General features: G+C 51.3%; 7 protein-coding genes across 12 annotated transcripts in view; 3 read left to right on the top strand and 4 right to left on the bottom strand.

Annotated features, from left to right (window-relative positions):
* Nucleotides 1-17,557: 17,557 nt before the first annotated feature.
* Nucleotides 17,558-49,690, bottom strand: LOC116956131 (beta-soluble NSF attachment protein-like). 3 transcript variants are annotated; one of them, XM_032977596.2, is made up of 12 exons: nucleotides 49,539-49,690; nucleotides 47,544-47,710; nucleotides 43,503-43,582; nucleotides 42,274-42,390; nucleotides 40,551-40,597; nucleotides 35,400-35,477; nucleotides 32,495-32,550; nucleotides 30,853-30,937; nucleotides 27,088-27,192; nucleotides 25,105-25,173; nucleotides 23,991-24,041; nucleotides 17,558-22,881 (listed from the first exon to the last, which is right to left on the bottom strand). In XM_032977596.2, exons 2-12 carry the CDS (start codon nucleotides 47,639-47,641, stop codon nucleotides 22,777-22,779), a joined length of 891 nt encoding a protein of 296 aa, XP_032833487.1. In that variant the 5' UTR covers nucleotides 47,642-47,710; nucleotides 49,539-49,690; the 3' UTR covers nucleotides 17,558-22,776. The 3 variants fall into 3 exon arrangements, with proteins under 3 accessions (XP_032833487.1, XP_032833485.1, XP_032833488.1); XM_032977594.2 differs by having other exon boundaries at nucleotides 49,470-49,682; XM_032977597.2 differs by having other exon boundaries at nucleotides 49,544-49,682.
* A 4,247-nt stretch (nucleotides 49,691-53,937) lies between these two features.
* Nucleotides 53,938-65,587, bottom strand: LOC116956128 (tRNA-dihydrouridine(20a/20b) synthase [NAD(P)+]-like). Its single transcript, XM_032977589.2, has 6 exons — nucleotides 64,969-65,587; nucleotides 63,191-63,312; nucleotides 60,830-60,947; nucleotides 59,469-59,591; nucleotides 58,347-58,573; nucleotides 53,938-54,386 (listed from the first exon to the last, which is right to left on the bottom strand). The coding sequence occupies exons 1-6, from the start codon at nucleotides 65,049-65,051 to the stop codon at nucleotides 54,139-54,141; spliced, it is 921 nt and encodes a 306-aa protein (XP_032833480.1). The 5' UTR covers nucleotides 65,052-65,587; the 3' UTR covers nucleotides 53,938-54,138.
* Nucleotides 65,588-65,717: 130 nt separating this feature from the next.
* ALKBH4 (alkB homolog 4, lysine demethylase) lies at nucleotides 65,718-70,994 on the top strand. 2 transcript variants are annotated; one of them, XM_032977505.2, is made up of 4 exons: nucleotides 65,718-65,859; nucleotides 67,193-67,363; nucleotides 67,951-68,142; nucleotides 69,455-70,994. In XM_032977505.2, the coding sequence occupies exons 2-4, from the start codon at nucleotides 67,196-67,198 to the stop codon at nucleotides 70,595-70,597; spliced, it is 1,503 nt and encodes a 500-aa protein (XP_032833396.1). In that variant the 5' UTR covers nucleotides 65,718-65,859; nucleotides 67,193-67,195; the 3' UTR covers nucleotides 70,598-70,994. The 2 variants fall into 2 exon arrangements, with proteins under 2 accessions (XP_032833396.1, XP_032833397.1); XM_032977506.2 differs by having other exon boundaries at nucleotides 65,757-65,859; nucleotides 68,015-68,142.
* Nucleotides 70,995-72,543: 1,549 nt separating this feature from the next.
* LOC116956125 (pyrroline-5-carboxylate reductase 1, mitochondrial-like) lies at nucleotides 72,544-83,297 on the bottom strand. Its single transcript, XM_032977587.2, has 7 exons — nucleotides 82,909-83,297; nucleotides 78,540-78,610; nucleotides 75,844-76,023; nucleotides 75,059-75,280; nucleotides 74,854-74,946; nucleotides 73,599-73,762; nucleotides 72,544-73,233 (listed from the first exon to the last, which is right to left on the bottom strand). The coding sequence occupies exons 1-7, from the start codon at nucleotides 82,973-82,975 to the stop codon at nucleotides 73,089-73,091; spliced, it is 942 nt and encodes a 313-aa protein (XP_032833478.2). The 5' UTR covers nucleotides 82,976-83,297; the 3' UTR covers nucleotides 72,544-73,088.
* Nucleotides 83,298-89,081: 5,784 nt separating this feature from the next.
* NOL7 (nucleolar protein 7) lies at nucleotides 89,082-100,837 on the top strand. The gene is made up of 8 exons (XM_032977614.2): nucleotides 89,082-89,390; nucleotides 91,169-91,229; nucleotides 93,090-93,145; nucleotides 94,531-94,565; nucleotides 96,128-96,224; nucleotides 97,509-97,630; nucleotides 99,438-99,518; nucleotides 100,350-100,837. Exons 1-8 carry the CDS (start codon nucleotides 89,158-89,160, stop codon nucleotides 100,403-100,405), a joined length of 741 nt encoding a protein of 246 aa, XP_032833505.2. The 5' UTR covers nucleotides 89,082-89,157; the 3' UTR covers nucleotides 100,406-100,837.
* Nucleotides 100,838-101,397: 560 nt separating this feature from the next.
* On the bottom strand, nucleotides 101,398-115,493 carry LOC116956152 (ADP-ribosylation factor 2-like). Its single transcript, XM_032977630.2, has 5 exons — nucleotides 115,283-115,493; nucleotides 109,970-110,124; nucleotides 107,783-107,893; nucleotides 106,759-106,883; nucleotides 101,398-106,163 (listed from the first exon to the last, which is right to left on the bottom strand). The coding sequence occupies exons 2-5, from the start codon at nucleotides 110,115-110,117 to the stop codon at nucleotides 106,002-106,004; spliced, it is 546 nt and encodes a 181-aa protein (XP_032833521.1). The 5' UTR covers nucleotides 110,118-110,124; nucleotides 115,283-115,493; the 3' UTR covers nucleotides 101,398-106,001.
* A 612-nt stretch (nucleotides 115,494-116,105) lies between these two features.
* The window catches only part of HSPBAP1 (HSPB1 associated protein 1), a 25,771-nt gene continuing 11,728 nt past the window's right edge, over nucleotides 116,106-130,148 (top strand). The window contains exons 1-5 of one of the 3 annotated variants that reach the window (XM_076053863.1): nucleotides 121,963-123,039; nucleotides 123,899-124,048; nucleotides 124,620-125,419; nucleotides 128,655-128,791; nucleotides 129,653-129,824. In XM_076053863.1, the coding sequence (XP_075909978.1) occupies nucleotides 122,823-123,039; nucleotides 123,899-124,048; nucleotides 124,620-125,419; nucleotides 128,655-128,791; nucleotides 129,653-129,824 (1,476 nt within the window). In that variant the 5' untranslated portion in view covers nucleotides 121,963-122,822. Of the gene's footprint in view, nucleotides 116,228-121,962; nucleotides 123,040-123,898; nucleotides 124,049-124,619; nucleotides 125,420-128,654; nucleotides 128,792-129,652; nucleotides 129,825-130,148 lie in introns of those variants that run through there. The other 2 variants (XM_032977479.2, XM_032977478.2) reach the window with 2 other exon arrangements.

The following is a 130,148-nucleotide window of genomic DNA, read 5'->3' as shown; positions in this document are numbered from 1 at the left end:
TGGTGGCACTAGCGTAACGTGTGTGGTGAAGTATGGTTATCGGTAGTGTAACTAGCGTGGTGAATTTAACACGTAGGCTTTCGCGACCAATATGATCCATAGAGATTTTTTGGGTTAGATCGCATAAATATATAAATGTGTCGTTAAAACCCGCCACCACCCGACACAGCCAACTAGTAAGGTTTGTCACGTAAACAGAAGATGCCAATTCGTCACTAGTACAGCACACCGGTGTGTTGGAGAGCCAAGCCACAACATTTACAATCTGAGTACGACTTTTTGCCAGTAATTACAACCAGCTTCATCAGGCGACAGCCAGATTTGTGGAGAAGTTCACCTGTTGTGTTCCTTATATAGAGGCGTAGATGTGGTGCCTACAGGGCTGCAATCTTGCGCTAAGTGGGGAGTGGGGGAGTGATGACTGAGTCAACGTACATTATGCATGCGCATTATGCGAGCCATGCCAACAGTAATCCCTATAGAAGTATGGTGCCCTGTATAGGCATGCATTTACACAATGTATTATTTTATTAGTCGCTTCCACGCAGCACTAAGTCGGTAGCTATCCGAACGGTTACAATTATTTTTACTTCTTTCAATTTCGATAGATTCTCTAATTAGTCTTGGCCAGTGGTAGCTAGTTTTGCACAGAACTTCAACATTATCCAAATCAATTGAATGTCCTTGTTGGCACGCGTGTTCTGCTACTGCCGACAGTTGTATTTGGGAGTATTTAATATTTCTCTGATGTTCTTTTAGTCTCGTGCTGATCATTCGTACAGTTTGCCCAACATAACATTTACCACACGTGCAGTTAATCCTGTACATACACGTGCAGTTAATCCTGTACACACCTTCTGTTGATAGCTTCGGTAATACATCTTTTGTACCAGATATTAATTTCTGTATTTTATGTACCGTGGCAAATCTGACTCGGATGTTTTGTTTTTCCAAACATTTGGCTAGTTTATCAGTTACTCCCGCAATGTACGGTCTTTTGCTCGTTTTAATTACTTGGGCAGTTTCAATGCTCGTGTTATTTGATTTGGATTTGGCATTCAAGGCCCTGTTGATTTGTGCATCATTGTAACCGTTCATTTGCAGCGCTTCTTTAACATGTTGAATATCACTTCTCAGACTGTCACCATCTGACATTTTTGCTTGGCTCGATGAATGGGCGTCTTGATAAGAGCAGATTTCTGTGCGGGATGATGGTGTGACTCTGCATTCAGATAGGCGTCAGTATGCGTTTTCTTTCGGTAAAAGCTGCGTGTTATTTTACCATTTAGACCCCGTCCGAGCAGAATATCCAGAAATGGTAGAGTTCTGTCAGCTTCCACTTCCATGGTGAACTGGATGGATGGGTTTTGCGGGTTGAGATGATTTATAAATTCGTCAAGTGTATCTTTGCCATGTGGCCATACCACCAATGTGTCATCCACATATCGAAACCAAGCAGAGGGTTTTAGTGTGCTTGAAGCTATTGCTTTTGTTTCAAAATCTTCCATGTACAAATTCGCGATCACAGGAGACAAAGGAGAGCCCATTGCTGCTCCTTCCTTTTGTTTATAGAAGTCACCTTGCCACAATAAGCAAATGTTCTTTAGACAGTGTTCAGCTAGTCTTGGGATAGCTTTGGCTAAACCTTTGTTCGTTACCAGAGTGTCGAGTAATTTCATTGACTCGTTGACCGGAACCCTCATGAACAGCCTCCTGAATAGAGAAGTCACATCAAAAATTTACGAGAATATCATTAGGGTTAAGCTTAATATATATTTTTAATTATATTTACGAAACGTTCTGAGTTTTTGATGAACAAAGAGGTCCTGCCGATGTAGGGCTGTATTTGTTTTGTTACGTATTATGCTCATTTGTACGTGGCAGAGCCTATTGTACTAACTATGGATCTTAATGGGACATCAGGTTTGTGAATTTTTGGTAGTCCATAAGGTCTTGGTGGTTTTGATCCCCTTGGTTTCATTCATGCAAACAAAACATGCTCTGATAATATAATATATGGGCGTTGTCTTTGAAACTGATTGGCCTACACCAGAGACAGCACCCATTTGTAGGGCCTAGTATCACTGCCAGTGTGAGATCAGAGAACAATGCCAAAAGGCGAACAGGTTTCATCATATTGCTAAGAAGTTACTGCTACGGCTGCATTTCGCCCCTACGGCGTTAGATGTCCGAGCACGTGAGTGTAACGACGATGTGGATGAGGCAAGATGGAGCCTCGATATACAGGGTGTCCCATAAGTCTATAATCATAGGAAAAACACAGCTCTGTGTTGTTATTGGCTCGCGGTCTGGACGCAGTCTGTTGAAGTCAACAGCAACCTCCGATTTCCTATAAGTGGAATTATATAGACTCGGTTCTTCCTTACTCAGAGACATCTTGGGCCTGCAGAAACCCCAAAAATATGAATTAGTATTTTTTTCCCTATGATTCCAGACTTATGGGCCACCCTGTGCAAAAAAGCCTCTAGGGTGTGCAACCGTGAGAGACATCACAATATTGGGGGGCCCCGCCTGACCGACTGCCGTTACTACGCCACTGCACCTCGTGGTGAAGACCTTCGGTGCCACGGTGGCTATGAGATGTTAACTAGCTCGCGTGATGTACAGGAGGTCGTGGGTTCGATCCCGACCCTGACGCCTGCTGTATATTTGAAGTTTGCGTGTCTCTCTCTCATCATCATCACCACCACGGTGGCTCGGATATGTTAACTACCTCGCCTGGTTTACAGGAGGTCGTGAGTTCGATCCCAACTCTGATGCCTGTTGTATATTTGGAGTTTGCGTGTGTCTCTCTCTCTCATCATCATCACTGTGGCTAGGAGATGTTAACTACCTCGCCTGGTTTACAGGAGGTCGTGAGTTCGATCCCGACCCTGACGCCTGCTGCTGCTGTATATTTGGAGTTTGCGTGTCTCTCTCTCTCTCATCATCATCACGGTGGCTAGGAGATGTTAACTACCTCGCCTGGTTTACAGGAGGTCGTGAGTTCGATCCCGACCCTGACGCCTGCTGCTGTGTATTTGGAGATTGCATGTGGGCGTGTGGATTTTTCTCCGGGTCCTCAGGTTATCTTTACCTCCACATTTATAATCAACATCACGCGCTTAGAGTAATTGGCTGCTGCTCTAAATGCCCACAATGATAAGCCAATTCTTTCAGCCGTCATTTGTGATAGCCGAGTCCCTTCTGAAGAAGAGCTACGCAGCTCTGCTGGGGCCTTACCTGGTAGTAAAATTAAGTAATATTTAAAAAATACTTTTTTTTGAAAACACGCTTTAATGAAATGTACCCTACTCGTAATGGCAAAACTCCACGACTCCAGGAAGTGGCCCCGAAGCTTGCCGTAACGTAATGGGACCGTGGTGATTTACAGCCAACGTCAGTTGAGCGTGGACAATTAGACACAAGCCGAAGCATAACATATAAAAAATATGGTTTTAAAATAGTTTTATTTTTTATTTTTAATGATGGAATATAGTATTGTCATCAGTATGACATAAGTATACCAAGTTTGCAGTCGATACCACATTGGGAAGTGGGTTAAAATTGAGTTACAAGATTTGAGGATACGCCAACAACGACAACAGAGTGAGTTAAATAAAAGCGTGTAAAAAATATAAAAACAGTTGATATATATTCTTGGTCCTTACGGTAAAGTCACGTAGAAGGGAAATAATAAAATTATAAAATTTTCTTGCTGTGGTTTTCACACCTGATGATGATTGCTCGTGTCGCAGTCGAAAAATCGTGAGAATTTTATTGTTTTATATATTTTTATTATTTTATTGTTTCCCTTCAACGTGATGACTTTACCGAAAGAACCAAGAATATGAATCCCTGCATTCACGAAAGCTTTCAATCAAAATTTAATGTACGGCCATTTATCAAGGGATTGTGAACAGCGCGGCGGCCGTTGCTAAGGGAACGGCGCGGCAGCCGTTGCTAAGGGAACGGCGCGGCAGCCGTTGCTAAGGGAACGGCGCGGCAGCCTTGCTAAGGGAACGGCGCGGCAGCCGTTGCTAAGGGAACGGCGCGGCAGCCGTTGCTAAGGGAACGGCGTGGCAGCCGTTGCTAAGGGAACGGCGCGACAGCAGTTGCATGCGAACGGCCATGGGCGAAGTTTGCGGGGGGGGGGAGGGGCAACGCCCCGCCCAAACTGGACACCATTATTAATTTATTTTCAACAATTAATATTTTAAAAACATTGTAATTAATTAAATGCGATTCGGAATCTGAGGGACAAAGCAAACCATTGCAACCCCTGCCTCCAACCCCCACTCCCGCCTGTCAGTTCGGCGCAACAGCCGTTGCCTGGAAACGGCGCGACAACCGTTGCTAGGGAAAACGGCGCGACGACCCGTTGCCTGGGAACGGCACGACACTCCGTTGCTATGGGTGACGTCATCACCCCCCCCCCCCTACCGTCCAATCCGCTTGCACGGAGAATTTTGGCGCCAAATATTTTTCGCCGCTCCACTTCGCTCCTCGTGAGGGGAACCGGGGAGCGAATCTGACGGTGAGGAGGAGAGTTGCTGCTCCCCGTTCGTGATGCGGGTGGCGTCGTTTATTAATTACATGGTTATAAAGGTTATCGTCGTCGATAAGAGTTTATTCAATTCTTAGACGATGTTAAAAACAACCACCACGGACCACAACAAGCTGGCAATCAACAACCACACACAAAAATATCAACAACCACACACAACATCAACCACCACACACAACATCAACAACCACAAAACATCAACAACCACACACAACATCAACCACCACACGCAACATCAACCACCACAAAACATCAACAACCACACGCAACATCAACAACTACACACAACATCAACCACCACACACATCATCAACCACCACACATCATCAACCACCACACACATCAACAACCACACACATCATCAACAACTATACAACATCAACCACCACACACATCAACAACCACATACATAATCAACCACCACACACATCAACAACCACACACATCATCAACAACTACACAACATCAACCACCACACACATCAACAACCACACACATCATCAACCACCACACAACATCAACCACCACACACATCATCAACAACTACACAACATCAACCACCACACACATCAACAACCACACACATCATCAACAACTACACAACATCAACCACCACACACATCAACAACCACACACAACATCAACCACCACACAACATCAACCACCACACACATCATCAACAACTACACAACATCAACCACCACACACATCAACAACCACACACATCATCAACAACTACACAACATCAACCACCACACACATCAACAACCACACACATCATCAACAACTACACAACATCAACCACCACACACATCAACAACCACACACATCATCAACCACCACACAACATCAACCACCACACACATCATCAACAACTACACAACATCAACCACCACACACATCAACAACCACACACATCATCAACAACTACACAACATCAACCACCACACACATCAACAACCACACACAACATCAACCACCACACAACATCAACCACCACACACATCATCAACAACTACACAACATCAACCACCACACACATCAACAACCAAACAACATCAAGCACCACACAACATCAACCACCACACAAGATCAACAACTACACGCAACATCAACCACCACACACATCAACAACCACACACACCAACAACCACCACACACACCAACAACCACACACATCAACAACCACAAACATCAACAACCACCACACAACATCAACCACCACACATCAGCCACCCCACAACATCAACAATCACACAATATCAACCACCACACACAATATCAACCACCACACACAATAACAACCACCACACAACATCAACAACCACACACATCAACAACCACACACAACATCAACCACACAACATCAACCACCACACACAATATCAACCACCACACAACATCAACCACCACACACATCATCAACAACTACACACACATCAACAACCACACACAACATCAACAACCACAAACATCAACAACCACCACACAACATCAACCACCACACACATCAATCACCACACAACATCAACCACACACAACATCAACAACCACCACACAACATCAACAACTACACACAACATCAACCACCACACACAACAACCACACACATCAACCACCACACACAACATCAACAACCACAAACATCAACAACCACCACACAACATCAACCACCACACACAACATCAACCACCACACATCAACAACCACCACACATCAACAACCACCACACACATCAACAACCACCACACAACATCAACCACCACACAACATCAACCACCACACACATCAACAACCACACACATCAACAACTACACACAACATCAACCACCACACACATCAACAACCACACACAACATCAACCACCACACACATCAACAACCACACACAACATCAACCACCACACAACATCAACCACCACACATCAACCACCACAAACATCAACAACCACACACAACAACAACCACACACAACATCAACCACCACACACATCAACAACCACACACATCATCAACAACTACACAACATCAACCACCACACACATCAACAACCACACACAACATCAACCACCACACAACATCAACCACCACACACATCATCAACAACTACACAACATCAACCACCACACACATCAACAACCAAACAACATCAAGCACCACACAACATCAACCACCACACAACATCAACAACTACACGCAACATCAACCACCACACACATCAACAACCACACACACCAACAACCACCACACACACCAACAACCACACACAACATCAACAACCACACACAACATCAACTACCACACACATCAACAACCACACACATCAACAACCACAAACATCAACAACCACCACACAACATCAACCACCACACATCAGCCACCCCACAACATCAACAATCACACAACATCAACCACCACACACAATAACAACCACCACACAACATCAACAACCACACGCATCAACAACCACACACAACATCAACCACACAACATCAACCACCACACACAATATCAACCACCACACACATCAACCACCACACACATCAACAACCACACACATCAACCACCACACAACATCAACCACCACACAACATCAACCACCACACACATCAACAACCACACACAACATCAACAACCACCACACAACATCAACCACCACACACATCAACCACCACACAACATCAACCACACACAACATCAACAACCACCACACAACATCAACAACTACACACAACATCAACCACCACACACAACAACCACACACATCAACCACCACACACAACATCAACAACCACAAACATCAACAACCACCACACAACATCAACCACCACACACAACATCAACCACCACACATCAACAACCACCACACACATCAACAACCACCACACACATCAACAACCACCACACACATCAACAACCACCACACAACATCAACCACCACACAACATCAACCACCACACACATCAACAACCACACACACCAACAACTACACACAACATCAACCACCACACACATCAACAACCACACACAACATCAACCACCACACATCAACCACCACAAACATCAATAACCACACACAACATCAACCACCACACACATCAACAACCACACACAACATCAACCACCACACAACATCAACCACCACACATCAACCACCACAAACATCAACAACCACACACAACATCAACCACCACACAACATCAACCACCACACACATCAACCACCACACACAACATCAACCACCACACAACATCAACCACCACACACATCAACAACCACACACAACATCAACCACCACACACAACATCAACAACTACACACAACATCAACCACCACACACATCAACAACCACACACAACATCAACCACCACACACATCAACAAACATCAACAACCACACACATCAACAACCACACACATCAACAACCACACACATCAACAACCACAAACATCAACAACCACACACATCAACAACCACACACAATATCAACAACCACAAACATCAACAACCACCACACAACATCAACCACCACACACAACATCAACCACCACACGCAAGACCAGCAACCACAAAGAACGCACACCCTCCGATTAGTGTGGTTGGCTTCGTACGGTGCGAAAGAAGTTAAACGTACAGTATAGTACATCATAGTTGTCAACCCATAAGGTTTACCCCGTATTCTTGTACAGGGAAATTGAGTTTTCAGGTCCATACGGCGTAACAGCCGTTTCAATACGGGGAAAAATGTTTGTCTATTTGTGTTGTGTTTCTCCCTTGTGATGGGACTTTGTGGGATGAACGTTGAGATTTATAAGGGGCACGGGGTGAGCAATAAGGTCTGAATTGCTCTGTGATAAGGTAGGGCACTGATAAGGGATTTACAGGTACGGCACATACACACAACTGCTCAGACACAACTACGCTGCAAACACCAACAACCACAAAGAATACACACACCACTCAAACAGAACCACAAAGAAGACACAAACACCACTCAAACAGAACCACAAACACAACCACAAAGAAGACACACACACCACTCATACAAAACCACAAACACACAACAATCACAAAGAAGACACACACCACTCAAACAGAATCACAAACACACAACAACCACAAAGAAGACACACACACCACTCAAACAGAACCACAAACACAACAACCACAAAGACACACACACCACTCAAACATAATCACAAACACACAACAACCACAAAGCAGACACACACCACTCAAACATAATCACAAACACACTACAACCACAAAGAAGGTACACACACCACTCAAACAGAACCACAAACACAACAATCACAAAGAAGACACACACACACCACTCAAACAGAACCACAAACACAACAATCACAAAGAAGACACACACACACCACTCAAACAGAACCACAAACACAACAACCACAATGAAGACACACACACACACCACTCAAACAGAACCACAAACACAACAACCACAAAGAAGACACACACACCATTCAAACAGAACCACAAACACAACAACCACAATGAAGACACACACACACCACTCAAACAGAACCACAAATACAACAACCACAAAGAATACACACACACCACTCAAACATAATCACAAACACAACAACCACAAAGAAGACACACACCACTCAAACAGAACCACAAACACAACAACCACAAAGAATACACACACACCACTCAAACATAATCACAAACACACACCAACCACAAAGAAGACACACACACCACTCAAACAGAACCACAAACACAACAACCACAAAGAATACACACACACCACTCAAACAGAACCACAAACACACACGTCGCTCCTAGCCGAGTCATACTCTCCAACACACCGATGTTGCTGCACTAGTAACGAAATGGCCACATTCTGTTTACGTGACAAACCTTGCTAATTGGCTGTGGCGGGTGGTGGCGGGTTTGACGACACATTCATATATTTACGCGATCTAACCCAAAACAATACCGATATTATGGATGATATTGGTGGCGAAAGCCTACTCCGTGTTAAACTACGTTTTTATTTTACCAGGTAATGCCCACTGAGCTGATAGCTCAACGAAGTGGTTTATTATCATAGTCACGTGGAAATGTATAGCCGCAGCCAAATGCTCTGAACGCGTGGATGTTTATTCTTGCTAATGGGGCGGGAAGGACCCTGAGAAAAATCCACGCGAGCAAGGGGAGAGATCGAACCCACGCCCTCCGATATACCAGGCGAGGAGGGAGTTAACATCTCCTAGCTACCTTGTTGCCATGGACGCCAAATTCTGTATCTGCGGACTCTGCTAGCGTGTCTGCTTCTTTGAGGCTGTCTTCGATTGCGTCCGACTCTGTGCGTAGCTTAGTGTCAAGCGTGTCTGTGTGGGGAGCGGTAGCGCAGCGGTTAGCGCTGCGCCGCGCCACGAACCCGGCCACCCGAGTTCGATTCCCGCTCACGGCCAACACCGGCGACGATTATCTGAACCGGTCCTGGGCCTCCCCCTAGGTCGACTCAGCCTCAAATGAGTACCCGGTTGCGATGTGTGGGGAGACAAAGGCGGCCGGGCGTGGTTGCTGGCCACCCACCCCCTCGTGCGCCCTGTGCCGTCCTTCATAGGTGCTGCTGCTCGCTAACAGCACTTGCCCCAACAGTCTGTTACAGGGAGCTATGTAACACTGGGTGTGCGAGGAAATTTCACCCGCGTTCTCATTTCCACGCGACGGTCCACACCGTCTCTTACCTGGGATCTTCACAGCCGCGCGCACGTGGTAGCAACAGGGTTCGGTGCTATAAGTCGTCTCTTCTTCACACGCCACCTCCACGTGCGATGGGCTGGGAGGGCAGCGGAGCCTCTCTCCTCCACCTTCCCCCTCGCCTGCCCCGTGTCCCCATGTGCTAGGTAAGGGCACCCAAACCCGGCCTTCTTCTACTACTGCCGAGTAACATAATCCCCGCGGCCACAGCCTCCTGCTGCTGCTGCTACTCGATCCGGCCAGCTGTCGCCACGGAGATAGCAGAGCTTTCGACGTCAGCCCTGACTCACCTCAACCCCCTCCTGTTGCACGCGGGGCTGGGGGAATCTACCGGTCCCTATCACCACCACCACCAGTGGCGGATGATCCTCGTAGCAAAAGTGGTCCCCACGCTAAATGCTTTCAAGCTATCAGTGATTCTGCACCTGCTCTATTACTAGAGTACTATACCGCCTTCGACTTTTATGAACGATTGGGTGTTTAAGGTTAGCGATTTGTCGTATGACAAATTAAAAAATACAATTATATCATCATTAGACCTCTTTTGCCAGTACCAAAATATAGTAACAAGGGTTTCCCCCATTTTTTCTGGCAACAAAACTGAAACCTTTTACAGACATGAATCCTTGTAAAATAAAATTACTTTACGATGCAAGTTACAAATTTGTGTTTTAATATTTACGTGTTTTTTTTTTAATTTAAGACCCCTTTATAACATTTGCTACAGGCCCCGCACTAGCTTCATCCGGGCACTGCACATCACACCTCCCATGTCGGCCATATGAAGTGAATGTGGCCCGCGACTTCAATTCGTGTCGCCCCAAAATGTGGGAGGTAAAAATGCCAGATGAGGTCTCCTTGGGCCCTCTCCGAAGGCCCCTTTGGATGTGAGTGAGACCCGTGACTTGTCACTGTTCGCCAAACGACGCATCCCTACCACCGTAGGCACGCGCCCACGACAGATACGCATCCGTCACTGCAAGTATCTTAGCCACGACTAATTTGGTACTAGAGGCGGCGGCGTTTGGTGGGGGGGGGAATGTTTGATCTTGAAACACTTGTTTATAATTTTGGTGCCGTGCCAGGTCACTTCTGTGACTGGGGCCTTGCGACTCAATGCACATAAGGGCCTCGATCTGCAACTTTGTGTGTGTATGAAAGTGTGACCCGTGTGAGTCGTGGCATTTTGGTGGTTCTGGCATTGTTGTTGTTGCTGAAGGAGGGAGGACTTCTGCCGTACGCCAAATGTTCACAACATTCATGATTTGCTCATGAATGTACGTTGAACTTCTTTCACGCCGTACGTAGCCACCCGTGCTAATCGGAGGTGTGGGGAAAGTTCGTCACACTACATTGGTTCAATGAGAGTAACTGAGGTGGGGGGGGGGGGATAGGAGGCATTCCTCTTTGGAGTAATTCTACTCTGGCTCAGCAGAAGAACATTTGGGAGGTGAACTTCCAGATGAGGTCCTCTTGGCCCTCTCCAAAAGGCACCCCCCCCTGGATGCGAGACCCGGAGCAAACTGCCTCACTCAGCGTCCCTCCTCGACCCCGCTTCTTCCACAGCCCCTGCGCGCGCAGGTTGTGGGTTAACGTGGCGGGGTACAAACGCCGGACTGCCGGTGATGATCGTCCGCGGCCGTGTTCGTTACTTTCCTACCGGATGGCCTCCGCTATATTTTGAGGCCAAGCTGGGATTACGGAGCGGCATCAATTCGGTGCGCGGGCGCACGTTAACCCCCTCCCCGTGACGCATCCGCTCGGCTAAGCCGCTTCTGCCCAGCTAAAGTGCCATCTGCCCAGCTCACGCACCCCCTATTAGTGGTCGTTTTTGTTAACGGGGGGGGGGGGAAAGAAACTCACCCCACACCTCCCATCCACAGCTCTTGTCGATATTTGTAGCCCTTGCTGTGTCCCAGGCTGTCTGACATGAGTTTGAGGCTCTGTTCATTTGCAAATGAAAAGCAATTAACCTGTTTCCGAGACATCTGCAAGTTGCAGGTTAGGCGGGTGTCCCGTTTCACCGCTGAATTCCGGAACGCGCACGCGGCTCAGCGTTAATTCTATTTAGAGAGGCGTAGTAGCGCCGCTGTTCTTACAGACATCGTTACTCACCGCAGGGAACTGTAGCGACACGTCCGCCGCACTCTACGATGGCTGGCGCCAAACTGTGCCACACGTTCCTCCTGCATGGCATTCTCAGCGCCTCGCTACGTCTTTTGACCTGAAGACGTACTGATAGGTTTTTTTTTATTCCTGATGTCGTTCCCATGACGTACGTGTTCCAATGACGTACACGTACTGTACGTCATTGGAACGGAATGTAAAGAAAAACTGATGACATACACATACGCCATCGGAATGGGTTAGGAGTGTTCTAGTGGTGTGACTCTCATTTTGCATCCAGTTGCAGGTAGCCAGGTTAACATCGCTTCAACCCTGCTACACGTGATAAATAATTTCACACTACAGTTGACTCAATACGGGGAATGGCTTGAAAAGTTGTATGATCTTCTGTAGATGTCACGGGTTCTTCATGTTCTGGAGATGTAGATGCCACTGGTTCTTCATGTTCTGCAGATGCCACTGGTTCTTCATGTTCTGCAGATGTAGATGCCACTGGTTCTTCATGTTCTGCAGATGCCACTGGTTCTTCATGTTCTGCAGATGCCACTGGTTCTTCATGTTCTGCAGATGTCGATGCCACTGGTTCTTTATGTTCTGCAGATGTAGATGCCACTGGTTCTTCACGTTCTGCTGATGTAGATGCCACTGGTTCTTCACTTTCTGCAGATGTAGATGCCACTGGTTCTTCACGTTCTGCTGAAGTAGATGCCACTGGTTCTTCACGTTCTGCAGATGTAGATGCCACTGGTTCTTCACGTTCTGCAGATGTAGATGCCACTGGTTCTTCACGTTCTGCAGATGTAGATGCCACTGGTTCTTTATGTTCTGCAGATGTAGATGCCACTGGTTCTTCACCTTCTGCTGATGTATATGCACTGGTTCTTCACGTTCTGCAGATGTAGATGCCACTGGTTCTTCATGTTCTACAGATGTATATGCACTGGTTCTTCACGTTCTGCAGATGTAGATGCCACTGGTTCTTCATGTTCTACAGATGTAGATGCCACTGGTTCTTCAGGTTCTGCAGATGTAGATGTCACTGGTTCTTCAGGTTCTGCAGATGTAGATGTCACTGGTTCTTCAGGTTCTGCAGATGTAGATGCCACTGGTTCTTCACGTTCTGCAGATGTAGATGCCACTGGTTCTTCACGTTCTTCAGATGTAGATGCCACTGGTTCTTTATGTTCTGCAGATGTAGATGCCACTGGTTCTTCACCTTCTGCTGATGTATATGCACTGGTTCTTCACGTTCTGCTGATGTAGATGCCACTGGTTCTTCAGGTTCTGCAGATGTAGATGCCACTGGTTCTTCAGGTTCTGCAGATGTAGATGCCACTGGTTCTTCAGGTTCTGCAGATGTAGATGTCACTGGTTCTGCAGGTTCTGCAGATGTAGATGTCACTGGTTCTTCAGGTTCTGCAGATGTAGATGCCACTGGTTCTTCACGTTCTGCAGATGTAGATGCCACTGGTTCTTCACCTTCTGCAGATGTAGATGCCACTGGTTCTTCACGTTCTGCTGAAGTAGATGCCACTGGTTCTTCACGTTCTGCAGATGTAGATGCCACTGGTTCTTCACGTTCTTCAGATGTAGATGCCACTGGTTCTTTATGTTCTGCAGATGTAGATGCCACTGGTTCTTCACCTTCTGCTGATGTATATGCACTGGTTCTTCACGTTCTGCAGATGTAGATGCCACTGGTTCTTCAGGTTCTGCAGATGTAGATGTCACTGGTTCTTCAGGTTCTGCAGATGTAGATGCCACTGGTTCTTCACGTTCTGCAGATGTAGATGCCACTGGTTCTTCACGTTCTGCAGATGTAGATGCCACTGGTTCTTCACGTTCTGCTGAAGTAGATGCCACTGGTTCTTCACGTTCTGCAGATGTAGATGCCACTGGTTCTTCACGTTCTTCAGATGTAGATGCCACTGATTCTTTATGTTCTGCAGATGTAGATGCCACTGGTTCTTCACCTTCTGCTGATGTATATGCACTGGTTCTTCACGTTCTGCAGATGTAGATGCCACTGGTTCTTCAGGTTCTGCAGATGTAGATGCCACTGGTTCTTCAGGTTCTGCAGATGTAGATGCCACTGGTTCTTCACGTTCTGTAGATATAGATGCCACCACCGCCATATATTGCGCGGCGGTTTAACTTACGATTCTCGGTCTGAACAGGCAACTGGGCATACGGACGAGTTTGTTGGTATCTCTGAAAGTTTGTAAGTGGAATGTTCGTAAGTAGAGGACTCCCTGTACTCGCAATTAACGACTAATCGTCTTGTGTACCGCCAGCTACAAAACATTGTCAACACAATGGAACAAAAACTGAAAAGTGCCCATAAGCGTGGAGATACACTTGCTTTGTTATGAGAGACAGAAAGATGGAACATACACAGGCTAATGACATAATGGAAACTATGAATAAATAATAATAGATTTCGATTTAAAGCTTTCGTGACTGCAGGGATTCATATTCTTGATTCTTTCGTTAAAGTCACGTAGAAGGGAAATAATAAAATAATACAAATAAAACAATAAAATTCTCACGACATTTCGATTGCTTGTGTTGCAATCGAAACGTCGTGAACATTGTATTTTTTATTAGTATTATTTCCCTTCTGCGTGATTTTACCGAAAGAACCAAGAATATGAATAAGAATAGGTTTTAACCTTTCTGGCTAATACAACGGGATTTGTGTTAAGATGTTCAAACACCAAAATAGATTCAACCTTTTGCAAGGCATTAAAAGTCTGCATTAACCGCACATACTTGTGGCAACGACATTATTTAACAAACACGTGGCTCCGATAACAATGTTACGCATTGTCTTTGAAACTGATTTGGCCTACACCAGAGAGAGTAGCGGCCCTTCTTCACGGCCTAGTCGCACCACCAGCGTCAGACCAGAGGACAACGCCACAAGGCGAACAGTACAAAGACAATGCACCTAATCAGAGCAACTTTAGCTCATGGTGAGCAGCTACAAAATGTGACCGGTTTTTTGATACTGGCAAGAAGGTCCAATTTCATTATATTATTATTTACACGCTGGGATTTTTTTGCACACAGCGTTGGTGTACGGTGCTTTTTTTTCAGGAATATTTTTTTGCTGTTTTTTCATGGATTTTATGTTTGCACAGTCACATTAAGATGTTTTCTTGTTCGTGTTATTGTTTTATTGTTTGTTGTGGTTGCACCCAATTCAAGAGCCGAATGGCTCACAGGGCTATACCAAAATAAACTGAAACTTCTATTAACTCGCTCTGTCTGTTGTTGTTGTATCCTCAAATCTTGTAACTCAATTTCACCCACTGCCCAATGTGGTATCGACTGCAAACTTAGTATACTTATGCCATAATGATGACAATACTATATTCTATCATAAAAAAATACATATTTTAAAACATTTGTCATGTTATGTTTCGGCTTGGCTCTAATTGTCCACGCTCAACTCACGTTGGCTGTAAATCACCACGGGTCCCATTACGTTGTGGCAAGCATCGCGGCCACGTCCTGGAGTCGTGGAGTTCTTCCATTACTAGTACGGTACATGTCATTAAAGCGTGTTTAAAAAAAAAGTATTTTTAAATATAACGAAGTAAAATCTCGTGCTGTTGGGTGTAAAGTCATCAATAGACAGCGCAGAGACTTGTCCTACCAGCCCACCCTGCAGGGACCTGTTAAAAAAAGTATTTTTAAATATTACTTATTATTGAACCAAAGAGTATGGATTCGAAAGCTTCAAATCTAGATTGCTCAGGAAAGTAGGAGATTTTTATTTAAAGCTTTCGTGACTGCAGTAATTCATATTCTTAGCTCTTTCGGTAAAGTCACGTTGAAGGGAAACAATAAAATAATAAAATATATAAAACAAACATTCTTTCAAATGTTTCTTGCTGTTGGTTTTCACACCTGATGATGACCGTTTGTGTTATGGTCGAAACGTCGTGAGAATTTTTATTGTTTTATATATATTTATTATTTTATTGTTTCCCTTCAACGTGACTTTACCGAAAGAGCTAAAAATATGAAAGTAGGAGAGTTTGTGCAGGACACACGTCACTCTATAAGGGTCGCTTCGTGACAAGTTTGTAAAAGGACCACCGACGTCTCGTACTCACCACACGGTGCGTTGAGGCTCTGCAAATATTCAGTTGCTTTTTTTTTACCGAAATTCGGAAAAAAACGGCCCCCTTATTTTGGTTTGCCGACCCCGTGACAAGTTTCTGGCAAATCGCCCGACGAAGCCGCTTCTTGTGATCACGGGCGAAACGTCGCGGTACTCAAAATTGTTCAATGTTGTGTGGGTTTACTCTCCCAACACACCGGTGTGCTGAGGGTAGTCATTAATTGTGCGCGTTTTTGTTGAACGTGACATACCATTACTAATTAGGAAGTGTCGGGCGTTGGTGGGTTAACGACACATTTATATTTACGCGATCTAACCCCAAAAAATTTACCTTTATTATGCCAAGCCCTGGCATGTATGTATGTATGTTGAACTTCGTTCGCACCGTACCTAGCCAACCGTGCTAATCGGAGGTGCGGGGGAAGGACAACAAACTAAAAACAAAAAAAGCAGCTTTAAAAAAATTAATTTTCAATCCAGACGGTTTAAAAGTGCAGAGCTCCCAGTGGCTTCCTACTATCGGAAGAGCGTTCCAGACGGCCGCAGAAGTGCATCCGGAGGCACCGCGCGATGCGAGGATGATGGAATGGCAGCCGAGGGATGGGATGCTGTACAAGAGGGCGTCCACTTCATCAGGTGGAGAGCGACGATGAGACCAGCTCGTGTGTGTATGTGCGTGTGTGCAGGATGAGGCACAGGTGGTGCATCGGCCAGTCATCTCAGGCAACCCATGGCACCGGATGGGTCTGTCCCGTGACCTCGTGCCGGTGGGCGTTCGACACTCCACGTGGCCCTAACGTGCACGTGGCCTGGCACAAGCGCTGTGGTTTTTGTTGTTGTGCAGGATCTGGGTGCATTGTCACATCACCGAATTGCGAGGATGGACGGCAGCTTGGGGGGGGGGGGGGGGGTAGGGGCTTCATCTAGCAGTAGATAGACCAGGGCTGCGACGATTAACGGGAATATTAAATGCTCAAACACGAGAGATTAATACTGCAAGGATTCAATTAACATTTAATAGTTATAACTCGACACGCCAATTCACTTACACCAACATATTCACATTCCAGGAATGATGTTCGCCCATCAATGAATCGGACGGCTTATTTATCAAACCGAGCAATTAAATAGTTATTAACTGTGTCATCCCATCGTCTAATGAATCACTTTCAATCACTTACCTAGGAAATGTAATTTAGCAATAACTGAAATTATTATTCTATCAAGCGGTCTCCCACATTATTAATACGACAGAGGAATTTAATCAGGAGCGTAACGACGTGACACACGAGGCTCTCATTATTATTATAATCGTCGTCATCATTAGGGCATGCACACGAACACGTCAGTAGAACCCACAAGTCAAGTCACGAACCGCTAAATTGCAAATCTCCATTTGACAGGCGCGCGCTGGATTCGCAACAGAGAGGACATTACACAGTTGTGGACTATAAGCTCCACCGCACACAGACAGGCACACTCGCGCACACACACGAAGGTGTAATCATGCAGACACTTAATAAATACCGGGTTAACGTGGGAGGCTGTACAGAGTCATTGGCAGGTGGTCCTTAAAAGCAACTGTGAGCGTAGAGGTCAGTATGCGGGTAGTGTGCATTGCTAATAGGCCACAGACGACTGTGTCCACTCTCCTAAGCTGTGTGAACTTCTGTGCCATGTTAACCATTCTATCTTTGTTGTATTTTTACCCAGGTCTGTTTCTTGTTTTTTGCAAAAAGAATCATCGTCTCGATGGGCTGCCGCCTGGCTTTTAAAACAGGGGAATGTTTCCACCGAGGGCATTATCACAATTTAAAATGGGTTTGGACCCGTTTAAACACCATAATCATCATCATCATCTCTACAGCAACAGTGAACAATCTCTACTTCGACATTAATACCACCTTGTCATCTAAAACTAAACGACTCGGGAGAAACTCAAGCACTACGCATCATCTTGAGACATTAGTGGAAGGTGCCTTACAAAAATCGATGTACATTATTATTAGTAGCTGTCCACGCAACTCCTACCCGGCTTTAAATAAACATTTAAACATACAAAAAATAACTACAGCATTTCCCAGGGCTTCATTTCTTCACGGAAGGTTTTTCTGGAATCCCCGAATCCCCTGGGCCCCCCACCCCCTCCCCCCAATAGTAGGAAGGGTGGTCAGTTGGGGGGGGCACAAGGAAATATTTCAGGAGCTCAGCCCCGGACAACCGCCAGCCGAAATAAAGCCCTGGATCTTTAGCTGCACTGACAAACGGATTGCACGCAGAAACCTAAAACCAACAACTCGTGTGGGCTTAACTGTTGACGCCGAGGTGACGAGATGTTATCTCCCTCGCCTGGTGTGCAGGAGGTCGTGGGTTCAATCAAGACCCTGACGCCTGCTGCTGTGTATTTTGAGGTTGCGTGTCTCTCTCTCTCATCATCATCACGGTGGCTATGAGATGTTAACTACCTCGCCTGGAGTACAGGAGGTCGTGGGTTCGATCCCGACCCTGACGCCTGCTGCTGCTGTATATTTGTAGTTTGCGTGTCTCTCTCTCTCATCATCATCACGGTGGCTATGAGATGTTAACTACCTCGCCTGGAGTACAGGAGGTCGTGGGTTCGATCCCGACCCTGACGCCTGCTGCTGTATATTTGGAGTCTGCGTGTCTCTCTCTCTCATCATCATCACGGTGGCTAGGAGATGTTATCTCCCTCGCCTGGTGTACAGGAGGTCGTGGGTTCGATCCCGACCCTGACGCCTGCTGCTGTATATTTGGAGTCTGCGTGTCTCTCTCTCTCATCATCATCACGGTGGCTAGGAGATGTTAACTACCTCGCCTGGTGTACAGGAGGTCGTGGGTTCAATCAAGACCCTGACGCCTGCTGCTGTATATTTGGAGTTTGCGTGTCTCTCTCTCATCATCATCACGGTGGCTAGGAGATGTTAACTGCCTCGCCTGGTATGCAGGAGGTCGTGGGTTCGATCCTGACCCTGACGCCTGCTGCTGTATATTTGGAGTTTGCGGCGTTTCTCTCCCCGTGGTCGCGTGGATTTTTTTATCCGGATCCTCGGGGTTTTTTTCCCTTCACGTTTTAAAACGTGCGTTTAGACCATTTCGATTATTTGGCTGCTATAAATGTCCAAACGGTAAGCCACTTTTGTTGAGCTACCACCTGTGGCCAGGTCGCTTTTGAAAAAAAGTCAATAGCTCAGTGGGCTTTGTCTGGCAGGATGGGGGATGGTTTAGTGTTTCATTTGTAAGTGTTTGGGTGATTTTCTTTACCTTTCTTATACATTTTATCACCTGATCACGGACGCTTGTGTTGCGACCGAAACGTCGTTTCTTTTATTATTTTTTCTTCTACCTACGTGGACTTTACCGAAAGAACCAGAGAGTATGGATTCCTGCAGTCACGAAAGCTTCAAATCAAGACCTTGTTATACTTTCCACTGCTATCGAGTTTTTGTGCCGTTTGTTGTTGTAACGTTCTTATCTGCCCCAGACTGGACATCTGTGAGAAAGAGCTTTAGAGCTCATCGGATTCCTCCAGCAATAAATATTCTGATTCTGATTCAGGGTCCCACCGCCGACACCTCCGTCTTATCAGGGTTGGACCTCACGACGATGGCTCAACAAAAAAGTCAATAGCTCAGTGGGCTTTGTCTGGCAGGATGGGGGATGGTTTAGTGTTTCATTTGTAAGTGTTTGGGTGATTTTCTTTACCTTTCTTATACATTTTATCACCTGATCACGGACGCTTGTGTTGCGACCGAAACGTCGTTTCTTTTATTATTTTTTCTTCTACCTACGTGGACTTTACCGAAAGAACCAGAGAGTATGGATTCCTGCAGTCACGAAAGCTTCAAATCAAGACCTTGTTATACTTTCCACTGCTATCGAGTTTTTGTGCCGTTTGTTGTTGTAACGTTCTTATCTGCCCCAGACTGGACATCTGTGAGAAAGAGCTTTAGAGCTCATCGGATTCCTCCAGCAATAAATATTCTGATTCTGATTCAGGGTCCCACCGCCGACACCTCCGTCTTATCAGGGTTGGACCTCACGACGATGGCGTCGCTTTGAACAGTTCAGCTGACAACGCGACGTCAAGTCTCACATTCGCGTTGTACTGTACACCGCGCTCGCTTAAAGCGCGCGCAACGTTGCACGATTCGCCGTGCGCAAAAACACGGAAATAAAAAATACTGCCTCTCATCTATAAACAATACGAGTGGATGACCGCCCTGGGTTGAGTTGCACCTCGCTCCGATTCCCATGCAAAATAATTCAGGGATGAATCTGCACTTCTCGTGCCGAGGCTGTGTCTACGGGACTGGGCACGGTGGCTAGGAGATGTTAACTACCCCGCCTGGTATGCAGGAGGTCGTGGGTTCGATCCCGACCCTGACGATGCCTGTTGTATATTTGGAGTTTGCGTGTCTCTCTCTCATCACCATCACGGTGGCCAGGAGATGTTAACTACCTTGACTGCTATGCAGGAGGTCATAGGTTCGATCCTGACCCTTACAACACCTGTTGTATATTTTGCGTGTCTCTCTCCTCAGTGGCCGCGTGGATTTTTTCTCCGATATATCCCTACACATTTAGAATCAACGTGCATTCAGAGTATTTGGCTGCTTTAAATTTCCACGTGATGAGCCACTTCGGTGAACAATCAATTGGGGCCAGCTCGCTTCTGAAAAACACCTATGTAGCTCTATTTTAAAGCTTCAAGGTTCCACTGACAAATAATTATAAGACTCACCGAGAGTGTAGGGCACACGGCTTCCCTGATTGGGTCAACCTGCCGCGCGCCCCGACAGTGGACGCCTTCCACCCCCACGCTTTTTTGGACGCAGTCTGAACAAATTGGACTGCGCGAGGAATTCACCAATCACTTGGGGGTGAACGTGCCCCAAGAGAGTGGTGACCTTGCGCTTTCTCGTCGTCGGGATTTAATTGCCCAGAATTAGCAGCTTGAAAATGTGGCTTTGGCTGGAATAAATAATAACAATAATCATTTACTTCATTGTTTTTCGGGAAGCCTTTCCGGCATAGCCCGAATTCGAGTTTCACAGAGTGGGGCCGACTCAGTTCGATGCGTGTATCATGAACGCCGACACTATTTGAACTGCCCAAATACACGAATTGCTACTTGCATACCAGGCAACTTCATCTCCTTCAAACCATCAATCTCACGAGAACAACTTTACATCACCAGTGGAAGCCCTGGCATTCGATATACGACCACCGTTTCTGTACAGCAGATGCGGTTACGTTAACGCGCCGTATGTGTATCCACATTGCATGTGTGTACGTACGTTGAACTTCTTTCACACCGTACGTAGCCAACCGTGCTAATCGGAGGTGCGATTGTAATTGTAATCGTACCGAACCAACCAAAACTCACCTCATCCGTCATTAACACTGCCTTATTTCAGTGCCCCTTATTCAGAGGACAGCTTTAACCTGAAGAAGGGTTATGATATATTTTCATGGTTTGCACACCTAAGGTTGAAAGCTTTTTGTTATGCATTCGTGCTATCTGTCCGTCTGTACATAATGGAGACGGGGAGGGGGGAAACAATAATTATTGTAAAAATGATCCAATATGACCCAAACGTTTGTACAACATTGTGTTGCTATTAGGGATTCACCCTTGAAAGCTAAAAAAAACGGGCAAATTCATCGAAAATTTACCGAAATATTTGAGACGCAAACAAGCACCAAAATTACTACTGCTTTGCAAATCCGCAAATAAAATTAGGCCCGGCAGCTAGCTACCCCCGTCAGCTTCCGAAACCTCCCCATTAAACGCTCGCGAAGCCAAAAGCGCGCTCGGAAACGCATTGCACGATGCATGGGGAGGGGGGGCGTTAACTCTCGTCCCGCTGCGAGGCAGTGTCAATGACGATGGGTGGGCGAGCGGTCCAACCCCCACTTCTCGTCTTGACAAGACTCACCGATCCGTCGGCTCGCCTGCCGCTGGGTTTTTTTCGGCCCCTTTGCCCGCGGAGATCGTCGGCGCGGCTCGCGGGCCCTGCTGGCCCCGCCTGTCACAATGACGCCGAAGGTTCTTGGGAGGTGGGAACGCCTTTTAACTAACGATGCACGAGGAGGGGAAGGGGGGGGGAGGGGGAGGAGGGGGAGACCCGTGCTGCCGTCGCGCGCGTGCGTGCACGTACGCACGCACGCACGTGCTCGCTCGATCAGCGCATGTCGCCCTCGGAGTCGTCCGGGATGGTTTTCTTGATGCGCAGGAGCATGGTCGTCATCCACTGGTCCATCCTCGCCCCGGAGTCGAACTCCTTCACCTGCGAGGAGGGCACGCGCGCACCCACGCGGCCGTTCGAAACGCCCGAGCGGTCGACGTCCGGTGGGAGGGTGTCGGAGTCGAGTCGCAGTCGTCGGCGTTTGGTCAGATGCACTTTTTCCACTGGCACACCCGGGCCGAGCCACAATCAGGGGTGGCTTTGCCATTGGCGGACTTGCAGTGCAGAGCCGGAAACTAACTGTGATGCGCTGGACTCACGAGACATTTAACTACCTGAAACTATATATATTTTTTAAAATTTTACCAGGTAAAGGCCCCACTGAGCTAAGACGCTCTTTTTTCAGAAGTGAGCTGGGCTTTCAAAAATGATAGCTCAAAGCAGTGGCCGATCATCATGTGGAAATTTATAGCAGCCAATTACGCTATAGAGGGAAAAAACGGTGGACCCGGAGAAAAATCCACGTGACCACGGGTAGAGAGACATGCAAACTCCAAATATACACGTGTCGGGGTTGGGATGAAACCCACGACTTCCTGCAAACAAGGCGAGGTAGTTAACATTTTCGCCAGGGCGGTGCCCAATTTGAAGCTGGCTCGGGGCCAAGCAGGGCCAGGGGGCGAGGCTAATGATGCTTTGTGAGCGATGTGAGCGGTGAGGACACAGCGTCATCACCTGTACGCATCTCATCTCGTCCGTTGCGTGTGACATAGCCCGGCCAAAGACTTCCCCACAAGCGTCGCGTTGATTTCTGTCGACTCGAGATGTTTGATGCGGTGACAATGATGACACTGGCGACGCGTGGCTCCGGTGATAATGATGTGGTGGGATGATGACGATAACTTGATCAAGGGACGGTGATGATATTGCGATGAGCTGCATTGACCACCGACACTCACGCCATTCCGATTTCCGCAATCACCGACTCGAAGCGCACCGACGCGACGCAGAGGTTACGCAAACGTAACACGACGCAGCGACGGTCTCGCTCAGCGGACGGATGTCGTGAATCTTTTAACACGTTCCCAACCCGCCTCTCACATTCGGGGGCAACGCTTGGCACACGCGGCGGTGGGTGGCGGAGGAGGGAGGGAGGTGGGGGGGGCCGGTGGGAGAAATCTGGGAGCGCGGCTCGCCGTCGCCCGCCTCACCGTCTCGGTGAACGCTTCCAAGTTGTTCTCCTCGTGAGCTTCGAGCAGTTTCTGTTGCGGAAACAACAGCAGGGGTGGGTGGTCAGCTCCGTGTCACCATCGCTCAACGCCTTGCCGCTCCTGCAGCTGAGCCCCGGCGCTGAGCCCCGTCTCTCTCTCTCAGGAAACCCAATGTCCCGTGGCGCTGAGCCAGCAGCCGAGATATCAACTAAACTTAAAAAGATGATTTTTTATTTTTTTTAACCAGGGTAAGCCCCACTGAGCTACGTAGCTATTTTTTTCTGTCACGTTAGGTTCGGCACGGGCAGAGTATGTTTAGAATGACAATTAAAAATAAATGACAGAGACATTATACAGATATAGGGTGACTACTGTGCTCTAAACTAAACAGAAACTTTTGTATGTTACCAGCTAAGGCCCACTGAGCTATAGAGATATTTTTCAGAAGCGACCTGGCCACGAATGATAGCTCAACGAAGCGGCTTATCATCACGTGTAAATGTATAGCAGCCAGATACGCTGAACGCGTGATATTGATGCTAAGTGTGGAGGGAAAAACCGGAGGACCCGGAGAAAAATCCACGCGACCATGAGGAGAGAGACACGCAAACTCCAAATATACAGCAGGTGTCAAGGTCGGGATTGAACCCACCCCCTCCTGCATACCAGGCGATGTAGTTAACATCTCAACACGGGGAGAGAGACGCAAACTCCTAATATACAACAGGCATCGTCGGGGTCGGGATCGAATCCACGGCCTCCTGCATACCAGGCGAGACAGTTAACATCTACCAGTCACCATGATGATGATAGAGAGACGCGCAAACTTCAAATATACAACAGGCATCGTCAGGTTTGGGATCGAACCCACGGCCTCCTGCATACCAGGCGAGGTAGTTAACATCTACCAGTCACCGTGATGATGAGAGAGAGACGCGCAAACTCCAAATATACAACAGGCATCGTCAGGTTTGGGATCGAACCCACGGCCTCCTGCATACCAGGCGAGGTAGTTAACATCTACCAGTCACCGTGGCGCCCGGCAGTTTGTTAAACGCTACACCATGGGCGGGTCTTTGTTGTGTGGATGGGCCCCCCCCCCCACGCCGTTCACCTTGACGAATTTGCATTCACGCGAGTCGGCGAAGGCAGGAAACATCTGCTCGTATTTCTCCACGGCGATCTGGTGGCAGACACAGGCAGAGAGAGTTGCTGAGAGCAGCGGTTCCCTACACCCCCCCCCCTGTTGGCTGCTGGGTACTGCAGCCCCCCCCCTTGTTGAATTTTGTTTCAACCCGAGTAGTAACCCCCCCCCACCACCCCTTGCCTGACCCAACACGCTTTTGAGAAATAAATGTGGATAACGCAGCTGTAAAACCCTTAGCAGTGCGCTACCTGATTATAGACCACTAGTACACTCATCACTAGTACACTCACCACTAGCACACTCACCACTAGTACACTCACCACTAGTACCCTCACCACTAGCACACTCACCACTAGCACACTCATCACTAGTACACTCATCACTAGTACACTCACCACTAGTACACTCATCACTAGTACACTCACCACGAGTACACTCATCACTAGTACACTCACCACTACACTCATCACTAGTACACTCACCACTAGTACACTCATCACTTGTACACTCATCACTTGTACACTCACCACTAAACTCACCACTACATATCTATAAAACCCCTTATCAGTGCCCTACCCTATCACAGACCAATTCAGACCTTATTGGTTACCCCGTGCCCCTTATAAATCTCAACGTTCATCCTACAAAGTCCCATCACAAAGGAGAAACACAACACAAACACAACATTTTTCTCCCGTATTGAAGCGGCTGTTTTACGCCGTATGGACCTGAAAACTCAATTTCCCTGTACAACAATACGGGGTAAACCGTGTGGCTTGACACGGTATGGGATAATGAACGTCGAGACTTTAGCCCAATTGTCAATTTTGCGGGGTTATCCTCAACCAGCTATCTGGTAACCTCAAGCGAATGAAAAACCATTGAACGGAACGCTCAGCACGCGTGACGGAATTCGCTCGCTCTCGTCGGTTACTCTTGCAAACCCGCGCTGTGTACGGTCGATGAGTTTAGAAAGGTTATTTTTAACATCCTTCTAAGTTACCACATGGATTTAAATGTTATCGTAGTTATTTTACATTGCCAGATTCATACGTGATCATTCACCGAGGACTCTCACGTATAAGGTATAATTTCACACGCTTAGAAATCACCTCGGGTACCCCCCGGGACATTGACACGTAACCCCCAAGATTCCGCGTACCCCCGGTTGAGAACCACTGGCTTAGGGCAAGGCTTCGATTCCTGCTCACGGCCAACGACGAATATTTGAACCGGTCCTGGGCCTCCCCTCGGCCTCAAATGAGTACCTGGTGCGTTGTGTAAACATCGCCACTGGAGAGACAAAGGTTGTCGGGCGTGGTGCTGGCCACCCACCCCCTCCTGTACCGTGCCGGCCTTCGTAGGTGCTACTCGCTAACAGCACTTGCCCCAAAAGTCTATTAAAGCTACACGGGGGATCTTTGTTTTTGGTGGTTGTGTGGGGAGTGGTAGTGTAGCGGTTAGCGTGCTGCGCTAAGAACCTGGTGACCCGCTCACGGCCAACACCAGTGGCGAATATCTGGACCGGTCCTTGGCCTCGCCTAGGTCGACTCGGCCTCAAATGAGTACCTGGTGCTGTGTGTAGTAAACATCGCCACTAGGGAAGACAAAGGCGGCCGGGCGTGGTGCTGTCCACGCACCCCCTCGTGTGCCGTGCCGGCCTTCATAGGTGCTCCCTAACCGCACTTGCCCCAAAAGTACGTTCAGGCTATATGGGGGATCTTTGTATCGAGCTGTGTGTGTATTGTGGGCACGTGTGGCATGTCTATGGTGTGTATGGTGTATCGGTATGGCATGGGTATGGCGGGCATCGTGGTGTCCTCCCGCACCTCCCATCAGCACGGTTGGCTGCGTACGGTGCGAAAGAAGTTCAACTTACATGCGGTACATACGTGTGCGCCTGACATGCGTGTCCGTGTGTACGGTGTGTACAAGCGTCGGCGCGTTTACCTGCGCGTTCAGAGCGTCCACGCAGAAGTGGCACACGGCCGCCTTGAAGAAGCTCTCGCGGGCATTGATCTTCAGCAGGGAGCTGTCCATGGTGCTGGTGCCCACCTGTGTGTGGTGGGTGGTGTGTGTGTGTGTGGTGGGTGGTGTGTGTGTGTGTGGTGGGTGGTGTGTGTGTGGTGGGTGGTGTGTGGTGGGTGGTGTGTGTGTGGTGGGTGGTGTGTGTGTGTGGTGGGTGGTGTGTGTGTGTGGTGGGTGTTGCGTGTGTGGTGGGTTGCGCGTACGGTGGGTGGCGTGTGTGTGTGTGTGGTGGGTGGTGTGTGTGGCGTGTGCGGTGGGTGGCGAGTGCAGTGGGTGGCGAGTGTGGTGGAGGACGTGGAAACACAACAACAACGACAAATCAGCGTGTGCGCAGGTCGCAGCGCAGTGTGACCCCGCGAGGGATGGCGACGGTTTGGAAAAAAGCCGAATTGTGAAAACAAATAATAATAATTATTGTCATCATCATCATCATCCTCAAGTCAACTGGTGATACACCCGCTGCACGGTATTTGCTCGCTCTGGAAGAGAGATGATGGCTCGGAGGAGCGAGGAACCACAAACGCGCAGGGAAGGCAGCAGAAGCAGCAGCCAGGCAGTGAGCCGGCGTGACCGACAAATGCCCAAGCTCTGGGGTCCTCTCTACATGAAGGGGTTCTCGGCCAATTGATGATGAGGAATCTGGGGCATCCTACAAAGTCCCATCACAAGGGAGAAACAGAAACAAATAGACACTCACCACGAGTACACTCACCACTAGTACACTCACCACTAGTACACTCACCACTAGTACACTCACCACTAGTACACTCGCCACTAGTACACTCACCACTAGTACACTCACCACTAGTACACTCATCACTAGTACACTCATCACTAGTACACTCTATACTAGTACACTCATCACTAGTACACTCACCACTAGTACACTCACCACCAGTACACTCACCACTAGTACACTCATCACTAGTACACTCACCACTAGTACACTCGCCACTAGTACACTCGCCACTAGTACACTCACCACTAGTACACTCACCACTAGTACACTCATCACTAGTACACTCATCACTAGTACACTCACCACTAGTACACTCTATACTAGTACACTCATCACTAGTACACTCACCACTAGTACACTCACCACCACTACACTCACCACCAGTACACTCACCACGAGTACACTCACCACGAGTACACTCACCACTAGTACACTCACCACGAGTACACTCACCACTAGTACACTCGCCACTAGTACACTCACCACTAGTACACTCACCACTAGTACACTCACCACGAGTACACTCACCACTAGTACACTCACCACTAGTACACTCACCACTAGTACACTCGCCACTAGTGCACTCGCCACTAGTACACTCACCACGAGTACACTCACCACTAGTACACTCACCACGAGTACACTCACCACTAGTACACTCGCCACTAGTACACTCACCACGAGTACACTCACCACTAGTACACTCACCACTAGTACACTCACCACGAGTACACTCACCACGAGTACACTCACCACGAGTACACTCACCACCAATACACTCACCACCAGTACACTCACCACTAGTACACTCGCCACTAGTACACTCGCCACTAGTACACTCACCACGAGTACACTCACCACTAGTACACTCACGACTAGTACACTCACCACTAGTACACTCACCACTAGAACACTCACCACGAGTACACTCACCACGAGTACACTCACCACTAGTACACTCACCACTAGTACACTCACCACTAGTACACTCACCACGAGTACACTCACCACTAGAACACTCACCCCTAGTACACTCACCACTAGTACACTCACCACTAGTACACTCACCACTAGTACACTCATCACTAGTACACTCACCACTTGTACAATCACCACTAGTACACTCACCACTAGTACACTCACCACTAGTTCACTTACCACTAGAACACTCACCACTAGTACACTCACCACTAGTACACTCACCACTAGAACACTCACCACTAGTACACTCACCACTAGTACACTCACCACTAGTACACTCATCACTTGTACAATCACCACTAGTTCACTCACCGCTTAGTACACTCACCACTAGTACACTCACCACTTAGTACACTCACCACTAGTACACTCACCACTTGTACAATCACCACTAGTACACTCACCACTTAGTACACTCACCACTAGTACACTCACCACTTAGTACACTCACCACTAGTACACTCACCACTAGTACACTCACCACCACTACACTCACCACTAGTACACTCACCACGAGCACTTACCACTAGTACACTCACCACCACTACACTCAACACTATATACCTGTCAACCCCCTTATCAGTGCCCTACCTAAAAACAGACCAATTCAGAATTTATTGGTCACCCCGTGCCCTTAGAAATCTCAACGTTCACCCTACAAAGTTCCATCACAAGGGAGAAACACAAAGACAACATTTTGGCCGTATCGAAACAGCTGTACGCCATATGCACCTGAAAACTCAATTTCCCTGTACAAGAATACGGGGTAAACCGTATGGGTTGACAGGTATGGGATAATGGACGTCGATATTTTCACCCACACGTGCGAGGGGGCAACACTCCATCCCACACAGATGGAACAGATGGAGATTAGCCGACACTTTTGCCGTACCGCCTTTTTCCTGGCGAGCCAGGGTACGGGCACTTCCTCGAGACCCACAGAGGCAAGGGAGTTTGGCAACGTTGGTGTGGTGATCCACTAACCCTCGCTGCCTCCACGGTGCAGGGTTACAGGCCCCACGGGCGTAGCCACCAACGCGATTATTTTAATTCCCCCCCATCCCACCCAAAGCTCTGAAGGTATTATTGACCAATTAACGTGGAAGGAAACCAGAGCAACCGGAGAAACCCCGTGCGTGCGAGGGGGCAACGCTGTATCCCACGCAGATTGAATAGGGTGGAGTCCACATCTTTGCTGTACCGCCTTCTCCGGGCGAGCCAGGGTACGGCTCCACCTCGACGCCGATGGCAAGGGAGTTGGACAAGATCCGTGCGGTGAGCCACCAACCGTCGCCGCTGCCTCCTCCGCAGCGCTGCATTACAGGCGGCCGCGTGCAGCGAGTTGCAATATTCGACAAGGCTCGACCATTGCAACTCGCTACTCTACGGGACGTCTGGCAAAAAAAACATTGCCAAGCTGCAGCGTGTACACAATTCCTCTGGCACGTGCCAGTGACGGGGCACTGCAAGATCCGACCGTGTCCGTCCGGCGCTTGCCGAGCCGAATTGGTTTCCGGTTGCCGAAATAACATATCGTGAGGTCGCACTCATCACACACAAAGTGCTTGCCACAAATGAACCACAATACCCTGCCGATCTCGCCAAGGAACATAAAACCGTCATCCTCGCAAGCGGCTTTTGCGTAACCGTCGAACAAAGACGGCCACTGCATCGCGCGCCTTCAGATGCGCTTCTGCCGCCATATGGAACGGGCTCCTCCTTACGAAAATAGGAAGCCACTGGAGCAATGCATTTTGAAATCTTAAGATTGACAAACTAATTTCTTCACAACAAATTTTTGTGTTTAGTTTGTTGTCCTTCCCCCCCGCACCTCCGATTAGCACGTCCGGCTACGTACGGTTTGCGAAAGACGTTCAACGTACGGTACACGTTACGTATTGACGTAGACACCGCCGCCGCCGCCGCGGCTGCAGCGGATGTATCGTGGCCACCGACGACGTGGCTACCTGTTCGTAGATCTCGATGGCCTTGAGGTACTGCTCCAGCTGGGCCGCGTATGCCGCCACCTTCAGCAGGCACTTGTTGGCCGTGCTGTGGGGGGCACAGGAGGCAGAGGAGAGGTCACGGGGGGGGTGGGGCTTGAAGTTGCCCCTCGCTAACGGCATGCGGTCAGTCGCGCCAGCCAGGCCGAGGGGGACGGAGATATAATGATTGGGGCGCCAGGGTGGCTAGATGTTAACTGCCTCGCCTGGTGTACAGGAGGTCGTGGGTTCGATCTCGACCCCGACGACGCCTGCTGTATATTTGGAGTTTGCGTGTCTCTCTCTCTCATCACGGTGACTAGGAGATGTCAACTACCTCGCCTGCTGTACAAGAGGTCGTGGGTTCGATCCCGACCCTGACGACGCCTGCTGTCTGCTGTATATTTGGAGTTTGCGTGTCTCTCTCTCTTCCCGTGGTCGTGTGGATTTTTCTCCGGGTCCCCCGATTTTTCCCTCCACATTTAGAATCAACGTCACGCGTTTAGAGTCTTTGGCTGCTATAAATTTCCATGTGACGATAAGCGACTTCGTTGAGCCGTCATTTGTGGCCAGGTCGCTTCTGAAAAAGAGCTACAAAGCGTAGTAGGCCTTAACTGGTAAAATAGAAAATAGTTAAGAGTAAAACCGATTAGAGCCAAGTCTCTGTGATTGGTGGTTCGTCGAGACGGCAATGAGTGTTGGTGATTTGACCACAAGGCACTTTGTGATACGCCGGTTAGTCAGCGAGCCGGTGGGATGAGAGGGTGGTGGTGATGATAATGAGAGGGTGGTGATGATGATGAGAGGGTGGTGGTGGTGATGATGATAGGGTGGTGGTGGTGATGATGATGAGAGGGTGGTGGTGGTGATGATGATGAGAGGGTGGTGGTGATGATGAGAGGGTGGTGGTGGTGATGATGATGAGAGGGTGGTGATGATGATGATGAGAGGGTGGTGGTGATGATGATGAGAGGGTGGTGGTGGTGATGATGATGAGAGGGTGGTGGTGGTGATGAGGTGGTGGTGATGATGAGAGAGTGGCAGTGATGATGATGAGAGGGTGGTGGTGATGATGATGAGAGGGTGATGATGATGTGGTGGCGATGATGATGATGAGAGAGTGGCAGTGATGATAATGAGAGGGTGGTGGTGATGATGATGAGAGGGTGGTGGTGATGATGATGTGGTGGTGATGATGATGTGGTGGTGGTGATGATGTGGTGATGATGATGAGAGGGTGGTGGTGATGAAAGGGTGGTGATGATGTGGTGGTGATGATGATGAGAGGGTGGTAGTGATGATGATAGGGTGGTGATGATGATAGGGTGGTGATGAAAGGGTGGTGGTGGTGATGAAAGGTTGGTGGTGGTGTTGATGATGAGAGGGTGGTGATGATGATGATGAGAGGGTGGTGGTGATGATGATGATGAGAGGGCGGTGGTGGTGATGACGAGAGAGAGAAAGAGAAGCGATAAGCGCAGAGCAAACAGGGGCGAGATGCATGGAGGAGCAGCGTCTGTTTTCACAGTGAGCGGGGGAGAGGGAGGGGAGGGATTCAGCGTGGGGGCGTGGCAACACATGGGTCACGTGATTTACGGGAGGCTTCAGCCGCTTCCGACAGAGTCACCTGTTCGCCTCCTCCCCTCTGTAGAAGTCCGCGGCTTGCTCGTAATGGGCCATCGACTGCGTGGAGAGGGAAACGCAGCCATCATTGACGTCTCAATCTACCGCCGCAGCTGTTCATCTCATGCTATATATATACACGGCAGTGTTCTTCACCGATTTTCAGGGGAGGTGGGGGGGGAGGTGGGGTGGACACTTTCGCCGATAAGGAGCCGTCCATAAATGACGTCACGCGATTTTGGACGATATTTGACCCCCCCCCCCATCGTCACACGGTGTCACAAAAAGTCAGACCCCCCCTGAAATATGACGTCACAAAGCTCTGCCCCACGCCCCCCCCCCAAAAAAAATAAAACATGCTTCAAATCGCTTTAAACTATTGTCATTGTAGCGCGTATTTAATGTGGCGCTGCACTCTGACGTTGTCGGAGAAAACATTTATTAAAAAGTCTATTTAATTACGTAGAAAGTGTTGTCTATATTTATTTAAAGTTGCGCATTTTGACGTTGACGTCATATTTCTCAAACACCCCCTCCTCCCCTCGTCACACATCGTCACAAATGTCTGACCCCGCCCGCCCCCTCCCCCCCTAGGTGCGTGACGTAATTTATGGACGGCCCCCTAAGACATCATCATCAGTGTGAGGGCTGGCACACCATTTGAAACCATTGTTGGGTTCGACAGCAGCGCGACGATGGGGGGGGGGGGGTGTTGTCACTCTTTGTGCATTATCGGGGGGGCCGCACTAAAGGCCACCAGGGGCCCAGTGGCCCGCGGTGGCCTGGCGGTGAAGAACGCTGCCCTATACGGCACGCGCGATATTTACCGTGGCCCCGTCACACCAACGAATTGTTGCAACAGTGTGCTCAGCCCTTTGTCGACCAACCGCTGGATGAAAGCCTTCCCCCTTCCCCCCCCCCCCCCCAACGCCCCGTCGGCCGTTGTGAGGGGCTGTCCTGGTCATACTTCTCCACTCTGGTCATACTTCTCCACTACTCTGGTCGGCGGCACGGATCGTCGAAGGGAGACGAGCAGATCCAGCACACCACTCGCCGCTGACGTCAAACCGTGGCCGGGAATCGGTTATTCGGGTCGCCGGGTTTCTCATCACGTAGGCCGGACCCCGCTGCGCCGCCTTAACGTTTGGACGTATTGAGCGGTACACCGGCGGTGCGCTGTGTGCGAATAAATAAATGGCCATCAAAATGATTCTGCCAACGATTCGCAACCCCGGTCAGAAAACCTTGCTGGGGTGGCGGCGGCGGCGGCGGTGGTGCTGCGTCAAAATGGCTTCCTCGTGATGTCGAAGCGGGTCGGAAGACGAACGGGTCATACGAGCGGCTTTGACACACGAAGCTTCGGGCAGTGCCCTGCCGTACAGCAGCAAACCCAGCCCCGACGACGATCGGCTGGTTCCGTGTTCCGAAGGCGTAAAGATTCGACTCGTGCCCTAGACTTGCTCGGACGGATGTTCCTCGTATTCGTTTCCGAAATAACTTATTGGCTGACGGTGGAATCGGAAGATTACGACTTGCGGTGTCACCACCAACCAGTGCCAGATGAAGCTAGTGCGGGGCCTGAAGTATATGTTATAAAGGGGCCCTAAATTTTTTAAAAAAACACATATATAATAACACAAATTTTTAACCTGCATAGCAAAGTAATTGTATTTTTTCATTTGCTATACAGCCAGATAATACGACAAATCGCTAACCTCAAACACCCGGTCGTTCATAAAAGTCGAAGGCGGTATAGTACTATAGTAATAGAGCAAGTGCAGAATCACTGAACCGGAATTGATAGCTTGAAAGTATTTAGCGCGGGGGCCCTTGAAAGTGCGGGGGCCAGTAGCTACAACATATTCAGCTACTTTTGCTACTAGGATCATCCGGCACCGTCACCAACACTTTTGAACGGGAAAGCAGCTGCCGAATCTGAGGGCAACCTCTGACGGACAGCTTTGCAGCTCACTCGCGGGCAACGACGACAACGCCGAGACTGTTTCACGAGGTGCCGGTGAGCCGTGACGCTGCCCCGGTGTCAACGCCGATACGTCCGTTTAGAAAAGCGGCAGACACAATCAGTGGATCTGATCTCCCCCTTCCCTCCTGAAACTCGAGCCATGCCGGCATTTCAAATGTATAGCCGGCTCCGTGTTTACACAGCTTAAGATTAAAGGTCACATTGTGTTAAGTTGAGAGTGAAATTACAGCCGCATGCAGTGCGTCTTCATCGGTATCTTCATTTAGACTTCGGGAGGAATCCGATGAGCTTTGAAGCTCTTGTTCACAGATGTCCCATTATGGGCAGGTCGGCGAATTACAACAGCAAACCATGCAAACACAACGATAGGAGTGCAAAATAGAGAAAATGGAAAACTAAACTATTTTACTAAACAATTTTTTTAATTTTACCAGGTATGGCCCCACTGAGCTTTGAGCGCTTTTTTAGAAGCGAACTGGCTATCACAAACGATAGCTCAACTAAGTGGCTTATCATCACTTGGACATTTAAAGCAGCAGCCAAATACTCAGCCGGGGAAAAGTCCATGTGACCACCAGAAGAGAAAGAGAGACACGCAAAATCCAAATACACAGCAGGCGTCAGGGTCAGGATCGAACCCACGACCTCCTGCATACCAGGCGAGGAAGTTAACATCTCGCCACCGTGGTAAGCAAGTTACTAAATACGAATGATAATGTAATTATTTATGTAAGTCCACTTTGTCAAGATTAGGCAAGGCAGCAAGAACAACGACAAAACGGTTCCCAGGCCACACGAAGATAACACAGGTGATGCTCAAAGTTACCAATCACATCTGAACATGTGACTACATCCAGCGCTAATCTTCTGCTTCCGATGGACTTGGTTGAGCCGAGAGGGGCGACTCACTTGCACGCCTTCTTACCTTCTCAACGTCCGCCAACTCGCTCTCGTGAATTTCTGCAATGGTCATGTGGTGTTTGGCGGCGATTGTGAATCGACCCTGGGCACATAAACAAAGACAAAGATCCCCCGTTTAGCCTGAACAGAATGTTAGGGGCAAGTGCTGTTAGCGAGCAGCAGCACCTGTGAAGGCCGGCACGGCACACGAGGGGGTGGGTGGCCAGCACCACGCCCGGCCGCCTTTGTCTCCCCAGTGACGATGTTTACTACACACTTCACCAGGTACTCATTTGAGGCCGAGTCGGCCTAGGGGAGGCCCAGGACTGGTTCAGATAATCGTCACTGATGTTGGCCATGAGTGGGAATCGAACCCAGATCGCCAGGTTCATAGCGCAGTGCGCTAACCGCTACACTACCACCCCCCATACACACGCACCATCATCATCATCATTAATGATGTAAAAAAACAATAAGAATAGGTTTTACCATTTCTGGCAATAAAACAGGGATTTGTGTTAAGATGTTCAAACACCAAAATAGATTAAACCTTTTGCAAGGCATTAGGTCTGCATTAACCGCACATACTTGTGACAACATGAAAACAAACACGCTCTGATAATATTGTTAAGCATTGTCTTCTAAACTGATTGGCCTAGGCCAGAGACAAGTCTTCTCTATGGCCTTGTCTCAGCAGTGTCAGTAGAACCAGAGAACGCCAAAAGGCGAATAGCACACAAAGAGAATGCAAGTATCAGCACACTTATATAGGTCGGGTTGAGCAATTATATCATCCTAGATTTGAAGTTTTCGTGACTGCAAGGATCCATACTCTTTGGTTCATCCTCATCATAACCTCAACAACAACAACCGCCATTCGCCACTAAGTGGCGGTGACGTCACCACGACGCTTGTGCCAGGCTATGTGCACCCTGAGGCCACGTGAAGTGTCGAACGCCCGCTGGCAGGAGGTCACGGGGCAGACCCAGGTGCCACGGGTCGACTGACTGAGATGACTGGCTGATGCACCACCTGTGCCCCCTACTGTGCCAACCTGCTGTGCTTTAGCCACCCGGCGCTCCGCTCGTTGTTCTGAGCGTCGCTCCTCCGCCCTCCGTTGTTGTTGGAGGGCGACCACCTCCAACTGCCCAGTAGCATCCTTCACGAGCCTCCTCCACAGAGGCCGATCTTGACACCGCTGGTACCAGTCATCGGCAAGTCCACTCAGCTCCACGTCCTCCTGTATCACATCACTCCATCTCTTCTCTAGCCCGTGCCGCGCCCGCTTAGCCCCCTCAATCCGGCCGAACAAAAGCTGTTTCGGCATGCGGTGGCTGGGCATGCGGGCTACATGACCCAGCCATCGCAGCCTTCCCCGCCGGAGGAGCTCACCGATGGGACCTTGCCCAGATCTTTCAAGGATTTTTGAGCTCCTCACACAATCCAGTCTGGTTAAACCCAGGATGGATCGTAGGCAGGCCAGCCTAAATGTTTCTAACCGGCGAAGATGTTCCATTAGGGGGGTCCACGTTTCGCAAGCGTAGAGAAGGGAGGGAATGACCGTGGCCGAGAAGACCTGAAGCTTAGTGCGGAGCGACAGACCAGGTAGCTTCCACACAGCGTTACGCAACCGATGAAAAGATATTGCCGCTCGACTGATTCGGAGTGAGACCTCTGCTGTTAAACTGGAGCCAGTCATAAGCACACTGCCCAGGTATGGGAAACTCTCCACTCTCTCCACAACTGCCCCATCACCGATTGGGAGTTGTGGGGGTGGAGTGTCCGATGGTACAAAATACCCAGGCAGGTGCTTAGTTTTGGTGGGGCTGATGGTAAGGCCCCACCTCTTAGTGGCACGCTCCAGTCTGAGCAGCAGCGTCTCCAACTCCTCCTCTGAATGTGCAGCTATTACCAAATCATCAGCATACATAACGTGGTTGAGCAATAGGGAGCCATCCCTTGACCGCACCCGGGCGTCGATCAGCCTCCCATTATATCTGTACTATATGGAGATTCCCGCAGTACAGCTATTGAAGGCTTCACGAACTACGTGGTCAAAATAGATGTTAAATAATGTGGGAGCCAGAGGACATCCCTGTCGCACCCCAAGGTTAACAGGGAATGGCTCTGTAGTTTTACCCGGGGCCGCTCACCATCATGAAGGTCCTTAATGATCATGAGCAGAGGGTCAGGTACTCCAAAAGCACGAAGAACAACCCAGAGCCCAGGCCTACTGATGGTATCATAGGCTTTGACCAGGTCAATAAAGCAGAGATGTAGGTCTTGTTGGAATTCCCTACACCTCTGCTGTAGCAGACGGACAGAAAATATGGCATCTGTGCAGGACCGCCCTTTCCTGAAACCGCATTGGGGCTCCGCAAGCCTCTCCTCAGCGTGCCTGGCAAGGCGATGTTGAATAATCCTTGCCAGGACCTTTCCCGGCACACTGAGGAGTGAGATGCCCCTGTAGTTGTTACAGTCTGTGCGGTCCCCCTTCTTCTTAAAAAGGGGGACCACCAGGGCATCCTTCCAATCCTGCGGAACCCGTCCAGTGGTCCAGACTGTTGTTATGATGTCATATAGGGCAGTCTGTGCACAAACGCCGCCCTCCCTCAGCATTTCGCTTGGGAGATCATCTCTGCCCGCTGCCTTTCCTGGTCTCAGACTCTGGATCGCCTTCAGTACTTCCTCAACAGATGGCACCTCAGCCAGCCACTCACAGGGGGTAACTTCTTCCAATATTTGAGGCACCGCAGCCTCAGCAGGGTCATCCTCACTTTGTGCCACACTGTTTTCCTGGCTGAGGAATTTTACCTCCCCCAGGGCCTCACAGAAATGCTCAGCAAATCTGCAAACCTGTTCCTCATAACCTCACTCACTTCAAGACACGCATTGACTCTTTATCTATTACACCTTTCATAGTGCTGTTGGTTGCTGGCCGCCTGGTGCCGAGTCTTTGGGCCTAACTGTGCTCAGCAACTGTGATAAAACTGAAAAAAACTAAAGCCCATCGAGATCACGGAGGCGACGTGAAATCCGCCATTCGTTTAAGGAAAATATTTCATTTATATCTCTCTAAGTTTGAATGAATGGTGATTTTTATTTGAATTGTACGCCTTTTGGCGTCTTCTGGTCCAACACCAATGGAGACTAGGCTCTAAAGAAAGCCGTCTCGGGTGTGGACCAATCAAATTCAAGGACAGCGCATATTATTATCAGAGTTTTCTTTTTTGTTTGCATATTGACTGCTTGTGTTGTGGTTATTGCAAACATGATGCCTTGAATAAAGGTGTCAGTTTTTGTGCCAGTTAAAAGGGTAAAACCTATTCCTATATCCTGAATGGTGATTGTTAAATATGGACTCCACGATACGACTTATTTCGGGGCGCCACGGTGGCAAGATGTCTACTACCTCGCCTGGTTTACAGGAGGTCGTGGGTTCGATCCCGACCCTTTTTCAGAAGCTACCTGGCCACAAATGAGAGCTCAACGAAGTGGCTTACCATGTGGATATCTATAGCAGCCAAATACCCTAAACGCGTGTTTCTAAATGTGGAGGGGAAAACGGGAGGACCCGGAGGAAAATCCACGCGACCACTGGGATAACATGTAAACTCCAAATATACAGGCTTCAGAGTCGGGATCGAACCGACGGCCTCCTGTATACCAGGCGAGGTAGTTAACATATCGCCAGTGCGACACACCCCAGGATCTATTGAAGGAAGCCTGACACTGCCGATGAGACACTGCGTGTTGATACCTGTCCAGAGTGTGCTTGTATTTGAATCAATGCTGCGGGAAATGATACACTCCCAGAAGGCCGTGCAGCTAATGGGCTGTGTAAGACATTATTTAATTTCACGTGTAGAGACGGGTGTGTGAAGGGAGGGGCATATCGTCCACTTATTTATTTTGCTAGATTCTAACGACGTTCTAAGCAGGGCTAGAACGCCAATAAGACGGATGCAATGCTGCACTCCCAGAAGGCGGCGCAGCTGATGGGCTGCGTAAGACATAATTGAAAAAAAAATGTACGCGGAGAGACAGATGTGTGACGGTGGAGGGAGGGAGGTAGGGAGATGAATTCTAGATTTAAAGCTTTCGTGACTGCTAGGATCCATACTCTTTGGTTCTATTACGTGACTTTACCCAATAGAACCAAAGAATAGGGAGGGGAGATGGCCATGTAGGCACGTACCACGCCACTGACTATCTCTAACAAGACCAATGACATCTGTAACGCGACAGATTTTGTCAACAACTCAGGGGCACGGAGCCAAGCTCGTGGGCTGTTCGAAAGCCCCGAAACCCTACACAGATAGAGAAGCCTTTGGATATTCTTGGCTCTTTCGGTAAAGTCACGTTGAAGGGAAACAATAAAATAATTAAAAATATATATAAAACAATAAAAATTATCACGACGTTTCAACCGCAACACAAGCTGTCATCATCAGGTGTGGAAACCAACGGCAAGAACATTTGAAAGAAGTGGCGTTGGTTTTCACACCTGATGATGACTGCTTGTGTTGCAGTCGAAACGTCGTGAGAATTTTATTTTTATATATATTTTATTATTTTATTGTTTCCCTTCAACGTGACTTTACCGAAAGAATCAAGAATATGAATCACTGCAGTCACGAAAGCTTTAAATCAAAATTTAAGCCTTTAGATGTTTCTTAAAAGTCGGAGTGCATTTGATGCTGCGGATGTACAAAGGGATTACAGAGTTCCACACCAAGGGGGTAACAGCAGAGGTCCGCCGTGAGGGTATAACAGTAAAGTGTAATGTATAGTAATATATAGTGTAGTGTATAGTGTAGTGTATAGTGTAATGTATAGTAGTATATAGTGTAGTGTATAGTAGTATAGAGTGTAATGTATAGTAATATATAGTGTAGTGTATAGTAGTATATAGTGTAGTGTATAGTGTAATGTATAGTAATATATAGTGTAGTGTATAGTAGTATATAGTGTAGTGTATAGTGTAGTGTATAGTGTAGTGTATAGTGACGTGAAGCTGTAACAGTTCAGAGACCTTTGGTGTCTGAAGCAGATTTCGAGCGACGCTGCGTAGGGTTCTACAATGAGCCTTCCGTGCAAGGCGAGAGTAGAGGTGTGGTGGGTAGGGAGGAGTGAGGAGGTAGCGGTGGTTGATCATGCCCATGTAGGCACCTACCATGTCGGTGAAGATCTCAATGGCCCGGGTGAGGCAGTTGATCGCCTCTGAACAGTCAGCAAAAGGAGAAAATCACAGATTGGAGTCACACACAAAGACAAAGATCCCCCGTATAGCCTTAACAGAATGTTAGGGCAAGTGTTGTTAGCGAGCAGCAGCACCTATGAAGGCCAGTACGGCACACGAGGGGACGGGTGGCCAGCACCACGCCCGGCCGCCTTTGTCTCCCCAGTGGCGATGTTTACACACCGCACCAAGTACTCATTTGAGGCTGAGTCGACCTAGGGGAGGCCCAGGACCGGTTCAGATAATCGTCACCGGTGTTGACCGTGAACGGGAATCGAACTCGGGTCGCCGGGTTCGTAACGCAGCGTAGCGCTACAACCCTCCACGGTATACTATACACACAGTACCATGCACACAGTATTATCTTTGTCATTTTCTTTGGCCCTCTGTATAGTATTGCATGTATAGTATTGTGTGTATAGTAGTGTGTGTATAGTATTGTGTGTATAGTAGTGTGTGTATAGTATTGTGTGTATAGTAGTGTGTGTATAGTAGTGGGTGTATAGTATTGTGTGTATAGTATTGTGTGTATAGTAGTGTGTGTGTATAGTATTGTGTATAGCAGTACTCTGTGTGTAGTTGTGTGTGTGTGTGGTATTGAGTGCTTCAAGTTCCAGTGCAGTTTGTTTAACCGAGCTAGAACTCGCAGAGACCAGGGGATGATTTCTCATTTGAAAGCGTGACCTGGGTCAAGAAAAAAAATAACAAAACTCAAAATAAAGGCAAGTGCAGCAATGAAGCGAATAGAAATCGGTGCACAAAAAAACACGGCGCCACAAGAGAAATCGAAAAGACTGCACAAACACCAATCAGTGTTCAGTATTCCCTGCAGCGTAGTTCGTCACGGGCAGATTATTATTATTAGACTGATCTCGGTACATTGACAATTAAAAATAAATGTACATTAAACAGATATAGGGTGACTACTGGACTATAAACAAAACAAATATTTTTTACTTCACCAGGTAAGGTCCACCAAGCTGCGTAGCTCCTTTTCAGAAGTGACCTGACCACAACTCATAGCCCAACGAAGTGGCTTATCACGTGGAAATATACAGCAGCAGCCAAAAACTCTAAACGCGTGTTTCTAAACGCGGAGGGAAAAACCGGAGGGCCCGGAGCAAAATCAACGTGACCACGGGGAGAGAGAGAGTGAAAACGCAAACTCAAAATATACCACGGGCGTAAAGGTCGAACCCACGAACTCCTGCACACCAGGCGAGGAGGGAGTTAACGTCTCTCCACCGCAGCGCCCCAAGTATGTACATGTGAAGAGACGAGGTTACGTGGTGCTACAAGCGCCCCTGTGTCCGTACGTGCGTACCGTGTGGATCGCGACGTGGTGCTGTGTGCGTGCGTACCGTGTGGATGGCTACGTGGTGCTGTGTGCGTGTGTACCGTGTGGATGGCTACGTGATGCTGTGTGCGTGCGTACCGTGTGGATGGCTACGTGATGCTGTGTGCGTGTGTACCGTGTGGATGGCTATGTGATGCTGTGTGCGTGTGTACCGTGTGGATGGCTACGTGGCGCTGTGTGCGTGCGTACCGTGTGGAAGGCTACATGGTGCTGTGTGCGTGCGTACCGTGTGGATGGCTACGTGGCGCTGTGTGCGTGCGTAACGTGTGGATGGCTACGTGGTGCTGTGTGCGTGCGTACCGTGTGGATCGGCCTTCTTGTAGGCATTGCCCGCATCCACGTAGCTCACAGCCGCGTCGTGTTTGTTCTGCATCTGTAGGTGCAGGCGTGCGGCGTGGCAGAACGCATCGCCAGCCCCTAGGCGCAAACAAAGGCACAGGTCCCCCGAATAGCCTTCATCAACTGTTTGGCGGCAAGTGCTGTTAGCGGGGCAGCGCCTATGAAGGCCGACACGGCGCACGAGGGGGTGGGTGGCGAGCACCACGCCCGACCGCCTTCGTCTCCCGAGTGGCGATGTTTACACACCGCACCAGGTACTCAAATTTAAGGCCCAGTCGACCAAGCACATATGAACATACGTGTGTGTAAATCCTTACATCTTTACATGTACACAAATACATATCCTTACATACATACAGCGACATATTCATACACAATCACACACATTTAAAGGCTCGCTGGAAGGTCACGGGACAAACCCAGGTGCCATGGGTTGACCAAGATGACTGGCAGATGCACCACCTGTGCTCCCTCCTGTGTCTCATTGCTGTGTTTTAGGCGCCCGGCGCCCCGCTCGTTGTTGTGAGCGTCGCTCCACTGCCCTCCATTGACGCTGGAGGGCGACTGCCTCCAACTGCCCAGTAGCAGCGTCCTTCACGAGCCTCCTCCTCCACAGAGGCCAACCTCGACACCGCTGGTAACAGTCATCTGCACGTCCAAGGAGCTCCACAACCTCCAATATCACATCAGCGAATCTGCTCTATCCTTTGCCATGCCCGTTTAGCCCCCTCTAATCCGGCCAAACAGAAGCCGCTTTTGGCCGTGCGTTGGCCTGGGAATGCGGGCCACGTGCCCCGGCCAACGCAGCCTCGCCTGCGAGAGGACCTCGCATTGACCTACAAGTGCAGCTTTCGAATGTCGATGGGGCATCGTACTGCTACGCGACAGCCCCGCCGTGTGAATGCGGGGAGCCAGGAGACCACGGCGCACATCGTCTCTGGCCGTGAAGTCTGTCACGGCGTGCCAGGCCGGGTGGTTGCCCTGCACGTGGCGGAGAGGGAGGCTGCAGCATGCCCCTGTGGCTACGTGGGCCGCCATTCGCTCACAATATAACATCGAGTAAACACGAGTATTTATTTAATGATGAAAAAAATATCGTGCATCTGGTTGCTCTAACTGTATGACAGTCACGTGTAAACGCATTCGCGAAATAAATAAAAAGAATACTGTACTGCCTAAGCCTCACTCACCGCTCCAGTTTTTAGCCATCTTGAACGAGTTGGCAGCACGCGTGTAAATCTCGCACGCTTCCGCGAGTCTTGCCGGTCCCCTGCCAGACACACACGCACGGGAAACACTCCGCTCAACGCTCCGCTCAACGCTCCGCTCAACGCTAATTTTTATTTGAAGTGGCTTATCATGTGGAATGTAGCGCAACTAAATACTCTAAGCAAATGTTTATTAACATGGAGGGAAAAACCAGATGACCCGGAGAAAAATCCACGTGACCACAGGGAGAACATGGAAACTCCAAACATACAGCAGGCGTCAGGGTCGGGATCGAACCCACGACCTCCTGTGCACCAGGCGAGGTGGTTAACATCTCCTAGCCACCGTGATGAGAGAGAGAGACACGCAAACTTCAAATATACAGCAGGTGTCAGGGTCGGGATCGAACCCACGACCTCCTGTGCACAAGGCGAGGTAGTTAACATCTCGTCACCCCACTCAACACTCCAATAAACTCCCCACGTGATCTGCTGCATTGCTGTTTTTTATCCACATCAAAGATTTCCTCTTGAAAGCCGGCTTCATCGTCTCAGTGAGCTCTTCATCATCATCATCATCAGCCATGGACCATTCACTGCTGGATTAAGGCCTCCCCACCTAGTGAACCGGTCCCCCCCAGGACCAGTTCAGATATCACTCACCACCGATGTTATCCGTGGGCCAGGAATCGAACTCAGGATTTTGCTTTCGTGAGGTGCTCTCACCACTGTACACAGCTGCTGCTCCCCAAAGACTCATACGCTGTACATAACCCCATTACCATAATCTGCACATCATAAGATAAACCCCCAACTTTTGCTTTAAAATAGTGAAGGAAAGTGATTTCATGCACACATGGGTATTGAAAGCATTGGTTCCCCATCTTCTGTGTACGGCACTGCAGGGCCAGCCGTGGAAATTCCACATTCGTACGACGGTGGGCGAGTCTATCCACATGACATGCACGCACCGTTGACTTCTCCACACTGTGGTGCCTCAATTTATCGACCCCAGAGGGGGATGATGGGCTGAGTCAACCTGCAACCAGGATTTGAACTCGCAATTTCCGATTGCTGCGACCCACTCGCTCTTCCCGTTGAGCCACCTTGAAAATATGGGGGGGGGGGGGAGGGAAGGCGTGACTTCTCAGTCAGAATATCGGTTTATACTGGAGGAATCCGATGAGCTATGAAGCTCTTTTCCCACCGATGTCCAGTAGGGGCGGGTCATGAAGTTACAACAACAAACAATATATGACAGGAGTGGAAAGTATAGAAAAGTCATACTCTTTGGTTCTTTCGGTAAAGTCACGTCGGTAGAAATAAAACAAAATAAATCAAAATAAATGTGATTTATTTTTTATTTAAAGCTTTCGTGACTGCAGGGATTTATATTCTTGGTTCTTTCGGTAAAGTCACGTAGAAGGGAAATAATTAAATAATACAAATATAACACAATAAAATTATCACGACGTTTCGACTGCAACACAAGTAATCATCATCAGGTGTGAAAACCACAGCAGGAATTTTTTTTAAAAAGTGGCGTTTTGTTTACGTTAGCACCACGGAGAGCGATTTGGCAGTTATTCAGATTGACGAGTCCATCTATGTTCGGTAAAGAGGGGGGAGACGAAAATAATGGATGCGGTCTGAAAGCCACCGTAAGCGTGAACAATCAATTAAGACCCGAAATGGATTATCAAATCCTTCCAATGATTGCTAAGCCAGAATCCATCTTCTTGGTTGAAATTGTCTCTGTGTTTGTATATGTGGATAGCCTCATGAACGAATCTCTCATGGTAGCCAGATAGCTTGCAGATAACCTCTGTCTTGGAGAAGTCAATGTCATGCGAGCCTACTGAAGATCATTTATTTTGTTTTATTTCTACCCACGTGACTTTACCAAAAGAACCAAAGAGTATGGATTCCTGCAGTCACGAAAGCTTCAAATCAAGATTATAGAAAGGTAAATTACGTTTAAAATATATAGAGAAATAAAACTAAACAAATGTTTTTTTATTATCTTACCAAGTAAAGCCCACTAAGCTGTAAGCTTCATTTTCAGAAGCGACCTGGCCACAAATGATAGCTCAACGAAGTGGAAATGTATAGCAGCGGCAAAATACTCGAAATAATCTATTGCAGAGAATTCGGTAAATGTCACAATGAACCCGTGCAAATCCGCGGTGTGTGCGTGTGTGTGGGGGGGGTAGGGAGGTTGCATCGCGCAGGCGAGCGGCGTAATAATAGCACGCGATTCCGTTTCCCCTGCGAGCGATGTCCTACCCATTATTAAACCCGAGAAGCTGCGGCCCCGACCACCACCGAAATCCCACCCCCCGCAGAGATTCACGTGAAGAGCGGAGGGATTTGAGATGACGCTGGCTTTAGAGAGGGGGAAAAAAAAAAACACGACGAACCGGGTAGAACGGAAACGTTGGTTCTCACGGGACGACCGCACCTACGGGTGCACGGCGGGGCAACGGCGTAGCTAGCGAGGGTGCAGGCGGTGCAGCTGCCCCGGGGAACCAGGGGCTGGAAGGAACCCAGGTGTTGGGCTACGAAGAGGGGCGACCCAAATGCTTAACGTGAAACCCACAGGCCAACATAGCACCTCTAGATTTGCACAGAACCTACAGACTAAGGCGAGGACCCAGTGAAGTAGCTATCGAGCGTGCAGGCGGTGCAACTGCACCGGAGCCCGCAGATTTGAGGGGCTCAGGCGCCGGGCTACGTAGAGATGGGAGAAATTAGAGGGGGGGAGGCGGGGGGGGGGTCCCAATCTATTCCTGTCACCAGGGCCCACAGTGAGCCATAGACTCGCGTATGGATCGAACGGATTGTTCAATGACGTTTCTTTAAAAGGAAAATAATATAACAGGGGGACGTTTTGGGCAACAGTGCTTCTTCACGTAACACACCGATTCACCATCAACACGGCGCAACCACACAATGTCGTGCACTGACACAACAACAACAACCGCCATTCGCCACTAAGTGGCGGTGACGTCACCACGACGCTTGTGCCAGGCCATGTGCACCTCGAGGCCACGTGAAGTGTCGAACGCCCGCTGGCAGGAGGTCACGGGGCAGACCCAGGTGTCACGGGTCGACTGACTGAGATGACTGGCTGATGCACCACCTGTGCCCCCTACTGTGCCAACCTGCTGTGCTTTAGCCACCCGGCGCGCCGCTCCTTGTTGTGAGCGTCGCTCCTCCGCCCTCCGTTGTTGTTGGAGGGCAACTGCCTCCAACTGCCCAGTAGCGTCCTTCACGAGCCTCCTCCACAGAGGCCGATCTTGACACCGCTGGTATCAGTCATCGGCAAGTCCACTCAGTTCCACGTCCTCCTGTACCACATCACTCCATCTCTTCTCTAGCCCGTGCTGCGCCCGTTTAGCCCCCTCGATCCGGCCGAACAAAAGCTGTTTCGGCATGCGGTGGCTGGGCATGCCGGCTACATGACACACACTGACACAACACCAGCGGTGACATCACCACGACCCTTGTGCCAGGCCATGTGCACTTTGAGGCCACGTGAAGTGTCGAACGCCCGCTGGCACACTGACACAACACACATACTGACACAAGACAACACACACTGACACAACACTCAGTGACACAACAACACACACTGGCACAAAAACCAAATAGCCCCCGTATAGCCTTTAACAGACTGTAGGGGCAAGTGCTGTTCGTGAGCACTCGTGAAGGTCAGAACCGTACACGCGTACACGAGGGGGTGGGTCGCCAGCACCACGCCCGACCGCCTTTGTCTCCCCAGTAACGATGCTTAAACACCGCACCAGCTACTCAATTTTGAGGCCGAGTCGACCCAGGGGAACCCCAGGATCGGTTCAGAATAGTCGTCACTGGGTGTTGGTGGCCGCGAGCGGGAGTCGAACTCGGGGCCTGCCGGGTTCGCAGCGCAGCGCGCTAACCGCTGCGCCACCGCTCCCCGGGCCGACCGCGACGCACACGCTGACACGGCCACCGCGGGCCATTGTTGAGGACGCCACCGACCCAAAAAGGCCTCCGAGGAAGCTCTGCGCCCCCTTCACTTTCTTGTCGGCCTCCGCCATGAGCTGGGCTCCGTCCTGCTGCTTCGAGGCGGCGTCCATCACGGAGCCGAGGAGGAGGAGGAGGATGAGACGAGGAGGATGAGACGAGGATGTGGACGAGGTAGGCGGCTGCGGGGCAGACAAACGGGATATTTAAACGCAAACTCAAAACGCGGTTCTCAGCCGCGTGCGTCCCAGTAAAGCCTTTCAAGCCGGGGCCCGAGGAGGAGACACGGACACCGTGCAGGAGAAACTTCGAAAGTGCACGGGGAGGGGCGGGGGAACGCCACAGCCAAGCTGGCGACTTGTCTTCGTCAGCTCATTAGCATAGCTCGTTCTGCTCATTAGCATATCTAGTTCTGTTCGTGAGCTTATTAGCATAGCTCGTTCTGCTCATTAGCATATCTCGTTCTGTTCATGAGCTCATTAGCATATCTCGTTCTGTTCATGAGCTCATTAGCATAGCTCGTTCTGCTCATTAGCATATCTCGTTCTGTTCATGAGCTCATTAGCATATCTCGTTCTGTTCATGAGCTCATTAGCATATCTCGTTCTGTGCGTGAGCTCATTAGCATAGCTCGTTCTGTTCATGAGCTCATTAGCATATCTCGTTCTGTTCATGAGCTCATTAGCATATCTCGTTCTGTTCATGAGCTCATTAGCATATCTCGTTCTGTGCGTGAGCTCATTAGCATAGCTCGTTCTGTTCATGAGCTCATTAGCATATCTCGTTCTGTTCATGAGCTCATTAGCATATCTCGTTCTGTTCATGAGATCATTAGCATAGCTCGTTCTGTTCATGAGCTCATTAGCATAGCTCGTTCTGTTCATGAGCTCATTAGCACAGCTCGTTCTGTTCATGAGCTCATTAACATAGCTCGTTCTGCTCATTAGCTCATTAGCATATCTCGTTCTGCTCATTAGCATATCTCGTTCTGTTCATGAGCTCATTAGCATATCTCGTTCTGTTCATGAGCTCATTAGCATATCTCGTTCTGCTCATTAGCTTATTAGCATATCTCGTTCTGCTCATTAGCATATCTCGTTCTGTTCATGAGCTCATTAGCATATCTCGTTCTGTTCATGAGCTCATTAGCATATCTCGTTCTGTTCATGAGCTCATTAGCATAGCTCGTTCTGTTCATGAGCTCATTAGCATATCTCGTTCTGTTCATTAGCTTATTAGCATATCTCGTTCTGTTCATCAGCTCATTAGCATATCTCGTTCTGCTCATTAGCATATCTCATTCTGCTCATTAGTACAGCTCGTTCTGCTCATTAGCATATATCGTTCTGTTCATGAGCTCATTAGCATATCTCGCTCTGCTCATTAGAATAGCTCGTTCTGCTCATTAGCATATCTCGTGCTGCTCATTAGCATATCTGGTTCTGCTCATTAGCATATCTCGTTCTGCTCATTAGCATATCTCGTTCTGCTCATTAGCATATCTCATCAGCTGTTTATCTGATGACCTCATCAGCTAGCACGAACGAGGCGATTCGTGACCACGAGGCGATTCGCCGGCGCGGGCGACTCCCCCGTCCCAACCGCCGCCGCCGCGCAAACCCCGCGATTCGATTCCACTTTCTCGAATCAAAGCCGCGATTCGCGCAGCGCGTTCGTGCTCCGCGCGTGATCGGCAATCCCCGCGTGTGATCGGCAATCCCCGCGCGCGTCGCCCTCGGGACGGTCGCGCGCGCGCACCCCCCCGGGAGCGGCAACTCGCCCCGTCCCAGCCCCTCGCGGCGTAGCGATTCCCCAGCTGTCGATCGCGCAAATCGATTCCGACTTCACCGCGGCGGGTTTTAGAAAAATTGCGGTTCGATTACATTTTAGGATAAAGGTTAGGAATCGATTCGCGCCGTTGAAATTTTAATATCGCCTCACGTCCGAGGATGATGGATGGGGAGACGCGGCGAATGGCGCTGCTGCTGATGATGTTGTTGTTGTTTTTACTTCACTGATTGCTGCTGCTGCTGATGATGTCCGCTCGCGCAGACGATGCTGCTGCTCCTGATGTCTCTCGCTTCGTGTGGACCGCGCAACTCCGCCCCGCGATGACGTCACTCACTGCGCTAAAAAAAACACAAAGCTGCGGGATGACGTCGTCTCATCGACCGGCGATACATGACGACGTTCATCCCAATTGACAATTGCGCCCCTTTTGATGTTAATTAGACCGCCTGTGGAATGACGTCATTGCCGTATTCCTTCCCCCACACCCCCTTTCCTCGCGGACGTTGCCTCTACGGTACATGACGTCATTCTCGCTGCGTGACGCAATAACTGAAGACAGTCTCTTTACAATTATGACGCCAAAGTCACGTGGAAAAGAAACAATAAAATAATAAAAATATAAAAATATAAAAATTCTCACGACGTTCCGACTGCAACACAAGCAATCATCATCAGGTGTGAAAACCACAGCAAGAAAATTTGAAGTGGCGGGTTTTTTTAACGTTAGCACCACGGAGAGCGATTTGACAGTTTGTTCAGATGGACGAGTCCATCTATTTTGATTTAAAGCTTTCGTGACTGCAGTAATTCATATTCTTAGTTTTTTTTCGGTAGTCACGTTGAAGAGAAACAACAAAATAATAAAATATATATAAAACAATAAAACATTCTCACGACGTTTCGACCATAACTCAAACGGTCGTCTTCAGGTGTGTTGGTTCGCATAAATGTATTTTTAAACGGCGCATTTATTTATTTATAAAAAACGTTAGCGCCACGCGCAACGATTTGGCAGTTTACCCAGGACTAGTCCATCTATATTCTGAAAAGAGGAGGGGGGAGACGAAATAGATGGCAAGATACCTTTTTTGGATGTCCTAATTAAAAAGAGACCTGATGGTTCAATGAGCCACTCTGTCTACAGGAAAGCTACCCATACGGATGCTTATCTGAAACCGGATTCCCACCACCATCCATCACAGAAGAATTCTCTCATCAAGACTCTGTATCATAGAGCCCAATGCATATCCGACCAGGAACACATAAGCAGTGAACTCAAGCACGTACACCAAGCTCTTAGGGCTAATGGTTACTCCGACTATACAATCCGCAAAGCTATCACTCAAACCATGAAGAAAAACCCTCTTGAGGAGCCTTTCAAAACCATCACTTTACCCTACATTGCTGGGATCACAAAAAACATCTCCAAAATCTTGAATAAACACAAGATCCAGGTCCGTTTCAACACATTACATAAAATTCGTGATCTGGTTCCGTCTGTAAAAGATGTGATTCCGGACATACAATACCCTGGTGTCTACAAACTAAGTTGCCTCTGTGGTAGTAGTTACATTGGAGAAACCAAACGCCATGTCTCGGACCGCATTCGTGAACACAAAGCAGACCTTAAACACGGTAGGACCAACACCTCGGCCTTGGCAGATCATTGTTCTAATTCAGTAGGCTCACATGCCATTGACTTTTCCAAGACAGAGGTTCTTTGTAAGCCATCTGGCTTCCATGAGATTCGTTCATGAAGCTATCCACATATACAAGCACAGAGACAATTTCAACCGAGAAGATGGATTCTATCTTAGCAATCATTGGAAAGATTTGATAAACCATTTCAGGTCTTAATTGATTGTTCACGCTTACAGTGGCTTTCAGACAGCATACATTATATATATAAAAAAAATTCGTCTCCCCCCTCCTCTTTTCAGAATATAGATGGACTAGTCCTGGGTAAACTGCCAAATCGTTGCGCGTGGCGCTAACGTTTTTTTTTTATAAATAAATAAATAAATGCGCCGTTTACAAATACATTTATGCAAACCAACACACCTGAAGACGACCGTTTGAGTTATGGTCGAAACGTCGTGAGAATTTTGTTTTATATATTTTATTATTTTGTTGTTTCTCTTCAACGTGACTTTACCGAAAAAAACTAAGAATATGAGTCCATTTATGTTCGGAAAAGAGGAGGGGGGAGACGAAAATAATAGATGCGGTCTGAAAGCCACCGTAAGCGTGACCAATCAATTAAGACCCGAAATGGTTTATCAAATCCTTCCAATGATTGCTAAGACATTGACTTCTCCAAGACAGAGGTTCTTTGCAAGCCATCTGGCTACCATGAGAGATTCGTTCATGAGGCTATCTACATATACAAACACAGAGACAATTTCAACCGAGAAGATGGATTCTGGCTTAGCAATCATTGGAAGGATTTGATAAACCATTTCGGGTCTTAATTGATTGTTCACGCTTACGATGGCTTTCAGACCGCATCCATTATTTTTCGTCTCCCCCCTCCTCTTTTCCGAACATAGATGGACTCGTCCATCTGAATGACTGCCAAATCGCTCTCCGTGGTGCTAACGTTAATAAAAACGCCACTTTTTCAAATTTTTCTTGCCGTGTTTTTCACACCTGATGATGATTGCTTGTGTTGCAGTCGAAAAGTCGTTAGAATTATTTTTTTATTATTTTATTGTTTCCCTTCTACGTGACTTTACCGAAAGAACCAAGAATTAGAATCCCTGCAGTCACGAAAGCTTCAAATCAAAATTATGACGGCGTCGATGTTATCGTGGGGGTGACCGAATACAGCGACGTCAAATGGCGTTTCTGTTTGCGCACAGTCACTTTAAGATGTTTTTCTTCTAGATTTGAAGCTTTCGTGACTGCAAGGATTCATACTCTTTGGTTTTATTCGGTAAAGTTACGTAGGTAAAAACTAAATAAAATATAATAAACAATTAAAACACGACGTTTCGGAGGCAACGCAAGCTTCCGTCTTCAGGTGGGACCAGTCACAGCCAAAATCGCTGCACCAAGTGGCAAGGCTCTGGGAAAACTAGCGCTTAAATACAGGTTAAGGTAGGTTCCCAGGTTCCCAGAGCCTCGCCACTTGGTGCAGCGATTTTGGCTGTGACTGGTCCCACCTGAAGACGGAAGCTTGCGTTGCCTCCGAAACGTCGTGTTTTAATTGTTTATTTTATTTTAATTACTTTTTACCCACGTGACTTTACCGAATAAAACCAAAGAGGATGTTTTTTCTTGTTCATGTTTTAGTTTTTTTGTGTTGTTGCGGTTGCACCCGATTCAAGAGACGAATGGCTCGCAGGGCTATGCCAAAATGAATCAAATGAAACCGAAATGACTCGCTACTGTGACGTCAGTTCGCACGCGACGTCACCGTTCCTTTGTGACGTCATCGCCGATGTGCGCCACACCGATTCGATATCCGTATGGAACACCTAAGGCCAAGGTGAGGCGCTCTGTAACACTGTGCAAACAAAATAAAACGTAACGAAGGCACAGTGAATAGGAAATCGCGACCTTTATTTATCCTGCAAATTAAAACTTCGAATCCAGATTCAAACTTCAAATCTAGATTTATTTACCCTGTAGAGACCCGACGAGCCATGAAGCTCTTTTCACCCCCACAGGTGTCCGAGAGACAGAGAGAGATTGTGAACGGAGAGGACGAGACGCAGGGGGACACCGAGGGCGCGACGAGGTGTGATGAGGTGCGGCAAGGCCAGTCCACCACAGAGTTCACGCCGCCCAGGCTCTGTGCAACGCGAGCTGCTGCCCAGGGCACGGGCGCGCCAGCGCAGCAGGCCCAGGGTGGCCCTCGTGGCCGTTGAGATCCACGCCGACGTCACGGACGCGTGGACGTGGTGGGGGGAGGGGGGTCTGCCGGGGAGCGTGCGGTGGCTATAAATGACGTCACGCGATTTTGGACGATTTTTGACCACCCCCCCAAACCACCACCCACCTCGTCACACGGCGTCACAAAAAGTCAGACCCCCCCCCCCCTCAAATATGACGTCATAAAGCTCTGCCCCCCCCCAAAATAAAACATTCTCCAAATCGCTTTAAGCTATTGTCATTGTAGCGCGTATTTAATGCGGCGCTGCACTCTGATGTTGTAGGAGAAAACATTTATTAAAAAGTCTATTTAATTAAGTTAGAACGTGTTGTCTATATTTATTTAAAGTTGCGCAATTTGATGTGACGTCACATTTCTCAAACTCCCCTCCCCCCCTCGTCACACATCGTCACAAATGTCTGCCCCCTACCCCCCCCCCCCCCAGGTGCGTGACGTCATTTATGGACGGCCCCTTAGGCCGAAAGCGTAACCAAGCGATAGGCCGCTTTGTATTCATACCTCGTGAGATTCCACGCTCCCTGTCCCACTGGATCGTGATTCCAAGTTTACGCAGGGTTACACTAATAATCCTAACACTCACATTTCTTTAGAACGCCTTTTTGCGTTTCGTTTGTCGTCCCCCTCCCCCCGCCACCTCCCATCAGCACGGTTGGCTACATACGTTAGTCCTCAGGATTAACATGATCCATCGTAATTGATACGACTACATTAACCCGCCCCCCCCCCCCCCCCCGCCCACCCTCTGATCTTCGCACCAGGTGGTGCTAACAGTGACGACATCACCTCGACTCTCCCATTGAAGTCCGAAACAAGGAAACTCGCGACCATCGTGATCTCCTGAGCGAGCGCGCACGCAATACAGAGACCGAGAGAGAGATTTAAGCCGTCGCCGGGAACCCCGAAAACCCCCAGTGGGCGCTCTCACACTCCGTAGCGCTCGGCCAGGAAGTCCACTACGGCGGCGGTGCTGGACAGCGAGTTGAAGGAGAGGCGGTCCGAGCGCGAGGCCAGGCGCTCCATCATGAACACGAGGTGCTGGTGCAGGCAGCAGAAGGGGACGCCCAGCGCCAGCGACGAGTCCAGCCAGTCCCGGACGCACGCCAGCGGAGTGTCGGGGAAACCGGCGAACAGCGCCGGGTTCGCCAGCAGGCCACGAGCCACCATCACTCCTGAACCGCAGCAGAGGCAAGGACAAAGATCCCCCGTGTAGCCTGTAACAGACTGTAGGGGCAAGTGCTGTTAGCGAGCAGCACCTGTGAAGGCCGGCACGGCACGCGTAGGGGGTGGGTGGCCAGCACCACGCCCGGCCACATTTGTCTCCCTAGTGGCGATGTTTACACACCGCACCAGGTACTCATTTGAGGCTGAGTCGACCTAGGGGAGGCCCAGGACTGGTTCAGATAATCGTCACCGGTGTTGACCGTGAGCGGGAATCGAACCCGGGTCGCCAGGTTCGTAGCGCAGCGCGCCAACCGCTACACTACCACTCCCCACACGCACACACACACACACGCACACACACACGCACGCGCACACACACACACGCACGCACACACGCACGCTCGATTCGTACATCCGTCCGTACGTGTTGCGGACCGACCGAAAACTAAACTATTTTGTATTTTACCAAGGTAAGGCCCCACTGAGCTATCTGGCCATCACAAGTGATAGCTCAACGATGTGGCTCATAGCGTGGAAATGGACAGCGGCCAAATACTTTGTAGACGCGCGACGTTGATTCTAAACGTGGAGGGGAAAAGCGGAGGACCCAGAGAAAAATCCACACGACCACGGCAAGAGAGACACGCTAACTCCAAACATAGAGCAGGAATCAGGGTCGGGATCGAACCCATGACCTCCTGCATACCCGGCGAGGTAGTCAACATCTCCCGGCCACCGTGGCGCCACGAAAAATCCCCAGTGTAGCCTATCTGCACCTCCGATTAGCAGGCTTGGCTACGTACGGTGCGAGAGAAGTTCAACATACACACGTACGTAGCCACGTGTGTACGCATACGTACGGAGACACAGCAAGCGTTCAGACGGACGAATAGATACGTGTACGTAACGCTCGCCCCGCTGCGCCCAGTCTCGCTCTGCCGCTCCTTCTCGCTGCCGTTCACTCGAACCAACTGGCCCTGCAGCGCCCGGAGCGATCATCTTCACTATCACCTGCTTCTGTTGCTCCCTTAAACAACCGCCATCTCGTCTCCCCTAGCCCATCATGCCCCCGCTCCCAGCTAGGACCACCCCAACCCCTATCACTACCCCAACCCCTATCACTACCCCAGCCCCGATCACTACCCGAGACCCCTATCACTACCCCAACCCCTATCACTACCCCAGCCCCGATCACTACCCGAGACCCCTATCACTACCCCAACCCCTATCACCACCCCAACCCCTATCACTACCCCAACCCCTAACACTACCCCAACCCCTATCACTACCCGAGACCCCTATCACTACCCCAACCCCTATCACTACCCCAACCCCTATCGCTACCCCAACCCCTATCAATACCCCAACCCCTATCACTACCCCAACCCCTATCACTACCCCAACCCCTATCACTACCCCAACCCCTATCACGACCCCAACCCCTATCACTACCCCAGCCCCAATCACTACCCCAACCCCTATCACTACCCCAACCCCTATCACGACCCCAACCCCTATCACTACCCCAGCCCCTATCACTACCCTAACCCCTATCACTACCCCAACCCCTATCACCACCCCAACCCCTATCACTACCCCAACCCCTAACACTACCCCAACCCCTATCACTACCCGAGACCCCTATCACTACCCCAACCCCTATCACTACCCCAACCCCTATCGCTACCCCAACCCCTATCAATACCCCAACCCCTATCACTACCCCAACCCCTATCACTACCCCAACCCCTATCACTACCCCAACCCCTATCACGACCCCAACCCCTATCACTACCCCAGCCCCTATCACTACCCCAACCCCTATCACTACCCCCAACCCTATCACGACCCACCCTATCACTACCCTAGCCCCTATCACTACCCTAACCCCTATCACTACCCAACCCCTATCACTACCCCAACCCCTATCACCCAACCCCTATCACTACCCTAACCCCTATCACTACCCCAACCCCTATCACTACCCCAACCCTATCACAACCCAACACTACACCCCACCCTATCACACCCCACCCCTATCACTACCCCAACCCCTATCACTACCCCAACCCCTATCACCACCCCAACCCCTATCACTACCCCAGCCCCGATCACTACCCAACCCCTATCACTACCCCAACCCTATCACCACCCCAACCCCTATCACTACCCCAACCCTATCACTACCCAACCCCTATCACCCCAACCCTATCGCTACCCCAACCCCTATCACTACCCAACCCCTATCACTACCCCAACCCCTGTCACTACCCCAACCCCTATCACTACCCAACCCTATCACTACCCCAACCCCTATCGCTACCCCAACCCCTATCACTACCCCAACCCCTATCACTACCCCAACCCCATCGCCACCCAACCCTATCGCTCCCCAACCCCTATCAATACCCAAACACCCACATCACTACCCCAACCCCTATCACTACCCCAACCCCTATCACTACCCCAACCCCTATCACTACCCCCAACCCCTTCACCCCAACCCCTATCACGACCCCAACCCTATCACTACCCCAGCCCCTATCACTACCCCAACCCCTATCACTTCCCCAACCCCTATCACTACCCCAACCCCTATCACCACCCAACCCCTATCACTACCCCAACCCCTATCACTACCCCAACCCCTATCACTACCCCAACCCCTATCACCACCCCAACCCCTATCACTACCCTAACCCCTATCACTACCCCAACCCCTATCACTACCCCAACCCTATCACTACCCCAACCACTATCACTACCCCAGCCCCTATCACTACCCCAACCCCTATCACTACCCCAACCCCTATCACTACCCCAACCCCTATCACTACCCCAACCCCTATCACTACCCCAACCCCTATCACTACCCCAACCCCTATCACGACCCCAACCCCTATCACTACCCCAGCCCCTATCACTACCCCAACCCCTATCACTTCCCCAACCCCTATCACTACCCCAACCCCTATCACCACCCCAACCCCTATCACTACCCCAACCCCTATCACTACCCCAACCCCTATCACTACCCCAACCCCTATCACCACCCCAACCCCTATCACTACCCTAACCCTATCACTACCCCAACCCCTATCACTACCCCAACCCCTATCACTACCCCAACCACTATCACTACCCCAGCCCCTATCTCTACCCCAACCCCTATCACTACCCCAACCCCTATCCACTACCCCAACCCCTATCACCACCCCAACCCCTATCATTGCGTGCTTCCAGTGCCAATGTAGATTGCTTTACCACGCAAGAACTCGAAGAGACCAGGGGATGACTCTCATTTGAAACCGTGAGACCTGGGTCTGCTGGCTGAGTCACCCTTGAAAAAGAGCTTCTCAGCTCCACGGGCTGCTGCTCGGCAACACAATTCTGATCCATCCAACTTTGAAGTGCGTGGGTGGGCGAGTCCGCGTGCGAGTGGGCGTGCGAGTGGGCGTGCGAGAGAATGTCTGGCTGAGTGGGTGGTGGAAGGCGAGTGGGCGAGCGAGCGAGCAGCTGGCTGAGTGGGTGGGTGGACGAGCGAGTGGGCGAGCGAGCGAGCAGCTGGCTGAGTGGGTGGGTGGACGAGCGAGTAGGCGAGCAGAGAGAGCGGCTGGCTGAGTGGGTGGGTGGACGAGCGAGCGAGCGGCTGGCCGAGTGGGTGGGTGGACGAGCGAGCAGGCGAGCGAGAAAGAGAGCGGCTGGCTGAGTGGTGGGTGGACGAGCGAGTGGGCGAGCGAGCGAGCGAGCGGGTGGGATGCGCGAGTCCGCGAGTGTGACGCATGTGGGTGTGCCGTTGCAGCCGCGGAATGCGTCGCCGGTGCCTTCCCGAGAGATTCGCCCTCGCGTAAAAAACGCGAGCTCCCCAGCTCTGCAGACTTTACCCGGCGGCAAACGCACTCCCGCCGACTCTTCCCATTCTCATTCCCCTCCCCCCCGCCCCCGCCGCCGCCCCCGACGTCTCTCACCGCTGGCGCCCGTGTCCGCGGCGAGCCGCCGCGCCTCCTCGTCGGTGCGCACGTCCCCGTTGGCGACGACGGGCACGGCGAGCGCGTCGCTCACGGCCCGCACGGCCGCCGTCCTCACCGGCTGGTGGCGCTCCCGCGCGGTGCGCCCGTGCACCGTCACGAAGGACAGCCCCGCGGCCTCGGCGCGCCGGCACAGCTCCACGGTGCGGCCCGTGTCCTCGTGCACCCTGCGCAGTGCGCGGAGGTGGGGGGGAGGTGGGGGGGGGGGGGGGGAGGAGGAGGGGGGAGGGGTTAGAGCCCGGACCCGGGCCGCGTCGCTCGAACGCGCAACCAGCGGGCCTCGCTGCCTGGTCATGCGAGGGAGGAAGAGGAGGTGGAGGGGGGAGGAGGTGGAGGGGATGGGGAGGAGGGGGGTAGGAGGAGGTGGAGGGGGGGGGAGGAGGAGGGGGGGGAGGAGGAGGGGGGAGGAGGTGGAGGGGGGGAGGAGGTGGGAGGGGGGGAGGAGGAGGGGGGGAGGAGGTGGAGGGGGGAGGAGGAGGGGGGAGGAGGTGGAGGGGGAGGAGGAGGGGGGGAGGAGGTGGAGGGGGGGGAGGAGGTAGAGGGGGGGAGGAGGGGGGAGGAGTGGAGGGGGGGAGGAGGTGGAGGGGGGGAGGGAGGAGGGGGGGAGGAGGTGGAGGGGGGAGGAGGAGGGGGGGAGGAGGTGGAGGGGGAGGAGGAGGGGGGAGGAGGTGGAGGGGGGGGAGGAGGTAGAGGGGGGGAGGAGGGGGGAGGAGGTGGAGGGGGGGAGGAGGTGGAGGGGGGGAGGAGGAGGGGGGGGAGGAGGAGGTGGAGGGGGGGAGGAGGAGGGGGGGGGAGGAGGAGGTGGAGGGGGGGAGGAGGAGGGGGGAGGGAGGAGCGGGGGGTAGGAGGAGGGGAGGAGGAGGGGGGTTGGAGGGGTGGGGGTAGGATGAGGAGGAGGAGGAGGAGGGGGGAGGAATAGGAAGAGGCAGGAGGAGGAGGAGGCAGGGGGTGGTAGAAGAGGTTGAGGCAGGAGGATGAAGAGGAGAAGCAGGAGGAGCATGAGCAGATGACGAAGTGTGAGGAGGAGGAGGAGGAGGAGCTGGTGACGTTGGATGAACCGACCGTATTTTGATGGAGACGCTGAAGTTGGGGTCGGGAATCTTCGCTCGGACTTGCCGCACCATGTCCCTCACCAGCTCGGGTTTGTCCAGGAGACACGCACCGTAGCCCTCGGATACGGCCCAGCTGCGCACACCGCACACACAAAGACAAACATCCCCCGTGTAGCCGTAAGAAAGTGCCGTTAGCGAGCAGCACCTATGAAGGCCGGCACGGCGCACGAGGGGGCGGGTGGCCAGCACCACGCCCGGCCGTGGTGCTGGCCACCAGGTACTCATTTGAGGCCGAGTCGACCTAGGGGAGGAGGCCCAGGACCGTACTCGGGTCAGCGGGTTCGTGGCGCAGCGTAGCGCTAACACCGCCACGCAAGCGCTCCTCCGCACGTGTCACTTTAGTTGACCTCTTCCTCGTTCCGAGACGGCTGCACGTTGCAGGGTGGGCGGGTGTCCCCCGTTCACCGCCAAAACTCGGAACTCGCGAGCGGCTCGGCGTTCATTTCATTTTAGAGAGGCGTAGCGCCGTTTGCTTTGAAAGACAATGTTAGGGGCCGCCCATAAATGACGTCACGCGGTTTTGGACGATTTTTGACCACCCCCCCCGCCTCCTTCGTCACACGGCGTCACAAAAAGTCAGACCCCCCCCCCTCAAATATGACGTCACAAAGCTCTTCCCCCCACCCCCAGAAAAAAAAAACATGCTTCAAATCGCTTTAAACTATTGTTCACATTGTAGCGCGTATTTAATGTGGCGCTGCACTCTGATGTTGTAGGAGAAAACCTTTATTAAAAAGTCGATTTAATTAAGCAGAACGTGTTGTCTATATTAATTTAAAGTTGCTCATCATTTTGATGTGACGTCACATTTCTCAACCCCACACCCCCCTCGTCACACATCGTCACAAATGTCTGACCCCCCCCCCCACCCCCAGGTGCGTGACGTCATTTATGGACGGCCCCTTAACTATACTATGAGCTATCATTGTGACCGCAAATGACAGCTCAACGAAGTGGACATTCATCAGAGTCAAATGCGTGACGTTGATTCTGAACGTGGCGGGAAAAACCGGAGGGCCTGGATAAAATTCCACGCAACCAGGAGGAGAGAGAAACGCGCAGAACCGCAAACGCACAGGTGTCAGGGTCGCTATCGAACCCACGACCTCCCTGCATACCGGGCGAGGTAATTGACATCTCCTAGCCACCGTGGCGCGCCTGGATACGTACAACGTAGCCCCGCCAGTTCTTACGCACGGCAAACGCCCGACCCAAGCGACATCCAGCCTCGATCCTGCCCGGCGCCCGGCCTGGTCCTTCCCGAGGTCGCTCCCCGACGCCCCGGGGGGAGCCGACGGAGCCGTCCCTCACCGCTGGGGGCAGCCGCAGTTGAGGTCGACGCCGTCGGCGTACGGGGCCACGGCGAGCGACGCCGCCGCGAGGTCGTGAGGGTCGTTGGCGGCAAACTGGACGATGAGCGGACGGTCAGCTGTGTGCGGACAAGCGATCGCCGTTAGCGGCGGCGGCGGCGGCGGCATCGACGGCATCACCGTTCGATTAAAAAAATACAACCAACTTTTTATGTGACCAGGTTAAGGCCCCGCTGAGCTGGATGGCTCGTTTTCAGAAGTGAGCTGGCGATCACACAACGAAGTGGCTTATCATCATCGTCACGTGGAAATTTAGAGCAGTGGCCAAATGCTTTAAACTTCCTCGACCTTCCTGACCCGCCCCCGACTTGAAATCTGTTTTTAAAAAAAATGGAGCTTCGCGGCTCATCGGATTTCTCCAGTCTGAATAAAGATTCCGATTCCGACTCTGACCTTTCCCCACGCTGGCGAGTCCCCTGCACCTCTGAAAAGCACGGTTTGGCTACGTACGGTGCCAAAGAAGTGCAACATACAGATCACACAGATACACAGAGACCATAGACTCACACAGAGACCCACAGACTCACACAGAGACCCGTAGACTCACACAGAGACTCACAGACTCACACAGAGATGCATAGACTCACATACTGAGAACCACAGACTCACACAGAGACCCATTAACTCACACAGAGACCCATAGACTCACACAGAGACCCGTAGACTCACACAGAGACCCACAGACTCACACAGAGATGCATAGACTCACATACTGAGAACCACAGACTCACACAGAGACCCATTAACTCACACAGAGACCCATAGACTCACACAGAGACCCGTAGACTCACACAGAGACCCACAGACTCACACAGAGATGCATAGACTCACATACTGAGTACCATAGACTCACACAGAGACCCGTAGACTCACACAGAGACCCACAGACTCATACAGAGATGCATAGACTCACATACTGAGAACCATAGACTCACACAGAGACCCATAGACTCACACAGAGACCCGTAGACTCACACAGAGACCCACAGACTCACACAGAGATGCATAGACTCACATACTGAGAACCATAGACTCACACAGAGACCCATTGACTCACACAGAGACCCATAGACTCACACAGAGACCCATAGACTCACACAGAGACCCACAGACTCACACAGAGATGCATAGACTCACATACTGAGAACCATAGACTCACACAGAGACCCATTGACTCACACAGAGACCCATAGCCTCACACAGAGACCCACAGACTCACACAGAGACCCATAGAATCACACAGAGACCCATATACTCACACAGAGACCCATAGACTCACACAGAGACCCATAGACTCACACAGAGACCCATAGACTCACACAGAGACCCATAGACTCACACAGAGACCCATAGAATCACAAAAAGACCCATAGACTCACAAAGAGAGCTATAGACTCACACAGAAACCCAGACTCACACAGACACCCATAAACTCACAAAGACACCCATAGACTCACACAGAGACCCACAAACTTACACAGAATCCCATAGACTCACAAAAGACCCATAGACTCACACAGAGACCCATAGACTCACAAAAAGACCCATAGACTCACACAGAGACCCATAGATTCACACAGAGACCCAGAGACTCACACAGAGAGCTATTTCTTTAGAACTGCTTTTAGTGTTTAGTTTGTTGTCCTTCCCCGCACCTCCAATTAGCACGGTCGACTACGTATGGTGCGAAAGAAGTTCATACATAAATACAGTTGTCCCTCACTATAACGCGGTTCATCTTTCGCGGCCTCGCTGTTTCGCAGATTTTTTTTAGTGTAATTTTGCATGCTTTTTTTTCCTGCGTACAGTATGAACGCGCATTGTGTTCGGCGTCCTGATTGGCTAAGGGAGAACCGCACATGTGTTCTGCGTCCTGATTAGCTAAGGGAGTACAGAATGCGTTCAGCTAGCCAGATTTACAAAAATGTTTGGGCTTGAAAACAGGTTTTGATCTTTGGTTTCATTTACTAATATTGTACTTATTTTTTTTAATCTGCGAAAGTTTGAACTTTGAGAGTGTTTAAATAAGAGAGAAATATGAGAAAATCTTAATGCCTGTCTGAGAAAAGTGTATAAAAGTGTGTGGTTAGGGGTTTTACGGCCTTAAAACACGTATAATAATTGTAAAAAATAAAGCTGATCACTTCGCGGATTTCGTCTATTGCGGGTTATTTTTAGAACGTATCCCCCGCGATAAACGAGGGACCACTGTACACATATATTTGACCTCAGTTTGATATAAACGACCGACGGCTTCCCCCCCCCTCTCCGGGCATCCCCGTGTGGACCCGCGGGGCCTCACCAGCGTTGGTGGTGAACTCGCTGTCGCGCGCACGCAGCGAGCGCGCGAAGGCGTCGGCCAGGATCATGGGCGTGAAGCAGAGGTCACAGCCGTAGCGTCGCACCAGCGAGCGGAACGCCAGCCTGGGGACAAGCACGGGGAGAGCACGGGGAGAGCAGAGAGAGAGAGAGAGCAGGGGGAGAGCACGGGGAGAGGGAAGCGGAGGTGAGAGGATGAGATGGACGGCACTCGCCGCGTGGTACATGTTGCAGAGGCCTTTGTCAGTCACCTGCTGGATGAGGGCCTCCACATGCCAAATGGGGGTTGGCGGGTAGGTTGAACCATGGTGCCGTTGCAGCACCACCGACGTTGAGGAACGACCTTGCGTCGTTCCTCAACGTCGTAACATTTTTCCTTAAAAAAATATATCCTACATGCGTTGCAATTGTGCTCCGCGCAATTGCGTTCGTTTACGCGTTTGCCATTGGTTCCGACCGCAAGCCAACGTTGGCCCAACGTCGGTGCAATGGTCACGACCGCAAGCCAACGTTGGCCCAACGTCGGTGCAATGGCTCCGACCGCAAGCCAACGTTGGCCCAACGTCGGTCCAATGGTCACGACCGCAAGCCAACGTTGGCCCAACGTCGGTGCAATGGTCACGACCGCAAGCCAACGTTGGGCCAACGTCGGTCCAATGATCACGACCGCAAGCCAACGTTGGCCCAACGTCGGTGCAATGGTCACGACCGCAAGCCAACGTTGGCCCAACGTCGGCCCAATGGTCACGACCGCAAGCCAACGTTGGCCCAACGTCGGTGCAATGGCTCCGACCGCAAGCCAACGTTGGCCCAGCGTCGGTCCAACGTTGGTCAGTTCAGCTCCGTTCAGAGAAAGACACCAACCCCCTGGGCTTGAACCCAACTCCGTCCAGTTGCTGGCCGAGTGGCTTTAAAGACACATCTATATTCACGCGATCTAACCCCCCAAAAAAAACACAACACCGCTATTATGCGTTAATATTGTTAACTGACTGTGATGTTTCCATCCTACCTGCATATGTCAGCTGTTATTTCATGCTAATCTCTCACGTTAACATGGCCACTTCCGTGCGCTCGTCCAGGAGGCCGCTCTTCCTCCTAGCTTACAGTTACACGCTAATCTCTCACGTTAACATCACTAGCCCCGGCCACTTATTTATAATGACCCTTGGGCTACACCCATTTCAAACCTTTTAAAACAGACTGCCTCAGCAGCAGGACCACGCTTTGCCAACCTGATGATGGACGCTTGTGTTGCGCCCGAAACATCGTGATTTATTTTATTTTCTACCTACGTGACTTTACCGAAAGAAACAATGAGTATGGCTTATCGTCGTGCAAACATGATTCCTTGTAAAAGGTGCCAGTTTTGTTGCCAGAAAAAAAGGGGTAAAAACCCTATTATTGTTATATTTAGCTACTGGCCAAGGAGGCCTCGTGACGTTAACACTTTTATTTTACTGCTGCCAGCAGCAATAGCTTTGGAGTCGCTTTCGATAGGGATCACCAACATCGAGTCGAGCAACATGACAAGTGAAACTCGCGACCACGTGCGCCGCACGGCCACGTGCGCCCCGCGCAAGCACCGCGTCATCACCCACGTGGGCCGCGTAAGGTTACCTGGTCACAACTTGATTTGAACTGGTTACAACGTGCAAGACGGAGAAGGAGACAGACAGGGCGAGTGAGTGAGAGACAGAGTGATGAACCGTGATGAACCCACCGTGCGTGAACAGCCAGAGGCGGCAGGGTGCTACTCACTTGGAGTATCGAACCATCGGTGCCGAGACGCGGACCATCCGCCCTGACTGCAGCAGCTCCACGGGACTCCGTCTCTCCGCCATCCCTCGCCTGGAGACCCCGGCTCTGATAGGGACCCAGACTCCAACTGAGACCCCGGCTCTGATAGGGGACCCCGACTCCAGTAGAGACCCTGGCTCTGATAGGGGACCCAGACTCTGATAGGAGACGCCGACTCTGATAGGGGACCCCGGCTCTGATAGGGGACCCAGACTCTGATAGGGGACCCTGACTCTGATAGGAGACGCCGACTCTGATAGGGGACCCCGACTCTGATAGGGGACCCCGGCTCTGATAGGGGACCCAGACTCTGATAGGGGACCCCGGCTCTGATAGGGGACCCAGACTCCAGTCGAGACCCCCAGACTCTGATAGGGACCCAGACTCCAACTGAGACCCAGACTCTGATAGGTGACCCTGGCTCCAACTGAGACCCCAGCAAGTCCGTGGTGGTGATGGTGGTGGTGGCTGCGTGCGATCCAATGAAGTAAATCACCGCGGTCCCTACGACTGCCCGCGAGCCTTCACAGCAGCGGCCTCATTCGCAATCAAGCGCCAATCGCACCGCGGCATCGCAAAGTTACGAATAAAGAAATATAAACGGCCTTCGTTTTTATATTAAAAAATGTTTTTATTAAAAGTGTACGTTTATTTACGAGGGTAAAATGACCGCGGACCCCCTATAGCCAAGCGGCGTTGTCCGGCGCGGGCGGAAGCGGAAGTGGATTTCCCTGCCACGTGGGGACACAAAATTAGTTTTCCTCGCAGCGGCGGAGGTGCCGGGAGGCCTCCTCTAGGTCGACTCAGCCTCAAAACGAGTACCTGGCGCGGCGTCGCATTCCTCGTCAACCCGTACGGTTTACCACCCACCCACCCCACCCCCAACCCAAGCCTGTGTTGTGTATTTAACTCGTATTTGTGTGCGGGGAAATTGATCGCTTCAATACGGGCAACACAAATGTGTTGTGTGTTTGTGTTTCTCTCCTTGTGATGGCACTTTGTAGGATGAACGTTGAGGTTTATTTAGGGGCACGGGGTGACCAGTAAGGTCTGAGTTGGTCTGTTATAAGGTAGGGCACTGATAAGGGGCTGACAGGCTTGTAATTACTCTTTGTTTTTTTCGGTAAAGTCACGTAGAAATAAGAAATAATGAAATAAAATGACATAATAGCATACGACGTTTCGATTGCAACGCAAGCAATCATCATCAGGTATAGCTCTTCTATACCTGATGATTGCTTGCGTTGCAATCGAAACGTCGGGCATATTGTGCGGAATACACCACGTGGTGCCGCCGTTGACCCTGGCCATTGACCGAGCAACCCAACGTTGCTACCAGCTCCCTCCGCAGGAGAATGTGTTTAAAAAGGCGTTGGAAAGCTGAAATTTAGCATAAAATTCACTTGAAATTATTCAACGTCTAACTAAAACTGCAGATGTTAAGAATATATTGAAATTCTCTTATAATTATAAAATATAAAAAGTAATTATAACTATTAAAAAAATACTTGAAACTTTGTAGTAGAACGAAGCAAAATGTAGAGTACAATTATAACAATCACATTTATTCCACAGAATGAAAAGCCCTGGTAGAATCATTAACATCAAAATGTTTAATAACAATCATTAAATTTTTTTACAAAATGTATGCTTCTCCATTCTCCCACGGAGAAGCAAAATGCTCCTTCGTGGAATAAATAAAAGGCGACCTTAGTAAATTTTAAATAATCAAATAGTTAATAATTAAAATGTATCAAAATTAGTGTTGTTATAACAATTATATTGTTTATACTTATTTAAAGTTGCGCATTTTTATATGGCGTCACATTTCTCAAATCCCTCCCCCCTCGTCACACATCCTCACAAATGTCTGACCCCCCCCCCCCCAGGTGTGTGACGTCATTTATGGACGGCCCCTAAGATGAACGTTGAGATTTATAGGGGCACGGGGGATGACCAATAATTTCTGAATTGGTCTGGTAGGGCACCGATGAGGAGTTGACAGGTATGACATCGCCACTGGGGAGACAAAGGCGGTCGGGCGTGGTGTTGTTGGTCACCCACTCCCTAGAGTACCGTGCCGGTCTCCACGTGTGTTGCTAGCTCACAGCCACTTGCCCCCAACAGGGCTGTTTAAAGGCTACACGGGGGGAATCTCTGTCTCGTCGTGTGTGCACCGAGCCAGGCAATGGAGGCGCCTGTGCCGTGTGCGTGCAAGGGCGTGCGCACCTGCCTGGCCTGCGAGTCCGGCGACAAGCGGAAGCGACACAACCGCCACAACAACAACCGCCACAACAACAACAACCGCCACAACAACAACGACCGCAGCGACGACGACGATGACGACAGCAGAGAGGTTCGGTCTCCACACCGCCAGTCCCGGAGGCTCCCTTAAACCAAGACGAATCAACTTTTAAATCTTGACTTAAAAGTTTTCGTGACTGCAGGAATTCATATTGTTTGTGTCTTTCGGTAAAGCCACGTAGGTAGAAGAGAACGACTCCACTCCCCTCCCATCTCACACAAATATTGTTTTATTATTTTTCTTCTATCTACGTGGCTTTACCGAAAGACCCAAAGATTAAGGAACGACATTTGTTTACTTTACCAGGCAAGGCCCCGCTGAGCTACGAAGCTGTTTTTCACAAGCGACCTGGCCCATCGCAAATGATAGCCCAACAAAGTGGGGCTTATCACGTGGCAATATATAGCGGCCAAAATGCTCAAAACGCGTGGTGACGTTGATTCTACGCAAACGCGGAGGGAAAAACCGGAGAAAAATCCACGGGACCACGGGGGAGACCGGGAACACGCAGACTCCATGTATACAGACGTCAGGGTCGGGATCGAACCCACGAACCTCCTGTATACCACGCGAGGGAGTTAACATCTCGCCATCGCGAGCACCTGGACTGGCTTTGCCCCGCTTTGTCGACGTTTCAGCTGACGCTGGAGTTTGATCCGGCGCTGGGGCTGGCCGTGGCACTGCCGGGCTCGTCGTTTGCAGGGATGGCGGCGCGCGTGAGCGGCGTGCACGTGTGGTGCGACTTCCTAAGCCCCGACGAGGAGCGAGAGCTCATCGTCGCCATCGACCGCGACGAGTGGAGACCGTCGCAGTCGGGAAGGCGCAAGCAGGTGCAGCCACGCGCTCCTGCCTCCTCCCTCTCATCTCAACTCCCCTCGTAACTCCTCTCTCGCCTCTCATCTGATTCACTTCTCAGCTCACTCCACTCCCCTCTCATCTCACTCCCCTCTCATCTCAGTCCACTCCCCTCTCATCTCACTCCCCTCTCATCTCAGTCCACTCCCCTCTCATCTCACTCCCCTCTCATCTCAGTCCACTCCCCTCTCATCTCAGTCCACTCCCCTCTCATCTCACTCCCCTCTCATCTCAGTCCACTCCCCTCTCATCTCACTCCCCTCTCATCTCACTCCCCTCTCATCTCAGTCCACTCCCCTCTCATCTCAGTCCACTCCCCTCTCATCTCACTCCCCTCTCATCTCAGTCCACTCCCCTCTCATCTCACTCCCCTCTCATCTCAGTCCACTCCCCTCTCATCTCAGTCCACTCCCCTCTCATCTCACTCCCCTCTCATCTCAGTCCACTCCCCTCTCATCTCACTCCCCTCTCATCTCACTCCCCTCTCATCTCAGTCCACTCCCCTCTCATCTCACTCCCCTCTCATCTCACTCCCCTCTCATCTCAGTCCACTCCCCTCTCATCTCACTCCCCTCTCATCTCACTCCACTCCCCTCTCATCTCACTCCCCTCTCATCTCAGTCCACTCCCCTCTCAACTCAGTCCACTCCCCTCTCATCTCACTCCCCTCTCATCTCAGTCCACTCCCCTCTCATCTCACTCCCCTCTCATCTCAGTCCACTCCCCTCTCATCTCACTCCCCTCTCATCTCACTCCCCTCTCATCTCACTCCCCTCTCATCTCACTCCCCTCTCATCTCACTCCCCTCTCATCTCACTCCACTCCCCTCTCACTCCACTCCCCTCTCATCTCACTCCCCTCTCATCTCACTCCCCTCTCATCTCACTCCCCTCTCATCTCACTCCCCTCTCATCTCACTCCCCTCTCATCTCACTCCCCTCTCATCTCACTCCCCTCTCATCTCACTCCCGCCGCATCTCACTCCACTTCCCTCCACTTCCCTCCTACCTCTCTCCTCATCACCTTGTGCTACTCTGCTCCCTCTCATCTCATTCTGCTCCCCCTCCGCGCACACTCTCCCGCCTCTCCGTCCTCGCCAGAAATACGTCGGATTAAAAAAGAACATCGCATTGCCTTGCGCATGGCTGAACAGTTTCTCCTCTCTCCTTTTACACCCCCTCAACCCCCTCAACCCCCTCAACCCCCTCAACGCCCTCAACCCCTGCCGGGAACCCCCCACCTCGCCCCCCGACCCCCGTCTCTTCCTCCTCCTCCTCCTCCTCGCAGGACTACGGGCCCAAGGTGAACTTCCGCAAGCGGCGGGTGCGGGCGGCCGGCTTCTCGGGGCTGCCGCCGCTGAGCCGGGCGCTGGCGCTGCGCGTGCGCGCCGCCAGCCCCGCGCTGCTCGGCGACTTCGTGCCCGTCGAGCAGTGCCACCTGGAGTACGAGCCGTCGCGCGGCTCCAGCATCGACGCCCACCTGGACGACGCGTGGCTCTGGGGGGATCGGCTCGTCACCGTCAACCTCCTCTCGGACACGGCGCTCACGCTCACTCGGCCCGCGGCGGGCGCGGGCGGAGACGTCGGGACGCGCGGGGGCGTGGCTGCCGGGGAGGCCGCCGACGGGTCGGTTTCGCTGCCGCCGCAAGGCGGCGGGGAGGCCGCGGGTGGGATGAGGGCCGCGGCGGGGGACGGCGAGGGAGCTCGGCGCGAGACGGAACGCCCGGGCGGTGTGGGGGAGCGCAGGGACGGGCCGAGACATTCGGGAGACGTGGGGACGCTTACAACCGGGGTGGGCGGGGGGCGGGGTTTGGGGGGAGGGGTGGAGGAGACCGGCGACGGCGCGGGCGACGTCCATTCGCCGGGAGGTGCAGGAGAAGTTGACGTCGGCGATGACGATGACGACGACGACGACGACGGGGAGTACGTCACGTTGAGGCCTCTTTCTTTTTGGCGGCAAAGGCGCGAGAACCGGCTCCGCCAAAACCCGTCACCGGACCTCCAATCCCCAACCGCCACCACACCGCAAATGCACCGTCCTCCCGCTCCTCGGAACTCGGGCTCGTGGGTGCGCGTGCTGGTGTCCTCGGTGACGGTGCGCGTGCCGTCACCGCGCCGGTCCCTGGTGCTGCTGCGCGGCGCGGCGCGGCGCTCTTGGCTGCACGCGGTGCGGCGCGGCGACGTGACGTCGCGCCGCGTGTGCATCACGCTCCGGGAGCTCTCCGCCGAGTTCCGGCCGGAGCCCCGCGCCTTGGCGCTGCTCGCCGACGAGGCGCTGGGGCCGGAGGGGACGGCGCGGACGGGCCGAGCGGAACCGGAGGAGGCGGCGGCGGCGACGGAGGTCGGAGAGTTGCAAAGCGGCCGCTCGGCGGAGATCGGGGCGCAGTTGTTGGCGACGGCGCTGACGTTCCGGGGGATACCGGTGCTGTGACCGTACTCCCACGAGCTCATTCGAAACGGAAATTCACATCGGAAGTAACGTTCATTCGCGTCTGACGTAGTGTGGGCGCTGCGGTGTGAAATGCCGCAGCTCTAGAACCAGGGGCGGAGCCAGGATTTTCAGCCCGGGGTGACATTCAACAAATTTTCATTTCAAGAATGATTTAGAGAGAGTCAGGCTGTTGAGCCAGACGCCATCAGTTGGCGACACACTCTGACAATGCAGTTGCACGGAGTCCGCCGGACCGAGCGTCGTACACTTACACGCAGAATGTCACCCCCTGTCACCCCCCCTGGCTCCGCCCCTGTCTAAAACAACGTCTCTGTGATCAGTTGAACCCACTAACAACCCGGAGGCTCCCTTAATAAACTAAATTATTTTTATTTTACCAGGTAAGGCCCACTGAACTATTTTTTTTTTGTTCAGGAGCGACCTGCGCACAATAGCTCTGATATTTGGAAGCCACTGGTAGCCATGGCCACTTTTAAATCTAGAGTGGAAACTAATTCCTTTAGCGACTGCTTTTTGTGTTTAGTTTGTTGTCCTTCCCCGCAACTCCCAATTGGCGCGGTTGGCTACGTACGGTGCGAAAGAAGTTCGACATACACACGCAACGAAGTGGCTCGTCGTGCGAAAAATTACAGCAGACAAATACTCTACGATTGTACATGTGGAAGGAAAAAACCGGGGGGCCCAGAGAAAAATCCACACGACCACGAGGAGAAGCGACACGCAAACTCCAAATATACAGCAGGCGTCAGGGTCTGGATCGAAACCTTGACCCCCTGTGTACCAGGCGGGGTGGTGAACATCTTGCCACTGTGGCACCTGGAGGGAGAGGGGGGGGTGGTGGTGTTGATGCCGCTACGCCGGTCGCTCGAGACGTTTTAAGTCGCGCGGATGTTGAATAAAGCTCCTCAATGAAGGAACGCAGCGAGGCTGCGTCGCTGCGGGCATCGTGCCACGCGATGAACTCCGCAACCCCACGATTCGATTCCTGGCCACAGACTGCATACATATCTTTTTTGAAACCCCACCAGGGGCGAGCCGTATCGGAACCGGTCCTGGGACTTCTCACCTTGACCAGCGTGGTGAAGTACGGTGGAACAGTCCTTGCGATGGAGGCCTTCGTCCAGCGGTAGAGTTAAAAAGGACCGAAAGTTATTATTTTACATAGAATGTAATAGTTAAAAAGTTGAGTTCAAACGTTTAGTTAAAGAGTAAAAAGCAAAGCAGAGGAGAGTTAAAATGTAGAGTTAAAAAGTGGAGCTCGGCGTGAGACGGAACGCCCGGGCGGTGTGGAGGAGCGCAGGGACGGGCCGAGACATTCGGGAGACGTGGGGACGCTTACAACCGGGGTGGGGGGGGGGGGGGGATTTGGGGGGAGGGGTGGAGGAGACCGGCAACGGCGCGGGCGACGTCCATTCGCCGGGAGGTGCAGGAGAAGTTGACGTCGGCGATGACGATGACGACGATGACGATAACGGGGAGTACGTCACGTTGAGGCCTCTTTCTTTTTGGCGGCAAAGGCGCGAGAACCGGCTCCGCCAAAACCCGCCACCACACCGCAAATGCACCGTCCTCCCGCTCCTCGGAACTCGGGCTCGTGGGTGCGAGTGCCGGCGTCCTCGGCGACGGTGCGCGTGGGTTCACACGTGGTGCACCGCGTGTGCGCCGTGTGTGCACCGCGCTCCAGGCGCGGCTCGCGGACGAGGCCAGCGCCATGCCCGACCGCCTTTGTCTCCCCAGTGCTGATGTTTACAAACACCGCACAAGGTACTTATTTGAAGCCGAGTCGACCTAGGGGAGGCACCGGACCGGTTGCGATATACCGTCACCTAATGTTGGCCATGAGCTGGAATCAAACTCGGGTCGCCGGGTTCGTAGCGCAGTGCGCTTAACACTACAGACCACCGCTCGACACACCAGACACGAGGTTAAACGTGATCACAACGATAGCGTCCTTTATTGGGGATGTTGGCACACGAGTGAAAGGGGAAGGAAAACTGAGCACCTCGGGAAAACCCCGAGCATGAGGAGATAACGCTAAAAACCAAATCCAGACCCGGTCTCCTGGAGCCGAGTCTCAACCGAGACTCCGACCCTGAGACCCGGTCTCCTGGAGCCGAGTCTCAACCGAGACTCCGACCCTAAGACCCGGTCTCCTGGAGCCGAGTCTCAACCGAGACTCCGACCCTGAGACCCGGTCTCCTGGAGCCGAGTCTCAACCGAGACTCCGACCCTGAGACCCGGTCTCCTGGAGCCGAGTCTCAAGCGAGACTCCGACTCTGAGACTCGGTCTCCCGGAGCCGAGTCTCAACCGAGACTCCGAGCCTAAGACCCGGTCTCCTGGAGCCGAGTCTCAAGCGAGACTCCGACCCCGAGACCCGGTCTCCCGGAGCCGAGTCCTCAAGCGAGACTCCGACCCCGAGACCCGGTCAGGGTGTTAGGGCAGTGGCGGTCTCCCCTGTGCCCCTGCCCCCTATGCTGCCTTGGTTCCCCCCGGCACTTTGCTGGAGAAGAGGTTGACCCCGGAGCGCTCGGCGTCCTGCTTGACCTGCGTGCGCGTCGTCTTCTTGATGGCCTCCGGAGACACGGTCTCCTGCTCCGCCATCTGGCGCAGCTTCCTACAGTGGCCATAGGGAGAACGACAACCACAAGAGAGAGGGGGGGGGGGGGGGTGGTGAGACGCCGGCACGGTGTGCGGTTTGCGGCGTGTATCCGCGTGTGGCGTCGCCTCTCTTTGTCCTGTTCGTGGTGGCGTCTGTGCGGTGTGCGGTTTAACTCCCTCCACGTGTAAAAAAAACAATAATAATAATAGGCGTTTACCCTTCCTGGCAATGAGCCAGGGGGTGTTAATATGTTCAGACAACAAATGGTAAACGTTTTGCAAGGGATTGAGTCCGCGTGAACCGCGCACGGTACTTGTGATTTATCTCCCTGCGTCATGTGTGATGATCTCCGTGCGGTGCGCGGCGGCGGCGGCCCTCACCGCGTGCGGATGCACGAGGCCTCCACGGCGTTGATGAGGAGGCTGCGGAAGCCGCCGCTCTCCAGCAGGTGGATGGCGTGGATGGTGGCGCCGCCCGGGGAGCACACGTCGTCCTTGAGCTGCCCCGGGTGCTGCTCCGACGTCAGCAGCATCTTGGCCGCCCCCTGCGCGGAGGGGGCGGTAAGAGCACGGCGGCCGAGCCCCGCGCCCGTCCGAGGGTGGCCCGAGTTCAAGGCCTGGGGCCGTGCGTGCGAGCGTGCGAGCGTGTTCGCTCTCGTCCCTCTCAGTGGCATGGGCGGGGAGGGCGGGAGAATGGCCACGTGAGCACTGCCGACGGGCATAACAACAAATGGCATTCGTCCACTAAGTGGCGGTGACATCACCACGGCGCTTGTGCCAGGCTAAGTGCACTTTTAGGCCACGTGAAGGTGTCGAACGACCCGCTTGCAAGGAGGTCACGGGAGAGACCCAGGTGCAACGGGTTGACCGAGATGAATGGCCGACGCACCAGCTACTGTGCCAACTCGCTGTGATTTAGCCGCCCGGCACTCCGCTCATTGTTGTGAGCGTCGTTCATTGTTTTCAGCGTCGCTCCTCTGCCCTTCATTGTTGTTCGAGTGTTGGAGGGCGACTGCCTCCAACTGCCCAGCAGCGTCCTTCACGAGCCTCCGCCTTCACAGAGGCCGATCTTGACACCGCTGGTACCAGTCTTCAGCAAGTCCATTTAGCTCCACATCCTCCTGCACCACATCGGCCCATCTCTTTTCCAGCCCATGTCGTGCCCATTTAGCCCGTTCTATCCAGCCAAACAGAAGCTGCTTGGGCACGTTGTGGCTGTGCATGCAATGAAATGCCCAGCCACCACGTGCATGTGTGTGCTGGCTACATGACCCACGCAAAAAAAGACATCACCCTATAGCCTGTAACAGACTGTTGGGGCAAGTGCTGCTAGCGAGCACCTATGATGGCCGGCACGGCACAGAAAGGGGTGGATGGCCAGCACCATGCCCGGCCGCCTTTGTCTCCCCAGTGGCGATGATTTTTACACACCGCACCAGGTACTCATTTGAGGCTGAGTCAACCTAGGGGAGGCCCAGGACCGGTTCAGATAATCGTCACCGGTGTTGGCCGTGAACTCTGGTCGCCGGGTTCGCAGCGCGCTAACCGCTACACCACCGCTCCCCACTATGACCCACACACGCTCACACGCGCACACGCACACTCGCACGCGCACAGTCCTGCAGGCCGCTCGTACCAGCAGCGTCTGCGCTCCGAGTCGCACGGCGAGGCGGCGAGGCAGCCCCATCTTCACTCCGCCGTCAGCCAGCGCATCCACCGCGGTGAACGCCTGCGCAGCGACGCGGCGGCAACAATGCAACGACCTCAACGCGCGACCTCAACGCGCGATTTTAATACGAGGTGGGTGGGTGGGCGGGTGCACGGGTGGGTGGGGAACTCACGTAGGCGGGGCCGCTGCCGCTGAGGCCCGTGACGGCGTCGATGAGGTCCTCCTCCACCTCGGTGCAGAATCCCACGCTGCCCATCAGCTGCTCCAGCAGGCGGCAGTCCTCCGCCTCCGCGTGAGTGCCCGGCGCGTACACCGTGGCGCCCTCGCGCACGATCACCGCCGTGTTGGTCATGGCCCGGACGACGCGCGGGGAGGGCACGTACACGCTCAGCTTCTGCGCGCGGGAACGGTTTGGGGCAGGCGGAGTGAGCACGGGGGGGGGGGGTTGGGCGGGGGCGGTCGTGCACCCGGCCTGGTGCCGTCGTGCCGTCACCGGCAAGTTTGTAGCGGCCGCCGGCTGTTGTCGTCGTTGTACGGTGTGAAAGAAGTTCTACGTGAGTCTGTGGGCCTCTATGCGAGTCTATGGGTCTCTATGCGAGTCTATGGGTCTCTATGCGAGTTTATGGGTCTCTATGCGAGTCTGTGGGTCTCTATGCGAGTCTGTGGGTCTCTATGCGAGTCTATGGGTCTCTATACGAGTCTGTGAGCCTCTATGCGAGTCTATGGGTCTCTATGCGAGTCTGTGGTTCTCTATACGAGTCTGTGGGTCTCTATGCGAGTCTATGGGTCTCTATCGGGGCTGAAACCATCAACCCACTGCACTTGACAACCCGGTTGAATCACTGGCAGCGGCTGAAACCCAGATCCGAACCCAGGCTCTGAGCGGTGCTGGCTCAAGCGCCGTCGACGAATCGAACCCCGAGCCCCAAGCCTCGTGACCCCCAACCCGAGTCCCACCTTCTCAATGGAGCTGATGGAGACCCCGGCTGCGCAGGTGATGATGAGGTGGCGATCGCTGAGCTCTGGCCCCACCTCGTCGAGCACGAAGGGGATGATGGGCGGCTTCACGGCGAGGAAGACGATGTCGCTGTTCCTCACCGTGTCCTGGTTGTTCCTCGTCACGTTCACTCCCAGCTTCTACGCGCGTGTGAACACGTACGTGTGAATACGAGCTTGTGAATAAACGTGCGTGTGAATACGAGCTTGTGAATAAACGTGCGTGTGAATACGCGTGTGTGAATACGCACGTGTGAACACGCACGTGTGAACACGCACGTGTGAATACGTACGTGTGAATACGCGTGTGTGAATATGTACGTGTGAATACGCGTGTGTGAATACGTGTGTGTGAATACACGTGTGTGAATACGTGTGTGAATACGCGTGTGAATACGTACGTGTGAATACGCGTGTGTGAATACATACGTGTGAATACGCGCGTGTGAACACGCGCGTATTCATACGCGCGTGCGAATACGCACATATCCCAATGTAGCAGAACCCTCCTCAGAAAGAGTCTTTCAGGATTATTCGTACGGGAAACCGCTCCACTTACGAACGGGTTGCGTTGCCAAGATGCAACCCTTTCGTGAGTCTGTAGAGTCGGTTTCCTCGCATCTCAGAACTTAAAAACGGTTCGTTGAACGTACGTTCGGCATCGTAAGCCGTGTTACGGTTCAACAAAAAAGGGAAGCATCGCGAAACCCACGAATAAGAAATATCGTACGTTTGCAAGCAAGACTAATGAACGCTGTATCGTCAATAAAACATGACGTTCTATTTTCACTTACCTCGAGTCCTGACGCTGGCTTGATTGTTGGACGGGGCGTTTCCCTACGCGGGATGCCCGCTGCTCATTACCATCTCGCGGGAGGATCGCCCCGCCGGACAAAATAGTTCCGCGGTGTTCGGCTCGCAAGTTTACCACCGAGCATTCGCAAGTCGGACGGCTGAAAACAATGTCTTACGGCAGCTCGTTCGCGAGTGCGGACGTTCGTACCTCGGGGGACTGCCTGTAGAGGGGAAAATAAAAATAACCCCGCATGCTATAATTAAATATCTGTTAAGTTCTTTTTAAGCGTAACCCGGAAATGCCGAGCCGGCCAACGATGTAGCAATGGGTTCAATCCCTGGTCCCCGGGTGAGGCCCGTTGCAGCGTGCCGTTGAGAGAGCGCAAGCTGTTACGGTGAAACACTTAAATAAAAACGATACAAGATAAGAATTCTTGTACAGGGAAAGTTAGTTTTCGGGTCCATACGGCGTACAGCCGTTTCAATACGGGCAACATAAATGTTTTTTTTTGTCTATTTGTTTGTGATTCTCCCTTGTGATGAGACTTTGTAGGATGAACTTTGAGATTTATAAGGGGCACGGGGTGACCAATACAGTCCGAATTGGTCTGTAATAATGTAGGACACTGATAAGGGGTTTTATAGATATGTAGTGTTGAGTGTACTAGTGGTGAGTGTACTAGTGATGAGTGTACTATTGGTGAGTGTACTAGTGGTGAGTGTACTAGTAGTGAGTGTACTAGTGGTGAGTGTAGTAGTGGTGAGTGTACCAGTGGTGAGTGTAACAGTGATGAGTGTACTAGTGGTGAGTGTACTAGTGGTGAGTGTACTAGTGTTGAGTGTACTAGTGATGAGTGTACTAGTGGTGTGTGTACTAGTGGTGAATGTACTAGTGATGAGTGTACTAGTGGTGAGTGTACTAGTGGTGAGTACTAGTGGTGTGTGTACTAGTGGTGAGTGTACTAGTGATGAGTGTACTAGTGGTGAGTGTAGTAGTGGTGAGTATACCAGTGATGAGTGTACTAGTGGTGAGTGTACTAGTGGTGAGTGTAGTAGTGGTGAGTGTACCAGTGATGAGTGTACTAGTGGTGAGTGTACTAGTGGTGAGTGTACGAGTGGGTCCGAATTGGTCTGTAATAAGGTAGGCACCGATAAGGGGTTGACAGGCACGCCAAGCGGAAGAGAAGAGCTCTATGAGAGCAGGCGTGGGATATACTGAGGCTGGATTATTTGGGAGGTCACTACGTGTCGACCGAAAAGCAGCAGCAGCAGCAGCTCGCAGGATCTGGCGGAGGGGAGCAAACGTTGGGCAGAAGTATGGTGGTCGTGGCGATGGAATCAGCAGTTGGGTCCATGAAGACGTCACGATCATGCAAGATTTTTTTTATTTTATACTACCCGTGAATTCACCACGCCCGGCCGCCTTTGTCTCCTCAGTGGCGATGTTCACACAGCAGACCAGTTACTCGTTTGAGGCTGAGTCGACCTAGGGGAGGCCCAGGACCGGTTAAAATAATCGTCACCGGTGGTGGCCGTGAGCGGGAAGTTCGTAGCGCGGCGTAGCGCTAACCGCTACACTACAATGCGTTACGCTTCCACGTGCGCGGCTCACGTGACAGATTTGACGTCACAGCTCACTTGCCGTGCAATAGAAATATGCATTATTGAGCTCCCCCCCTCCCCAAAGAAACCCACAAAAGTGTATTTTTTTATAATTTTTGCATGGTGTACAGTCTGGAAAGTACCCACATGGCAAATTTCAAGTTTGTTGCATGTCGGGAAGTACGCTAAACATTTTTTTAACAGACACATTTTCACAACTTTGCCTTTTATATATATTTATATTATTAAACCGAACGCACCCTTAAGCTGGTCACTGTTGGCAGGTCCAAGTCTGGAGAGCTGGCCATGAGTTTGTTAGTGGCCACGACGCCTGTGAAACAACAACAAGAGAGTGGAATCTCGACCGTGGTATAATATTTCACGACGCGATGAAGTCATTTCACGTGAAATTGTATAAATGTGCACCGGCGTGGACGGCACGCATAGCCTATTCTTTACAAATAAAATCGGATTAGAAGCAGACTGGCACGTTTATGGTTAATACACCCGCAGTACAGGGGCGCCACGGTGGCTAGGAGATGTTAACTATCTCGCCTGGTATACAGGAGTTTGTGGGTTAGATCCCGAACTCGATACCTGTATATTTGCTCTTCCCGTGGTAGAGTGGATTTTTCACCCGGTTCCTCCGTTCTTTTTCCCTCCACATTTAGAATCAACAGCACCACGCGTTTAGACTGTTTTGCTGCTGCTAGACATTTCTACGTGATGATTATAATAAGCCATTTCGTTGAGCTATAATTTGTGATGGCCAGGCCGCTTCTGCAAAAGAGCCATGTAGCTCAGTGGGCCTTACCTGATGAAATAAAAAAATTGTTTAGTTCAGTGGTTCTTAACCTTTACTGCAGTACAGGGGTTCAAGCAGCTGGGTATCTCTCAGCGAATCGACGGTCAGTGTCTTGAGGCTGTTTTTTTCCTCTGAGCACGGTCCTAGCCAAGCTCAGGAATTCCTCGAGCCAAGCCCTGAGACGAGCCACGGCTGAGCCACTCGCTCACTCGTGACTCTATGGAAGCCGCCGGGCGGCTCAACCCCGAGCGGAGCCAGAGAGGGAAGCCACGACCGAAGAATCCGGTCCTTGCTGTCGGCAAACACCGCCAGCACAAATGAGGAGGTCCTACCTGGGTTCGAATCTGGAGTGTGGGTCCACTAACCTGGGTTCGAATCTGGAGTGTGGGCCCACCTACTTGGGTTCGAATCTGGAGTGTGGGTCCACTAACCTGGGTTCGAATCTGGAGTGTGGGTCCACCTACTTGGGTTCGAACCTGGAGTGTGGGTCCATCTACTTGGGTTCGAATCTGGAGTGTGGGCTACCTACTTGGGTTCGAACCTGGAGTGTGGGTCCACCTACCTGGGTTCGAATCTGGAGTGTGGGTCCACCTACCTGGGTTCGAATCTGGAGTGTGGGCCCACCTACTTGGGTTCGAACCTGGAGTGTGGGTCCACCTACCTGGGTTCGAATCTGGAGTGTGGGCCCATCTACTTGGGTTCGAATCTGGAGTGTGGGCCCACCTACTTGGGTTCGAACCTGGAGTGTGGGTCCACCTACCTGGGTTCGAATCTGGAGTGTGGGCCCATCTACTTGGGTTCGAATCTGGAGTGTGGGTCCACCTACCTGGGTTCGAATCTGGAGTGTGGGTCCACCTACCTGGGTTCGAATCTGGAGTGTGGGCCCACCTACTTGGGTTCGAACCTGGAGTGTGGGTCCACCTGCCTGGGTTCGAATCTGGAGTGTGGGCCCATCTACTTGGGTTCGAATCTGGAGTGTGGGTCCACCTACCTGGGTTCGAATCTGGAGTGTGGGTCCACCTACCTGGGTTCGAATCTGGAGTGTGGGCCCACCTACTTGGGTTCGAACCTGGAGTGTCGGTCCACCTACCTGGGTTCGAATCTGGAGTGTGGGCCCATCTACTTGGGTTCGAATCTGGAGTGTGGGTCCACTAACCTGGGTTCGAACCTGGAGTGTGGGTCCACCTACCTGGGTTCGAATCTGGAGTGTGGGTCCACCTACCTGGGTTCGAATCTGGAGTGTGGGCCCACCTACTTGGGTTCGAACCTGGAGTGTGGGTCCACCTACCTGGGTTCGAATCTGGAGTGTGGGCCCATCTACTTGGGTTCGAATCTGGAGTGTGGGCCCACCTACTTGGGTTCGAACCTGGAGTGTGGGTCCACCTACCTGGGTTCGAATCTGGAGTGTGGGCCCATCTACTTGGGTTCGAATCTGGAGTGTGGGTCCACCTACCTGGGTTCGAATCTGGAGTGTGGGTCCACCTACCTGGGTTCGAATCTGGAGTGTGGGCCCACCTACTTGGGTTCGAACCTGGAGTGTCGGTCCACCTACCTGGGTTCGAATCTGGAGTATGGGCCCATCTACTTGGGTTCGAATCTGGAGTGTGGGTCCACTAACCTGGGTTTGAACCTGGAGTGTGGGTCCACCTACCTGGGTTCGAATCTGGAGTGTGGGTCCACCTACCTGGGTTCGAATCTGGAGTGTGGGCCCACCTACTTGGGTTCGAACCTGGAGTGTGGGTCCACCTACCTGGGTTCGAATCTGGAGTGTGGGCCCATCTACTTGGGTTCGAATCTGGAGTGTGGGCCCACCTACTTGGGTTCGAACCTGGAGTGTGGGTCCACCTACCTGGGTTCGAATCTGGAGTGTGGGCCCATCTACTTGGGTTCGAATCTGGAGTGTGGGTCCACCTACCTGGGTTCGAATCTGGAGTGTGGGTCCACCTACCTGGGTTCGAATCTGGAGTGTGGGCCCACCTACTTGGGTTCGAACCTGGAGTGTGGGTCCACCTACCTGGGTTCGAATCTGGAGTGTGGGCCCATCTACTTGGGTTCGAATCTGGAGTGTGGGTCCACCTACCTGGGTTCGAATCTGGAGTGTGGGTCCACCTACCTGGGTTCGAATCTGGAGTGTGGGCCCACCTACTTGGGTTCGAACCTGGAGTGTCGGTCCACCTACCTGGGTTCGAATCTGGAGTGTGGGCCCATCTACTTGGGTTCGAATCTGGAGTGTGGGTCCACCTACCTGGGTTCGAATCTGGAGTGTGGGTCCACCTACCTGGGTTCGAATCTGGAGTGTGGGCCCACCTACTTGGGTTCGAACCTGGAGTGTGGGTCCACCTACCTGGGTTCGAATCTGGAGTGTGGGCCCATCTACTTGGGTTCCAATCTGGAGTGTGGGTCCACCTACCTGGGTTCGAATCTGGAGTGTGGGCCCATCTACTTGGGTTCGAATCTGGAGTGTGGGCCCACCTACCTGGGTTCGAATCTGGAGTGTGGGCCCACGTACTTGGGTTCAAACCTGGAGTGTGGGTCCACCTACATGGGTTCGAATCTGGAGTGTGGGTCCACCTACCTGGGTTCGAATCTGGAGTGTGGGCCCACCTACCTGGGTTCGAATCTGGAGTGTGGGCCCACCTACCTGGGTTCGAATCTGGAGTGTGGGTCCATCTACCTGGGTTCGAATCTGGAGTGTGGGTCCACCTACCTGGGTTCGAATCTGGAGTGTGGGCCCACCTACCTGGGTTGGAACCTTGAGTGTGGACCGTGTGGGCCCACCCCCCACCACTCCCCTGTAATTAAGTGCCACCCTCAAGTCGGAGGCTGGGGACACGCGGTCAATGTCAGCCACGTGGCAGGCGTCCACAGCACCGCGTGTACGCCGTATGGACCCGAAATGCTTTTGGGCCCAGGTGATGCAGGGGAAGCGATCAACGTCGTCTGTCGTTCGCATGTCCCGTATTGCATTGAGGCGGGGGGGAGGGAGCGGTGGCGCAGTGGTTAGCCACACAGCCCCTACGAGTTCCGAGTACCACTCAGGGTCATCATGAGTTGGCGAGCGATGAGCGAACCGGTCATCTGGTCCTACCCCTACCACCCCTCGACCGTCACGGAATCGTATTGACCAGTGTGGTGAAGTATGGTCAATGAACCACCGACACGCCGTACTGTATGTATGTTGTTTAGATCGAGTCCACCTAGGAGATTCAAGCCTCTCACACGGATAGCGGTGAAGTCACTGTGCCAGGCTTGGTGCACACACACACACAGGGAAATTTAAGTCACCGTGCCAGGCTAGGTGCACTCACACACACAGGGGAGGTGAAATGACCGTGCCAGGCTAGGTGCACTCACACAGGTGACATGAAATGACCGTGCCAGGCTAGGTGCACTCACACAGGTGACATGAAATCACCGTGCCATGCTAGGTGCACTCACACAGGGGAGATGAAATGACCGTGCCAGGCTAGGTGCACTCACACAGGGGAGGTGAAATCACCGTGTCAGGCTAGGTGCACTCACACAGGTGACATGAAATCACCGTGCCAGGCTAGGTGCACTCACACAGGGGAGATGAAATGACCGTACCAGGCTAGGTGCACTCACACTGGGGAGGTGAAATCACCGTGCCAGGCTAGGTGCACTCACACAGGTGACATGAAATGACCGTGCCAGGCTAGGTGCACTCACACAGGGGAGATGAAATGACCGTGCCAGGCTCAGTGCATACACTCACACAGGTGAAATGAAATGACCGTGCCAGGCTAGGTGCACTCACACAGGTGAAATGAAATGACCGTGCCAGGCTAGGTGCACTAACTCACCCGCAGCCGTGAATCCTCGCGCCAGGGCGAACGCCAGCTGCCCGGCGCCGATGAATCCCACGCTCATTGTGGCCGCGGAGACAAAAAGTTAAAACCCACGGTGAGTGTCCCCCCAACGCACACTGCCGAAACAACAAGCCGAGGCAAAGGCCTCGTTAGCGGCCACGTGTCAAATAAACTTCTGCCCTCAGTGGCCACCGGCGGCTGTGTGTAAACACTTCGGCTGTTTACGGGGTTCTAATCTTGCGCGCTAATTTATTTAAATGATGAGCACACGAGAAAGCGACGCTCTAAATTGTTTTGATGTCCAACACACCACGCATCACCACTCAAGATCCTCTGTGTCTGTCTTGACAACCCCCAACCAGCTCCGCCCCTAATACCCCATAGACCACGCCCCCCTAGCCACGCCTCCAAGACTAGCTCCCGCCCATAGTCCCGCCCTCATACCGCTAGCCACGCCCGACGCCCGAGCCCCGCTGTCTTTCGTCGAAGCTCCTCCGCTTGCCCCGCTCTACTCGCTATAGCTCCTCCCGTCTTAACCCCGCCCACTTTATCATAGCACCACCCCCACTCTACCCCCCCCCCGCCGCCTTAGCCCCGCCCCACATTGTTCCAGCTGTCAAACGCGAGTATGAACGGGGCCGAGGACGTAATGCGATTGGTCAATGTGCGCCCAACGTGACGTAACCATATCCGCAGCGGGATTGGTTGTTGGCGATTTTTGGCCGCGTGGCAACTCCGCCCCCCTTTAACCCCCCCCCCACAAATCTCCCTCCCTTCCCCCTTTATCCCCCCCCCTCGTAATTCCCTCCCTCCCCACTTGTCCCCTCCCACCCCCCACGCTACGATTGGCTCCCAAATAGGCCACGCGATTGGGCAAAACGTAACAACGTGGCTTTAGCCACGCCTCGCGGAAATCCCCCGCCGCTGATTGGTAGAAGTTTGACCACGTCCGCGCCGTAAGACCGCGCGTAGTGATTGGTTGAGGGGCTCTCCAAGTCGGCTGTCATTCGTCGAAGGGGTGAACACGTGGTGCTCCTCCAACCACGTGGCCGTGTTTGCCGGGCCGATTATTTATATATTTAAATTATTCTTGGTTCTTTCGGTAAAGTCACCACGTAGAAGAGAAACAATAAAATAATAAAAATATAAAACAATAAATTATCACAACGTTTCGACTGTAACACAAGCAATCATCATCAGCTGTGAAAACCACAGCAAGAAAAATTTGAAAGTGAAATTTTATTTGAAAGTAGTTAATGGTAATCGACTGGAATAAAATTTAACGATTGACTCTGAATCGATTCCAACGCTGATTCTGCATTACGCGCTTGGAATTGTGCGTAAATAATCGATAATGATCGATTCACGCAGGAATGCTCCGTGCAATTGGGTCACGGAAAATCGGTAGCTGCGATATATTCGATAGACACCGCCAGCGCACAAAAATAATCGTGAAAAGCAATCGATGGGATTATGGAATCGATGAATGCGAGGCGCTACAAGCCATTGCCACGCAATTTCAAACATCAATCGAATGTGGATCATAAATAATAATTGCGAATTGTCCAACAACGCCTCTTCTATAAAATCTCAATGTGCGTACAGTATACATAATCGATGCTTGAATCCAATCGCAAATTGGGAGTCGATTACCGGCGAATCGATGGATCTGTCCTCGATCAACTCCCAGCTGATGCAACTGCCGTCAGCTGTTGCGAACGAATTCGCTTTGGCCACCACGTGCGGTTTAAATGAGAACCTAGACAAAGATCCCCCGTGTAGCCTTCACAGACTGCTGGGGCAAGTGCTGTTAGCGAGTAGCACCTGTGAAGGCCGGCACGGCACACGAGGGGGGTGGGTGGCCATCACCACGCCCGGCCGCCTTTGTCTCCCCAGTGGCGATGTTCACTACACACCGCACCAGCTACTCATTTGAGGCTGAGTCGACCTAAGGGGGGGAGGGGGGAGGCCCAAGACCGGTTCAGATGATCGTCACCGTTGTTGGCCGTGAGCGGGAATCGCGAACCCGGGTAGCCAGGTTCGTAAGCGCTAACCGCTGCACCACCGCTCCCCAAAGACAAAGATCCCCCGTGTAGCCTGTAACAGACTGTGGGGGCAAGTGCTGTTAGCGAGCAGCAGCTGTGAAGGCCGGCACGTCACAGGAGGGAAGTGGGTGGCCAGCATTACGCCCGGCCGCCTTTGTCTCCCCCTAGTAGCGGATGTTTACACACCGCACCAAGTGATCATTTGAGGCTGAGTTAACCTAGGGGAGGAGGCCCAGGACCGGTTCATGGTGTTGGCCGTGAGCGGGAATCGAACCCGGGCGGCCAGGTTTCGTAGCGCAGCGTAGCGCTAACCGCTGCACCACCGCTCCCCAAAGACAAAGATCCCCCGTGCAGCCTCTTAACAGACGGGCAAGTGCTGTTGGCGAGCACCTATAAAGGCCGGAACGGCACACGAGGGGAAAACAACAACAACAAACAACAACAACCGCCATTCGCCACTAAGTGGCGGTGACGTCACCACGGCGCTTGTGCCAGGCTAGGTGCACGTTGAGGCCACGTGAAGTGTCGAACGCCCGCTGGCAGGAGGAGGTCACGGGGCAGACCCAGGTGCCACGGGTCGACTGACTGAGATGACTGGCTGATGCACCACCTGTGCCCCCTACTGTGCCAACCTGCTGTGCTTTAGCCACCCGGCGCTCCGCTCGTTGTTCTGAGCATCGCTCCTCCGCCCTCCGTTGTTGTTGGAGGGCGACTGCCTCCAACTGCCCAGTAGCGTCCTTCACGAGCCTCCTCCACAGAGACTCGTGAAGGCCCCCGCACTTTCAAGGCCCCCACGCTAAACGCTTTCAAGCTACAATTCCGGTTCAGTGATTCTGCACCTGCTCTATCACTATAGTACTAGCAAAACATTTTCTTGCTGTGGTTTTCCCACCTGATGATGATTGCTTGTGTTACGATCGAAACGTCGTGATTTAATTTATTTTATTTTTATATCTACGTGACTTTACCAAAAGAACCAAAGAGTATAGTACTATACTGCCTTCAACTTTAACGAACGACCGGGTATTTAAGGTTAGCGATTTGTGGTATTATCTGGGCTGTATAGCAAATGAAAAAAATAAATTACTTTACTATGCAAGTTAAAAATGTGTTTTAATAATTACGTGTTTTTTTTGTATTTAGGGCCCCTTTATAACAACACATATGCTGCAGGCCCCGCACTAGCTTAGTCCGGAACTGCACACAGAGTGTTGTTTTTGTTATTGACGCATGTGTTGAGTGCTGCTGTTGTTGTTGTTGCTGCTGCTGCTATTAGCTGTGCCCAGCTGCCAACGCGGCTGCGTTTTGCAAACGTGATGCGCAACTCTTGATCATTTACCCATTGTACCGATGGTTCAATCGTTAAATGTGTGCACTTCATCCTGGGACTGCTGCATCGACGTTGTCTGGGCGTGCTCCCTGGCACTGCCTAGCCCAAGCTTGCGGATTGACGGCATATTTGTGCACATTTGAACTCACAGTTGATATGCGGGGTGTTTCAAAATGATGGACCCAATTTAAAAGCGGTATATTTCACGATGGCGACATGTTACAATTACACAAAAAGTTACAGACGATTTAATGAGTTATCAAGTTCTACTAAGCACTTTATAAATGCTCTATGTGCCCTCCACCTGCTGTACGGACAACATCGAGACGATAGTTGAATTCGCCCCAAACGCCTCTCTTCTCACGTTTTCCTCTGAGGTGCGTGGTCGCCCTGTGCTATTCCCCTTACATAAACAGCCCGTTTGGGGCCGTCCATAAATGACGTCACGCACTTGGGGGGGGGGGTCAGACATTTGTGACGATGTGTGACGAGGAGGGGGGGGGGTGAGAAATGTGACGTTACATCAAAATGCGCAACTTTAAATAAATATAGACAACACGTTCTACTTAATTAAATTGACTTTTTAATACATGTTTTCTCCTACAACATCAGAGTGCAGCGCCACATTAAATACACGCTACAATGACACTAGTTTAAAGCGATTTGAAGCATCTTTTATTTGGGGGGGGGAGGGGGCAGAGCTTTGTGACGTCATATTTGAGGGGGGGGGGGTCTGACTTTTTGTGACGCCGTGTGACGAGGAGGGGGGAGGGTTGGTCAAAAATCGTCCAAAATCGCGTGACGTCATTTATGGACGGTCCCTTTCCTCCAATTGTCGGCACCAACGACGAACGCTCTTTGACATTGGCGGATCAGTGCCAAAACGCCGCCGCACCGCAGTTACGGACTCAGTCTTGCTGAACTGTTGCAGGGTCACCGTCTTGCCAATGACCGAGGCTAGGGGCTGTTTGTGCGCTGGGAGAGGCATCTAGCGGTAATCATTTTAAACTCTATGCCCCGCCCTCTCTATGCCCCGCCCTCTCTATGCCCCGCCTTCTCTATGCCCCGCACTCTTTATGCCCCGCCCTCTCTATGCCCCCGCCCTCTCTATGCCCCGCCTTCTCGATGCCCCGCCCTCTCTATGCCCCGCCTTCTCTATGCCCCGCCCTCTCTATGCCCCGCCCTTTCAAGTGGTAATCGTTTCATTCATGGGCGGGTGCGTAGTTATAGAGATTTCGCGATTTCATTATCGGGTCAATATTTTTGAACTCTGTCATGCATAGGCGGAATTTAACTTCTGTGTTTGACGGGGGTTGGGGTTCGCTTTGTCCCACGCATTGGGGCTCGCGGGTGCATGCAATTAATTCACGCTTAATATTAATTGTAAAGTTTTGAAAAGAATACATGTGTCCAGTTTGGAGGGCATTGCCCCCCGCCCATGATTCTACGTATTTATTTTTGAGTGACTTGCATACAGTATTCTTTGGGTCTTTCGGTAAAGTCACGTAGATAGGTTTAAAGAAAATGACAAAAAAGAATTTTAAAAAACGACCACGTTTCGATCACAACACAAGCGATCGTCATCAGTTTCATTTATTAGGTATAGCCCTGTGAGCCATTCGGCTCTTGAATCGGGTGCAACCGTAACAAACAAAAACATGAACAAGAAAAACATCTTCTTTGGTTCTTTCGGTAAAGTCACGTAGAATGAGAATAAAATAATAAATTGATAAAATAAAATAACACAATAAAAAAATTCTCACGACGTTTCGACCATAACATAAACGGTCATCATCAGGTGTGAAAACCAACGGCAAGAAACATTTGAAACAAATTTTTATTGCTTTAAATATATTTTATTCTTTTATTGTTTCCCTTCAACGTAACTTTACAGAAAGAGCTAAGAATATGAATTACTACACTTTGGTTCTATTCGGTAAAGTCACGTAGGTAAAAAATAAAATAACAAAAATCACGACGTTTCGGCCACAACACAAGTGGCCTTCATCAGGTGTCCTCTGGACAGTCCGGTCCCTTCACCTGATGATTGGCCACTTGTGTTGTGGCCGAAACGTCGTGATTTTTTGTTCTTTTATTTTTTACCTACGTGACTTTACCGAATAGAACCAAAGAGCATGATGGATCCTTGCAGTCACGAAAGCTTCAAATCTAGAATATGAATTACTGCAGTCACGAAAGCTTGAAATCAAAATTCATGGCTCTTCTTCTTCTTCTTGGAAACGTTTCAGACCTCTGTTCTAGCCTCTAACCCCTATTTCCCCTTTTTGTTGTTTTGTCTCTTATATATTTACTTTTGGCTTCGTTGTTGCAATTTGTCATTTTGGTGGCACAGGTACAAAAAAAATAATCAGGATAAGGTGATGACGATCGCTTGTGTTGTGATCGAAACGTCGTAGTTTTTTTTGTTATTTGTTTTCTTTAAGCCTAGCTACGTGACTTTTCCTGAAAGACCCAAAGAACATGAATTCCTACAGTCACGAAAGCTTTAAGTTAAAATTGCATACGGTAATTTTTTTGCTAGACTTTGCAATCTTATCAGTTTATTTATTCTGCATTGTTTGTCGTAACTTTATGAACGCCCCCGCCGCCCCCACCCCCCGCCCCATGACCCCCGTACCAGAACATCTGTAAGGGGGGAAAAAATATATATAGAGAGCTTTACAGCTCATCGGATTTCTGCAGGATTAAAAAAAAATCAGATTCTACCAACGCAGCAACGGCACAAAGATCGATTCCTGAATCGACCCGGTCCGTTCAAACCATCCCGCTCACATCGATTTTCGGAATCGATTCCTCCACCCCCTTCCCCACATCCCCCAACCACCGCCGCCACGCTCAACATCCATCATGGCGCCGCGCAGGGAGAAACACGTGGACGGAGCCGCGAGGGCGGTAAACGCGGCCCCTGTCTCGTCTCCCCCGGCTCCCCCGACGACTCCCCCGGCTCTCAGAGGAGAGCCCCTGAGAAACGACGAGGACGATGAGGACGACGAAGGGGATGCCCCCGAGGAGCTATCCCAGGGAGTGGCCCGCGACCGGGCGATGCGCAGTCTCAAGGAAGCGGAGGATTCCAGGAAGCGGTGAGTTGGTTCACCCTCGTGCGCGCGTCTCGCCCCCAGGTCGACTCGGCATTGAATGATTGCGGTGACCCGGCGAGCGCGTGCGATTGCCTCGGCCTTCACGGGTGCTGCTCGCTAACAGCACTTGCCCCCTACAGTCTGTTAAGGCTACCCGGGGGATCTTTGTCTCTTTCCACTCTGTAACTTTACCCCGTGCCCCAGGTCGACTCGGCCTTAAACATTTCGTTTCATTCGGCTCTCAATGCGCGTTGAGCATCGGCGGAACGTGCGAACAGTACAGCGTCCTCGTCGTGGGTGTCTCACGCCTAGGTTTACTCAGACTGAAATTCTGACCGCGTGGTTTGTGTGTGTGCTGTTACAATCGCCGCCTGAACCCTGGTGCGACTCGGCATGAAATTCGTATTTGTAACTGGCTAACCCCGGTGCCCCGACTGGACATCCGTGGCAAAGAGCTTCATAGCTTATCGGATTCCCCCAGCATTAATAATGATTCTGACGGTATCGCCTGGTTGTCGGGATGTAATAGCATCGATACCGGGAAGACGAAGGGGACGGGACGCAGGGTGGTGTCGGTCCTGGTCTTAATAGGCGCTCGCTAACTCCACACGTGATGGCACGCGATTACTTGAGGGGTATACAACGTGGTAACCTTTTATTTTACTACACGCTTTTATTTAACTCGCTCTGTTGTGTCCTCAACTCTGTCTGTTGTTGCATCCCCCTGGGATTTTTTGCACACAGCATCGGTGGTGTACACGGTGCTTTTTTCAGGAATATTTTGCTGTTTTTTTTTCATGGATTTTCTGTTTGCACAAAGTCACACATAGTCACTTTAAGATGTTTTTCTTGTTCGTGTTTTTTTGTTTGTTGTGGTTGCACCCGATTCAAGAGCAGAACGGCTCACAGGGCTATACCAAAATAAATAAACTATAAGCTAAATGAACTATATCCTCAAATCTTGTAACTCAATTGTAACCCACTTCCCAATGTGGTATCGACTGCAAACTTGGTGTACGTATGCCACACTGATGACAATACTATATTCTATCATTAAAAAATAACAAATATATATTTGTAAGCAATCTTTTTTTTATACGTTATGTTTCGGCTTGGGTTTAATTGTCCACGCTCAACTCACGTTGGCTGTAAATCACCACGGGTCCCTTACGTTGTGGCGAGCTTCGGGGCCACTTCCTGGAGTCGTGGAGTTCTTCCATTAACTAGCACGGTACATTTCATTAAAGCGTGTTTTAAAAAAAAGTATTTTTAAATATTACTTATTTTTGCTCGATTTGCTTAAGTTTCACCCCACCCCCCTCTCTCATCCGGACTTGGATTGACAACAGGGTGGGGGGTGTTGTTAATGTACCGTCAAGGCTACGACCCCGCGGTTAATGTTATTGGATCGACTGAGACTGTGACATGCTGACCGCGAGGTTATATTATCTCGCGTGTTGGCACTGCACAGCCGTGGCTCAGGCGTGAGTGTCACACCCTCCCCCCAGATGCATGCGTGAGTGGTGGTGGGGTTCCACGGGTGGGGCAGTGGTTAGCGCACTGCGCTACGAACCCGGCGAGCCGACTTCCGATTCACCGCCTACACGGGCCCAATGACGGTGGCGAATAATTGAACTGCGTCTTTTTGGCCTACCCGAGGTCGACTTCGGCCTTTAAATGAGCACTGCACCTGATACGGCGTGTACACAAAGCTGAATCCTGTCCACCCGTCCCTTCGTGCGCCGTGGCCAGCCTTCATTCGCTATTTGTGTTGTCCGCAGGGAGAAGGCCGATGTGAAAGAGAAGAGGAGGCTCAAACATGAGCTCTACACAGAGCAGAAGGTCGGTGTCACGACGACAGGCGAACTCCTCTTGTACACCGCATCATCACGGCGAGATTACAGACGTCACGTTGGGTTTTTAAGTGGAAGCAAGTTGGGTCGAACAAGTGCCCAGTAAACGTGCAACATTAGCAGAGCTGTCAACCCCTTGTCCAGTGTCCTAATTACAGACCAATTCAGACCTGATTGGTCACCCCGTGCCCCTTATAAATCTCAACGTTCATCCTACAAAGTCCCCCATCACAAGGGAGAAACACAAACAAATAGACACTCACCACTAGTACACTCCACTAGTATACCCACCACTACATACCTGTAAATCCCTTATCAGTGCCCTACTTTATCACAGACCAATTCAGACCTTATTGGTCTCACCCCGTGCCCTTTATAAATCTCAGCGTTCATCCTACAAAGGGAGAAACACAGACACAAACATTGTTTTTGCTGTACGCCATGTGGACTTGGAAACGCAATTTCCCTGTATAGGAATACAGGTAAACCATACGGGTTGACAGGTATGCATTAGGCCAATGTTAGCATGTATTTATGTATGTTGAACGTCTTTCGCACCATACGTAGCCGAGTGTGCTAATCGGAGCTGTGGGGGAAGGACAACAAACTTAACACGCATAACGCTGTTCAAAAGAAATACGTTCTTCAGGATAGATGATTTAAAAGTCCATAGCTGCAGTGGCTTCCTAATATTGGAAGGAAGAGCGTTCCAGACGGCCGCAGAAGCAGCGCATCTCAAAGTGCCGCGCGATGCGGTGACCACCGACTTTGTTCGATGGCTTAGATGACAAAAATGAACGCCGGTTTTGGGAGAGCTAATAGCACCTCCGATTACCACGGTTGACGACGTACGGCGCAGAAGAAGTTCAACGTACGTACGAGCCGATGGGAGGTCACCCGAGAAAGAGTGGTGCTCAGAAAATAATAGACGGCAGGGTGAGATTCGATTTGGAAAAGCGCCCCGGATTGAGGTGGCAAGATATATTGGAAGAGTGGAAGACACGGGGAGGGGGTCAGGTTAGGAGGGTTCGCTGCGGTGGCAAGATGTTAACTACCTCGTCTGGTATACATGGGGTCGTGGGTAAGATCCTGACCCTGACAATGCCTGTTGTATACAGTAAAAACCTTGGATTGCACAGCATAATTCGTTCCGGAAACGTGTTTGTAATCCAAAGCACTCGTATATCAAAGCACTCATACATCAGTTGTGATCATGTGACAAAGCGTATATACGTACACTACTCGTTTATAAAATTAATATTTATTTTAAATTTTTGCTCGTCTTGCAAAACACTCGCAGACCAAGTTACTCGCAATCCAAGGTTTTACTGTACTTGGAGTTTGCGTGTCTCTCATCATCACGGTGGCTAGGAGATGTTAACTACCTCGCCTGGTGTACAGGAGGTCTTGTGTTCATTCCTGACCCTGGCGCCTGCTGCTGTATATTTGGAGTTTGCGTGTCTCTCTCACCATGGTTGCGTGGATTTTTTTCCGGGTTCTCCGGTTTTTCCGTCCACATTTACAAACATGCGTTTAAGAGTATTTGGCTGCTTTAAATGTACACATGATAAGCCACTTTGTTGAGCTATCATTTGTGGCCAGGTAGCTTCTTAAAAAGATCTATATAGCTCAGTGGGCCTTAGCTGGTAAAATAAAAAAAACGTTTCTTAGTTTAGTTTATTAGATGTCAATGGCAAGCATCCATGAAGGATAGCAGGTGAAGGCTGTTCTTCACAAAGTAGGATCCATAACTTAACACGCGTGTGCGTGTGGATCAGATGTTACAAATTAATGCGTATTTCTTTTGGCGCTACCGTTATGAAAATGTTGTGCGCGTGTATCCAAACAGAAAAGGAAGATGCTGTCTGAAGATATTCTCAAGGCGGTGGGAGAGGCAAAAAGCAGGTGAATGTGAGAGTGTGTGAGAGTGTCAGTGAGTGTGTGTGTCAGTGTCTGTGTCAGTGTGTATGAGTGTGTGCGTGTGTGGCCTGGCACAAGCGTCGTGGTGACGTCACCACCACTTAGTGGCGAATGGCGGTTGTTGTGTGTGTATGAGAGTGGGCAGGGGCGGAGCCAGGCGGGGTGACAGGGGTGATATTCTGCGTGTAAGTGTACGACACTCGGTCTGGCGGACTCCGTGCAACTGCTTTGTCAGAGCGTGTCGCCAACCGATGGCGTCTAGTTCAACAGCCTGACTCTCTTAATCATTCTTGAAATTAACATTTGTTGAATGTTACCCCGGCCTGAAATCCTGGCTCCGCCCCTGAGAGTGAGTGTGTGTCAGTGAGTGTGCATGGGGCACCGCGGTGGATAGGAGATGTTAGCTCCCTCAGCTGGTATTTTTGGAGTATGCGTATTGACACCATGGTGGTTGCGTGGATTTTTTTTTATCTCCGGGCCCTCCGGTTTTCCCCTCTGCATTTAGAATCAACGTCACGCATTTAGAGTCTTTGGCTGCTATAAATGTTCACATGATGATGATAATAAACCACTTCGTTGAGCTAGCATTTGTGATGGCCCAGGTCTCTTCTGAACAAAGAGCTACGCAGCTGAGTGCGGCCTTACCTGGTAAAATAAAAAAAAATAGTTTAGTTCAGGGGTTCTTAACCTTTACTGCAATACAGGGTTCAAGCAGCTGGGTATCTCTCAGCGAATCGACGGGTCAGTGTCTTGAGACTTTGCTGTTTTTTTCCTGGATATTTCTGTTGCGTGTAGTCACTTTAAGATCTTTCTTGTTCATGTTTTTGTTTGTTGCGGTCGCACCCGAGTCACGAGCTGCATGGCTCTAAGGGTCATACCTAATAAATGAAACTGAAACTACAGCTGCAGGAGACCAGGTCTCTGGATCGGAGTCTTGTGACCCATTTCCAGGTCTCAGGTTTGGAGTCTTGAGCCTCGGCTCCAGATTGCACGAATAATAACAACGCAACTTTATTCACCTCCGATTAGCACGGTTGGTTACGTACGGTGCGAAAGAATGTCAATGTTCACACACTCACAAAACATGCTTTAGAGTCTCGAGACACTTTTTTTTCCAAGAGGGTCCTGCTGCGTTGAGATATCAGGCCAATTCCGTTGGTTTGAGAGTTTGGCTTCGTGTGGGAGGAAACCGTGAGAACTCGGGAGAAAACCCAGCGACGGTGGTCGCTGCGTCTCCTCTGCCACTTGCACCGTCTAGACAACGTCTAGACAACGTCTAGACACTGCACTGTCTAGACACCGTCTTAGTTCAAAGAGCGTGTAGGTGTGGCGTAAGTGACGATTTCTCTCTGCTCTCTTGTGTTTTGCAGAAAGCCTGCAGGTCCCACAAAGGAAAAGCTGAGCGGTAACCGCGTGTTCATTCGGACTCTCCGGTTGCACGCACGTTCACGGGAAAGCCTTGCGATTAACATTGCCGGCCTCCTGCGGGCGTGTGAAGCTGGTTAACGCCGTGTGGTTTATGGGTGGAGGGTGGTGTCTGGGTTTAGCGGTCGAGTCGGTGATATCGGGACTCGTAAAGTCAAAGACTCTGGTGACTATCTACATCATTAGACCTCCTTTGCCAGTACCAAAATATAATGATAGGGTTTTTCCCCTTTTTTTCTGGCAACAAAACTGTAACCTTTTTACGAGGATTCATGTCTGCATTAACCACAATACCTGCAGTATTGCTTTACCAGATGGCGTCATCTGGTAAAGCACCAATTGGGTCGAGGCTCAAAAGAAAGCCGTCCCTTGGTGTGGACCAATCAGTTTCAAGGACAATGCATATATTAAGTGTAACTGAGTCGTAACCCTCCACCACCCGACACAGCCAATAAGATTTGTCACGTAAACAAAACTCGCCAATTAGTGACTAGTATAGGTGTAGTGTAGTGTATAGTAGTGTGTATAGTGTAGTCTGTAGTGTATGGTGTAGTGTGTAGTGTAGTGTGTGGTGTAGTATATAGTGTAGTGTATAGTGTAGTGTATAGTGTAGTGTATGGTGTAGTGTGTAGTGTAGTGTGTGGTGTAGTATATGGTGTAGTTTGTAGTGTATAGTGAAGTGTATAGTAGTATAGTGTATAGTGTCGTGTACAATTGTATAGTGTAGTGTATGGTGTAGTGTGTAGTGTAGTGTGTGGTGTAGTATATAGTGTAGTGTATAGTGTAGTGTATAGTGTAGTGTATGGTGTAGTGTGTAGTGTAGTGTGTGGTGTAGTATATGGTGTAGTGTGTAGTGTATAGTGAAGTGTATAGTAGTGTAGTGTATAGTGTCGTGTACAATTGTATAGTGTAGTGTATTGTGTAGTCTGTAGTGTATAGTGTAGTGTATAGTGTAGTGTATAGTGAAGTGTATAGTAGTGTGTAGTGTAGTGTATAGTAGTGTAGTGTATAGTGTACTATACTATTTAAGCTCCACCGGTGTGTTGGAGAGTAAATCCACAACATTTACAATTTCGAGCACCGCGATGTGATCCGTGCGTCGGCGACGTGAGCCCTCTGCCGGTCGCTGCGCCACAGGCGCCGACGTCGCGGTCGCGCCGTGTGATTGGACTCGCTCCGCCGGCGTGTGATTGGACTCGCTCCGCCGGCGTGTGATTGGACTCGCTCCGCCGGCGTGTGATTGGACTCCCTCCGCCGCCGTGTGATTGGACTCGCTCCGCCGGCGTGTGATTGGACTCGCTCCGCCGGCGTGTGATTGGACTCGCTCCGCCGGCGTGTGATTGGACTCGCTCCGCCGGCGTGTGATTGGACTCGCTCCGCCGGCGCGTGATTGGACTCGCTCCGCCGGCGTGTGATCGGACTCGCTCCGCCGGCGTGTGATTGGACTCGCTCCGCCGCCGTGTGATTGGACTCGCTCCGCCGGCGTGTGATTGGACTCGCTCCGCCGGCGTGTGATTGGACTCGCTCCGCCGGCGTGTGAAGGTCACCACGGGACCGACGACGATGACGACGAGGAGCAGGAGAGCGGGAATGAGGAGGAGAGCGCCCCGGCGGAGGAGAAGGGGAAAAAATCCAAGCGGTGAGTTGGCTACGCCCATGGCTGGGGAGAGTCGCGTGGGGGGGTGGGGGACGGTACCCCCTTGGAGATGGAATCACCTCGGGCGTTTGAGAGTCCGCGGCCGACGTTTGAATGTCACGGCGGCGGGAGAGCGCACGGTACTAGATGACGCTAAGTCACTTTCGGTTACAACAACAGCCATTGTGAAAGTAAACTTAAGGCCCCGCCGAGCTGCTACAGAAACCAACCCTGGCTATCACAATGGATAGCCCAACGAAGTGGCTTCTTGTCACCGTCGCGTGCAGATTTCTAGCAGCCAAATAATAATTGAACGCGGATCCCAACAAGACAGCCGCGCTGGGCGGCCTGGGTTGGTTCTACCTCACCCCCCCCCCCCCCCCCCCCAGTATTTGAATGCCGGTTGAATCTCATTTATTATTGACAAGCTTTACTACCCGGCTTCGCCCGGGACTTGGATTCTTGCCTTGGATTAATACACGGCCTACGCGGAGGGTGGGGGATGCGTGACGTCAGCAGGCACGCTGCGTGACGTCAGCAGGCACGCTGCGTGACGTCAGCAGGCACGCTGCGTGACGTCAGCAGGCACGCTGCGTGACGTCAGCAGGCACGCTGCGTGACGTCAGCAGGCACGCTGCGTGACGCTTCCGCATGCGGATGACATCACAGATGTGACGTCACCGCTCAATATATGCATTATTGCGCCCCCCCCACCCCCCCCCCCCCCAAAATACAAAAGTCTATTTTTATACTTTTTTCCATTGTGTACAGTCTGAAAGCTCCCCACATGCCAAATTTCAAGTTTGTTGCATTATCGGGAAGTATGCTAAACGTTTTGAACAGACACATTCACAAAGTGCCCATTTATATATATAGATTGGCTATTTAATTGATTGAATTTATTGATTGATGAATGTTTCGTTTGTGTTATACAAGTTATTGTGTGTGTGTGATTGGGGAGTGGTAGTGCAGCGGTTAGCGCTACGCCACGCTACAAACCCGATGACTCGAGTTCGATTCCCGCTCACGGCCACCAACACCGGTGACAATTATCCGAAGCGGTTCCTGGGCCTCCTCTAGGTCGACTCGGCCTCAAATGAGTACCTTGTGCGATGTGTAAACCATCGCCACTAGGAAGACAAAGGCGGCCGGAAGCGGTGCTGGCAGACCCACCCCCTCGTGTGCCGCGCCGGCCTTCGTAGGTGCTGCTACTCGCTAACACGCACTTGCCCCAAGAGACTGCTGAGGCTACACGGGGGACATTTGTTCTTTGTGTGCGGTGGTCAGCGGCTCGAGCTGCTACCGCGTGGTGCGCCTGCGGGACGAGGGGCTGGGAGCACGGAAACGCGAGGAGGCGCTGAGCTTCCTGCAGCAGCGCCTCTATGGGCAGGGCCGCCAGCGAGTCTCCGGTATGAACGGACACGCACGGGCACGTACAGACGATACGCACGGGCACGTACGGACGATACGCACGGACACGTACAGACGATACGCACGGACACATACAGACGATACGCACGGACACGCACGGGCACGCACGGGCACGCACGGGCACGCACGGGCACGTACGGACACGTACAGACGATACGCACGGACACATACAGACGACAAGCACGGACATGTACAGACGATACAGACGATACGCACGGACACGCACGGACACACACGGACGAGTTTAACACGTAGGCTTTCGCGACCAATAATATTACTAATAAAGGTTTTTGGGTTAGATCGCGTTTCATTGATTGGGTGCAATGATGACGTCGTCCTGCTCTATGTAAGACCGGAAGCAGGTGGATGGCTTCACTATTCTGGCAAATCGCCTGCTGATGCTGGATGTAATTACCAGCAAAACGTCGAACTCAGATTGTAAACGTTGTGGATTGACTCTTCAACACACCGGTGGGCTGAGGTATTCACTATTTGCCGTTTTGTTTACGTGACAAATCCTTTACTGATTGGCCGTGTCGGGTGGTGGAGGGTTTCTATACATTAATACAGGGTAGTCCTCGACTTACGATGGAGATGCGTTACGACAACCCCCATCGCAAGTCAAAAATATCGTAAGTCGAAGATGGCCTTAGCCTACCCAGGAGTCTTAAAGAATGGTGATAATTGAGCAAAGCAGAACAATTTACAGTACCGTACTGTATAAACTATATACTGTATGTATTTATTAATTACAATACTCTGTTGCTCAGTAAAATGTAAAGTAACAAGGTAAATTCTTAGCCTACCTATATGAACTGAAATTTAATTGAAAGTTTTTCACGAAGCAATCCTATCTGCTATAAAAACTTTTAACATGCGTACATCCCGACAGCGTCCCAACGTACAGTATCGTACCTCGTAACGCTGCTGCATTTTACTGCCGCGCGAAATTTTAAATATTTTACAATTTTGTCGTATCGCTACGGTAACATCGTAAGATCGAAATATCGTAAGTCGGGGACTACCTGTACTTGCGCGATCTAACCCAAAAACCCTTATTACGTACAGACGACACGTATGGACACGCATGGACATGCACATACGACACACGCACGCACAGACACGCATGCACAGACACGCATGCACTCTCGCACACATGTCCATGCTTATAACACCAAGACGACAAAGACTCCAACGTAGAGCCTTGAGGAGTGTGGGGCGGGTACCCAGAGCACCGTGCCCCCCCCCCCCCCCGGCCTCTTCACACGCTTTCTATTAACTCACTCTTGTCTGTTGTTGTATCCTCAAATCTTGTAACTCAATTTTAATCCACTTCCCAATGCGGTATCGACTGCAAACTTGGTATACTTATGTCACACTGATGACAATACTATATTCTATCATAAAAAAATATTTTTAAACATTATTTTTGTATATGTTATGTTTCGCCTTGGGTCTAATTGTCCACGGTCAACTCACGTTGGCTGTAAATCACCACGGGGTCCCTTACGTTGTGGCGAGCTTCGGGGCCACTTCCTGGAGTTCTGCCATTAACTAGCACGGTACATTTCATTAAAGCGTGTTTAAAAAAAAAGTTTTTTTTTTAAATATTACTTACAGTCTCCCGAGTTGCACACACAGACGCATGCACGCGAGGGTACGCAGAGCGGGCAAAGGGGAGAGCGAAACGCGAGGTTGGGGGGGGGGGGGGTGCTGGGGCGGGTCCGGTCGCGTGTGACCCCCCTCCCACGTTGAGGCTCCGTGTGATTGTTCTCGCCGCCGCAGCGAACGAGTTCTTCTCGCTGAGGAACAAGACTGGCGCCCGCAAGAAGCCGGCGCTGCAGTTCGTCAAGGACGGCGTCTCCGGTGAGACGGTGTGGCGGTCCCCGCCGACGGGCAGCGGGGATGGGGGGGGGGCATCGTGTGCCAGGGGGTCCTCCGATGCGTGACTCCATCCATCCGGGGGCGGATTATATGTGTACTCCATATATATAATATACATTATATCTTATAAATATTGTATGTTTCATCATGTAAATTATATTCATGTATATATTATGTAGATTATTTATATACATCCACGCAGGTCCTCCTGTGCTCTGTGTGAGAGTGCTGTGTAAGAGAAACTGAATTTCTGGTTTCGGCCGAAAACGAAACCAGACCGAAAGTAAAAAATTTACTCGGCCGAAACCAGGGGCGGAGGCAGGCTTTTGACTTTGGGGGGGGGCTGACTTTTAACCGACCGTCTGTGTTGCTTTATATAGTTTCCAAATTTTGCTAAACCCTGTTTGATTTAGTGTTGCTCCGTCTCTCTCTGTGTCCCCTGGTGTGTCTGTGTTAATTCCCCCTACTTAAGGTTTGTATATATATCTGCGGTTATGTGTTTCCTCTCTTAAATTTAGCTCTTCTGTACCTGATGATGATTGCTTGTGTTGCAATCGAAACGTCGTATGCTATTATATAATTTTATTTTTATTATTTCTCCGTGACTTTACCGAAAAAAACAGAGTAATTCCTGCAGTCACGAAAGCAACCAATCAAGTTCGAAAATTAATTTCTTGAGAACTGCTGCATGTGTTTAGTTTGTTGTCCTTCCCCCGCACCTCTGATTAGCACAGATGGCAAAGTACGGTGCGAAAGATGTTCAACGTAGTACATACTGTGATCTTAACCCAAGCTTCTCACTTGACCCCACAGGCATGAATAAAAAAGATAGAAAGAAGAGGAGACGGGAGGAGGCGAAGACGGCTTAATCGTATCTTGCGCCTTGCGTTAAACCCATAGCAAATGTTTCTATTGAGACTGGGCTTCAGGAGAGACCGGGTCTCGGGGTCGGAGTCTCGGTTGAGACTGGGCTCCAGGAGACTGGGTCTCAGGGTCTGAGTCTCGGTTGAGACTTTGCTCCAGGAGACCGGGTCTCAGGGTCTGAGTCTCGGTTGAGACTTTGCTCCAGGAGACCGGGTCTCAGGGTCTGAGTCTCGGCTCCAGGAGACCGGGTCTCAGGGTCTGAGTCTCGGTTGAGACTGGGCTCTAGGAGACTGGGTCTCAGGGTTGGAGTCTTGATTGAGACTCGGCTCCAGGAGACCGGGTCTCAGGGTCAGAGTTTTCGACTGAGACTCAGCTAGGTAAAGTTTGTACAGTGATTGTTCATCGTTGTGATTAAAATAAAGTAACTTTTCTTAAAACCTGTCTTTTTTTGTGGGGGTGGGGGGGTTACTGAGCCACGCACCCTTATCCTATGTACAAGCGTACATTGTGGGCTGGTCCAGATGCCAGTCGTAAAAACCCAGAGCGCCTCAACGGGCGCAGAAGGCGCGGACCGATTCCTTGAAGCCGCCACCGCCTTACTCGGCCACCGGGGGAGTTCACCCAGCGGAGCCGTGGCACAGCGAGCGGCGAGGACACTCGCCCCACTGCCGCCACCGCGAATATTTGGCGGCTGCGACAAATGTGATGATGATAGAAAGCCACGTGGGTCGAGTGATGGTCTGTGATAGCCAGGTGGCATCCGACAAAGAGCTACGTCGCTTTGAGGGGGGCCTTGCCTGGTAACAACAAAAAGTTTAGCTTTCGTTCTTGTTGGTTGGGTGACTCCCCCGACACGGTCATGATGAACCCTCAGAGTCAGCCACCCGGAGCTCCGTGGGGGAAGAGTTGAAACCCGAAGATTTACGGGAAACCGGTGGGGCGGCCCCAACGATTTGAATGAGCTTTAAAAAAAATGAGTATAAATAACTCTGTGCCGTTTTCAAAGAGATGTAATTTTATTTATTAATATTACAGCATTACACCATGTAATTACATCCACTATATAAAGTAATCAATCGGGCCACGTGGAATATGAGAAATGTATTCAAACTGGGAGCGTAACAGCCATAACCGAGGCGCGCCTTGACCGGAGATCAGCTCGGGGAAAAAATTAATTTGAACTATGGATCGATTTTCTCGAGGAAAAACGGAGTTAGACGCAACAGCAAAGGAGTGGCATCTTCCTAAACGAACGCTTACAAGAACGCCGCCGACTCTTAATATGCCGGGAGTAAATAGTTTACTTTCATAGATATTTAAAAAAAAAATCTTTATCCTGTTCGATAATAAAGAAAAGACGCCGTTCACGTATCAACATTATTTTACTTTGTTGTTTTCAAGCCAACACTTTTACACACATGTACTGTATATAAAACAAATCGATCAAGCGTTTGCCCCCCCCCCCCCCCTTTACTCTTGCTCCCCAAAGTGCCACTTTGCATCGTCCCATCCTTTCGTGGAAGCCCAAGTCGGATTTTAAGAGCCTGGGCAGCGCTTGGATGGGTGACCCCCCCCCCCCCCATCTGCCACGTGCAATAAAGGGGTAGTATGCACAGGGGTGGTCCAGATGTTTCGTGACACACCCCCCCCAACATTCTTTTCCCTTTAAAAAAATAACGTTTTGGATAATTAACTTGGGGTGGGGGGGGGGGCACAGGGGTCACCACCCTGTACGTGGAACTTATTTGGCACCACCGTATGTAGCCAACCGTGTTAATCGGCGGTGCGGGACAAACGCAACGGGGAGCGTTGCCAGCGCCGAGTGTAGCGCCGCCCCCCCGCCCGCCCCCCGCGCGTTGCAGCGCGGTTCCCTCCGGGTCCCCGCTCCGATTCCTCCCTGAACACCCCGGGACACGTCTCACGGGGAGGCATTCCGAACGCGGCAAACAAAAAAAAAAGTCCCGACACTCGGCGAGGGCGTAAAAAAACCCAACAAAAACATGGTAACGCTAAGGCATTTTTCCCTCTATAATGACGACGACATCGAAGTATGTCCAGCCTGGCTCCTCTTTACACGACGACTTACACCCGACCCCCGTGAGTTTTAATCTCAAACAAAATCCCATTTCCCTAATTGTTAAATGACAAAAGGAATTTTTTTTTGCAAAACCCAATAAAAGAAAAAACGCCAGCCAGCTTTTTCACAAAAAACTCAAAAACCGCTGCCACCACCCTCCGCACAAAACCCATCACTAACCACTCATCCTTCACGCTCCCCGTGTCACACGAGGGGGGGGGAGGAGGGGGGTGGAGAGGCATTACCGCCGCGTAGAGACGGAGCGATGAAATCGGCTCTCGCGCGGGCGCCGGCAAGGATCGTCGCGGGACGGTGAAGAGCCGGCAACGGGGCCTGGGTGAGGCCTTCAACCCAGCGGTGGATGGATCATGGCCGGCGACGATCTTGTCCGTGACAATCTCGGGTGGGCACGGGTGGGGCAGCCCCACGTGCCGTTACGACGAGACCACGACGAACACTTGAAGCCACGTCAAGGCGCGTGCGTTTCCAACCGCGGGATGCGTGAATGACACCAGGGATGTCACCCCCCTCCCCCCGCCCCACCCACAATAAACAAAAAAATATATATATAAGCGCCAACCTGACTTACGTGTTAGTTTATAAATACACTACGGGAAGTTGGAACGAGACCGGGGTAATTTTCGGCAAAAAACAAATCGTGTTTAACTCGAACGTGCAACGAACACCCGCAATTCTTTGACCACTGCATAGCATCTTTATAGGAAGTGAGTGTTTGGGAGGAGGGGGGGGAGATGGCTGTAGTAATTTCCTGCAGGAACCGGAGAGCTGACCGAGACTCGTCGTCATCATCCATAACAGATTTTTTTGGGTTAGACCACGTTTAAATGCGTGTCGTTAAACCCGCCACCACCCGACACGGCCAATTAGTAAGGTTTGTCACGTAAACGGAACGTGTCAATTCGTTACTAGTTAAGTACACCGGTGTGTTTGGAGAGCAAATTCACAACATTTACAATCCGAGTACGACGTTTCGCCAGTAATTACAACCGGCATCATCAGGCGACAGCGAGATTTGATGACGTTGGTATTTACGCCATCTCACCCAAAGAAAAACTTATGGATATCGGTCACGAATGCCTACGTCTTAAACTGATCATCATCCCCAACGAGCTCCATCGGACAATCTCAGCGGAGAACCAATGTGGCATCGGGAGATGTTAAACACAATGGCTCACAATGGCCAAAACTCGTTCACGAATGGCGACGTTGGAGGCTTCGTAACGGCCAAGCCCACGGGGATCGAACCGTGGGCTTGTTGCTATCCAGCACAGTTGCGAGTAGGTTTCACCACGAGGTCAGCTCAGCCCGTGATTTAAACCTTTAGCAGGACTGAGGGTAGTGATGGGGATGAGGTGGGGCACTCGTGGGCATGTGATGAGACTGTGACAGGGCCTGAGACGAGGCTGTGACAGGGCCTGAGACGAGGCTGTGACGAGGCTGAGACGAGGCTGTGACGAGGGTGTGACGAGGGTGTGACAGGGCCTGGAATGAGGCTGTGACAGGGCCTGATACGAGGGTGTGACAGGGCCTGAGACGAGGCTGTGACGAGGCTGTGACGAGGCTGTGACGAGGCTGTGACAGGGCCTGGAATGAGGCTGTGATGAGCCCCTGATGAAACTGCGATGGGGTCTCTGTGCTCTCCGTGCCACTGGCGTGCGCTCGAGTCAAAGCTCCCTCTGCACCAACGCCAGCAGGAAACGTCGTGGCCGCCCCCCTCTTGAGAGGCTAACAACGTCTGTGCGAGCACTCGTGTGCGTTGCACGTTAAACACGCGCAACGCGCACTTGTACGTACGTACGCGGGTGTCTGTGCTTCTACACGCGCGTGGGTGTGCGCTGTATACGTAAACACGTGTGCAAACGTATGTACACCTGTGCGGACGTGCGAACGCACACGCATACAACAACAACAATAACAAAAAACGAGCCCCACGTGATTCGGAAATAATTGATGCTTACAGGACCGGATCCGTTGTCAACTGGAGCCTGAGAACTACATTTGAATTGCTTGAGTCGCTCAGCCGCCGCGTACGTTGCGCGTACGTTGCGGGCACACGCTTGCCGAGCCTCGCAGGCTGTTGGCGGAATTCGCTGCTAGCGGAGCACCTATTTCGGGCCCGACACGGCACGCTATTTTATTTAGAACAGTTTTTGTTTGTATTAGTTTGCTGCCCTTCCCCCGCACGGTTGGCTACGTACGGCGCGAAATAAGTTCAACGTAGATGCATACAATAGAGTATTGTGGCCAGTTGCTTGAGCACCCTTCAAACCGTCTCCCCAGCGCTGATACAAGGTGTTCATTTATGGCCGATTAACTTGCACGCGTGTACGTTGAACTTCTTTCGCACCGCACGTAGCCAACCTTGGTAATCGAAGGCGCGGGGGAAGGACAACAAACTAAACTTTAGGGGAGCCCGAGACCAGGTTGACACAAAGTCCCTGCCTGCATCAAAGCCAGGGATGGAACCTAGGCCAACGTTGACTGTAGTGTCACGATAGACTTGTAGTGTTTAAATCCATACACAAATTTCCCGGTAGATTTTGCCCACGCTTCCCGCCACCACCTTAATAGATGCTCGCTAACAGCATTTGCCCCTGTGATCGATAAGGTTCAACAGGATATCTACAGCTCTCTCTTGTCCAAGTCTGAACGTGTCTGTGTGTGTGTGTTACTGCCTGTATGTATGTCTGTGTGCTCTGGGGAGCGGTCAGTGTAGCGGTTAGCACTACGCCGCGCTACGATATCCGGCGATCCGAGTTCGATACCCGCTCATGGCCAACACCAGTGGCGATTATCTGAACTGGTCCTGAGCCTCCGGTAGGTCGACTCAGCCTCACAATGAGTACCTGGTGCGGTGTGTAGTAAACATCGCTGCTGGGAAGACAAAGGCGGTCGGGCGTGGTGCTGGCCACCCACCCCCTCATGTGCCATGCCGGCCTGCATAGGTGCTCACCAACAGCACTTGCCCCAACAGTCTCTTAAAGGCTACACGGGGGTTCTTTGCTTTGCGTCCGTATTGAAACGTGCATTTGTATACGTGCATCTGGGCACGTGTCCATGTGCGTATATGCGGCTTGCGACTTGCTCGCATGCCAGCGCGTGTGCTCTATCTGCATCTGTGCGTCCCTGCACGCGTGCGGCGCGCGCCTGTGTCTGTACGAAGCCGTGTATGCGTTTGTGCGTGTGTCCCCGCGTGGGTCTGGTACGCTTCTACACGTGCGCGTGACCGCGTGAACGCGCCCGAGCATTTGCCCGCGTGCACCTCGCCGGCCTTCGTAGGTGCTCGCTGACAACGCTTGCCCCGGCAGGTCTGTCAAGGCCACACGGGGAAATCTTTGCCTTTGCGTCTGCGTGTGCGTGCGTTTGTCCTCGTGTCTCTGCACGCGTCTGCCCCCGGCAACGTCCGTGTGTTTCTGCGCGTGCGTGCGTGCTAGCGCGCGAGCGCCTGCGTGCGAGTGTGTGTGCGTGCGTCCTCTCTCCTCCCCGCCTCCGACGGCCCGCGTTCACTTGTGGTTCTTGAGCTGGTTCGACAGCCAGTCGAGGCCCTCGTAGAGGCCGTCCCCGCTGGTGGCACACGTCGCTTGGATGTACCAGTTCCGCTGGCGCAGCGAATGCAGGCCCAGCTTGTCCGTGATCTCGGCCGCGTTCATCGCGTTGGGCAGGTCCTGTGCGGCACCAGAGACGGAGATCCCACCGTGTAAGCCTCTAACGGACTGTTGGTGCGAGTTGGCGATCTCCCAATGCCAATGCTCGCCATTCGCCACTGAAGTGACGGTGACGTCACCGCGGCACCTGTGCCAGGCCAGGTACATTTTGAGGCCACGTGAAGTGTCACAGGTTCGCTGACAGGTCACGGGATAGACCCAGGTGCCGTGGGTTGACTGAGATGATGAACCAGCTGCGCCCCCTACTGGTGCCAACTTGCTGTATTTTAGCCACGTAGCTGCTCCACTCCACAAAGACAAAGATCCCCCGTATACCCTTAACAGACTGCAGGAGCAAGTGCTGTTAACGAGCACCTATGAAGGCTGGCACGGTACACGAGGGGGTGCCTTTGTTTCCCCAGTGGCCATGTTTACACACTGCAACAGGTACTCAATTGTGGATGAGTCGACCTAGGTGAGGCCCAGGATTGATTCAGATAATCATCAATGGTGTTGGCCGTGAGTGGGAATTCAACTCGGCTCGCTGTGTTCGTAGTGCAGCGCGCTAATAGCTACACCACCGCTGCACACACACACACAGTGGGGACACACACACCTGCTTGTTAGCGAACACGAGCAGTACGGCGTTCCGGAGTTCGTCCTCCGCAAGCATCCGCATCAGCTCCTCCCTCGCCTCGTTCACTCGCTCGCGGTCGTTACTGTCCACCACGAATATCAGCCCTGGGCACACACGTGAACACACGTGAACACACGTGAACACACGTTCATACATGCGCGCACACTTACTCCGCATAAGCGTGTACATCCCACAAGCATAAGTACAGACACTAAGATCCTTGGTGTAGCCTGCTCAAGCTGCCGAGGGCGAGTGCCGTTAGCGAGTACCCATGAAGGCCGGCACGGCTCACGAGGGAGCGGTGTGGTTCAGCACAACGCCCGGCCGCCTTTGTCTCCCCATTGCTGATGTTTACACACTGCACTGGATACTCATTTAAGGCCGAGTCGACTTATGAGAGGCCGAGATTCGGTTCAATATTCATCACCGTATGTTGAATTTCTTTCACACCGTACGTGCTAATCGGAGGTGCGGGAAATCACCGATGCTAGCCGCGAGTGGGAATTGAACTCGGGACACCGGGTTCGTAGCGACATACATTTTTTTACAGAATAATGAAATACTTTTAATGTTCATTGCAGCCCTGCCAGGTGGGTGAACAATGACAAGACAATCCCTCAACATTATTGAGGGATTGTTGTTGTCTTGCCGTGGCCTGGGGCTGTTGTTGTTTTGCTGCTTAGCTCAAGCTTGCACTTACTGTTGAAAAGTCAGCATGAATTGACGCACTTGTGCAATTCGTACTCGCGTACTTTATTTTTAGTGACTTGCTTACATTTCCTATACTTTGCACTCAAATCGGTTTATTTTGCTTCTTCCTCTTCTTCTTCTATTGATGTTGTTGTAACTTTCTGGCCCCGTGCCCCAACTGGACATCTGCGTGAACGGGACCTGCGTAGCTCGTCAGATCCCTCCAGCCCAAACAAAAGATTCTGACTGTGATCACGGGGACAACAACGACACGTCGCGAAGGAGGGGAGGGATCGTAGGGCTTGGCCGAAACCTTGCGTGTTCTGGAAGTAGTGTCTCCACAGGGGACGGATCTTGTCCTGGCCGCCCACGTCCCACACCGTGAAGCTGATGTTCTTGTACTCCACAGTCTCCACGTTGAACCCTACACGCGCACACAAAAGGACAAAGGTCCCCCGTATAGCCTCGGCAGACTGTTGGGGCAAGTGCTGTTAGCGAGCAGCATCTGCGAGTGCCGGCACGGCACACGAGGGGAGTGCGTGGCCCACACCACGCCCGGGCCCGCCTTCGTCTCCTCGGTGGCGATGTTTACTACATGACACCGGGTACTCATTTGAGGCTGGGTCGACCTAGGAGAGGGCCCAGGACCGGTTCAGATAATCGTCACCGGTGTTGGCTGCGAGTGGGAATCGAAGTCGGGTCGCCGGGTTCGTAGCGCTAACCGCGGACACCGCAGCTCCCCACACACATGGGCCACTCGCACACGCCACAGTTTATGGTTTATTACGAACATTGGTCTTGGTTGCGCAAGCGCCGTGCCCTAACCTTGTGGGGTTAGTTTACAACATTATTTAGCATATATAAAAAAAAATGCACCTTTCCTTCCTGGGGGTGCATAATTTCAGCAGGATTCGTGCAATACAAGCATAACTCCTGCACCGGTTTCCACACGCGGTGTTCTCATGAGCGGGAACAGGCTTGCTCGAACCAATGCTGGAAAGCTGCCGGTGTGACGATATCGGCAAGGAGCCTCTCTCTCTCTCTACGAGATGGGTCCTCGTTGGTCGCGCACTTTGATAATCGCACAGGTCAAAATGGTGGTTCGCGTCGCTGTGGAGAATTGCAAACGAAATAAATAAGCACGCAATTTTTGCCACTTCCTGCATCGGTCTCTCCACATTAACACAAAAAAAACCAAGAGGATTTCTTACTTTTGTGGATCATAAGTCACTTAGAAGCAATCCCAAAGGTAGCTTTGCGATATCCAATTCCTTGGGCCGTTCTCTCGCATGCACGCATGCAAGGGTTTTTGCGGTCGCTGCTCCGCGAGACATCCCGATGGCTGCAAGGATTCATCTTCTTTGGTTCTTTCGGTAAAGTCACGTAGAGAATGAGAATTCTACGCGACTTCCAGACAAGTCTCGTCCCTTCACCTGATGAAGGCCGCTTGTGTTGTGGCCGAAACGTCGTGAGAATTTTATTGTGTTATTTTATTTTATCAATTTATTATTTTATTCTCATTCTACGTGGTGACTTTACCGAAAGAACCAAAGAAGACATCCCGATGGATTCTCCGCCACGCGGCACCATTGCCGACATCGCCATTGGGACAGAGTCGGGGAAATTATTTCAAAAGTCACGGCCACTGAATGGGTTTCAGGATCGGAGTCTTGGTTGAGACTCGGCTCCAGGAGAATGGGTTTCAGAACTGTGCGCACACGCGCAGGTGTTTCGGACACATCGGACACCGAATGGTATCTTAAGACACGGCCGTTTCTTAAGTTATTTATCTGTAATTCAACCCAATGAGAAGTCCATTAGGAGGGGAAACTATTACATTTAAAATCCAGGTCAAAGGGAGCGTAGACACTTCCACAGTTGTACCCACACGGTCTTTACAATAATCACTTAGTACATTCGGTATTTGCAGCACCGTTCCGTTATTTCACAGCAAGGGGGCACACTGTTGCTTTGTGCAATCCCAATGGAGTACTTTTCCGGTGTGACATTCCGAACTTAAGAAAAAACTTGGACCACGCTGCCGACACACACACACACACGCCTACTGCTCGTTGTCTAACGACGTCAGGGGGTACCCCTCCAAGGTCCGCTGCGAAGCAGACGGCGCGCACGTCACGGCCAACGTCGCGCACGCAGAGTGCAGTGGTAACATTCTGAATTGAGCAAACTTGGGCCAAGCTGCCGACACACACACACACAGAACGGCCTGCAGCCCGACTTCGACCAATAGCAGGGGGTACCCCCCCCTAAGAACCACTGCGACACAGACGGGGCGTACGTCACGGTCAACGCGCGCACGCAGCGAGCGACAGTAACCAGGGCGGCCTGCCCTGGTTACTATCGCACGCAGCGAGCGACGGTAACCAGGGCGGCCTGCCCTGGTTACCATCGCAAACTTTGGATAAAATCGGCGCCCGCGGTCACCGCCGGGGCCGCACGCGCCGCCCGCCCGCCCGGCCACCCCTCGGCGCTCCGTCACCGATGGTGGGGATGGTGGTGACGATCTCGCCGAGCTTGAGCTTGTAGAGGATCGTCGTCTTGCCGGCGGCGTCGAGCCCCACCATGAGAATGCGCATCTCCTTCTTCCCCACGAGGGTGTCGAAGAGTCGCGTGAAGAATCCCCCCATGGCGGCACTGGTGGGAGGGAAACACGGTGGGAGACAGGCAAGGGTGGACGGCGGGGGGCGCAGAGGTCAGAACACAGAGCCCGCACCGCTAAGATCCAGGGCTTAAAACCCAGTGTCAGCCGCCCGCTTATGAAAGAAGCTTCTCTCTCGTGCAGCAGAGTCGATGGCCTCGGCGTGCTCGCGGTCGAATGACGCAGAGACCCTGTAGACGCACAGAGAGGGGTGCCGTGGTGGCTTGGAGATGTTGACTACCTCGCCTGGTGTACGGGAGGTCGTGGGTTCGATCCCGACCCTGACGCCTGCTGTGTATTTGGAGTTAGCGTGTCTCTCTCTCATCATCATCACGGCCTGGTTTACAGGAGGTCATGGGTTCGATCCTGACCCTGACGCCTGCTGTGTATTTGGAGTTAGCGTGTCTCTCTATCATCATCACGGTGGCTAGGAGATGTTAACTACCTCGCCTGGTTTACAGGAGGTCGTGGGTTCGATCCCGACCCTGACGCCTGCTGTGTATTTGGAGTTAGCGTGTCTCTCTCTCATCATCGTCACGGCCTGGTTTACGGGAGGTCATGGGTTCGATCTTGACCCTGACGCCTGCTGTGTATTTGGAGTTAGCGTGTCTCTCTCTCATCATCATCACGGTGGCTAGGTGATGTTAACTACCTTGCCTGGTATGCAGGAGGTCGTGGGTTCGATTCCGACCCTGACGCCTGCTGTGTATTTGGAGTTAGCGTGTCTCTCTCCCCACGATCGAGTGGATTCTTCTCGGGGTCCTCCGGTTTTTGGCTCCACATTTAGAATTATGCATTTACAGTATTTCACTGTTATAAATAACCACATATGGGCCTGGTCACTTCTGATATAGAGCTATACAGCTCAGTCGGCCTTACCTGGTAAAATGTAAAAATTGTTGTATTTTTAAGAATAGTTTAAGTGTGGGTATTCTTAGGATTTTAAAAGTTTTACTGTGAGGTTATCTCATGTGTGGAAATCGCTAAAGTTTAGCTCTAACCCAGCATTTCTCAACATTCTGGATTTAAATATTTTTGATTAGTGCATTTAGGGTAAACAATTTGGCTCACGGTTTGGGTTTACGGTCTAGGGTCAGGAACACCATTTAGGAGTTAGTGGCATGGATTTGCGTCACGGATTGTGGTTATTGGTTATTGTTGAAGTCTTGGGTTAAGCTTGTGGGTCAGAGGCTAGGGCATTGTTTTACGATTAGAAGCTTTTGGTTTAGAATCAGGGATTGATGATTAAAGGTTTATGGGGTAAATGTTTTGGGGTTAGATGGGTGAGGTTAGGGACAGTGGCTATGATGAGCGACTTTTGCCACGTACTGGTCGAGGCAGTGGGCGAGTCGTCTCGGCCTCTGGTTAAACCTCTTCCCCCCCCCCCGGCTATCCCCGACCCCTAACTCATCACGCAACCTCCCGCCTCCCAGTCTCCATCCTCATTTGAGGAGTGAACTCCTCCCCCTCTCCTCTTCTCCCCCTCTCGCAAATCATTTTACTTTCCTTTCCAGGGACACCCGACGCACCTCATTTCCCCCACTCTCCCCCCTCCACACTCAACCCTCGCCCCCCCCCCCCCCCTCGCTCTTCCACTTTCCTACCAACCCCGTCCACCTTCTCAAGTTACGCAGAAGCGCCCTTTTGTCAATCCACTGCTGGATGAGGACCTCGCTGCTCCCACGCCTGAGGCCGAGACGAATCCCCATGGATCGCGTAAATGTTGTGTCGTTAAACCCGCCACCACCCGACACGGCCAATTAGTAAGGAATGTCACGTAAAGAATTTACTTCACCCACCCATAAACTTCCCCCACGCTGGTCGAAGTGTGAATCGATGTTCGGAGGCAGTCCAGAGCCATGGACGTGGGAGCATATGAAGTGCAGGGATAAGAATGGACCCATAAGAGGTTTTTTTTTGGGGGGGGGGGGTTAGAATCGCATGAATATGAATGTGCCGTTAAACACACCGTCACCACCAGACAGCCAATTAGCAATGGTTGTCTTTTCTGGTTCTTTCGGTAAAGTCACGTAGAAGGTTTGCTCCTTTCACCTGAAGAAGGCCACTTGTGTTGTGGCCGAAACGTCGTGAGAATTTTACTGTTTTATTTTATTATTTTATTCTCATTCTACGTGACTTTACCGAAAGAACCAAAGAAGATGAATCCTTGCAGTCACGAAAGCTTTGAATCGAAAAGCAATGGTTGTGTCGTGTAAAACAGAACGTGGCCAATCCGTTACTAGTACAGCACCACCGGTGTGTTGGGAGAGCAAATCCACTAGAACATGTACGTGACGTTTCGGAAGAAAGGATGTTTCTACCTACGTGAACTTTACCGAAAGAACCCAAGGAGCATGGGGGATTCCTGCAGCCACGAAAGCTTCAAATCAAGAATGGATGTTTTGCTACACCGCCCTCTGCTGCCCCACAACCCGAAGCCCGCCCACGTCGTTCCACTCAAAGCGCCATCCACAGGGGCCTCGAATTCGGCTCCCGTCTCCCGGGGGGCACCACGAGATGGGGCCGCAATCCGCGCTACTTTTAAGCCCATAGGCATGAGAAAATACGAGTGTGTTTTACCCTCTGAGGCGTTAAGATGTTCAAACACCAAATAGGTACGAGGACAAGAATATGTTTAACACGTAGCAAGGCTTTCGCGACCAATATCATCCATGAGGTTTTTTTGTTTTGGGGGGGGGGGTTGTTAGATCGCGTAAATATCTAAATGTGTCATCATACCCGCCACCACCCGACACAGCCAACTAGTGAGGGTTGTGTCACAAACAGAACGTGGCCAATTCGTCACTAGTACAGCAACACCGGGTTGTGTGGCTTGGCTCTCTAACACACCGGTTGCACTAGTAACGAATTGGCCACGTTCTGTCGGGTGGTGGTGGGTTTAACGACACATACATATATTTACGCGATCTAATCCCCCCTCCCCCCCCCCCAAAAAAAAACACTTGTGTTGTAAGAACAGGGCTTAACCATTTCTGGCAATACAACTGGTGGCGAGTTAAAATGTTCAAACACCAAATACAGTCACACACCTCGGTATACGACCGCTTTGGAATACGTCGAATTTGGTATACGGCGTGTTTTGGCGAGAAAAAAATGTCTTGGGAAGCGACGTCTTGCTTGGGATACGTCGTGCTTGGGATACGTCTTGCTTGGGATACGTCTTGCTTGGGATACGTCTTGCTTGGGATACGTCTTGCTTGGGATACGTCTTGCTTGGGATACGTCTTGCTTGTGATATGTCTTGCATGGGTTACGTCTTGCTTGTGATACGTCTTGCTTGGGGTACGTCTTGCTTGGGATACGTCTTGCTTGGGGTACGTCTTGCTTGTGAGACGTCTTGCTTGTGATACTATGTCTTGCTTGTGATACTATGTCTTGCTTGTGATACTATGTCTTGCTTGGGATACGTCTTGCTTGTGATACGTCTTGCTTGGGGTACGTCTTGCTTGGGGTACGTCTTGCTTGGGATACGTCTTGCGATACGTCTTGCTTGAGATACGTCTTGCTTGAGATACGTCTTGCTTGAGATACGTCTTGCTTGTGATACGTCTTGCTTGGGGTACGTCTTGCTTGGGGTACGTCTTGCTTGGGGTACGTCGTCTTGCTTGGGGTACGTCTTGCTTGGGGTACGTCTTGCTTGGGATACGTCTTGCTTGGGATACGTCTTGCTTGGGGTACGTCTTGCTTGGGATACGTCTTGCTTGGGGTACGTCTTGCTTGGGATACGTCTTGCTTGGGATACGTCTTGCTTGGGGTACGTCTTGCTTGTGAGACGTCTTGCTTGTGATACTATGTCTTGCTTGTGATACTATGTCTTGCTTGGGATACGTCTTGCTTGTGATGCGTCTTTCTTGTGATACGTCTTGCTTGTGATACTATGTCTTGCTTGGGATACGTCTTGCTTGTGATACGTCTTGCTTGTGATACGTCTTGCTTGGGATACGTCTTGCTTGGGATACGTCTTGCTTGGGATACTATGTCTTGCTTGTGATACGTCTTGCTTGTGATACGTCTTGCTTGTGATACGTCTCGCTAGCTAGAACTTGTATGGGTCGGGATGAGTCACCGTGTACCCGCGTAGACCCCGTTCACGACTGAGACGAAGCGCCGCTCCTCAGCCTGCCTGTAGCTCTCGTTCAGTGCACAACCCCCTTGCTGTACACTCTCTGTGAATTTTCACGTGTTTTTATTTTATGTATGCATTTTAGTAATAGGTAGTGTCTACATTAGTTTATACAACACCATTAATGTATAATATGTCGTATAAAATATAATTTCTTATGCTCTGGAACGGATGATTTCCTTTACCTTTATTTCTTACGGGAAAAAATAGTTTGGTATATTCGTCATTTTGGGTATAAGTCCTCCCTACCTTCTGGAACGAATTAACTCCGTAGATCGAGGTACCACTGCAGACACCTTTTGCAAGGAATCAAGTTCTCGCATTAAACCGCACACGGTGGATGTGATGAACGCGCAAACAAAAACACGCTCCGATAACAATCAAGAGAGCGCGCCTGTTTTACAACGCGCGGTAGGGCATTATACTACGTTGGTTATTTCGGTAAAGTCACGTAGGTATGAAATAAATTTTAAAAATCACGTTTCGATTGCGCTTTCAAATCAAGATGTGGGCATCATTGTCTTTGAAACCGATTTGGCCTCCACCAGAGAGAGAGTAGCGGCCTTCTTTCATGGCATCATCTCACCACCAGCGTCAGGCCAGAGGACAACGCCAAAAGGCGAACAGTCAAGGCGGTTACTTCTTTCCCCACACCTTCCTCAACCACCCCCTCACCCCCGCCGCTTTCCCATCACTTTTCCCAGCAAGGCGTTCAGGCAAGAGGGTAGGATGCGGCCTTCCTCCCCCCCCCTCCTCCTCCTCCCCGAAAGAAGTCTCGCCACGATACGAAGGAACCCCGGGTCCCGGGCTCGAACCGAGACCACCACCACCATCCCTCACCACCACCAATCATCTTAATTAGCGACAATTAGCAGCGGAGTTCCCATGGCAACCGGCGCCTTTAGGGCCGTCGAAATCGGCAACGAACGCGGAAGCGGAGAGGCCGCGGCCCCCTCTCCCTCCCCTCCCCTCTCGCAAATGCGCCGCGAGAAAAGTTCGCGTCCACGTACCGGGCTGATGCTGATGTCGCTGCTGTTGACGATGGTGTGATGTTGTTGTTGATGTTGTTGTTGTTGATGTTGTTGTTGATGTTGCCGATGATGATGATGGAGTCAAAGAGTCCGACGCGCCGAGGCCCGGGGGTTGAGCGTCGAAAAGAGGGAGAGGCGGAATCGATCCGCGAGAAATCGACTGCCGCTTACGAGCGGCGATTCGGCGTGAGTCACGGGATCGATTCGACCCGACTGACGTCGTTTCCCGTTCTAAGTAATCGATTTGCGGTTGAATCGATCCCAAAATCAGGAATCGGCTCTGGTTACCGGATTATAAGACGCACCCCCCCCCCATTCCCCCCCCCGGATTGAACCCACGACCTCCTGCGCACTAGGCGAGGTAGTTAACATCTCATAGGCACCGATGCACCGCTACCGATCCGAGAATCGATTCTTGGAGCGAATTGACGTCTCGATTACAGATTATTGTTAATGACAAGAGGTTTTCCCCGTTTTTTTTTCTGGCAACAAAACAGTTGTGTTTGGTTGTTCAAACAACAAACTGAAACCTTTCACAAGGAATCATGTCTGCATTTAACCACAATGCTTGTGGTCAGAATGCAAACAAAAAAAACGTACTCTGATAATATATTGGCATTGTCTTTGAAACCGATTGGTCCATAGCAGATACAAAATTGTAGTCGAATCATCTGGGGGAGTGGCGTGGAAACATTTTTTTAATATGTATAGAAAAGTATATTCTTATACGCGCGAGTCCATGGTTGAAGAATATATACAGTATTTGAAAAAAATCTGTGTTCGTCGAATAATCGATTCGGTATTCCCATCAGGCGATATCCGAGGACAGCCCCGGGCGGGGTCCTGGTGCTGACGTAGGGGTGAGGGGTCCTTGACGTGGATTCGTCCGTGCAGCGATGGCGACGTCCAGTGGCGATCACGAGGGTAAGGTTCTGACAACATCGTGACTCTCTTTTTCATCATCACGGTGTGCTAAGAGATGTTAACTACCTCGCTTGGTATGCAGGAGGTCGTGGGTTCGATCAAGACCCTGACGCCTGCTGCTGTATATTTGGAGTTTGCGTGTCTCATCATCACGGTGGCTATGAGATGTTAACTACCTCGCCGATGTGCAGGAGGACGTGGGTTCGATCCCGACCCTGACGCCTGCTGCTGTATATTTGGAGTTTGCGTGTCTCTCTCTCTCATCATCATCACGGTGGCTATGAGATGTTAACTACCTCGCCTGGTTTGCAGGAGGTCGTGGGTTCGATCCCGACCCTGACGCCTGCTGCTGTATATTTGGAGTTTGCGTGTCTCTCTCTCATCATCACGGTGGCTAGGAGATGTTAACTACCTCGCCTGGTGTACAGGATGTCGTGGGTTCGATCCCGACCCTGACGCCTGCTGCTGTATATTTGGAGATTGCGTGTCTCTCTCTCTCCCCGTGGCCGCGTGGATATTCCTCCGGGTTTTCCCTCCACATTTATAATCAATGTGCGTTTAAGAGTCAAATACTTGGCTGCTGCTGTAAATGTCGACGCTTTGACGACGATAATAATAAGCCCACTTCGTTGAGCTGCGATCATTTGCGATCATTTGCGAGGTCGCTTCTGACAGGAGAGCTACGTAGGCAGCTCAATGGGGGCCTTACCCGGTAAAACCTAAAAAAAACATTGTTTAGCGGCTGTTGTTGTAGTACCTTAGCGAGACCAGATTTCCCATCCAGTCAACGTTTTATTATTTACACGCTTTCATTTTACTCACTCTGTTGTCGTTGTATCCTCAAATATTGTAACTCAATTGTAACCCACTTCCCAATGTGGTATCGACTGCAAACTTGGGATACTTATGTCATACTGATGACAATACTATATTCTATCATAATAAAAAATATATTTTTAAACATTCTCTTTATGATGATTGTTTTTTTACCCTTTTATCTGGCAACAAAACTGACACTTTTTTTACAACGAGTCACGTTTGCATTGACCACAATACCTGCGGTCGGAATGCAAACAAAAAACATAACTGATAATGTATTGGCACTGTTCTTGAAATTGATTGGTCCACACCAGAGACAGCTTTTCTTAGAGCCTAGTCTCACATTGGTGTGTTGGACCAGATGACGCCAAAAGGACAGTGCATACATCATCAGAGTCGTGTTTTTTATTTGCTGCATTCCGACCGCAGGTATTGTGGTCAATGCAAACATGACTCCTTGTAAAAAAAAAGTGTCAGTTTTGTTGCCAGATAAAAGGGTAAAAAAACAATTATCATATTTTGCTACTGGCAAAGGAGGTTCCAATGGTGAATCTTTTTTACATGTTATGCTTCGGCTTGGGTCGAATTGTCCACGGTCAACTCACGTTGGCTGTAAATCACCAACGCTCCCTTACGTTGTGGCGAGCTTCGCGGCCACTTCCTGGAGTCGTGGAGTTCTTCCATTAACTAGTATGGTACATTTCATAAAAGCGAGTTTTTAAACAGGTTTTTTAAAATATTACTTATTTTTTAACACAGTTTCCGGCGTAAAAGCGCCAGGTGTCCGACCAACAAACCGCGCTATTCCGGTTGTTAGTGGACGAGTTGCTGGCGTTACTTCAATGTATCGAGGCTATTAAGAGGGAAGCAGTGGTGTGCGTGACATGTAACGACGGTCAGTCTGCTAATGGATGTTACGTATGTACGTTTGAACTTCTTTCGCGCCGTACGTAGCCAACCGTGCTAATCGGAGGATGGATAACAAAAAGAAACACAAATGCAGTTCTCACGAAATGGGTCTCTGTGTGAGTCTATAGATCTCTGTGTGAGTCTATAGGTCTCTGTGTGAGTCTATGGGTCTCTGTGTGAGTCTATGTGTCTCTGTGTGAGTCTATAGGTCTCTGTGTGAGTCTATGGGTCTCTGTGTGAGTCTATGGGTCTCTGTGTGAGTCTATGGGTCTCTGTGTGAGTCTATCTCTGTGTGAGTCTATGGGTTTCTGTGTGAGTCTATAGGTCTCTGTGTGAGTCTATAGGTCTCTGTGTGAGTCTATAGGTCTCTGTGTGAGTCTATGGGTCTCTGTGTGAGTCTATGGGTCTCTGTGTGAGTCTATGGGTCTCTGTGTGAGTCTATGTGTCTCTGTGTGAGTCTATAGGTCTCTGTGTGAGTCTATGGGTCTCTGTGTGAGTCTATGGGTCTCTGTGTGAGTCTATGGGTCTCTGTGTGAGTCTATCTCTGTGTGAGTCTATGGGTTTCTGTGTGAGTCTATAGGTCTCTGTGTGAGTCTATAGGTCTCTGTGTGAGTCTATAGGTCTCTGTGTGAGTCTATGGGTCTCTGTGTGAGTCTATGGGTCTCTCTGTGAGTCTATGGGTCTCTGTGTGAGTCTATGGGTCTCTGTGTGAGTCTATATATCTCTGTGTGAGTCTATGGGTCTCTGTGTGAGTCTATAGATCTCTGTGTGAGTCTATGGGTCTCTGTGTGAGTTTTTGGATCTCTGTGTGAGTCTATGGGTCTGTGTGAGTCTATGGGTCTGTGTGAGTCTATGTTTCTGTGTGAGTCTATGGGTCTCTGTGTGAGTCTATAGGTCTCTGTGTGAGTCTATAGATCTCTTTGTGAATCTGTGGGTCTCTGTGTGAGTCTATGGATCTCTGTGTGAGTCTATGGGTCTGTGTGAGTCTATGGGTCTGTGTGAGTCTATGGGTCTGTGTGAGTCTATGGGTCTCTGTGTGAGTCTATGGATCTCTGTGTGAGTCTATAGGTCTCTGTGTGAGTCTATAGATCTCTTTGTGAGTCTGTGGGTCTCTGTGTGAGTCTATGGATCTCTGTGTGAGTCTATGGGTCTGTGTGAGTCTATGGGTCTGTGTGAGTCTATGGGTCTCTGTGTGAGTCTATGGATCTCTGTGTGAGTCTATAGGTTTCTGTGTGAGTCTATGGGTCTCTGTGTGAGTCTATCGGTCTCTGTGTGAGTCTATACGTTTCTGTGTGAGTCTATGGGTCTCTGTGTGAGTCTATAGGTCTCTGTGTGACTCTATGTATGTATGTTTAACTTCTTTCTCACCGTACGTAGCCAACTGCGCTAATCATAGGTTGCGGGGGGGGGGGAGGTGACAACACAAACTCAATACACGTAAAGCAGTCCTAAAGAAATGAGTTTCGTCAATCTGTACGATGATTTGAAAGTGCTACAGCTCCCAGTGGCTTCCTAACATCCGGGAGGAAGAGAGCGTTCCAGACGGCCACGGGAGCAGCGTATCTGAAAGCGCCTCCGCCGCCGCGCGATGCCGAACAGTGCGAGAGACAAACGTCCAACACATGGGTGGAGAGCAAATCGATGAGCGAAGTCTGTGGGTGGGAACGGCAACCACAGTCGTCGTGATATCAAAATGACAGCGAGGTGAACTACGACCGCCTATGCGAGCGAATCGGCGAGTGCTGGATCATCAATCTACCTCCGCTGCTTTACTTTGGCTTCAACATCAAGAGCTGGACCGGGTTGGGGCGTTGCAGTTCGGCTTTGAAGGGGAATTTTTTGGCGTTAGGATTTCGGCCCCAAGGGACATCCCTCAGACCCGCTGTAACCCCTCCTCCTTGCGCCGAATTTGCGTGGACAGGTTTGTCTCGGCCTCTCAAAAACGCACGGGGCTGCCTTGATTCTCCAAGAGGCCCACAATGGCCGCGTCAAAGACACGGAGCCAGAACCAATATTTATTGTACGTACGTACGTGCGTGGAACGTATCCCTCGTCGCGAATAACGAGGGAGAATCCTTCATAATAAAGTTTTTGGGTTAGATCGCGTTATTTATAAATGTGTCGTAACCCTCCACCACCCGACACTGCCAAACAGTAAAAAATGTGTCACGTTTACAAAGGACAAATAGTTCACTACTTTAGCCCACCGGTGTGTTGAAGAGTGATTTAACATCACTCCCGACCAGGCCCCGAGTTCACAACTTGGCGGGTGTTGAGTCGTAGGCTCTGTCCACTGCGCCGCCTGTGATTGGATGTTTAAATGACGTAGCATACATTACTTATTATTATTTACATGAAGGTCTTTTGTTCATGTGTGCATGGTGAACTTCTTTTGCACCGTACGTAGTGAACCTGTGCCAATCGGAGGTGCGGTGATTAAGCAATGCGTCCGTACTGAGAATTAGTGGGGAGACGAGGCCCTAAAGAAGGCTGTCTGGTGTAGGCCAATCAGTTTCAAAGACAATGCATACATTATTATCCAAACATGTATGTTATTCACCGCAAGTACTGCGTGTGGTCAATGCAGACTTGATTCCTTGCAAAAGGTTTCTATTTGGTTTTTGAACATGTTACTGGTAGGAAGAGAGAGAACTGGCCCCCAACTTGGAAAGGTGGAGTTTCCACCATGGGCATCGCCCACCAGTACCGCGAGCGCCCCGCGCAGAACCACTTTGGTCGGCAATGCTCAGAACCACTTTGAACTTTGACTTGCGACGGTTCGAACCGGGCCTTGTGGGACCTTGCGGGCTTGGTGGGCAGCACTGGGGGGTGTGTCACCTTCCTGATTGCTGGCTCGTCCCGTTCTCCCTCGCTCTCCTTCCCTGTCCGATTTCCTCCCCACCCCTCACCCCCCAAACTATCGCCAGACGAGGTCGCGAGCCCATCGACAGGACCCCGGCTGCGTGCGCTGGCCCGGGCGACGCTAGGTCGCCTGGCGGGGCCGTCCGGGTCGTCGGGGACGGCGCGCGGGGTGGCGCGCGACCTCGCGGCCGTGCTCCTCGGCCTCAAGCCGTGCCTCGTGTACGACGCGTCCGCGGCGAGCGCCGCGCGCGTGCTGGCGTTCGCCCGGGGCCTCGCGGCGCTGGGCCACCTGCCGCCGGGAGGCCTCGCCGTCGTCGAGCTGAGCGGGCGGCCCCTGGTGGTCGGGGCGGCGGGGGCGGCGGCCGCGTCGTTGAGGCGGCGGCTCGCGCGCGGCCTCCCCGGCGTCGTGGACGTGACGGCGGGGAGGCCGCCGGCACCGCTGGACGCGCGGCGGCTGGAGACCCTGAGCGGCGACGTGCGGGCGCTGTGCGACGCGCTGGAGGCCCGCGAGCGGAACCCGCGCCGCCGGGGGGCTGGACGGGGCGGAGAAACGGAGGAGCGGGCCGGAGGGGACGGGGAAGGAGGCGCGGGGCGGGAAGACGACGGTGACGGGAGGCAGAACGGCGGCTCGGAAAGCGACGTCGGGAAATTGACGGGGGAAGCGTCGAGCGACGGCGGAGCGGGGAGACGTCACGAAGTGGCTTGGGGCGGAGACGAGGCGACGCGGGTTGGAGACGCCGGTGGGGAGGGCGACGCCTACGACCTCCTGGCGATCCCGGACGAGCTCTCCGCCGGCTGGAACCTGTGCACCGTGTACGGGCTGCTGCTGGGCTACCCGGTGTGCTACTGGTTCCGCTGCGACGACCCCGGCGACGGCACGGGCAGCGCGCTGGACGGCGAGCCTTTGGCGGTCCACCGCGCGGTGGCCGAGCTGCGGGGGCGCGACCAAGGAGGCGGCGGCGGCGCGGGTCTCCGGCACACCCTCTGCTCGTTCAGCGTCCCCGTGCGGCTGGCGGAGGCGCTGGCGCCGCTGGTGGAAGCGTGGCGCGCCGACATGAGACGGGCGTTTGCCCGGCAGTGCCGATTTTGCCGCTTGGAGCTGGAGGAGAGCCGCGTGTGCCTGTCGCGCGTCGCGCTCTGACCGCCGTGCCCTTTTACGCGGGCACATCAGAACCCCCCCCCTCCCCCCATTGGCTGCGTACGGTGCGAAATAAGTTGGACGTGCGTACGTAACACTTGCGCTCTAGCTTTTGCAAAGCATTTTAATTTAGCTCGGGGCCAAGCTACGGACGCGCCTGATAACCCGTTGGTTGTGGTTGTATGATTCCACGGTGGCTAGGAGGTGTTCGCTCCCTCGCCTGGTATGCAGGAGGTCGTGGGTTCGATCCCGACCCTGTGACAACCTGTTGTGTATTTGGCGTTTGCGTGTCTCTCTCTCATCGTCACGGTGGTGAGATGCTAGCTCCCTCGCCTGGTATGCAGGAGGCCGTGGGTTCGATCCCGACCCTGACGCCTGCTGCTGCTGTATATTTGGAGTTTGTATGTACTCCCCGTGTTCGTGTGTACTTTTTTTTGCGGGTCCTCTGTTTTTTCCCTCCACATTTAGAATCAACATCACGCGTTGATAGCGTTTGGCTGCTGCACATTGCCACGTGACAATAAGCCACTTTGCTGAGCTGTCATTTGTGATATAGCCAGATCGCTTCTGAAAAATGACTTTGTAGTTCAGTGGGCCTTACCTGCTTAAATAAAAGTATTTCAGTTTAGAATGAAAAAAAATAAAAATAGGTTTTACCCTTTATATTTGGTGTTAAGAGGTTCAAACACCAAATAGAACCCTTGTGCAAGGAATCGGGTCTGCATTAACTGCACGTACTTGCGGTGAACGTGCGAACAAACACGCTCTGATTGGCCTACACATCAGAGACAGCAGCCATCTTTAGGGCCTAGTCTCAACCAGCGTCAGACCAGAGGACAACTCCTTAAGGTGAACAGCACAAAGACAATGCCACTATCATCAGGGCGTTCAGAGCTTGGGGTCAGCAGACACAACATTGGGACCTTTTTTTGTTTTCGTTTACAGTTAAGTTCATTTCATGTTCTGCATCACCATCAATCAGTCGTGCATCTCAAGAAAGTAATTTGTCGTCGACCCCGTGGTGTCAGGAACGGGCCCACGTGTGCTGGATCAAGGTACAGGGAATTCTCTACTTACGAACGAGGTTGGTTCCAGTGGTCTGTTACACAAGTCGATTTGTTCATAAGTCCCAACTTTACTCCTGTCAATTGCAAACATGTTGTACGGCAAGTCCACTCGGTAAACACGTACGCCATGGACACGTCATAACGGCACGCGTTGTGACGGAGCCCGTTATGACGCGTGCCGTTAAAATGTGCGCCGTTATAATGGGGGTCGCTATAACGGCGCTTGTGATAACGGGGCGTGTTATAACGGGTGCCGTTAGAATGTGCGCCGTTATAATGGGGGTCGCTATAACGGCGCTTGTGATAACAGGGCGTGTTATAACGGGTGCCGTTAGAATGTGCGCCGTTATAATGGGGGTCGCTATAACGGGGCTTGTGATAACAGGGCGGGTTATAACGGGTGCCGTTAGAATGTGCGCCGTTATAATGGGGGTCGCTATAACGGGGCTTGTGATAATGGGGCGTGTTATAACGGGTGCCGTTAGAATGTGCGCCGTTATAATGGGGGTCGCTATAACGGCGCTTGTGATAACGGGGCGTGTTATAACGCGTGCCGTCAGAATGTGCGCCGTTATAATGGGGGTCGCTATAACGGGGCGTGTTATAACGGGGCGTGTTATAACGCGTGCCGTTAGAATGTGCGCCGTTATAATGGGGGTCGCTATAATGGGGCGTGTTATAACGGGGCGCATTCCGCGTTGTGCAAAAAGCGTTCCCGAAGAGAAGAACTGCGTTCTAGCGAAACCGCGTTGCGTGAATATTACGCATTATAAGTGAGGACCTCACCTGAGTTCTGTTCCTTTTTTTTTTTCAAGCTTCTTTTTTGAATTGTTTCGCAAATAAAACGACAAACTTGGCACGACCGTCACTGTGCAGTCGCTGGCGACAGGGTTGAGACGGCCCCCATCGCCACACTTGAGAATCCCAGTGCCACTGCGGGCGGCCGCGGCCCGGATTGGAACCCAGGTGCTCGGCGGTGCGGGGGCCGGTGTCTCGCAAGCCGTGGAACGCCAGGCACGGCCCAAGGTCGCTGCGAGCGGCGAGTCGTGTCTGGAGCTCGCAAATTCGGCGCTGCAGCGCAACGCACTACCTTGCATTCGACCTGGGGACCTTTCTTGCCGGTATCAAATTATAACAGGGGTGGGGAACCTTTTTATCTGCCAAGGGCCGTTTGGATATTTATAACGTCATTCGCGGGCCATGCAAAATTACATTCATGTTGCTATGACAAAAAGCTCCTGGGTTTATTGAATTTCGAGTCGTGCGGTTGCCTTGGCAGGGCCAGACCAAATTATTTCGCGGGCCTCGTACGGACGCTCCCCACCCCTTGCGTTATAACAATAGGTTGTACTCTTTCTGGCAATAAAACAGTTGTGTCAAGATGTTGAAAACACCAAACCGAATCCTTTTTCGAGGAATCCTGTCTGCATTAATAACCACGCGGCACTTGTGGTGAACATGCTAACAAAACGACGTGCTCTGATAATATCTATGCATCGTTGTTCGCAACTGATTGGGTCCACACCGGAAACAGCTTTCTTATACGCTCCAATAAAACGCGTGGCGCTCAAATCGTTCCCGATTTGCGACTGCGCAGACGCCGCCGCCGCCTCCTCCTCCTCCGCCGCCGGCACCGCCGCCGCCGCCGATGCAGCCGCGCCGCCGGCGGGAGTCTCCCTCCACGAGGCGCTGTTCGGACAGGCGCCGTCGGGGAACCTCTGTCACCACCGCCGCTTACGCTTGCGCCGCCCGGCCGTGTTTTCTGGCCTCGCCCGCTCGTGGCCGGCGATGGGCTGGAGCCCCGCGGCACTGGCGGCCACGATGGGCGAGCGCCAGCTCATGTTCCGCGTCGGGCCCAAGCGGCGCGCTCCCGAGTCGGCGGCGGAGACGGAGCCCGAGTTCGAGACGGAGTGCGGCCACGTCCTCGCCACGGTGGCGGAGTTTGTCGCGTGGGTCGGCGACGAAGATGGGGACGACGAAGGGGCGAAGGCAGGGGACGACGATGGGGACGACGATGGGGTGAACGAACGGGTGGGCGATGAGGAGGTGAACAAAGTGGCCGGCGACGATGGGGTGAACGAACGGGTGGGCGATGAGGAGGTGAACAAAGTGGCCGGCGACGATGGGGTGAACGAACGGGTGGGCGACGATGGGGTTAACGAAGGGGCGGGCGACGAGGGGGTGAACAAAGGGGCCGGCGACGAGGGGGCGGGCGACGATGGGATGAACGAAGGGGCGAAGCAAGGGGCGGGCGACGATGGGGTGGCCGCCAAAGGGGCGAGACGAACGGCCCGGGGCGTTGGCGCCCTGCGCGGAGTGTCGCGCCGCGACTCGTGGCTCTACGCCGACTACATGCACATGGCGCTGCTCTTCCGGGACCACCCCGACTTGCTCAAGGTAACGAGCGAGCCGGACCCGGGGGGGAGGGGCCCGATAACCGAAGAGGGACGTTAGAATTTTGGTAACGAATGCCGCGGACAAGGAGAGGGGCGCTGCGGTAAGAGCCGATGCTGACGCCGATTTACGAAGAGCCCTCATCCAACGATTGCCGATGATATGTTGACCGATGCTTTGTCCAAAAAAAAATGTGACATTTTCAAATCTGTTTGAAAAAGTGATTTGAGAATTTGAACTTTACTATTGTAGTGTTGTGCTCGCACGGCGGACACTCTTAACTTTCCACCTGTGTCACTTTGTTTACCTTGCATCCAGTGTGAATGCTCCTCACTCTACACTGAACACAAACTCAGCCTCTATCTCCCCCCACGTATACAACTGCTATCCTCTCATTATCCTAACTCCTGACTTAGAGCTTTCGTGACTGCAGGAATTCATATTCTTGGGTCCGTTGGTAAGGTCACGTAGATAGGTTCAAAGAATTTTGATTTAAAGCTTTCGTGACTGCAGTAATTCATATTCTTAGCTCTTTCGGTAAAGTCACGTTGAAGGGAAACAATAAAATAATAAAAATATATATAAAACAATAAAAATTCTCACGACGTTTCCACCATAACGCAAACGGTCATCATCAGGTGTGAAAAACCAACGGCAAGAAACATTTGAGTAACCGTTGGTTTTTTCACACCTGATGATGACCGTTTGCGTTATGGTCGAAACGTCGTGAGAATTTTTATTGTTTTTTTATTATATATATATTTTATTATTTTATTGTTTCCCTTCAACGTGACTTTAACGAAAGAGCTAAGAATATGAATAGGTTCAAAGAAACTAACAAAAAACGACGACGTTTCGATCGCAAGCGATCGTCATCGCTCGTGATCGAAACGTCGTCGGTTTTTTAAATTATTATTTTTAGTATTTTCTGCGAACCTATCTACGTGACTTTACCGAAAGACCCAAGGATAAGAATATGCTAACTCCCGCTCGCCTGTTCTGCTTCCCTCACGCCTCCGCCCCCATCCCCCTGCCCCAGCAGGGGATCAGCCAACACCCAATCCATGCTTCCCCCTAATTGCTGCCACGTCACACCAGTGTCACCTCACATCACCCCTCACTAGCCCCCCGCGCGTTACACCACTACACTACGAACGGGGCAAACAAATGAATGCAAATGCACACGTGGAGAACTTTTTAACGGATTCAGCGTGTAAAAAAATATATATATGCGAATTGATTGCGAATTGAACCTGCGCTATTTTGGCAGCGTCTCGCAGCGCTCGGACATCAGCGTCCGGTTCTCCAATACTGCCGCTCGAGCAGTGGCAGATGGTGGCGATGGAAAACACAGCAGCTCTGCATTCTCACCCGCCACACGTTGAAGCGGTGCACTACTTGCTGCAACAAAGCACCTTTTGTCGCAGCACAATTGAATGATGGTAATGGGCTGCGTGCAGAGACCGATCCCGTGCGGATGGAGTCGGCGAGCCGGTGACGGGCGGGTCACGCACTCCTCGCGTTGCGCGACCCCCGAACGTGCGAGCGACCTGACGTGCTCGCTCTGGCTTTCGCGACCAATATCATGCACAGTAGAGGCTTTTCTGGGTTGGACCGCGTAAACATGAACGCGTGTCGCTGAACCCGCCATCACCCGGCGCAGCCAATGAGGCTGCGTCACGTAAACGCAACGTGCCAACTTCTTTGGTTCTTTCGGTAAAGTCGCGTAGGATGAGAATAGAATAATAGAATAAAAATAAGACGATGAAATTCTCACGGAAGTTTTCGGACACAACACAAGCGGCGTTCTTCAGGTGAAAGAACAGAACAGAACTGTCGGGACGACAGAGCTTCAGTGTCGTCCCGACAGTTTCTGTTCTTGAAGAAGGCCGCTTGTGTTGTGGCCGAAACGTCGTGAGAATTTCATTGTCTTATTTTTATTTTATTTTATTCTCATTCTATGTGACTTTACCGAAAGAACCAAAGAAGATGATTCCCTGCGGTCACGAAAGCTTTAAATCGAAACACAACGTGCCAATTCGTTACCGGTCCAGCACTAACCGGTTGCGTGTTGGAGAGTAAACCCGAAACTTTACAATTCGAGTGCAGACGTTTCGGTCGCAACTTTAATCGTGCCGCATGTTGCTAGCCACACTAAAACTTTTTCTCTTACCAGGCCAGTCCCGCCGAAATTATATAACTCTTTTTAAGAAGCGAATTTGGCTATTACAAATGATAGTTCAACGGAGTGTATTATCACGTGGAAATGTGTCGCAGGCAAATACTCTAAAACGCGTGACGTTGATTTCTAACTAATTGGCTGTGTCGGGTGGTGGCGGGTTTAACGACACACATTTACGCGATCCAACCCAAAAACCTCTTTCAGTATTCGAGCTCCCTCTACGAGATGCCTTAGCAAATAGCATTACCAACTACCGTACGGACAGTTACAGGAACAACAATCGATTTTTTTTGGCGGCATGAATCCCGATACCGATGTTATATATATTAAAGAAAAGTTGAATATTGGCCATTTAAACACAATAAAAGGCCGATGTTCAGGCTCTACACCTCAAGGCAACGAAGACACCTCGTTGCCTTGAGGTGTAGAAGACTGCGAGGGGCAGATCTGGGAAGTCGCCACTTGCCTACATCAGCTGCGGGGTCAGGCAGAGTAGGGCAGAAAGCTCTGGCGTGCTGTGCTGGCGGTGGTGGTGGTGGTGGCGGTGGCATCAGTGGTCATGGTCACGACGGCACGTTGATTCATCCCGTTGCGATGCCGTGCATGTTATGTCCAGTTTTTCTTCCGATTCCGTTCCGATGACATACGTGTACGTCGTTCATCGAACGGAATCCGATGAAATAACGGAAATAAGATAGCTCTAACAGTACGTCTTCAGGTCGGAAGACGTAGCGAGGCTCCCGCAAGGCCACGCGGGAGGGGCGTGTGGCACGTTGTTGTCGTCAGCCATCGTAGAGCGCGGCGGTCGTGTGTCGCTACGGTTCTCTGCGGCGAGTAACGACGTCTTTAAACACAGCGGCGCTTCTACGCCTCTCTAAATAAAATGAACGCCGGGCCTCTTGCGCGTTCCCGGATTCGACGTTGAACGGGACACCCACCCGCCCGCACCCTGCAACTTGCAGACGTCTCGGAACGGCGAAGGGTCAATTGCCTTAGCGGATCATCCCAGTATCATCTCTGATCTTTGTGGGGGGTGGTGGGGGTGGTTACTTTCAGGGGCTGCGCTGGGAGGAGCTGGGCTTCCTGGGCCGGAACGGGGCCGATAGCACGCTGTGGCTGGGCAGCGAGGGGGCCAACACGCCCTGCCACTTTGACACCTACGGCTTCAACCTCGTGCTGCAGATCTACGGCCGGTAAGCGGAGTAGCGCCTTATCAGCGCCCTACCTTATTGCAGACCAATTCAGACTTTAGTGGTCGCCCCGTGCCCCTTATACATCTCAACGTTCATCCTACAAAGTCCCATCACAAGGGAGAAACAAATAGACAATCACCACTAGTACACTCACCACTAGTACACTCACCACTAGTACACTCAATACTAGTACACTCATCACTAGTACACTCACCACTAGTACACTCACCACTAGTACACTCACCACTAGCACACTCATCACTAGTACACTCATCACTAGTGCAATCACCACTAGTACACTCACCACTACATACCTGTAAATCCCGTATCAGTGCCCTAGCTTATTACAGACCAATTCAGACCTTTAGTGATCACCCCGTGCCCCTTATGAATCACACCGTTCATCCTACAAAGTCCCATCACAAGAGAGAAACAGAACACAAATTGACAAAAATACATTTTTGTTTCCCGTATTAAAACTGCTGTTAGGCCGTATGAACCCAAAAACTAAAATTCCCTGTACAAGAGTACAGGTGAAACCATATGGAACGACACTACAATACACTACACTATTATACGCTACATTACCATAATTACATACCTGTCAACCCCTTATCAGTGCCCTACCTTATCACAGACCAATTCGGACATTATTGGTCACCCCGTGCCCCTTGTAAATCTCAACGTCCACCCTACAAAGTCACAACATGGCAAGGAGAGAAACACAAATATACACAAAAACTATTTGCCACCACCTCGTGTGCCGTGCCGGCCTTCTGTAGGCGCTCGCTAACAGCACTTGCCCCCAGCGGTCTGTCAAGGCTGCACTGGCGGATCTTGCTTTGTCGTTGTGCCACGCAGGAAGCGCTGGCACCTGTTTCCCCCGGGCGACTCGCCCTTCCTGCAGCCGACGCGGGTCCCCTACGAGGAGTCGAGCGTCTTCAGCCGCGTGCACCCGCTAAGCCCAGGCCACCGGCGCTCACAGCGGCTGAGCCGGGCGCACCACCACCGCGTCACGCTGTCGCCTGGCCAGGTACCGGGGTGGGTGGGTGGTGTGGGAGGGGGTGTGCGTGCGGACACTGTAGATTGACATGAGTAAACCCATACGGTTTTACCCCGTACTCTTGTACAGGCAAATTGAGTTTTCAGGTCCGTGCGGCGTAACGGCCGTTTCGATACGGGCAAAAAAATAATCATTGTCAATTTGTGTCGTGTTTCTCCCTTGTGATGGGGACTTCGTAGGATGGACGTTGAGATTTATAAGGGGCATAGGGTTGACAACTATAGGTCTGAATTGGTCTGTAAAAAGATAGGGCACTGATACGGGATTTACAGGTATGTAGTGGTGGTTGTACTA

The sequence above is a fragment of the Petromyzon marinus genome, chromosome 63 (genome assembly GCF_048934315.1).
Source record: "Petromyzon marinus isolate PM22_M1 ecotype Great Lakes invasive population chromosome 63, UKy_Petmar_22M1.pri1.0, whole genome shotgun sequence".
NCBI classification, from domain to species: domain Eukaryota; kingdom Metazoa; phylum Chordata; class Hyperoartia; order Petromyzontiformes; family Petromyzontidae; genus Petromyzon; species Petromyzon marinus.
This window is presented reverse-complemented; position numbering and strand designations above follow the sequence as displayed.

What these genes read in the sequence shown, in the direction of transcription:
- LOC116956131 (XM_032977596.2), bottom strand. Translation starts at nt 47,641, where the DNA reads ATGGACGCCGCCTCGAAGCAGCAGGACGGAGCCCAGCTCATGGCGGAG. An exon ending in GTGAATGCAAATTCGTCAAG is followed by an intron (nt 24,042 to 25,104) that starts GTGAACGGCGTG and finishes TTTCCGCAACAG; the next exon opens with AAACTGCTCGAAGCTCACGA. An exon ending in TGGAAGCGTTCACCGAGACG is followed by an intron (nt 22,882 to 23,990) that starts GTGAGGCGGGCG and finishes CCCTCCTCGCAG; the next exon opens with GTGAAGGAGTTCGACTCCGG.
- LOC116956128 (XM_032977589.2), bottom strand. Translation starts at nt 65,051, where the DNA reads ATGGCGGAGAGACGGAGTCCCGTGGAGCTGCTGCAGTCAGGGCGGATG. An exon ending in CCGATGGTTCGATACTCCAA is followed by an intron (nt 63,313 to 64,968) that starts GTGAGTAGCACC and finishes GCTTGTCCCCAG; the next exon opens with GCTGGCGTTCCGCTCGCTGG. An exon ending in CGCGGACACGGGCGCCAGCG is followed by an intron (nt 54,387 to 58,346) that starts GTGAGAGACGTC and finishes GCTGCGGTTCAG; the next exon opens with GAGTGATGGTGGCTCGTGGC.
- ALKBH4 (XM_032977505.2), top strand. Translation starts at nt 67,196, where the DNA reads ATGGAGGCGCCTGTGCCGTGTGCGTGCAAGGGCGTGCGCACCTGCCTG. An exon ending in ACGATGACGACAGCAGAGAG is followed by an intron (nt 67,364 to 67,950) that starts GTTCGGTCTCCA and finishes TCGACGTTTCAG; the next exon opens with CTGACGCTGGAGTTTGATCC. An exon ending in AGTCGGGAAGGCGCAAGCAG is followed by an intron (nt 68,143 to 69,454) that starts GTGCAGCCACGC and finishes TCCTCCTCGCAG; the next exon opens with GACTACGGGCCCAAGGTGAA.
- LOC116956125 (XM_032977587.2), bottom strand. Translation starts at nt 82,975, where the DNA reads ATGAGCGTGGGATTCATCGGCGCCGGGCAGCTGGCGTTCGCCCTGGCG. An exon ending in CCATCAGCTCCATTGAGAAG is followed by an intron (nt 75,281 to 75,843) that starts GTGGGACTCGGG and finishes TCCCGCGCGCAG; the next exon opens with AAGCTGAGCGTGTACGTGCC. An exon ending in GCGGCAGCGGCCCCGCCTAC is followed by an intron (nt 74,947 to 75,058) that starts GTGAGTTCCCCA and finishes GTCGCTGCGCAG; the next exon opens with GCGTTCACCGCGGTGGATGC.
- NOL7 (XM_032977614.2), top strand. Translation starts at nt 89,158, where the DNA reads ATGGCGCCGCGCAGGGAGAAACACGTGGACGGAGCCGCGAGGGCGGTA. An exon ending in CACAAAGGAAAAGCTGAGCG is followed by an intron (nt 94,566 to 96,127) that starts GTAACCGCGTGT and finishes CGGCGTGTGAAG; the next exon opens with GTCACCACGGGACCGACGAC. An exon ending in GGGCCGCCAGCGAGTCTCCG is followed by an intron (nt 97,631 to 99,437) that starts GTATGAACGGAC and finishes TCGCCGCCGCAG; the next exon opens with CGAACGAGTTCTTCTCGCTG.
- LOC116956152 (XM_032977630.2), bottom strand. Translation starts at nt 110,117, where the DNA reads ATGGGGGGATTCTTCACGCGACTCTTCGACACCCTCGTGGGGAAGAAG. An exon ending in CACCACCATCCCCACCATCG is followed by an intron (nt 107,894 to 109,969) that starts GTGACGGAGCGC and finishes GTGCGCGTGTAG; the next exon opens with GGTTCAACGTGGAGACTGTG. An exon ending in TCGTGTTCGCTAACAAGCAG is followed by an intron (nt 106,164 to 106,758) that starts GTGTGTGTGTCC and finishes GGTGCCGCACAG; the next exon opens with GACCTGCCCAACGCGATGAA.